Source organism: Anastrepha ludens, chromosome 6 (genome assembly GCF_028408465.1).
Source record: "Anastrepha ludens isolate Willacy chromosome 6, idAnaLude1.1, whole genome shotgun sequence".
Lineage (NCBI taxonomy): Eukaryota > Metazoa > Arthropoda > Insecta > Diptera > Tephritidae > Anastrepha > Anastrepha ludens.
The window spans coordinates 24,983,143-25,127,321 of record NC_071502.1 but is presented as its reverse complement, the minus strand read 5'-3'; the positions used below and the strand labels follow the sequence as shown (position 1 = coordinate 25,127,321).

The window sequence follows — 144,179 nt, the reverse complement described above, 5'->3', positions numbered from 1 at the left end:
TGGTCGCACAGGCTGCTGTGCAATGTTTGCACGTGTAGTTGCAGAATGGGCTGTCCAGCGGTCCCTCGCAGTCATCCGGGCACTGTCGCTTGTATTCTGGAATAGCTGTTGGTAATGGAGGTATTATTTTCTTTTTCAAATTTTTAATCTGGTGGTAGGTGATAGATGGATTTTTGTTTTTATTTATCAATTGCACTAGTTGTGCTTCGTGAAACGAGCGCTTTTCATGCATGGAAACAGAATCGTTCCATGCTGGCGGGTTGGCTTGATTGCTCAACTCTTTGCTGAGACGGTCAATTTCCGACCTCAGTTTTTGTTTTATTCCGCCGCGCTTTTTTTGTTTCTTATTCCTATCCATCTACACTCTACTCACTCAGATACTAATTTTGACATCCACAGCTATCCCTCCATCGCCGTCGTCTGTCGCTGACTGGCGTCCCCGTTTTTTTTTTTTTTGTGTGTTGTTGTTGTTGTAGCTGTTGTTGTCCACTTTGCTTCACACCTCCCACTACGACTTTGGGCACTTTAAGTATTTTGGCCAAATCATTTGGTTGAAATTTAATTTTGTTGTATGTTGGCGCGCGAACGTTTTAAACGAAAACTAAAAACTTGTCACGGTCGCCATGTAGGAAAAAAGGTGGTTCGTTATCTTCAAACACGTTTACTCTTTGTATTTTGATATGGAACTGAATCCAATCTTTTATTTCAAAAATTACTTAGGCTAAATACATGCTGCTTATACATAGAGTTCTGCCGCTGAGAGCAGCGACAGAACGGGAGAGCGTAGTATGCATGTATGTATGTATGTTATTGTATATACATGCAGAAGGCATATATATAATGCGCTGGGACGGAACGGTCGAAGCGTCAAAGTGCTTGCACTGCAGATCCCACGCTGCAGGCCAGTCCGCATAAGTGACGGATCATATTGCTGCACTTTAGAGCTGTTGAAACATCGATGTTTGACCACATCGATGTTTCGATGTTTTTCAGAAAAAAACATCGATGTATCGATACTACATCGAAGTAATATAGTACATTTTTTGATTCTCTATATAATATATATATCTTTATTAAGGATAACATCCTTTTTCCAAACTTAAAACTATAAAACAGAAGTTCAATCATTCAACTTAATACTATAAAACAGAAATTCAATCTTTTAAACTTAATACTATAAAACAGAAATTAAATCTTTCAAACTTAATACTATAAAGCATAATTCAATCTTTTTCAAACTTAAAACTATAAAACAATCATTGCTGTTCAGAGATCCACTTGTTCCGATTGATAAAAAGTAGCATGTCAACATGTTTAAACTGAAGCGAACTTCTTTTTTCGCTTACAACGATTCCAGCCTTACTGAACATACGTTCGCTTTCTGTCGAAGTTGCTGGAACGCAGAAATATTTTTTGCAGCAATGCTGAAATGATTTATCTGATGAGATCTGTAATAATAAAATTTAATTAATACACATATTTAAACGCTGGAATTGACAAGTAAAATACAACCTTCCAATAATCTAAAGGGTTGGAGTTTGATTCCAAATTGTCTAGATTAAAATATTGACGAATTGACAATATGGAATCCACTGTATTAGTTTTATGTTTCAAACTTTTGTTTTTTTCCAAAAATTGAAAAAGGGATGTCTGCGATGTGGAGGTTGATGTTGGCAGGCGTGGTTCGTCGCAAGGGCGAGACTTCTGTGCGTTGAAAAAAGAAAGCTCGTTTTCCAAGAGTTTTTGAGCCTCAGTGATGTTAAATGGTGAGTGAAACGCTTCTTTTTTAAACCGAGGATCTAGCAAAGTTGCCACTCGAGGAACATTGCGAATTTCATATTGCAGTAGTCTGGACGATATGCCCTCCAATAAGCAATTGCAGCTTTCGCGACCTTCAACTGTTTTTAGGTCATTTTTTAACAATTGCAAATTATGCAGAAGTCCGCAAGTTATAGGAATTATTAATGATACCGTGACCAACGTTCGCGAAGAAGTTTGCAATGTTGCACATTCAAAAGGTTGCAATAAAATTTTTATGTCTTTTAAAATTAAAATTTCGTCAGCCGAAAACGGGGCAAGTCCCTTTGGGGTTGAAAGAAGAACACTGCTTATAGCATCATTTGTTTTAAGAATTCTTTCAATCATATGAAATGCGCTATTCCATCTTGTAGGACATTCTTGCTTTAAACTGTATGGCTTCTCTGTATTTTGAGCTTCTTTAAACTTGGCGTAAGCTACTGTGCTTTTCTTAAAAAATCCCACAATACTTTTGCATTTCCCCATAATAACTTTTATTTTCTCTTGATTCAGGCATTGTTGAACTATTAAATTAATAACATGCGCAAAGCATGGCACATGTCTTTTTTGCAATATCTCACATGCTTTTATCATTGTTCTTGCGCTATCGGTAACAATGGCTGCAACTTTGTCCATAACTTCCCATTCAATTAGCACTGCACATAGAGAGTTCGCAATGTTTTCTGCAGAATGATTTTTCTCATTCTGTAGCTTACTAGTCGAAAGTACTGCTGTGCGAAGTTTAAATTCTGGATCTATAAAATGGCAAGTTACGGTCAAATAAGCCTCGTTGGCTCGAGATGTCCAACAGTCGGTTGTCACAGCGCAATATTCCACTTCTTGCAAAATGCTTTTCAGTTTCATTCTCATGTTCATGAATAAATTATTATAACATGTTGAAAGCAATGTTGATCGTGAAGGCAATTCGTATCGGGGATCCAAAGCATTTACAAATTGCTTAAATCCCTCGTTTTCTACAATGTAAAATGGACGTAAATCGGAGCAAATGAAATTTAACAATGCGCTGTCCAAATCTCTCTTCCGTTTCGATGAGGCTTCATATTTTTTATCCAAATAAGCCGCCATATGTCCTGAAGCCTTTGGCAACTCACTCACCGTTAACGTTGGGTGTACCCGCTTTAAATGTCCCGCCATGTTGGTGGTGTTTCCGCTGGTTTGATAAATTTTACCACATTTTAAACATTTGGCAGTCTTGCCATCCGAGGACTTATTAAAAAAATTCCACACATTGGACTGACCATATCGCGCCTTTTTGGCTTGCGGCTCTTCCTCTTGCTCTTTTTCTTCAATGGTTGCCGCACTACAACCTACATACAAATGAGACAAAACACAGAGGTTAACTTGTAAAGAAGGCATCAGTTAATATATATATGTACATACCTTGCCCATTTGAAGCTCTAAGATATTTATGCATTATAACCACTGCCTGCCAACACCAATAACTCCAAAAATAACGCTCTAGCTTTTACTGCGTTTTTTTCTCAGTGATGGAAAAACTGGCAAAAACATCGAACATCGGAGAAAAAACATCGATGTTTTTTACGAAAGGAGAAACATCGATGTATCGATACTACATCGATGTTTCGCACAGCTCTACTGCACTTATATATTTGATTGTATAAACATAGCAACAAAGTGTCGCTATGTTGTGAGTATGGCATATGACCACTTGATGTATTGTATACTCTACAATACTGTGGGCATATGCTTATTAGGCATACAACATACTACATTACATCCACAATGTAGCGTCACTCGAATAGCGGTAAACACTCGCGGATATAGCACAAAAGAGAAATCTCAAAAATTTATGCGCTTAGAACACGGCACGTCTGCACTGCTCAACAGTCACAATGAGAATGAGTAGATAGGGACAGTGGTGCGAATTACCTGACCTCAGCGTGAAATTTTCTGCAAGTGGTGTCCGTAAAGTCGACGGGGTTTCCGAAATAATGCTTTCATCTTCCACTTCGATACCCATTTGGATTACCTAAAAATTTACACACCAGTAAGTTACATTTTAAAATACACTTCATGCAATTTACCTCCTCTAGTGAAATATTTTCAGCTGTTGAATCGTGTCCATTCATATATTCTTCCCCTATAAGAGCAGACACCCGTCTCTCGAATTCCGTTAGGGGCTCCTCACTGTTAGGCCTGTTTCCGGTTAAAGCTTGTTGCCTTCGCCGATTTCGTGCTTTGAACTGGTGCGGCTTTTTAAGTCCCGCCATACCTTTTTAGGGAAATGATTAACATCTCTCTACTTTTAAGTAATAACACAATATTTTCTTACCGTTTGCCATTGATTGACTGTCTTCACTGCTCCACCCAGACTATTTAACTTTGTTGCTAGCTCGCTCCACTTTTTGTCGCATTCGAACTTACCATGGAGGCTGTGGAACCTAGATCCTGCTAGACCCGGGACTTCCATTAGGTAGTCAAGCATACGATTTAGCTGCTCGGGTGTGGCACGGAAGGTGGGATCGGTGGTCGGGAATTCACGTCGCCAAGACGCCACGATGTTAAAGGGCCGCGGTAGTAATATAAACCCAAAACGGAACCACAGGCTGGTACCGTGCGAAGAGCGAATAAAAAAACCGTTACCATCAAAGAGGAAGTAGTGCGTTGTTTGAACTCTTCGACAAGTACGGAGTCCTCCAGATCTTTCGACACCGTCGTGGGACCGCCGATTTTTAGGTGGAGACCACTAAAGATTTCATTTAAGTTAGTTTTCCGCATCTGTTCTTTGTTGAAGGTATTATAGTCAGAAATGGTAGATGGGCTGTTGTATTGCCTCATTGCGGTAGACATCAATTTCTCCAAAGCGTCAGCGCTCGAACCACGGGTACAATATATTAACGTTCGGCGGTGACGTGAGATTGCAGTGATAGCTTGATTCACGTTGTTATAGATCTCTATGTCGTTAGTTTGTTCTCTAATAACGACAGTGTGGTCAAATGTAAGTCCCTGAGCTTCGGTTACTGTCAAGAGTACAGCATCTTGAATGTTCGCAACCTGCTTTTGAAATTGTTGTTTTTCAGCGCGAGTAAATGTCATATAGAGTGCACCGGGGATCTTAGGTAAATCTGTATTACGTTGGATCGACATACTTTTATCAACATCGTTAAAGGTAAAGAGACCATCATAATAATTACCAATGGAATAAACGACATCGGTAGGACATCGGTAGGTCGCGCAAAGTTGTGGGAGTGGTGTCGCGATTCGCCACGGTTTGGTAATTTGAAGAATCCCAATATGCAGACGGTCATGGAAGGGGATTTGATTCTGGTCACCAACCATAATGACGTGAGTAGCATTAAGAAACATCAAAGTGGCGTAGACAATTTGTCCAGGGTGGACCATGGTTGCTTCATCAATAAAAACGCGTTTAACATCTTTGTCTGGTCGATCCTGTAACATAGCGCTCGCTATAGTACGTACGCGCGAAGAAATTTTCCGGATGAAGCGTTCCCGAGAAAATTTTTCGCGGAAGGACTTCTTCGTCAGCATCTGTGCGAGTTTCGATAAAATTTCTGTAGCTCCTGCTTTGGTAGCGCTTAAAATGGCGCAGTCTTTTATTGAGAAGTTATTTAAAAGAAAATGGGTTTTTCCGCAGCCGGGAGGTCCATTCAACCATAGATAATGAGGTTGATCTTCGGGCCGCAAGATTTTTCCTTTCGTTTTCATAAGTTCAGTATCTGCACAGATCAAGCCCAGAGTGTCTTTTGCGTCTGCAGGCACCATAAAAGATTCCGTTTCTTCGTTATACGGAATGAAGGTGCCGTCAAAAGCATAGGTAAGTTTTGAGAACTTCCGGCCCCACGAATCGGGGTACAAAGGTTTTCCGGTTTTTAAGTAGACTAAGTTATAACCGGCACCAGTGAGCTCAAGGACCCTCTCCCCTTTCAGAAGCTGTTCATAAACTGGGAGCAAGGTTAATTTCAAACTATCGCGTATACGGGACTGGTAACGGAAGAATTCTGTTGCTGCAGCAACAGCCATATCGCGTAAGTTCGTGATCCGATTCACATCGATGTCAAGGACGGGGGAAGTTGTGTCCATCAAGGTCTGATTCGGGAAGGTTGAACGGTAAAAATGTTCCGATTCATGTTCAACACCATCCGCACGGATCATTGCACATAGTTTCATTAAGGGAGAGCTGATGGCGTAACCATTCGTCATAAAAGTAAAACGTAAACAAGTCTGCCCCATCACGACGATTGTGAGGAGTTTATAGATCTCGTCACTACAGAGATCGAAAAGTACGTGTATGTGTCTTTTTGTGGAAAGGCAGTCGAGTTTAGAAAGAATGAGAGTGAGGCGTTGAACCCAATCGTTATAATCCCGGTTTATACAAATAAGAGGTATTTGATATTGGTCGTTCGAGAACGACCTCTAAAAAAATTCAATAAATCGTTGTCCTCGGGTTCACCACTTTCGTCATCTATTTCAGCACGCGCAGTTTCGGCCATTTCTTCGTATTCTTTCTCGTCTTGGGTAGGCGCTCGTTGCGTAATATTGTTAATCTTTTGGCGCCTATAGCCTGACGTGCGTTCTGAAGTGTTATGCCTTTTCCGAGCCCCGTCTTGTGTAGAATAGCCCTGTGGCTTTCCCCAATTGGTCTGTTGTCTTAACTTGGACATCGAAGGATCAACGTGCATGGGTTGAGCCTGATACTTTGATTGTGGCTCTTTGTCATTCGCTAGCGTTTTAGGGTCAGCTTGCTGTGCCCTGCTTTGGCCTTGATTTCCCACAAAATGTGGATTTCTTTCCTGGCCCCTGCCTTGTCTAGCTTGGTTACGATTGCCAAATCTAGTATTATCGCCGCTATGGTTTCTTTCTTCAATTACTTTAGCATAAGATGCAGCAAATGCGCTTCTTTCGATGCTATTTTCAGCCTCACGGGCCACTGCTAATGCAGATGGCAAATCCTTGGGCTTCGCTGGGATTACTAAAGATTTTAGGGGCCTCCTAAGTCCTGCCATGAAAGCGTGTAGTGCATCGCCTCTAATTTCTGCACAAAGAATGGACGCAGCTTGCTCGTCATGAGTCATTACTATTTTATTTGTGACCAGAGTGAGCTTCTTTTCTACCTCATCGTAATATTCCATTAAGTTTAGGTCACCCTGCCTAACCAGTTCTAGTTGCTGCCTAAGTACGCGCAAGGATGTTTTGTCTGCGTACGAGCAGTCGAGCCTAGCGATAATGGCGTCAAAATTAAGCACTGTATTGTGCGACGTAAGGATGGCACGAGCTGGACCAGTTACTTTGTTTTTTAAAATGGCCACAGCCTCGTAATGCGCCTCGCTGCCTACGTATCTTTTGAAAATCTCATATGCGTCTATAGCCGCCTGTCGCCACGACACGTATTCCTCATGATTTCCATTGAAGCTAGGCACTGATTTTACAATGTCTAACTTCACCTCACATCCCACACTAGGGTCAATTGTTACTCTCTGGTATGTTTCAACTTGTGGGGCCTCTATTCTTAACGCATTAACCTGACCTCTAACTGTTTCAAGTTCCGCTCGGAACTCGTCTTTTAGTATCCTCTCTTGTTCGAGGAGCGCACTGTTTACCGCACCTTCTACTAACGCTTTTAGTAATGCCGGCTCCATTCCTAATTGACCGTTTCTTCCTGGCCTAAATCCTATTTCTTGCTCTTCGTCACTGTCGTAGTCTATTTTTATATTTCTATAAGCCAAAGTCATGAGCAGCCAATGAAGCGAAAATATCAACTTGTTTCTCTTTTTTTTTAACAAAAAAACTGCACTTGCACGTCAATAATTTCGCGACTATACCGTAATGCTCACTTTCGCATTGCCAATTTATTCACAATTTTTTTTATTTAAAATAGTTTTTCATCAATACTTTTTCTAATTTTTACCGAACATTCACGTACATGTTCTTGTTTAGGGCCATGGTGTTCCTAACTTAATAGATATCGTAAGATTATCTAATTCCAGTTTTAACTCTGTTGGGCGCCAGTTATATGTGGTTCACTTTCCCTCTGGAGCAGTGATGATGCCTTGGTCCAGCGGCGGGTGTTGCTGACACGTCTCAGCTACTTCTTGATTCTAATTAGCTTTAGGATGTTTAGGTTGGGAGACTTGACTTCGTCCCCCTTGTTGGACTATTGGCCTTGTGGCTCAACAGTGTAAATCAATACATCAAATATTAACGGCGGCGTGCCGGAGTAAAGTCAATCGTTTTTTATTAAACAATTGTCTGGACAAAAAAACTGATTATAAGAATGGAATGAATAAAAGACTAAAGCTAAGTACATAAATGGAAATATGAATCTAAACCTAAATACATAATAAGTACATAAAGATCATGCCATGGGTTTGTGGTCTGTAAAACCGACTCAGCATATTTCCGATCAGAATTCCAACGCTTGCGACACAACAGAAACGGCTGGCCGTTGCTCCGACTCACATTATTTTGTTTATGTTGCATATGTGGTCGGGTTCAGCGACATTGTTTGCGCGCGGGTTGCTCGGTGAATTCATTGCGAGGGACGTTCGATGATTTGGCTGTTAACTTACAGCCACAATGTAGCGTCACTCGAATAGCGGTAAACACTCGCGGATATAGCACAAAAGAGAAATCTCAAAAATTTATGCGCTTAGAACACGGCACGTCTGCACTGCTCAACAGTCACAATGAGAATGAGTAGATAGGGTCAGTGGTGCGAATTACCTGACCTCAGCGTGAAATTTTCTGCAAGTGGTGTCCGTAAAGTCGACGGGGTTTCCGAAATAATGCTTTCATCTTCCACTTCGATACCCATTTGGATTACCTAAAAATTTACACACCAGTAAGTTACATTTTAAAATACACTTCATGCAATTTACCTCCTCTAGTGAAATATTTTCAGCTGTTGAATCGGTCCATTCATATATTCTTCCCCTATAAGAGCAGACACCCGTCTCTCGAATTCCGTTAGGGGCTCCTCACTGTTAGGCCTGTTTCCGGTTAAAGCTTGTTGCCTTCGCCGATTTCGTGCTTTGAACTGGTGCGGCTTTTTAAGTCCCGCCATACCTTTTTAGGGAAATGATTAACATCTCTCTACTTTTAAGTAATAACACAATATTTTCTTACCGTTTGCCATTGATTGACTGTCTTCACTGCTCCACCCAGACTATTTAACTTTGTTGCTAGCTCGCTCCACTTTTTGTCGCATTCGAACTTACCATGGAGGCTGTGGAACCTAGATCCTGCTAGACCCGGGACTTCCATTAGGTAGTCAAGCATACGATTTAGCTGCTCGGGTGTGGCACGGAAGGTGGGATCGGTGGTCGGGAATTCACGTCGCCAAGACGCCACGATGTTAAAGGGCCGCGGTAGTAATATAAACCCAAAACGGAACCACAGGCTGGTACCGTGCGAAGAGCGAATAAAAAAACCGGTACCATCAAAGAGGAAGTAGTGCGTTGTTTGAACTCTTCGACAAGTACGGAGTCCTCCAGATCTTTCGACACCGTCGTGGGACCGCCGATTTTTAGGTGGAGACCACTAAGGATTTCATTTAAGTTAGTTTTCCGCATCTGTTCTTTGTTGAAGGTATTATAGTCAGAAATGGTAGATGGGCTGTTGTATTGCCTCATTGCGGTAGACATCAATTTCTCCAAAGCGTCAGCGCTCGAACCACGGGTACAATATATTAACGTTCGGCGGTGACGTGAGATTGCAGTGATAGCTTGATTCACGTTGTTATAGATCTCTATGTCGTTAGTTTGTTCTCTAATAACGACAGTGTGGTCAAATGTAAGTCCCTGAGCTTCGGTTACTGTCAAGAGTACAGCATCTTGAATGTTCGCAACCTGCTTTTGAAATTGTTGTTTTTCAGCGCGAGTAAATGTCATATAGAGTGCACCGGGGATCTTAGGTAAATCTGTATTACGTTGGATCGACATACTTTTATCAACATCGTTAAAGGTAAAGAGACCATCATAATAATTACCAATGGAATAAACGACATCGGTAGGACATCGGTAGGTCGCGCAAAGTTGTGGGAGTGGTGTCGCGATTCGCCACGGTTTGGTAATTTGAAGAATCCCAATATGCAGACGGTCATGGAAGGGGATTTGATTCTGGTCACCAACCATAATGACGTGAGTAGCATTAAGAAACATCAAAGTGCTCATTTCCATCCCCCAAAAAAATAGTTTTCTCCACCATTTCAGGGATTTTCTCAGAAAACAATATGTTGCAGCATATTGGTCGGCCCGATCTACTCCACGCATATTTTTTGTGTAATCGATAACAATTTTAGGTTTTTGTATTCTGACCAATTCACCACCACGTACTCTTCTATCAACCGATGTCAAACCCGCTTCATTACGAGTACTTAACAAAGTGACAATCCTTTTGTCCTTCCATGCGAGAACTAGGGTTTTGCCTTTTCTGTAAGCCACTGTTTTCCTGTCTCTTACAAATTGCGGTTTTTTTATTGTCGTTGGTAAATATTTCCTATTTGTTTTGATTGTGCCGGTGAGGAAACAATTCATTTTTAGCAGTTCTTCAGCAAGGGATATGCTTGTATAATACCTGTCGGTATACATATGATAACCTTTAGCATTAGGAACATTGTCCAATAGTTTTCTGTACAGGTCTAAAGGAATTCTGGAACTGACAGGCAGATCAGGTCTTATGAGATTTTCAGAAGTAATACTGCCGTAATAAGGCAAAACCGAATAAACATAACCGGTAGTTGAGTCGGCCAGAACGTAAATTCTAATTCCCCATTTAGTGGGTTTAGCTGGATTATATGTCATAAAACATATTTTCCCCTTAAATTTTATAACGGATTCATCAACGCAAATCGACTGATACGGTATAAAATGTTCGGAAACTTTTGAGTTGATGTATTGTAAAAAGTTATTAGCTTTTTGAATGTGAGTCCTTAAGCACGTATTTCTGCCTACTGGTGCATTTTTGTGTAAATGAAGCATCCAAAATATTTGCTGGAATCTATCTCGGGTAAATACGTCTGAAAAGAATGGAATTTTACTGGTGAACTTGGTACACCAATATTCCTGGAGATTTGCAACCGGCATGGTTCCCATATTCAAGATCACTCCGATGAAGGCCAGAAATTCTTTCCGATTAACATCACTCCATGTATTCCATATTGATCTCCTTGACAATTGCCTTCCACGCAGTCTTGAATTTGCGTAATCATTTGTCTCTTTTATTATGGAATCAATCAATGTATCCGTAAAATATAATTGAAAAAAATCCACTTCCGAAACATCCATCCATTCGTCATTTCCAGTTGAATCTGTTGTGTCTTCTATATTTCCTTCTGTATCACTTTCAAATCCCTCAATATCACTTTCAATTCTCGGTATGTGTCGTCGTACTGCAGGAAATATATCACTATCATTAGAATCGGATTCATGGCTTAGTTCAATATTGTCTGCTTCATCACGGCCAAGAGCGTCTATGTTATTTCTGTAATGTTCACCATGAACTTCGAATTCTAATTCGTCGCTACTACTTTCAATATCACTATAATTTTCACAAATTTTTCTTTTATTTGCCATATCGGGGATATAAATATGAATTCAAAATATAAAAACAACAGATAAACTAGAATCTGATATACACTCTACTGCTGAATAACACGACTTAACTCACTTGCATCCAAGTGCGGAATGCGGAATGTCGCTCAAACCGCGATTGTGTGCTGTTATCGAGAGCATAACAATCTGCGAGCCGCGACCGTTATTTGTCACCAACAGCGAAATATCCTATAACTAATTTTTACGATTTGTTTTTGTTCTCATGTTAAAAACTGAAAATTATTTCCATTGTCTCCGTAGCGGAGCCCTCGACTTTGAAGACAAATTTTAAAGGGCTCCGCTTCGGAGCCCTCGAGTGCAAAGGGTTAAAAGTAATTTCACCTACTTACATATATGTCCCTATTCTTGGCACAATTCGGCGACGGTGTAGCTCGCGCTGACATTGTTGTTGTGGACTTTTCCGTTGGTATTGTTGGTTCAGGTTGCGCTTACGTTGTTGTTGTAGCATTCGCAGCTAAGCTTGGATTCATGAGGCGTGGAAATACGCTGACTCGAGCAGTTCAAGCGCTTACATTTTCGCAGAATTCCTAAGCTATCGTCTCCTCTGCAGCAAAGGGTTTCATGTGTCCCGGTGGTGAGGGTTTTCACGTGTTAACTAATACTGCTGCATTGAATCTGTTTACTGGCTTTGGATTATCACCTCTTCCCATATGGGTACGCCGCATTACCAAGGAAAGCGCCAATGAAGCATGGGCGTGGTTACAAGAAAATGAAATGGCTCGTGAGAAAAAGTAGTTTCTATACAAACATTTTCTTTGCTATATGATTTTTTTTCTATAATTTATATTTGCCTCATCGCAATAAAGCAGCCAATATGGCTCGGCCACTGCTACAAAAACTCATTTATGATTATGAGTTAGAAAATTCTACTAGCAAATTAAATATGTGCCTTTAATGTATTAATAAAAATATATTTTTTATTCGTATCAAAAGTGTACATTGAGTTATATTCTACACAGCGGTTGTATCCCGACTGTCGATTTCTTAAAGAATAGATCTATTTATAATGACTTCATAACAATGAATCTGACACGTTATCAAGGATTAACTTATCGCCTCATTGTTAGTTCTGTTTACTACTTCATTTCTATGGAATGTGATAAATTATCGTCCGAAAAATTGGACGATGGAATAAATTTTTATTGGTCGAAAGACCTTTTTTTCTATAAATTCCAACTTACAACTCAAAGCTTAATTACTAAATCTCTCCTTAATATAACTTATTTCTACTTGTGTCAGCATTTTTGACAACTGCTTTACATTGGCGCATGCCGGATGTTTATTGCTTAAACTAATTTTGCTGATCAAGGTGTCAGTATATTTGGCTATTGTAATATTTATTGCTAAAGCTAATTTTGCTGATCGAGGTGTCAGTATATTTGGCTGTTGGTTTAAATCGGTGCATGCCGGATGTTATTCCCAACATTATTGGGTTTGCTTATTCAGCGTCTGGGTCATGTCGCAATTGCATTACGGGTATTGCTATAACTTAATTGGTGCTAACTTATACTTTGATTCGCCGTCTGTATGTGCAATGTCTCTGAGGTACAACAACCAACTGTTTACTAAACTCGAATTTATGCACCAGTATACTATACGCATGTACCATTTATTTGAGCGGTGGTTGATTTTGTACAATTCAAGCAGCATGTCTGCAAGATCAACCCCTCCCATGTGTTTGTTGTAACATTCAACTATACCTGGACGAGGTATAGTTATAAATTTCTTCTCTTTGCGGCACCATCTGTTGCATTCAGTCATGGTATTCTTACCTACATAATTTGAAACCAGTTGTACGCTCTTATTATCATACCAACGGCAAGCAATCAAGTTGTGCGTTGCTTCATATCGGAAATCGCTTGATCCACGTCCTCGCTTTTGAAGGATTTTTTCACTGCTTAGATCAGAATTTTTCAATCGGTTGCTTCGACGTACCAACGGCCAGTATGCCTTTTTCTTTTAGAGCACACATCAAGCTTATTGAAGAAAACCAATTGTCAAAAAAAATTTTGAAATTTTGGTTTACTGGCATATTGGATGATAAAAAGAGCACAATATCTGATGATATTTCCAGGCCATAAGTCTTGCACGTTCCTTCTCCAATGTACAGACTAAAATCATAAACATTTTGAAACCTTTACTTTTCCGGGTGGTCTCACATAAACTCAGCACTACTCCACTTCAAATTATTGAAATCAATTTTTTCCATTACCTCCTGTGCAACAATTTCATTTTCATTCAAATCTTCAACATCTTTGCTTCCAATAATTTGGTCAATCAAACCAACTTCCACATTTTCAGCTCCGTTGTCTAAATTTTTCAATGTTTTCTCTATAATATCCTCCATATTTTGATCTTCTTCAATTTCATGGTCAGCCGAATCATCCCAATCAAAGTTGGCAAATCTTTCAATCTCAGCTTGAGTCAGACCTTTTGGGCGCATCTTAGAAAGTGTATACTGAAATAAATTATATTTTTCGAAAGTTACTACAATAGACTAATGGGTATATTCAGAAACGCATTATAAATGCGCAGTAATTGCAGCGCTGGCAACACTGCCAATGTGACAAGTGATGCAATTGATAGATTTGTTAACGATTTGCAAAAAGATTTGTTGCATTTATGAACGCGTTTTACACTAAAATGGAAGTATTATTGAGTTTAGTTGTTGACGATATATTTGAAGTAAAAAGTGATAGTTTTTTTGCTAAATTTAAGAAAAAAAAGACGTGTAAAGCTAAAAAGAAGATCACATATACAATAGTAAGATGTTCATTAAAACGAAAAATTCCCAAAACTAAATCTTTTTTTCCTAGTCGCTAATGCTTTTTAATTTATTGTGATTGTAATTCATTACTTTTCCAATTTTCAAAAAACAAAAACAAAAAAAATCTTTTTCTGAAACAATTAGAAAATTTTCGCTGCGCGATTTGCCCGTCTATTTTCAAATCTTTATTCACTTTTTTTATTTCTTCCGCCACCTTATTCCACAAAACACTCTTTTTCCTCCTCCCTGAAGCAAATTCACTTTCCATGCTCAGTCGGACTCTGAGAAGCAACTTTACTTCCGATGTACTTAGATAATCGCTAAAATCAAGAAAAATGTAATGAAATATTGTTTTAATAACGTCTATTTAATATATCTTTGCATTAAAAGCTAAAAAAATTAGTTTTATACTCACTTTTCATCAGACATCATATTAGCGTAATCAGCGGCAGTATTAAAATTTTTCCTGCAAATAATGCGTGACGTTTGATACAAAAATGGCGTTTTGGAACGCGATGCATTTGGAGTACTGCCATATTTGCATTTCTGAACGCATTGCCAACACTGCAAAAGAACGTTGCGCTTTATAATGCGTTTCTGAATATACCCAATGTTGCATATACGCAACACGAAAATAACAAAATTATTACAGACAAACTAAATAATATTTTGATGTACGGTTTTTTTTCTAAATATTCTCTTACCTTTCTATATTTATGTAGTAATGTTGGTTTCTGGATGAAATAATTATTTTAATAATTTGTTTCCACTTTTTTAAAACATCGTTTTTTCGCAAAATCAATTTTTCAACTTCTCGTTCACTAATATAGCTACGCACTGAAAGCGTGTGCAGCTGACTGCCAAACAACTTGCTGTTTGCTTTCTCAACACAGTAAGCTATAATTTAAAAGAAAATTCAAAACAATAACTAGAAAATAACGGGAGTTAGAGGCTCGGAAACACAATGTTGCGTATATGCAACATCGGGTATGAGAGGGTTAATATAAATTAAACTGTTTTAAAATAAAACATTTTTTTTACTTTTTTACAAGTTATTTATTCCTCCTAATACTTAGGAGTAGCCGGTTTAATGAACAGTTACAGTCGCGAGTCTGCCAAAGAATGAGCTACAATTTTAATTAAACAATTAGGATCAACCAAAACCATGAACAGTATTATTTACTGATCTCTATTCTACCCTGCTCTAACTTACTGCTACCCTATCTATCGTTTCTGTCGTTGCTGCGCTGCCGTCATCCGAGGTTGATGGGAGCTGATGGTGCTCGAAGGGTTTGACGTCGAACAGCGGCACACTTTTCACAGATAAATTGCTTACCCGTTTTAAGCAAAAATTCTAAGTCAACAGGTTGTAGGTTGACACAATTTAAATGAAAAAGATCATTGCACTTGTCGTACTGCACTTTCTCTTGTGTACGCTCAGCTTTGTGGGCACATAGACACGGCATTGTTATTTCGGTATAATATACAATAGCCAAAAAGAATACATGTAATAAACTAGAGTCACTGTCTCATAAAGAAAATTACGAACTTTCTAATTTTTGATGGTTTAGGTTCATATTGAAAACTTCGATAGCGGAGCAAAACACGACCGTTCACGTTTGCATGCACACATATTTATACATATTTACATATTTTTTGTTCTATGCACTAGGGTATATGTGTGCAAATGAATATGGGTAAACATTTTCGAATAATATTATTTATTTTGTCTAATTATCCGTTTCTGGCGTTTGAAGACTATTTATGTTATTGGGTTGATGTCGCTGCGACGCGTCCTTTCACTTGTAGTTAAAAATATAACTAAAGCGTAAAAGCGATGTTGGTGTCCTTCTTTCGCTTTTCAGAATATAAGAGTGCAATGCAGGGATGTGTTAGTTTAGAATAAACACATATCGTCAGCATTTCTTGTGGAAAAATAATGTGTGGGTTAAATTTTTCGGTCGCGATGTAAGTCTTCATTTGTTATATACCAGGGTGCACGATAGTCCTTAAGATTTTTGATTGAAGTCATCGAATTATTGAAGTGAAACTTCTTTAGGCGCGTCGGGGGCCCCAGGCAGATTGAAAATAGGCGAGTGAAACGGTAAGTTCGGAGCGTTACCGAAATCGGTCAAATGGGTGGGGCCAAGGAGCAGCTGCTCCTTCCCACTCTCGCCTATTCGCTCTCTCGCATCGCAAGCGCTGAACGATGTGAGGGAGCCACCGAGACACGAAATAATATGAACTGAAATGTAATATATATAGCACACAAGTAAGCATTGAAGTAGACTGGCGACGTGCAGGCAACCGACAATCGACAACCGACAACGGGTATTATAGATAGCCATAGCCCGTGTAAATGAGTGCTGTGTGTGAGTTACAGATAAAGCGCCGATTGAATGTGTGTAAGCGGGAAAGCAATAAGAAACTGCTGTGAAGTAAATAGATGGTAGGTATGGAGGAGACGAAGCGATACAATGAGTGCGTTTGCCAAACGAGTGACGAGTAGGCAAAAAATACCATTGGAAGTGCAAAGAAATGTCAGCGTCAAGTGCAACACTGCACCCAAGTGTCAAATTTGAAGCTAATAAGGACAAAAATAAATAATACAAATTTATGTGGAGTGATATAGAAAAAAAAAATATGAAAACCTGAATTTAACACGAGAGAGGGGGGAGAGATCTAAACCGGGGCTCCCATGCATGGAACAACCAACTTAGAAGTTTCACTTCTACCGTGCGTGAGTCTGACAGACCCTAGTTTTTTTGTATATGTCAAGGACCGCTCGTCTTCCATTTTTCAACTTTAACGCGCAGTGAGTTTTGGTGCGTAGGCTTTACGATCTCAAATTAGACTGACTTTCTTTTGTTTCTCTACCTCGCACCGAACCACACTCGACGACAGCGCTACCACGCTGTAGTCGCGCTATAACGGCTCCTCTTCAAGCGACAAAATGCAACTAACCAATCACAGCACAATTAGCGGCTGATGTAATATTACTAATGTAATGAAATTATGATTCTGGTGAAGTACCCAAAACAGAATACTCATACACTCACACATACACATACAGTACGCAGCAACATGCGCATACAGTGCGTGCATACAGTACGCTGCGACATATATTTGATTTGCATGTTGTCCCCCATAGTGCTATGCCGTATCTCCAGATGGATATTATCATGCTCTTATATGTATATTAGTATTATTATTATTATTATATATGAGAAAAGTAGAGGAGATCCACTACTTTACATTGAAATGGAGCACTAGTGTAAACACCTTCGGCTCGTATATATTAGTAGTTTGTTGTAAACTGACAGTTTTCTTGAGTCCTTGTTGAGTAGCCAATACAGTTGTCTGAATCTGTTTTTCACTTAGTTCCTTTTTTGGATTATATGGTCCTTCCAGGTCAGTTTTGCGTCAATGATCATGCCCAGGTATTTAGCTCTTGTGTTTTGAGTGATAACTGTGTTATTAATTGTTAGCGTACGATGGCCATGTTTGCGGTTGGTATATACATATTATTTGGGCCGTTTTGTCTGCGTTTACTTGGATTCCCCATTTTGCGAACCAAATCAACATTGTGTAAGATTTTGTAACTTTGATGAAGCGACATTTATATTCGTATCTGACGTAATTAATACTGTGTCGTGGGCGAAGGTAGCAATCAGGCTGTCGTCATTCGGATAGGGTATGTCATACGTGTAAATTAAATATAACAATGGTCCCAATACGCTGCCTTGTGGAACTCCGGCATAGATTTTTAATACCTCCGAGTATTCGTCCTGATGTTTAACATAGAAGTACCAGTCGCTTAGAAAACTTCGCAGTAATAGATAATGGTCAAGTGGGAATATTTGTTTTAACTTATATAGTAGTCCTGGGTGCCATACGATGTGAAAAGCCTTCGCTACGTCGAGATAAGTTGCGACACGCGGAGTGCAACGCAATGAGCGGTTGTGGGCTTTACGTTGCAACGACTGGAACCAGTAGTTAGCAACAGTCGAAACGGTAGCGCAGTTAACATTAGGTGGCTAGGGTGGTGCCGGCCCCCTTGCGATAAGCAATCATTGTGTTAGGACGGAGGTGTCAGCCAAGGCTCGGTATGTTGTGGTGAGACATCTGAGGCTGCTGGTGACGTCTGAAAAATGCTGTAAAGATAAATTTTATGTACATGGATACTTATTGCATACAAAAAGAGTAAAATTTGTTATATTAAAATTTATTGATTCATATACTATAAATAAGTATTTCAATATAAAATTGTTTAATTTAGTGGGCAGACCCCGGACAGTACCCAGCCAAATATCGAGCTCTGCGCCATTAGGGTGCTGAGAGAGCGGGGTAGGGTCTCCTGCATCATAATACTCGAGTATAGTTCCGCTCCTATTACTAGGCGGATAGGAGTGGATTCAAAAAATCTCGAATCCGCCAGTCGCATATGGACGTAGGGCGCCGCTATAGCCGGGTCGACGCTTCTGAAAGGGCTGACGCGCTGGAAGCCCGGTACCACCGCAGCAAGTGTGGCAACGCGCTTATTGCTGCCGTTTCGCCCACGAATGGTGATGACGCATCCACTTTGGCTTCCTACCTGGGCACTTAGTAACCCCAGTTGCCTTGCGAGGATGCTCGAAATGATCGTCACTGGTAGGCACGCGTGAATGAGAGCGCGTACCAGATGAAGGCGTCCCCCAGCCTCGATTTTTACGACGGCGGTCGGCATTATCGTTGCCACTGGGCGTAGCGCCTGTCCCGGGATTAGACAGCCTGCGCGGAATGCGGGTGGTAATGCTCGCTGGTGAGGCCTAGTCGCCAGTCTCGCATTGCGTCTTGGACGTTGGCGCACCAACGTCGTTCGCGTGCGTGGTTGAAAAGGCCTAGTTTCCGCTCTACGCTCGCGCCGAAGTACGTGCTGTAGCTGGGGTCGAAGAGGCCTAGTCTCCAATCCCCTGTCTACGCTGGTACGGAAAGGCCTAGTTTCCGCTGACCGTTGCAAATTTTGCGCCTTAGGCGCTTTGTAGGATTTAATTCCTTTTAAGCCTGACACGGTTTCAAGTGTCTGAAATCTGTTGGAAAGAAATTTGTCCATGTCAGTCCACTTTGAAATTTCAGATTTATTCTCTATCGTTTGTTCCCAAAGCGATAGAGTACTTTTTGGCAATTTCGTGGAGCATAAGTATGTTATAATTTCATCCCAGTTTGATATGTCGATCTGGTGATTCTGTCGGGATGAGATGCAAGTATTGATATCTCTCTGCAGTTTTTTCGAACTGCCGCATTCAGCTTCGATTACCTGCAGGTTAAAAAGGATTTTTAGCTGCGTATTCACCAGAATTCGTTTATTCTCGTACCTCTCGCAAAGATTTCTCCACGCCGTAGAAAACCCGTCATTAGTGAGCGGGCACTTCCTCACGATGTCTCTGGCTTCACCCTGCGTTTTCTGGTCGAGGTGGAACAGCTTTTCGACCGGGGTAAGGCGCTTATTCAAAATGTAAATGGCCGTGAACATATCGCGGAATGTTGGCCAAGATACGTAATCGCCTTTGAATACCTCTGTATCGCACGGTGGAAGGTGAATATTGTGTTCTCGCACTGTTAATTCTTCGCCTTCCCGATCTGCCTTTTCCAGCCTCGCAGAGAGGTCGGTCTACACTACTAAAAAATGAGTTTATGGTTATATCTCCTTGTCCTGTGAATGCTGGAAGGTGGTTGATGTTTTTCAATATTCTTTCTAGTCTATTTTGATCCTGTTGTTGTTTTTGTTGTAAATCTATGTAGGCCAATCTTAATTGCTCGAGTTGCTGCTCCCTTCTTGCAAGCTGCTCTACCAGATCTACAGGGGCCATTTCTTGCTGGGCCTGCTCCATTCTTCTCTTGTCAAATTCTCTCTGCCTCGCTTGCCGAATTTTAGTGTTTTTCTTGTGGCTGTTTACAAGAAATTATTCACTTTCCTTTGTGGCTTTCACTCAGATTTTCCTTTGAGTGTTTGCTGCACCTTTTCAATTGCTTATCGCTTAGTGGTTAGTACACGGATTTTCTTTTCCTGTGTATTCACTGCACTTTATCTTTTGTGGTGTTCAATTTTCTTTGTACTGAATAAATGTTCACTGCACTTTTCTGTTAAGTTATACGTTACGTATGTTAAGTTATACCCTGGAGGATCCGGTCAACTCTTGAGTTGGTTACGGATTCGCAGGATTAGTTTTGGGTGTTATAAAATTTGTAGTTTTTTTTTCACTGTCCGTATTTTCGTATCACTGGATCCTTTTATTTCTTAAAGGATCCTACCGACTGTGCCAATTTTATAATTTTCTCAAGCAGGAGAATTTAAAAAAAAAAGAATAACTTTTGCCTTGAAGGGTTTCTCAACAACTGATTTATTACTTGTTCAACCATTACATTCAGACTTAAACTAATGTACATATGTGATTGCTTATTTGGCATTTAATATTTATTTTAATTTTACAAAATTATTGTCAATATCTTATTCAGCATTTCCTTTCTTATATTTTGTTAAGTAAGTCAAATTGTTGCAAAACAGGAAATGCGTTTCAAATTACTTTTATTTATTGTTTATTATTTTAGTTACAAATTCATCAATTTCGTCTGTCTTAAAATATGAGCTTGGTTTTGGAATTGAATATGTAACTCGCGCACTTGTATTTTTTATTGTCTGTTTGCGGACAGACGGAGAACTCTCTTTATTTGTTTTTTTCTCCAAAAAAAAAAAGTTAAAAATGTGTGCAATAGATCCACGTACCTTTTTATGTAAGCTGGAACGAATCGTTTTTTTAGATGCGAGAGATTTTCGTTTAGTGCTTGGTGCTTGGTGCTGGTTATACTTGCTTTCCTTTGGAAAAATTGCTGCTCGAAGGACCATGTTATCATCGGAGTGCGACGCAATGAGCGGCCTCCGCGGTCGCTCCGATGATATATTTTAAAGGAAAAAAAGAAAAGTACTATTATTTCTTAATATATAAAATAAAATTCACTTCCCTTGGTTTTACAAAAGACTTTATTTAAGTTCAAAGCAATACTATGTATTTCGACTGAAGTGGCTAGCTTCTAACAAGTGGTCGTTGCAAAACTTGTGCAATGAATGCCCTAATTTTTGCGCAATCAGCAGAGCTTTGGTTTTTCCCTTCTCCATAGCTGTTTGCCCATCTTTTTTTATGCTGATCACTCCCGTTGCATTTTTGTGTGTAGCAACAATTCAGTTTCTCTCGATACTCGTTTTGTCGCTTTACATTGCAGTTAGGCTGTGCTTATTGATACCATTGTTTTTTCTAGCATAAGGTGACAATTCCTTTGGAGTAAACAATGCTTTTGCACACGGTGCCAATATCATTATCATAATTATATTCTTAACTGATGTAAATATGTATCTATGTGCATTTTATATCCCAGCATCAGGTTGGTTTACAATGCAACCCAGCAGTGGCGTAGATAGCTTTTTGTGGTGGGGGGGAGGATATAATTTGACAATATTTTTTTTTTACATTCAATATATTTTTATCGGTTTTCTTTTTCCATAATCATGGGAATCACTTACCATACTCTATATAAACAAACAACAAATTACGGATACATTTTTTCACTTGGATGCCCTCAATATGCAAAAAATTCTTGCATCAATTAAAGAAGAAAATCAAGTTTTCCGGATTTTTTCGATAACTCATCTATGACTTCATCAGCTGTGATTGGAATATCATGATGAATAGCTAGAGCGGTCAATCCGTTCAAGCGATCCTACAATAAAAAAAGAGACAAAAATAAATGTCTAATTTTGTAATAAAATTTTATAGATCTTAGAGAAAAGATTAAGATCTTAAAGAAACTTACTTCTTTTGTCGTGTTTCTCAAAATCGTTTTAATTCGTTTCAAACTAGAGAAAGTGCGTTCCGCAGTAGATGTTGATACTGGTAAAGTAGCTAATATCCTTAGCAACACATTGATATTCGGAAAATTTTCTTCTGGACAATGATCAAGTGCATCCAATGAGTTTCCAGGTTTGATATCGCCTTTACGAATTAAATATCTCTTCCACACTTTTAATTCGACAATAACAGCATGTGGCCCGGCAATGAGAAATTCCTGGTAAAACTCGATTGTTTTGATGAATTTATCAGCTACTTTGTCGATTTCGTTCAAATCATGCTTGAATAGGGCCGAAAATCCTTCTAATATATTTCCATGTTTGGTAAATCTTTCTCCAAGATCCATGATGTAAAAATCTAGAAAAGGATTGAACGCTGTCACACGAAAATAATCTTCCGTGCTGTGAACTTCAGGATTTGCTCGATTTTTTTTGTCTGCGCGCTATTCTTTTGTGTTTGATCTCAATGTCAAGATTTTCAGCAATTTTTTTCGAAGCATCGTAAATTGCAGAAAAAGCGTCTTCTATTGCGCGAATCTTTTTTACTTCCTCGCGCAAATCTTTGGCGAGATCCATGGCTTGGACCACGTCTAAAAAAACCTTTTGCAATTCCCGACTCAAAGGCAATGAAAGTTGAAAAATTACATTGATAATATGTAAACATATTAAAAATTCGAAATCCATGGCGTTTTTCAGATTTTTGGCGTCTTTTTCCGAGTTTCTCATTGCATCTAGAGTTTCGTAAACAAACGGGAATAACTCAAAAAAGTCGTTGACGGCCTCATATCGAAACCCATCGATTCAGATTCAATCTTTTCAAAGATTACGTTCGTGGAGTTTCATCAGATTCTTCAATCCTGTTTTTCAAAATGGCTTTTCTTTTAAAGGTATGCAAGAAATTGTAGACATTTTCGAGGGTACCGAGGCAATCTCTAATGGCTGGTACGTTGCTAGTGATGGATATAGCAAGATTCAAAGAATGTGCGGCACAATGAACGTATATAACATGAGGCGCATAATTATTACGTATAATTGCCTGAACACCTTTATATTGACTGGACATATTACTTGCCCCGTCAAATCCTTGGCCCATCAAGAAAGAAATATCCAATTCAAAATTTCGAAGATTTTCTACCACTAGCTCGGCAAGAGCAGCACCTGTAAATTTGAACATCATATAATTAATGACATAAATATATATATAAACCTCCCAAGTAGCATACACTTGGATCTGGCCAAAATCTCGATCAAAATCTAAGCATTTTATTGAAGATCTTGGCAAGATCTGGCCAAAATTACTACTAGAGCTCTTAATGCAGTTGCTTAGATGATTCAAAGAATCATTTCACTTTCACCTGTAGTGGTTTCTGTTGGGATAAACCTCAAAAAATCTTCACACACAATATGATGGCCTTCGTTTTTCTCGCTTACATATCGAATGCACAGTGTAACCTGCTCGATGGTAGTCACATCTTGTGTTTCATCCGTCAAAATTGAGTAAAATTTTGCAGCTTTGATTTTGGATATCGGCTTTTGGGTCAAAATTTCATAACAAGCGTTGATAATTTCATTCTGTATAGACGGACTCGTAAATTTATCCCGTTTTCCTGGACCCTCTAGGTGGCTACGAAGAATTGGATCTCCCTTAGCTCTATACTTCAATTCATAAGTGGCATATAGGTCTATATGATAATGGTTTAATTGCTTCTGTCTTTGGTTTCGGCAATGCTATTATTTCTGAAACTTTCCAATGGAAGGGGGAAATATTTTAGTCTAATGAATGAGTTAAAGATGTTTCTTAAGTATATTATTCCATCATCATGAAGCTCTTTTAATATTTGACCATTGATTTTGTCTTATCCAGGAGATTTTTTGTTGTTTATGGCCTTGATTTTGCGTCGATTTTCGTCCAGAGTTACTCTCTTGATTGGTTTGTTGGCTGTGTCAGATGTAGCAGGCTGGTTATAATTTTGAGTGTCCTTTTGATTTGTGAATGTCTTTTTGAAGTGTCTGACTAGCGCACTAGTCTTTTCTAGTGGAGTTTTGGTCCATGTGTTGTTTTCGTTTAAAATTGCATGTTGGTGAGGTGTTGTTTTCTTGATCTTCGATGCTGTCCGCCAGAGTGAGTAATTGCTCCCTTTTGTTGGATCTAGATTGGACAAAAAGTTCTGCATTTTTTTGTCTTCGAAGTCCTTAAGCACGTCAGCAATTTTAATATCGTCACTTTTCACCGATTGACCGCTAGCCACCGCCCAAAGTTCTGCATTGACGAGGAAGCTACACATATTAACACTTTGGTCTCCCGATTTTTTAAATAAAAATGTATATTTTATTTTTCACATGAAATGATTATTGTTGTAGTCCTGAGTAATTAATAAAACTTACGCCACCACCTTTTTGGTTTACAAATGTCATGTGCCCACGAGTACCTCAGTCACTATAGCCAACTTTTACCAATATAAACACGACTACACTTTTAATGCTATATATATCTCATTTATTTTGTTTTTGTATAACCAAGACCGTATTTCAATTATTTCAATATATTACCCAACTTCGGGTGTTGCCGGTAACGGGTACTACGCTCAACTGGACGGTCGTCCACAAGGATGTATTTTTTAAGCTTATGGCAGCGTTGCCACATCAGGTGACACAAAGTTCTTCTTGTTTTATTTAATAGCGTTACAAAGTTCTTCGGTAAAAAAAAAAAATGGCAAAGCTTTGAGTTTCTCTGTTCGCTTCAAGTGTAACTATATATATATAAAAACGCAAATCGTCGCAAGAGGCAGAGTTACCAGCGGAATTGAATTGCTTGAATCGACATCGACGCGCCATCTATGCGATTATCTCTGAATGAACTTGAATTCTAACAATATTGCAACTTATTACTTTAACAATTATCAGATTTAATTATTACTTACATATGTCAAGTATCGAGTTAAATAAGACACAGTATATTTTAGAGATATTGTATATAATTCACTAATCGGAAATACAATAAAAGAAAAGAATGCAAATGTTAATGGATACAAATGTGTCGTTTGGCCACTCTATACCAACTAACTCCCGTCGCTCATCGGTTGCACATTACGTAGGCTTGCCATCTATCGTTGACACATATGTAATTACGAAAACTGATTTAATAAATTTAGAGTTAAGATAAAGGCTTCTTATATGGAATTCCACAGTATCCCAACTGTCTAAGTAAGTGTAGGCAAAAAATGTATGATTTATTGCTTCAAATATCCTTAGATTATGATCCCTGTTCTGTTGTGCCCTGTCACTTTGTTCGGCCTTCCTTATAGGAATTATTCTTGCATAATTGGTCAGTGCGGTTGACCATACGAAACAAGTTGCGAAATATTTATTTGACAGGCCCCATGTTGGGCGCCACTTAATAACTTGATAAAAACTCGAGTTAAACTTTCGGTTTTCAATGAAGAAAAGGTTTTTTTACATCGTTTCTGCTTGATTCAGAAGTAAGAAGAAATACCGCTTCATGAATGGTATTTGTAAATTTATCAACTGCTAAGTCAATCTCATCGCTCGCTTTTAGTGGTATATTCAAACTTATTCGATTCTCAAGCCAGTTTTTAAATGCAACTAAAAAGTTCAGTCCCTTTAGGGTTAGTTATTCTAGATCCCCACCAAGGGTGTTTGGCGTTGTAGTCTCCACCGGCAATAAAGTGGTTACAAAGACTTTGGAAGAATGTTTTGTAATTATCAACTTTAAAGCCGTACTTTGGTGGAAGGTACACCGCTGCTATAGATACATCAGCTTTTAAACGCAATTTTCCAATCGATTTTTCATACAAATGTGGCACATAATTACGACGAAGTGTACTTTGATCTGGAACTGATTGTGAAGTGTATTTTTCTATGAATTGTACTACACTCGGATGATTCTCTTTATTTAATGGAATGTTGGCTACGATTAAAGTTTTACATAAATCCATATTGAATTCCGAAAGATTTGGCCCATGTTTCTGTTGATGATTTGATATTCACAATTGGCTCATTTCACGTTCAGAATTCTGTTTTTTTCTTTCTTGAGCATCCTTGTGTTTCACTGAATCAATGTGCTGCTTGACTTGAAATATTTTTTTCGCAGAAACCAAACAATTGCAATGTGAACACAATAAATTCACCCGGCGTTTCTTTTCTATCTTTTGGCATCTTAACCCAAATTTCAATCAACCGATTACTTCAAATATTTACTGTAACAGCCTACCTACCAGAAAAAAAAAAAAACATACTATCGTGCATACTTCCCGATCCAGACAAAATAAAACCATTCTGGATTTTAAGGCACCACAAACAAAAGAAGAAACCAGGAGTTTTCTGGGGTTAATTCCCTTGCACCGATTCTCACTTGATTTCCCGATCAAATTTTGTTCCCGATTAAGCTAACTGCGCCCTTGTTACCAATGGGACCAATGGATTGCACACTCGCTACTTATGGCACCAATTGAATGGATTCACACTTGCTACTTCTAGGACCAATTTAATGGACGCATTGAATTATAATTATCTACAACAAAATATAAAGTTTTAAAATAAGTATATTATTTCCAATTCAATGGAATGACATTTACCAATTGAATGGTCGATTTTCTAATTAGATTTCTTTGATTTCTTTCGCTTGCTTTACTTTTTGATTTTTTGCTCGGTGTACTGTTTTTTCCTCCTCAACTTTTCATTTCTATTGCGCCCCTCTCGTATATTTGTTTTTACTGCGCAATTGGTCGAACACTTGTGTTTGTTTTTACTCGCCCTCGTTGCTTTGCGTTTGCACTCCAAAAACAAAGTCAATTGGCTGATGCAATAGCATTCGCTTTATCGAAAAAAAAAAAAATTGCCGCGTGGATTCTTTTTGCTTTCTCGCCTCATTAACTACAGAAAAGAAAGAAGAGTTAGTGGTTTTAATGCTTTACATGTTTATTGTAGAAGATCCCATCCTCGTCGCCAATGTAACAGCCTACCTACCCAATAATTAATAAACATTAAGTAATTCTGGGTTTTGACTGATTGCCTTTATTGAAGTGTTCGCTGCGCAACTGTCTGACATCGACTACCCTCTCACTACACTCTGTAATCGACATTGACAGCTCTGCACATACAAGTGCAAGTTAAACTACCCGGTCGTGGTTGTTTATAAAAAAAATTTATTCCGGAGACCGGTCTTTATTGGTTGAATCTTATTTTACAACGGACTTAAAAGTATTTTAATTCTAATACTAAAGCTAAGCCCGTGTGCTTGCAACGTGACCAATTATTTGCTGAGTAGGCGTTTCCCACGGGAACGCCAATCGCTGCTCTGACATTTCCTCGAAAGCGTTGCGCGTGTGGAATGTGGGGTTACCATCATATTTTGGTTGAGGTGTGTGAAGTGTTGCCTTAGCTAAAACGTTGCGCGTGTGGGGTGTTGGGTTACCATCATATTTTGGTTGAGGAGTGTGAAGTATTGCGTTAGCTTGCATACATACAAAATGACAGATGTCTTATTTCTCATATAATGTTACGTTTATGCTAGGTAGTCTAAACGTCGTTTCCATTTACGGATCTCCACACTTACTATGCAATAACTGAGAAGAATATGATGTATCTTACTGCGTTTACTATGCATTTCATAGTAACACAAGTGACGCATAGCACTTGTCGTTGTGCTCTCTTCACAAATCATACTAACCAATAATTGCGCCAAACTCATTTCGTGAAAATTTTCGAGTCTCATTTTTATAAACAAATTTGTCGCCTCATTGGAGAAAGCAAATAAAAAAATGCTGAAACAGACGGGCGCATAAATGGTTATAGATCTGTTCTTTAAACGAAAGTTTAGCTGCGAATTGTTTTGATTTACATTTCTTAAAATTACTCAAAAAATATGCAAACATGCATTTTAAATCGAAATATGCTTTTATGGACGAAACATGCAAAATATGCATGCAACATGCATTTGCATGACTATCACAGCTCTAGCGATTATACTGCGCTGAATCAATCCCCTTCCCGCCGGAATATATTTATGTAAGTGACTACGCAATCGTGCTTCAGTTTATGGATTTATTAGTTGAAATAAAATCCACGGTTTACGTTATGGTGTAAAATATTTTAATATGATTCGGCTTTTGAATATACTGTTCTTACAATTGCGAATGATGTTGTCTCGTCGCCGGTTGAGAAGAGAAGAAGGTATTTAGAGAGTGAGTGCTAACGACTATTGTCAAATGACGAACTGTCATATATTAATTGAGCAGCGGTGTTGCCGCAACTTCTATTTTGGGGAAATTTTTTGTTTCCATTGCACAAGAAATTTACTCTTTTCGCGAATATTTGCTTCGCCCACTTAATAAAAAATGTTAACTACAAAAGCTATAACATATAGTACTAGCAATGCAAGTTTATATTAATTTGGTTTCGGTCTATGTTGAAATGAAAACGCAATTCATACTGACGCTACTTTTATGCTCTTCGAACCAAACAAAAAAAAATTGTTTGAATAATAATTTCTAATAATAATATTAATATAATTAGTAATCAGTACTGTCGCCGTTCTAGTGGCGCGAATTTAACAAGATCCTATATGTTGCGGAAATTGCAACTTTTGATAATAAAGTGGACTGTATAAAAAAAAACAGCCGGTTAGAATCTCTGCCAGACAATTTATTGAATATGCATATGTTCTGCGCACTTATGTCGTACAATTCCGATTGACTCCCGCTATCCTCAAAGCATACAAAGCATACGTCGTCGATAATGCGTTGAAAAATGGCCGGCGCGTTTTAAGGCCGAAAGGCAATCTCAAAAACTCATACTTTCCGTTTATCGTTGAGAAAGCAGTTTTGGGTACGTCGGATTCTTTCATAGGGATTTGGCGGAACCCAGAAGTCAAGTTAATGGTGGTGAAGTATCGAGAGTTACCAAGGCTACACAAGGTAGCGTTTATATCAGGAAGGTGTCGGGGATAGTTACGGCGTTAAGCCTTTTGTAATCTATCACCATACGGTACTGTTTCTGCCCATTTGGCTTAGGTTTTTTAGGTACCACCCAAATAGGAGAGTTATATGGGCTTCTGGATGGTCGAATAACTCCTTCTTCCAACAACTCTTTCACTTGTCGGTCGACCTCTTCTCTCATACAAGATGGATACGGGTAGCTTTTGCTACAAATAGGTTCATGAGTTGTTGTCTTGATTTCAGCGCGTACACAAGTGTCCACTAGTGCCTTTCCATTTAGGGGTAAGAAAAGATCGCTAAATCTTCCAATAAGGTTACCCACTTTTCCTTCTGCTTGAAGTGGGAGATCCTTAGAAAACGTATAATTCACCTGCGTGGACATTCGGGCTTTCAATGGAATTTTGTATTTGTTTACGGCTAGGATGTTCGATTTCCTATCAACTATAGCGCCTATATCCCTAAGTGTGTCGTCTCCTATGATTCCGTCAAATGACGTCAATCCTGGGAGTAGAAAGAAGGTTGTCTCGGAGTCATTACTTACGTCCTTAAATAGGTTTAAATTAATTTTCTCTTTTATGGAAATATTTCCGCCAGCTAATCTAACGGAAAAGGGATTGTCGACTGGATTACCTTGCCTTACGACCGTTCGGCTAATAAAATTTTTGTTGGCACCCGTGTCGATCAGAAAATCTAAGGTGCGGCCGTCGGGTAGTACGTACTCTATGTAAGGTATGCTAGATGCCCGTCGGATAAAAAATTCTCCTCCTGTGCATCTTGTGTATCCGCTAAATAGTTATTCACTTCGTCTTTGGTGTTTTCTGTTTCTATGTTGAACAGCTTTTGCTGTTTCCGCGGGAGGTTTTCTGACTTTGCACCCGCCTTAAAGAGATTTGGCCTATTCATGTAATTTACTCTACGTGACTGGAAAGATTGGAGGTTGTTGGAGGATCTCGTTTAGGTACAGTGTATCCACCTCGTTTTTCTAAGGGATATCGTCGCTCTTGGGGACGATAGGTTATCCTTGGTGGTAGCGGAGGTGCTTTATTGCCCTCTAGGCCATGCATGTGTTCTGGCATTGTATTCATAGGTGCGACGATGCGATTATTGATTCGCGGAGTATGCACAGTGTAATTTCTAAGGTTTGTATTTTGTACTTCGAGGCACCTTGAATATGCCTCGGGTAGAGTTTTTGGGCGCTGAACCAGGAGCATCTTCGAAAGATCCTCATTCAACCCGCGGATGAAAATATCTAATGCGCGGTTTCTGTACGTGTCTATAAGTACACGCACTGTTTCCTGAGAATAATTCTCAGTTTTAAGTTTGTTGATAATCAACGCAAATTGGTGAATCACGGCTCCGTAGAAATCATCAAGCCGTGAATTCTTTTGAGAGAGTTGGTGGAGTTGGTACTCCAAGGTGCAATGTCGCGTTTGTCTGCATAATGGAGCGATAGACACTCCTTCATTGCGGCCCAGTCAGTCTCAAAAATGCTATACGATATGAGGGCAGTATCGGCGGGCTCTCGAATGTGCTGTAAGATTGCATGATAGATTGGCTTACTCTTTACAGACTCGAAATCAGTAAGGATGCTTTCAACAGCGTGCACCCATGAAACAAACATTGTTGGGTTACCGTTGAAAATTTGTAACTCCTTTACGGAGTCAGGAAGCTTCGAGATATCTCTTAGTTCCTCCTCAGTTGTTGGAGCTCGGGGTTGAACGTGAGCTTCCACCGTACTTTGAGCAGGAGTAGCAGCTTCTATCGAAGCGACCCGGCTTTAGAGTGTGTCCAAGCACGATACACGCCTCTCTAAACCATTTAGTTGATCCATGAGTGCATTCACTGCACCCGTCAAATTCGTCACCGTAACTTGGAGTGAATCCATCCTGGAAAAGGAAGACAAGAAGAGGAAAAAATATACAGCGGTTACTTACAGAATCTCTGTTAGCATTAAAACTTCGATTTTCTAGCCCTTGGCTGTTTCACTTTTTTCCACTTTCAATTTTTGTAGCTCTTGGCTATTTAAAGGAGAATTTATTTTTATTTTCCCTTAGAACCTTTTCACTTTTACTTTTGTAGCCCTTGGCTGTTTAAAAATTGTATTATACTTTTTATTAAATTTTTCCTTCTCTATTTTAAGAACCTTTTCATTTAAATTTGTAGCTTTTTCTTTCTTCACTTTATTTTGTGGCTTCTTAGGTTTTTCACTTTTAATTTTTGTGACTCTTTTCACTATATTTTCTAGCTCTTAGCTAGTTCGAACTTATTTTTTCACTTCACTGCTGGTCCCTGCTCGGGCGCCAGAAACGGACTTTCGGTCCGTTACACTTAAAAAAATTAAAGGGCCAACTTGCCCTGCAAATCAAACACCGAAGGATTACAGTTACAATTAATTACACAGTTTATTAACTTCCTAAATACACAGATAATTAAAGGTTGTAGGTATGGTTTGTGTCCACTACGCAACTGCCCCTTGATGTGCGCAGCAGGCCTTTATAGGTTTTGATCGTTCTGCTGTTTTCAGGTGCGCCGCGTCTTGGTACGCTGGCTTAGCCCCTAGCTTCCCACGGTTGGCATGCACTGGTGGCCAGTGCAAGTATTTCACAATCGTGTGAAACATAATTTGCTGACGCTACTGTCTGGCTCTGTTCTTATTGTATCTGTAAGTATTAGTACGTGGTACTTGATATGCAATTGGTCTTGACTTAGGGTGTTGGGTTGTACTATGGAATAACTGCGATTACGCTGATGCAGCGGCACGTGTATCGGTAGGGTGTGGGAATGCAATATGTTGTGTGCCGCACAGTAGTCTCAAACGGGGTTGCGAGGGACATATCTAATTTCCGCCTCTTAGAGAAGAGCTACGGATATGTTTGATATATCATTTGAAAGGTAATCAAATGTACTTTTATGGAAAATTATAGAATTTTTTGTTTCTAATAAAGAAACAGTTAAAAAATTCTCCCAAAGTGGCGATTTATTAGCCCTTTTTTCTTTTTTTAAGAAAAGTATTAGTGAAATGGAAGTTCTGGAAAAAAATGATGACATTTTCTTAAAGTTCAGTTAAAAAGCTTTAATTTGATAGTTTTTTCATGTCTGTAGGTGCTACAGACCCAAAGTTATGATACTTTAAAGATGTCGATTTTTTCATTTTTAATTTGTTTTTCGTTATTATCCAAAACTGAACCACAACGCTTAATATGCGATCAAAATATCAACAAAATTCTTATAAATACTTCAAAATTTTTGTTATGACTAATCTTCTAAATGCCCTATATTGCTGGTACTACTGAAAAAAATATTAAAAATATACATAAAATTGAATTTTCTCTCAAAACTATCTTATATAATTCTTTAGAAGTTATAATCTTTGAAAAAATTACATTCTTAAACTTAGGTATGTTACCTTAAAATGTACTCCTCCAGATCATTAGGGATTTCCATTAACTTTTGAAATTTTAATCGATTATTGAGGAACGTTAGCGATATTTTTGGGTCAGAATAGTATATTGCGTAATTAAAGACATCGGTAATTCTGTTTACGCAGCTGCTTTGTCGAGCATGATCTCGCATGTTTCTACGGTTGTGTTTATGCCACGCCTCGCTTGAATCCTCCGAATAATATGAAATAGGAAGACTAAATTGACGGGCAATTTCACATCCATGCCTTAAAAGTTTATGTACTGTTGGACTTAGTCTGGCCCATGAATATATTGTGTAGTGGTCTTCATACGTTTTAAAACAAAGTTTTTCTAATTTATCCAAGTCAATTTTTTTTTTTTTTGGTTTTAAAGCACAGTAAAATACTTGTTAATTTTTTGACATATTCTCCACCGAGCTCCAAACATTTCCCAAATTTTTCGGGTTGTCTTAGACATTTTCGAGCAACATTTCCTGTATTGCTTGTACCGTGACCTTGCAGACACAGATCGACTTTTACTCCGAAATTATCGAAAAGAGTGCTTTGAATTTTTTGTTTTCTTAAATTAAATTCATCTATTAAAGTTAAAATGTAAATAAAATTATATTTCATATAATATTGTATAAGAAGTAAATATTTATACGCGTTTTATACCATTTATATATAGAATATTTATATCATAATCAATATCGAGTTTGTAATTCATTAGTTAATTCATTCACGAATAGTGTGAAAATTAATTTATCTTAGTATTAACAGCGTGTTAACTTGCTTATGTTCTGCGCACTTATGCGTACAATTTCGACTGACTCCCGCTACCCTCAAAGCATACATACATATAACCTTATATTCAAATAAAAGGTGGCGTGATGTTTGCAATGCACATAAGTACATATGTAGGTACACACAAATATATCAAGAGAAGAACCGTAGGCCTAAGTAGCTAGTGTGCTCTATTAGTTAGTGTTATATTTCATATTGCTCTAATAAATAATAATAATAATATCAAGAGAGAAGTAATGGTTGGGTCGCGTGTTTACTGTTCACTATCTATAGACTATACCGCTTGATACCGTTTATTTCTAAAATTTAAGTTAAAAAGTACATAAACATTATAAATAATTAATAAATACCCTCCGCGATGCGTTCTTCCACTTTCCTGGCTAACCGGCGACTGCTTAAAGTATGTTCTCGTCCTGTTTGTATATATATGTACAACTTTAGGTGAACGGTTTCATCAATTGCATTTACCGTACATTAATATAAGCAGCCAGAAAAGGGGAGAAACGCATCCCGATTTACAAAATGGTGGTTATATACATAACCAGGAGAAATAAGAAACAGCAAATTACATGATAAACGGCAAATTTACAAGAATAAAACCTAACGAGAAATAACTTAAATAAGTAAACAGCGTAATTAAATAAGCGGGACTCCGGAACAATTACATTTAACATATGTATGTATATCTACATATGTGTATGTATGTATGTAACCTAACCTAAGAATATATTGGTTATCGATCATTTTTACGAACTGTTTGAAAGTTACTAAGCCTAAGTACACTTTGTATGAGTTTTTAAATAAAATTTAATTTTTAATTAAAAAAATATATATATATGTATTTATAGGTATGTATATATCGATGACTTTCTAATGATATCATTTTTGAAATTTTTTCGCTGCTGCAAGTTGGACACCCCTAGAAAATTAACTACAATTTAGAAAAATTAAGTAAAAACCAGTATAAGAAAATGTATGCCATATTTTATTGTAAAAGAAATGTCTGGTGTATCAATTTATTTAAAAAGAAGCAAGCAAGTAGAAAATCGTAAACATTAATTAAGGGGGGGCAGCTCCTCCAGACAAAAAGTTTTTTAATCATTTTTCGCGAAAAATGAGAGTATTTATTATCATGAATATATTTTCATGCTTAAATGAATATACAAAAATTTTATTGAAATAAAAAAAAAATGACACCGTTGCAGCTGCTCAGACGTGGCTCCTTTAAGCCTCTTCTAATCAACTGAAATCAATCAGAAAAGAATGTTTCCTTAAAATAAGTTATTCCGCTGTATATCTATTTTTAACGAAAGAAAACATAAAGATTTGAAGTGAAAAAGAAAAAAATTACACTTTTTTTATAAACAAATTGATCAAAACAATATTTTTAGTGATAATTATTAGAAAATTTGAGATACAAGCAAAAGTCAATATGTTAAAGAATATCTTTATAAAATTTTAAGTTGATATCTTGATTACTTTTTGAGTTATATTCGAGAAAACGGCGATTAAAGTTTTCGTTCGACGCTCATCTTTCGTTCGATGGTTATCACTTCACTGACTTTATAGAGACTTTTTAGACTTTCTATTAAGCTTAAAACATTAAAAAGACATTCTTCAGATTGTAAATTAATTTTAAAGCACAAAAAAATCGAATTTGAAAGTGCTGCAAAGTATTGAAAAAATTCAAAATTTCTGAAAATTGTTGTATTTTAATTGAAATAATAATAAAATTGGAAAAACCAATTAGAACCATTTATAAAATGTAAATTAAATTGTAATAACAGTACAAAGAAATTCAGCTAGAATCGCCCATTCCATCACCAGAATCACATCCGTTACACAGGAAAATCTTGAAACGCCTATCACGGCAATTATTGTGAGCTCTGCCTACTTATATAATATATTTATTGTTGTATTGCATAATAATAATTGTATGCCAACTCGCTGTAAAAGAGAATGTCCAACTGGCAGTTTTAAAGATATTTTGTATGCGGCAAAAAAAAAGTTTGTTGTCATTAAATTCAACTATGGTAATTGTTTTTGCATGCGAAGTGCATGCGAATTGCTATAAAAGTACGTACATATATATAGATTTTATTATCAGTGAAGACCAGTTAGTTTACTAGGACTTTAAAAATGTAAATTTAATTTTTTAAGAAAAGTGTAAATTAAATGTTTATACGCATTTATATTATTGTTATAATAAAGATAAATATTTTTTCAAAATAAAATCTTTTTATTAATATAAAAGTTTAGCTGCGACAATTCTAAACGGTAAGTAACAATTAGTTTAGCTGACAGATGCTAGGAAGAAGCATTTAATAGTAACTGCGGCCGCCACGCCTTCGGAGATGCCGCAGCTGAATCATTTCACACGCGTTCTTACTCACTCGTACAATCAGTCGTTGTTCAGACGGCAACGAAGTAGAATGACCAATGGTTGAGTAGATTTTTTTTTTTACAGCACAACACAATCTCAGTTTTTTCATAGACAAACCGCTTTCATATCTTCGGTTACATCGGCAAATCAGCTGAATACTTCAAATCGCTGAAAGACGGTTAACGGTCTGATGGTCTAACGGTCACACCTTTTGAATTGTTTTCTCCATGATTTGCTGGATTTTGGCTCCCCTAACAACCGCTATTGCGACGATGTCATATCCATAAAATCATGCTTTGCCATCAATAAAGTCGATTCCGAAAACATTTTGGCGCAATAAAAGCATTTATTTGGTGACAACAAGGCAAATTCTATCAAGTTGGTGGTATTGGAGCAGCTGATTTCGCACCTAAGGTGATACGTAGGAACACGTATTAGTATCGTCCATAACGCTCCGAACGGACAATATTAGCTGTTCATCCATGACAAGCTATTAGTGCAATTATCTAAGCTTATTCGACAAACACAGAGGAGGAGAATGACGGCCACATCGAGGCTGTTCATGAAGCGCAGTCAGCCCCACTTCAGCGATTATGTATGCAATATACATAAAGAGCGATGGTCGGTCCGGTCTAGAACGCTGCAGAACTGCAAAGTGTTTTGTGACAAGTCCGAACAGAAAACTGTCAAACTTTCTACTAAAACTTGGAAGGAAATACGTTCGGTTGTTGGTCGGTTTCATTAGAGGACACAACCTATGGGGTCAGCATATGACCACCATTGGAATCATTGAGGACCCAATGTGCCTGTCGTGCTTGGAGGAGGCGGATAGCACTGAGCGCTTTCTCTGTGAGTGTCCTGCCTTTGCTAGAGTACGGCTACGAGTTTTGGGTACCGATGTCGTGAGAATGAGTAATATTCGTTTAAAAAAAAACTGGAAGGTATCTCTATCTCTGTCTCTATTTTTTTCTATTTCCTTCTCTGATACTTTTCTCCTTCCCTTCTTGACTATCTACCTTCTTTCCAGAGCTCTTCCACCCTCTTTCCAGAACTCTTCCACCAAATCTCTTGGTGCTCCTTGGCTCGACCTTTTCAAATTTCAATTTCAAGCCCCACTTACCACAGTAAACCTTTTGTACCACTTGTATGTTTATGTCGCACCATTCACATTTCAGCGGTTGCAATCATGTAAATTTCAAAAAATGACTTTTGCAAAGTTGTTGCACCCACACTATCTGACAGCTTGTGCTCAAAAGCCGCATATATACAGCTGATAGATGTACCACCAACATAGAAAAAAAGTGATTTTAACAATAGGTCTGTTCGTGAAGCAAATAATTTGTAGCAACTGCTTGCTTGTTACAAATTATCAGGTTCTGGTGTTCATGTATTAAAAAAATTTGCGAAGTAGGGGAAGTGAGAGAGCTAAATAACATTTCATGTTGAGGGAAAGTTGCAAGTTTTTACTGGATAAATGTTTACTTGTAGGAATTTGCAAGTGAGAAAGACAGCTGATCGTAAAGTAAAAAGAAACACGAATGCAAATTTGGGAATGGAATCAAAATTTTAAGTTTAAATAAAAATTTTGTATAAAATGGAGAATATAAGTAAATATATTTTAGATAAAGTTTATTTGAAGTTATGCCCTATGATCAGAAAGTACCGGGAATGTTTAATTTAAACGAACCGAAGGCGTAGTGCACCTGAGTACCTTCCATCGGGCCAGACAGTCAATAAAGAATATTATTTATCCGTTTTGAAGCATTAGAAAGATGCTGTACGTCGCAAACGGCCGAAAATGTGGGCTAACAATTCTTGGATTTTGCATGATGATAACGCGCCATCGCACCGAGACCAAATTGTGCTGGATTATTTGACGAAACACCAAGTAAATACCATCGTGCAAGCACCGTATTCACCTGATATGAAGTTGAAGTTACCACTTCGTGAAAGGAGATTTCAGTCGACAGAGGAGATCAAAGAGAATGCGACGAAGGAGCTGAAGGCCATCCCTTCGTTGGTCTACCAGGGCTGCATGGAGGACTGGGTTAAACGTTGGCATATGTGTGTTGTTTGGCCGAGCTCCTCCTCCTATTTATGAGTGTCTTGCGTCTTGAATCTGTTCCACAAGTGGAGGAACCTACAGTTTTAAGCCGACTACGAACGGCAGATATTTTTTATGACGAGCTTTTTTATAGCAGAAATACACTCGGAGGTTTGCCTTCACCTGCCGAGGGACGACCGCTATTAGAAAAACCTTTTTCTGTAATTGACTGTTTCATGCACAGAGATTCGAACTTACGCCAACGAGCCTATGGAACAAATTATTGTGGGCAAAATAAAATGCTCATTATTTTGCATTTTATTATTTATTTAGAGATGGCCTTCACCCCAAGAAGATTGTCCTGTCTATTTGGTGGGATATGGCCGGTATTGTTTATTATGAACTTCTGGAACCAAACCAGACGATAACTGCTGATTATTATTCCCACCGGCTATCACACCTGAATGAGGCACTTAAAAAAAATCGACCGTCTTTAGTGAATAGACGCAAAGTTTTGTTTCACCACGACAACGCAAGACCTCATACCGCAAGGCAAACATTAGGCAAACTGAACGAGCTCGGATGGGAGCTAATGCCGCATCCACCATCACCTTTTCCGTGAGCTTCAATCCCATATGAGTAACAAGAACTACTCCTCAAAAGAAGCTATAAAAAGGGATATCGAAGCGTATTTTGACTCCAAGGACAAAAAATTGCTTGAGCAGGTAATTAAAAATTTGCCTAAACGTTGGGAAGACATTGCAAATAATGAAGGAAAATATGTTATTGATTAATAAATACTTTAAACATCTTTTTTATTAATTTTAAAATCACCTTTAAAAAACTCACGAACTTATGGACTGGCCTGATATATTTTTGAAAGTATAAACTATCATAACATGAAAAAAATCGATTTTTTCGAAATTCTATACCAGAAAGGTGCCTTAAATGAGAAATTCTAGGAACTTTTGGGCTGAAATTAAATTCGCCCATAACAAATAAAACAATGGGCTTTAATCCAAAAAACGGGTTGTGATCCTTGATCGGGTCATATAAGTAAGTAAATAAAACAATCGTTTTTAATGAGTAATATTCTTTTAATTGCCGCGCTCTAAATATTCAAAACACATACAGACCTATATGTATGTACATATGTATGTATGTTATTTAAACTTTAAATCTCTAGTGTCATTGATATTATTAAGCTGTGACAGAGCGGACAAGTATGGTGTCGTGTGATCTCAACTGGCGCAGCGCAATGGTGACAGATACCACAAATCCAAATATTGCTGGTTGGTTGTGTGATGGGCTTTCCTGATGAAACACAAGCTGGAAAACGGGCACCGCAAATTGTGCACGCTGGTAAACTGCAAAACATTGATTGATACAAATAAAGATTGAAACTGTGTTAATAACCAATAAACGCCAATGTCCCACCTATCAGGCACAGGAGCATTACAAGCATAACATTTGACCATCTCTACTTTGGCATCCTCAGAGCCATACTTTGAGAAAATGCTTGTGGCAAGCTCTTTGTACTCATGAGTTCTACGCTCCGGTATACTTTCCAACGATTCGAGCTTTGTGAAGGCCTTGGCAGCAGTACCTAATAAAAGTTATGCGATTGTACAAATTAAATACATAAGTAAGTATATATGTACGTAATTTATTGCTTTTGCCTACCAAACGACCTGTCTGCACAACTGGCCAACGCTAAAATATTATAGACGTCTTCTACAGGCAGGATGTCGTCATAATCACGCAAGCGAAGTGCCGTAACAACAGCGTTGTGCACTATTCCAAAACGCAGTTGACGTTGTGCCAACATCCTAAAGAAAATGAAATAATTGTGAAAAAAGTGCAATAGTGCCAACTTCCAATGCAGCGCGAGACGCGTGTCGCCTGTCGATACATACATGAAGTGATAGGCTTCGGCCGCATGCCACATATGTTCAACGACGTGGGCATCTTCTGGACTCATGGTGTCCAATAATGAATTGCGATCCACTTTGTAACTCAGCTCGGCTGTACTCAACGTCTTCAAATGCTCCTCGGCGAGTAAAGCAGCCAATATATACAGTTTTTTCACTCGCAGCATGCTGGAGTCCTTATCCGCTTCACGTTGCGCCAATTTGCCAAGTAAACGCGCTGCTTCTAAAAAGCGGCCGGCTTTCTTTTGTAGTTCTATTGCCTCAGGCAGGCGATCCTCTTTGATGAGTTGTGCTGCATGCTTGCCCAACAAATTGCCAATCTGTGGCATGTCGAATTTGCGAGCGAGTTGCAACGCCTCACCCCATTGGCGCAAATTGACGCAAGCATTTACCGCAGATTTGGGGTCGCCCATTTTTAAATAGGCCTTCACTGCTTCGGAACACATGCCTACAGGAAATTAAAAAAAAAAAATGAAGATTTATATATATTTTGTTTATGTGTTTATTAGGGCGGGTCGATTTAAAAATCGCTTATTGCTCTGTGAAAATCGTATTCTAGGGATCAAAATAAGAAACTTTGCCGAAGGAACCATACCTCTAAAACGAATTCTGATGTCCCCCAATTTGGGTCGAACGAAAAATCCCACTTTGAGCACTCTAGCTCCAATCGAGTCTAAATGTATGACCGACCCCCACTAACTTTGGACGGCCGATCCACCCATGCCAGTGGCACACCCCCTGGAACTCCCCTGGGGGGTTCCCCATACAATCATTTCAAAATATCACCAAAAAGTTCGACCCTAATTGGGGGACATCAGAATTCATTTTAGAGGTATGGTTCCTTCGGCAAAGTTTCTTATTTTGATCCCTGGAATATGAATTTCGCAGAGCAATGGGCGATTTTTTTTGCCTCTCCACAAATCGACCCGGCCTAGTGTTTATTGTACGTGTAAATAAATAATTGACGCGCACACTTCTATTAGGTGTTTGGCCGAGCTCCTCGTGCATTTCTTTTTTGCGCGTGTCTTGATGTTGTTCCACAAATGGAGGGAGCTACAGTCTTACACCGACTCCGAACGGCAAATTGGTTTTTTTGAGAAGCTTTTTATGGCAGAAATACACTCGGAGATTTGCTATTGTCTACCGAGCTGCGACCGCTATTAAAGGGTTATATACAGTTGAAGGTCGAAAAAAGCGAATTTTCCAGAATTTTTTCTGAGAAAACACATATTATGTTATATTTTAACTGTATTTTAAGGGGGAATGCCACTGTGAAAATGAAATAATATCCATTTTTTTTGCATAAATTGTTAGTATAAGTATTCAAGAAAATGTGGTAACAATTTTAAAGCGAAATTCGCTTTATTCCCGATTCTATGTGCACTTAAGTGAGCGCCCGTCGGTTCGGCCCCGTAGCGCTTACGATTCGATGCTTTATTTCAAACGCGTTTTTCTCGAAACGACTTTTTTTGATACGGTGACAACGATTTCTCGAGGACTAATTAACCGATTTTCATTTTCTTTTTTTTCAAAATTTTTGTTATCGCATTGGCTATCGTTTTACGTAGTCGATGTTCAAAATTTTGAAAATAACTATTTTTTTAGGCCTGTTGAAAATCAAAAAAATGGTGAAAAACACACATCGAAATTCAAATCACCACCATTTTGTCAAAAAAAAAAAACAAAAAAAAAACGGCTACGTACAACGATAGCCACTATTGTGTATATTAATAAAATGTTTGGTTTTTTGATTTCAGATGATTATTCATTGCTGTATCGCTGCCACCAGATGACGTCATTTTTTTTAACTCGTTACGTTTATTTACATACATTTTTCAATTTTCAATATTTTTTAATAAAAATTTACATCAACATAGTTTAATACATAGATATATACAATAATAAATTGCCTTTTGTCCGATCCTCGAATAATCATTCCTACTTACAAAAAAAAAATTCCCAAAAATCGACTATTTTTTTACCCCGCGCAGTGGCATTCCCGCTTACGACTTAGTATTAGTAAAAATATTATTTGGAAAGGAGCTACAGCTAATTTCCGGGAGCTCCTCTCAAAAAAGACGTTTTGCGGCGACCACTATATCTCTGAACTGGATCCTCTGAAATTCAAAAACCGAACAGATTTCGGTAAAGTAATGTTAAAGAAAAACGTAAGGATCTAGCTCCATCTGGTAACACTAAGGATCAATAGGTCTATGTGATGGCTTTCAGCCAGCCAGGTCAACCTAACCTAACCGAATGTTAAATCTAGTAATTAATCGAAGGAATAAGTAAAATAAATTTTTTTTTGACAAAATGGCGGTTTTTCAAAAAAAAAAATATCGCCCATAAATTAAAAAAAAAAATAAAAATATTTATCTGTTAGAAAAAATCTTCGACTAATTACTAAAAAATATCTTTAAGAAGCTCGTGTTAAAATTTGAGACGAATCGGATTAGCCGTTTTCGAGTAATGTTGGTCAACGTTTTTGAAAACACCATTTTGAGAAAAACGCGCTGCCGCTTCAATACTTGTACTTTCAAGCACTCTGCAACGCCTTTTCAAATTTGCGTGTAACTTCGAAAATATTCACCGGTTAGATATTAAATTTTCGATGTATTCTTAAATATACGAGGTATGTTCAAAAAGTATTGCGAATTTTGTGTTTTTTTCAAAAATTATTTATTTATTCATTAATATCTATTTTGTCCCCTTCAAAGAGGTCCCCATGAGATATTATGCACTTGTGCCAACGTTTTCTCCAATCTTCGAAGCACTTCAAAAAATCATGTTTTCTTATCTTGTTCAGCTCCTCCTTCGTAGCGTAGCGTCGTCCTTTCACGGGCCTCTTCCGTTTCAGGAACAAGAAAAAGTCGCAGGGGGCCAGATCTGTGGAATACGGTGGCTGTGGCATCATTAGTGTGTTATTTTTGGTCAAAAAGTCGCACACAAGCAACGATGTGTGAGCAGGGGCGTTAACGCGATGCATGAGCCAACTTTGGTTCTTCCACAAATCCGGGCGTTTCTGGCGGATTGCTTCGCGCAAATTGTGCATAACTTGCAGGTAATACTCCTTATTGACCCTTTTACCCTGTGGCACGAACTCATGATGCACAACGCCCCTGCAATCGAAGAAAACGGTAATCAAAACTTTTATATTCGATCGAAATTGGGGCGCTTTTTTCGGTCTTGGTTCATGCCCGCACCTTCCATTGAGTTGATTGAGCTTTGGTTTCCACATCATAACAATAAACCCACGATTCGTCATATGTTATGACCCTCTGGAGCAAATTTGGGTGATCGCGTACAGAGTCCAACATCTCATTAGCAATGTTCATGCGATGCTGCTTTTGGTCGAAATTGAGCAGTTTTGGTACAAATTTTGCGGCGACCCGTCTCATGCCCAAATCATTGAAAAAAATGGCACGAGCCAATCGATATGTCTAGGTCCTCAGCAACTTCTCTAACGGTGATTCGACGATTGGCCAATATCATTTTCTTCACTCATCCATTTTTTCGTCTGTTGTTGAAGTGCTCGGACATCCGGCACGCTTTTCGTCGTTCACATTTTCACGGCCTTCTGAGAACATTTTGTACCACCGACACAGATGACACAGTTAACATTCGGAATGAATCCGCGCACTTAATTTCGTCTTTCACACAAAATTTGATACAGGTTCTTTGTTCCATCCTTTTGAATAGGTAAAAATCGAAGACGAGCCGAAACACATGCAAGCAAAGCAGCTTTCAACAATTAACTGAACATTCAAAATGGCCGAACTCGTCGGCATGAGTGAGAGACATGAGTACCAACATATCGCCACAAAAAAAATCGAAATTCGAATATACGTAACCTGCGAAAATTCAAAATTCGCAATACTTTTTGAACACACCTCGTATGTACATTAAGAAAAAAAAATATTTGAAAAAAATGCACCTACTCATTCCCGAATGGTAGTCAAGCACCAACCCATTCGGCTACGGCGGACGTGTAAATACTGACACAAAATTTTACTTACCAACAGAGGCCAACATTTCGGCAATTTTAGCAAGCAATGGACTTTTTTCGGGTAATTTATCAATACACTGTTCCAGCTCATCAAATCTCTCCAGGTGGTAAAGCGCATCCATTAGACCTTCAATATGGTGCGATTTTTCATAGTATTCTTTTGCGCTTTCCCTGTAAATAGCCAACATTAAAGTTATGATTGCATTGGAGTTTACTTAAGAGGTTAGGGTTAGTCAGAATTTAAAACTAATTGGATTTTTTTAAATTGCATTTTGCAAAGTATAATACCTTAAAAATATTGTGTGAAAATTTCAAGTGAATCCGACAAATACTTTTCGAATTATTCAACAATTAACAAAGGCGCTCGGGTGCTCTGAAGCGGTCGAGAACGAGTAACTAGCAGCAGCTACAAGTAACCGACTACTCGGGTTTTATTGTTATGAATGTCGATGTTAAGAAAAGAACTATTATATGGCCCAGGAATAGATGGCACAGTGTAAGTAATTAAATAATTCGTATAACTCTACATAAATCGATACCAAAACTTTAAATGCGTTTTTCTCAAGATTTCAATAAAATGTATACTGCTTTTGAAAAACATAAAAAACTCGATCAGGCGAAGGATTTTTTGTTTTAAAAAATTTCGATTTTTCTTAACAATTAATTGTTGGTTTTTTTCTCGAAAATCGGAAAAATATTTCCTAAGGCCGCCATATTGTTAATTTTGAAAAAAAAGCTCGATCAGGCACAAGATTATCTATTAATAAAACTAATTTCTCTTATCCGATTGATTTTAGATGAATATCCAAGGACTTCTGATGATCACGGCAAGGGAGTTCTCAAGAAATGGGTTCCACACAAACCGCGATAACTTTTACAATTATTAATTTTTTTTTTTTTTTTTTTTTTTTTTTGAAATTTTGCAAAAGACAAGTCAAAACATGATGTATTAATGCTATGTTTTTATTTTTGTAAAATAAAGCAATTGACTAGCAAAAAAAATAATGGAAAATCATAATTTTTTCGGGCCACTGACTACCCCTAACCCCTTAATATTATAACTTTGTTTACTTACCATGAACGCAGACTAGCAAAATGATTGCCGATTTCACGCCAAGCGGTTTCCATTTGCTGATCCGAAACGCCGGAGCCCATGCGGTACAGCTGCACGGCACGAAACCAATCGCAAAGTGTAATACGCAAATTGATTGCCAAATCTCTGTGTTTACAAATTTAATATAAGAAATATTCAAATATTTAATATTTAAATTTAATATAAGAAATATTCAATTTTTATAAAGCACTTTTATGGTTCCTAAAGAAACATTACGTTTTGCGGTTTACTTTAAACTTAATTAAAAACTTAAAAAAAAATTAAAATTACATAAATCGTGAATTTTTACACTTTGCAGTCCTCTACCTTCTATCTGCATCCATGTACAACTTTTCAGCCTCTTCAAATTCGCCATAGAAGGCTGACACCTCGGCCTTTTGCAACATTGGCGACGGTATATTGCGGAGGCGCTTTATCAATTGTATTCCCGGGTAATTTGCACAACGCACAAACGCATTCTCCGCCATGCCCAATTCCAGTTTCTTTAAAGCTGCCTCAGCTAACAAACGCCATAAGCGCGGATGTGGATTATCTTCGATGAATTGCTTGGCATCTTCTAGGCCCACGTGCTGCAGCAGATCATCGGTGTCACGCAATGACTTAACTCGCAACTGTATTATATGGCTAATGGCATTCTGCGTTTCGTCGCCGCTGATTATATCGTCGAGTAGCACACTTGTGATTTCCAAATCTTCAAAAACGCAAATATAACCGGAACAAGAAATAGGCTCCTCAGGATCATTGCCACGAAACACGTACATGCGCGTCTTCTCCATTAATGCCAATAACAAGGGGTTGTCCTTGGCCCAACAAATGGCCCAAACATCCTTGCGTTCAACACGATTGAAGTTCAATTGCGATTCACGATCATCGTCCAAGTCAAGCAAAGTCATAACGCCCGCATCATCGATGACAGCTGCACGGCTATAAAATCATTTAAAAGTAGGAAAAATTTGTCTGAAAATTTGTACGCAAGACAACTACTAAATTACCTGGAGTTGCAATTAATGGCCATTTTATAGGGCCTTGCATTGATCTTGTGACGATTTCGTAGCGCCACATTCGGCACGCTGTACTCGTTTATGACACCCGAATCGCGTGCCACCAACAAAATCTTCTCGGACATAGCCAGCGCGCAAATGGGATCTATATTTACGTGCTGCTTGTAGCCCTTGTTGTCTGCACTGCTGCCACCGGTGGCAATAACTAAGTCTTTGGCCATTTCGACGCCGGTCGGTGTATCATCGATATGAAATCGATGCTCTTTGCGCGTCTTCGCACCATGTAAATTAGTGGCGCTCTGAAGGGGCAAATATAAGAAATGTTTTTTTTTGTTTTGTTATAGAACTACACAATTTTTATGCACCTTGGGCGTACTGTAATGCCAGATAAGTACTTCGTCAAAGGAGGCTATTGTTACGTGCCCGGAATTGATGCCGATGAAATTTGGTTTCATGTCGGTATATTTGGCTGAAATAGGCGCACAATATGAAGGAAAAAAAAAACTTTACAAAATGAAAAAAAAAAAAAATAATATTTTGTTGTTGTAGCAGCAACCTAAAACTATCAGCCCATTAAAACAAAAGAGAAAAGTGAAAAAAAATTGGCAGACCACAAGATTTCCAGATTATAAAAAACAAATTAACTAAAGGAATTAAAGAACTATTAAAACATGAAAAAGACAAAAAACTAAAAAATTATTATAAACATATTGACGCAACAAAATCTACAAACAATTCATTGTGGAAGGCGACAAAAAAGATGGTCGGAGCTACAAAATCCTCAAATCGCTTGCCGGCAGCACTTGGGGCAAAGACAAAGAATTGTTGCTATCGACATTTAAGGCAATTGGCCGGCTGGTTCTAAACTATGCTGCGCCTGTCTGGTCGCCTGGAACCAGTGACACGCAGTGGATAAAGCTTCAGACACTCCAAAACACTGCCATTCGGATAGCGACGACGGGTTGCCTCCTGATGTCCCCAACACAGCATCTTCATGACGAGGCCCATATGCTACCTGTGAAGGAGCATAACAAACTGCTCAGCAAGCAGTTCCTGTTAGGGTGCTACCGCAGGTTTCACCTTTGTAGACACTTGCTTGAGCCAGAGCCGCCTCCCAGGCACGTCAGGAGACATCTACTAAACTACGCCGACAAGATCCAAATCATCAAAAAAACCTCACTAACAGAGATAAAGCAATTAATTTCGAATTTAACAACTTAAAGGCGGGAGTCGTCGTACTTCGATTTACCTCGACTGCGACTTAAAGGCGGGAGTCACATTAGTACAGTTTGCAACCACGTTGCACAATCCATGCGCCACTTTATAAAGGGTTTTCCAATAACAAGTGTTATCTATCGCTATCGAGAGATGAATAACGATTTTTTATGGCCAGAATTGAATGGTATTGATCTGGACAGCGTTTATTTTCAACAAGACGGCGCCACGTGCCACGCAAGCAACGAAACCATTGATCTTTTACGATAAAAGTTTCCGGACCGTGTTTTCTCTCGAAGAGGTGATCACAATTGGCCACCGAGACCTTGTGATTTAACACCTTGTGACTCTTTTCTTTGGGGCCACTTGAAAGAGAAGGTCTAGGCCAACAGCCCGGGGTCGATTCAAGACCTCAAAGATGGAATTCGTGAGGCTGTCGAGGGCATAGGGCAGCTACTTTGCAATTCGGTTATGGAAAATTTCATGAAAAGGATCTTGTCCTGTAAGCGTGTTAGTGATGGTCATTTGCCTGATGTTATTTTCCCCTAATAACGTCCTCTTTATAATGAAATAAACATTTGATCATTTATGTTAAAAGATAGCATTTTTCTTTGAATATCCAAATAACACCTCTGTTCGGAAAACCCGTACATCAGAGTGGAGCTGCGTTTATGTTTGCTGACACAATAGGTAGCTGCGTCCAGGTTCCTCTCCTGTGGATGTATGGAGATTCTACGCTTTCTTCGATAATATACATTTTTCCTCAGTGTTTTTGGAGTAAATGGTACATCGGAAATTTTGCTATAGTTTGAAATTTGGAAGCTATCTGATACTGTAGGTGAGTGCTTATCTAAGGCGCCTGCTTGGTTGTTTGTTTGCCTATAAAACAGTTCGTCTCCGGTGGTATGCTGCCGTGGAGCTTTTCTTTACCAATCAATTTGTTGCAGTTTCGTCATGATTGAGAACGCAAACACTCTTACTGCGTCCCATTTGACGCTGGCTGAACTAAAATGTCCTGCACAAGTACAATATCTTTCGACTGGTGTTCTAAAACCCTCTCGAGCAAAACCAGATCTCTGCTAAAGCGAATGCACTGGAAAGCCACATACTCTACGCTTTCTATTGAATTGGGGCAGCCGGCGCTGTAGGGGCTATGTGTAAGCTAGAAGCGACCAAGAGTTGTTTTAGCGAACCATTCGGCTACGGGGGCGGCCGAACTCTGTCGGCCGTCGGTTAACTTGGTGTTATATTAATGAACTTTGTTCTTTGTTTTCAAAGGTTTTATGCTGTTACAACAACAACTATGTATGTATGTTAACTTTCCACCCACATTGTCTCACTCTCAGAGTTACTGTAAACCAATTTCAACTTACAATCCACTGTAGTCCCGATAGAGTTGCACAACAATAGTTGATAGCATTTATCATCGCTTGGGGCTCGGTCCTTATTACCGCTTACAGTATTGTCTTTCATATTACTGTTTAAGCATTCCACAGCAATAACGCAATGTTCATTGCAAGCGGCCATCCCTAAAGCTGGCTCAACTTCTTTTAAAAAACTCTGAAAATATTTATACACATACACATATAGGTACATATATACTCATCATCAAATGGCCATTTATAAACAAGGCATACCTGATTCGAAATGGTACTCCAGAAAGTGATTACATTAGTTGTGGCATTGCGCGTATAACTGCTACTGTTCCTATTTAGAAATACGACTGTTTTCTCAAAGTAACACCACATATAATCCGGACGTATATTGGCGAAATATATGAATGAATCGACAGCCATTGCAATACGCAGAGACTTCCCCTCCCATGAGAGGGAGGAAACTTCATTGCCTGGAACCTTTAAAGTCCGCAGTAGATGTCCGAATGGTGAATAAAAACTAACTTGATTCAATTCTTTTGAAGTAGAGTAGTCAATAAGAGTGCCACAAATAGCCAGAACGGAGCCATCATGATTCCACTCGGCGTCTATGTTACGCATGCCAGTATCGAGGATTATGGGCGCTAAATAAATTCACACAAGATTGCAAAATAGTTAAGCAAGTTTCCTTTAGCATACATTTAGGCTGGATGACGCACCGTCGTCACTTTCGTTGCGCATAATTTGCAACTTGCATGTCTCAAAGCAAATGGCCAACACGGGTCTGTTAGAAGATGTGCGTCCGCTAAACCAGCATAGAGCCGAGATTCTAAAGTTTCGATTCGGACTCAACGAAACACATTGTATGTTCAGCTTCATCTGTTTTAAAAGCAAAAATACATATATATATCTGGAGAGGAATATTCAGGATATTACCGACCGCGAAATTTCCTTGATTGTCATACAAATGGCATTCGCCAGTTGCCAAGCCAAATAATATCAAGCGATTATCGGGACTCCATTGCACACTTGTTAAGTGTGCATTTTTTAATTCTTTGCCCCAGATGCGGTTTCCATCAACAGAGCCTTGAGATATGCAACAAATTTGTACTCGATAAAATTATTGTATGTGGAAGCGATGGCGAAAAAACTTTGTATCATGCGTACAACATACATAAATACATACGTATGTACACATACACATACATACAATTACTTCCTATTACATACCCACAATAATAGCACCATCTTCGTAAACTATACATATCTTAGCACCATCCGATGTCCAACTCATGCTGTTCACGGTGGATTTTTTCCGATCGTTGGTCATTTCCTCATACCAGGAACCTTTATAGAGCATCCAAACCATGATGACACCATCCACATCAGAGGAAGTCAACTTCTGTTGCGACTCATTCCATGTAACAACTTTTACGGCTTCCTTATGTCCGTCTAATGTTTGATTCATTGACAAATTGGACACAGCCGCCAGATTGCCTTTGTTCTGACCATTGGACGCTAAAATGGTACCACCAGTAACAGGATAATTTTTAGTACAAGAAAAAATACACCATATTCTGCCTACCTTGTTCTAATTTGAGCACTTTTAATAGGCCCTCCGATCCAGCTACTGCTATATAGCCCTGGTCTTTACTCCACGCAATGCAATTCAGCTTCACATTGTTGGGTATTGCAATCTACATGTTATTATTAAAATTAATATTAAAATATTTATACAAAAGTATTAAAAAAAAAGAATACGCACCTTTTTGCTTAAATAGACAAACATTTTGTAGGAAATCAGTTTTCTCCTATTTTATACCACCACCATTATCGGAAATTTCGTTTACTGTCCAAACGCATAACAAAAGTTTTGCTGCAAAACTCGTTCCCATGGCGGCACCGCTTGTGTTTACCATACAACCACCTACATATAGATATACATATGTTGCCTGTTGCTACTACAGTGTCGCAGATTACCGTAGCAATTGGGGATTGTGCAAAAGCTCTCGAACTGTAGTGAACAGTTTGGAAATCACTGAAGGAGTGGTAGTGCTGAGAAATACAACAATATTAAGGTGATACTGTTATATCGTAACGCAGTGTTTTTACATTTTTTTGTGGGAGCCCTACTTAATCCTACCCAGTTAGGAGTTAAAATTACGATCTTCTTCTTCTTAATTGGCGCGATAACCGCTTACGCGATTTTGGCCGAGTTTAACAAAGCGCGCCAGTCGTTTCTTTCTCGTGCTAACCGGCGCCAATTGGACACACCAAGTGAAGCCAAGTCCTTCTCCACCTGATCTTTCCAACGCAGAGGAGGCCTTCCTCTTCCTCTACTACCACCAGCTGGTACCGCATCGAATACTTTGAAAGCCGGAGCGTTTGTATCCATTCGGACGATCACATATACATTAATTACCAATAACCCTCAAAATTAATCTACGCGTTCACATATGGCAGATTGCTTGCAAAATTGACAATCAGCTGTCAATACTGTTGTGAAAGGTTTTTCTTCATAGAAATTATTTTGGTGAAATATTTCGGTGTTTTTAGTTTGTTTAATTATTATTAACAATAGCTAATTTAGAAGGAGAAGGATTAGCTAATTTAAATGTGCGCATTTGGCTGCTAATAATAAATATCAGTTGGAGAAAATCCGGAAATGACGTTTACTGACTTTTTAATTCCGGGTGTGGAGTTAAGCACGAAAAAGTAGATCATATACTTATATGTAAACGTATTATTAGCTCTATGTATATTTGTGTGATTTATAATTTTTTGACGTTAATGTACGTCTACTTGCAAAAATTAGAAATAAATATTATACAATTTTTGTGTTATAGAACACAACTATTTTTACTACCAAAACAGAAATTTTATATCAAAGTTGCCAATGCGCATAAAAATGATCCGGATCGTTACCGGGGGGATTGATCGGGATACTAAGCTGGATAACTCAAGAAAACACGCTAATTGTCTAAAGTTAGAAGCACAGATAAAATCATAAGTTTCTAAAAAAGTGATAAATAATTGTTTAGTTGGAGCAAAGCAAATCTATTAAAGGTAGGGTTGGTAAATCAGCTGATTTGTTTTTTTTTCTCTTTCGCTGTGTCCATTTGGCTGTCAGCTCAGAATGAACAATGCGAATTGATTAATTGTTTTCTAGTTTCCCAATACTTTGACAATCAAACGTACAGAACATTGTTGTTGGTCTAGTGCTACCACCTTTAATGAATGCGCCTTGACTTGGAGACTCCATACTTACACAAACGTTCACTTGCATTCTACTGTATTTTCATATGAAAACATTTTATATTTGCCAATTAAACATAAAAAGCACACTCTGTATACAGCATAAATATATATATATGTCTAAGTATATGGCACATCTCGAACAGCTGATAGACAACAATTCACTTAAAATTGCATTTTGTAGATTTGCTCTAATTTACAGCTCTCTAATTATTGTTGAAAGATGACGGAAAAAGCAGCAAATCCATATGATATGGATAGTTCCACATTCGACGCCGAAAAGTATTTGGAGAAGTTACTCAAGGTAATTAAGTAGTTGCTGCTTGTAGATTCAATTCCAATTCTAGTTTACTTTCTCACACAAATTCTTATTTTCTTGTTTATTGGTACGCAGGATTGCACTTTAAAGCAGATCATGGACACTGAAACGGCAGTAATCAAAGACACTCAAACACTACATTCGGACATGCAGACATTGGTCTATGAAAATTACAATAAATTTATCTCGGCGACAGACACTATACGCAAAATGAAAAATGACTTCAAGCAAATGGAGTCGGATATGAACTTACTACGCACAAAAATGAATACAATCACATCATTTAGTGAGCAGATTACTGACACGTTGCAAGGCACTCGATCGCAACTATGCCGTCTATCCGAAAAGCACTCTCTACTTAAAAGATTGCAGTTTTTATCTTCGTTACCAGCAAAATTAAAGAGTCTTATTGAGGAGCAAAATTATGCACAAGCAGTTCAAGACTATTTACATGCACAAAAAGTTTTCGCACAATATGGCCAACAACCTTCGTTTGATGGTATTCAGCGGGACTGTGACGCTATTTTGCTTGACTTGAAGGAGCGTTTGCGGACGGACTTTCAAATGGCTAGCAATACAGCGCAATCATTAAGTGAAATTGGTGAGCTGTTATTGCAGTTGGAGGAAAAGCCATCTGATTTAGCTAATGAGATGTTGACATGTGCGTCAAAGCGTTTGCACGAACAAATTGTGCTGCTGCAAGTATAAAATGCAATAATGTACAATGAAACAAAAAACCTATTTTAATTTTTTTTTTATAAGGATCAAACTGAACGCGATATGATTGAATTTGTGGATATGGGCATAGAAGGATTCCTTAATGACTTGACTTTAGTAGTTACTTCGTTCTTTGACATGTTTGTTGCAAAGAGCCATGACAAGGAAAGGTAAGCCTACTATAAATATCTATACAATTTGTTTAGAAAATTTGTCATTCCAGCGATGATTTCCAATTGCATGCTTTGAGCCAATTAAATATATTTCTAAATCAAAATGTCGACAAATACTTGACGCTCGTGCAAGATCGTGTTGAATCGGACATAGGCTTTGGTGATACGCAAATAATGTTGCGCGCACTGGATCGCCTCCACCGACGTCTGCTGGCCATGCGCAATATTTGTCGCGGGTTGGATATACAACGCAACACAATAGACATCATAATCGCAGCAGCACATCAACTTTGCGAGGTCCACACCAAAACTTTGAAAGACCACTTCTCCGATAGTCTCAGCTCAGTGCGATTGGCATTGGTATCCGCTAAAAGTGACAGTAATAGCTCTAACTTAAATGAATTAATCACCAATTTGTACATCTCTATGGTGGAGAAGGTGAAAGGAGTACTACAAGATTTATTGGTATTTCTGCAGACCGACTGGTCTTTCAATATTAAGGCAGAATACAAAAGAGATCTATGCGTGGAAGGCATACGGGAAAACTTGTTAATTGGTTAGTATGGCAATTATGTAATTACATTTGAAATCTTATAATATAAAATGTGTGTTTTCAGGCTTTATGCGCCACATTTCGAGCGTTATGTGTTCTTTCGCCGACGCTTCAAGTTCAAGCCCCCCTAATCTTCTGTTAGTTTTGTCAAAAACTTGTCTCGAAATGGAACAAAATGGTGTACACACACTGGTAATTATGCAATGACGTTTTCCAATAAGTGACTCCTTTACGTGCTATAAAATTTAGATTACTTTGGTTGACGACTTATATGAAATCGATTCGGAGAATAGTGCAATATTAACACATGAAACTGAAATGTGCGCAGAAATGCGCGAGACTGCTCAAACACTACTTGATGCGTATGTGCGTTTGCAGGGTACAAATATTTCACAGGTATATCAATACTTATGCATAAATTGTTCACTTGTACCGCCGGTAAACCATCTGCAAATTTCAGATGCTTCGTAAAAGTGTTGAAACACGCGATTGGCTAAATTGTCTCGAGCCGCGTTCAGTGCGAGCTGTAATGAAACGCGTTGTGGAGGAACTCGGCTCTATTGAGTCTGTTGTTGCCAGTCTTTATGAGGCGGGTGTGCGCACGACAGCCAGCAGCGATTCAAGCCGCAAGACCCACTTCAGCACTTTAACCACATCTAAACAGCAGTATCGCTCCAATTGGTCTAATTATACACCATCACAATTGGAGTCTAGTTATGTCTCGAATATTCATCGTTTATTTTCGGAGCGTGTTGACATTTTTACCAACGTGGATTTTTCGAAAGTTTCGATTGTGACTGGAATTATAAAAATTGGCTTAAAGGTAAATGAGTTTTAATTTCGCTTGAAAATTATTTTAATGGAGTTACTCGCAATGCCTATGCAGACGCTTTTGGAATGTGTGCGTTTACGCACATTTAGTAAATTTGGTCTACAACAAGTACAAGTGGATACCCATTATTTGCAAATGAACCTTTGGCGTTTCGTAACAGACGAGAAGTTAGTATAAAAAAGCAACATCATGGAAAGTCGATAGCTTTTTAAATTCATTTTTACAATTTTTATTTTTTCAGTCTTGTAAATTTTTTGCTGGATGAGATACTCGGCTCGGCAGTACATCGCTGCTTGGAATCTATACTGATGGAGCCGAATGCCGTTGAAATTATATGCGAGCGTGGTTAGTATAATTTGATATCTGGTATAGAAATGTGATTATGAATTAGTATATTATGCATAAGATGTTATACATTCAACATTTTGACTTTTTATAAACGCTAGAAATTCACTTAGTTTTCAACTATCTATTCCATGCCTATGCTAGCGTAATTATGGACAAAAACGAACACATGATTTTAAAGGATATTCTATAAATGTATTTAAAATGAATATGCAAATAAAAAGGAAATAAAATTACAAACGCTAATAATATATTTTAATTAATGGTAAAAACTATACTGTTTTCATTAGTATTCCCATCCTCGTCGTTGTCACTGAAACCCTCCTCAGTTGTCACCAATATATTGTGTGTTTCGCGTCCATCGTCTGATTTAATAAGAATCACTTGCGGCAAGGAATCATCACTGCTGTTATCTAAATTTGATTTGTATTGCTTTTCTTCCGTTTTAGAGTCTGTTGCATCCTCTTTCCCATCAGCAGGAATAACAGGTTTGGCGGCGTTTTCGCGTCGCTGTTTGCGCGTCTCTTCAAACTCTTTTGGGTGCATTTTTTTGCGATGCGAATGCATATTCGCATTGGAATTAAAAGTTTTTGGGCAGTGCGGACAACTGTACAAAACCTCGCCAGTGTGCATGGTCATATGTTCCTGTAGAGAATTTATAAATTTACAAATAGATATTATAACAACTCGTTGTGAGGATGCTTCAGTTGTACCTTCAAAGTGATGGCTTTCTTAAAAGCCTTCTTGCAAACACTGCACTCGAATGCGCGCGCAGATTTATGTACATACCGCTGATGGCTGAGGAGAGCACTACGATTTGGTGCCACCTTACCACAAATACTACAAACGTGCACTGTTCCGTCATCGTTATGACGTCGTTTATGTTTTTGCAAACTGTACTTATCTTTATGCCAGGACCCGCATTTATCGCATTGGACCTTTGGCAATACAATGCCGGAGTGTTCTAATTGGTGGCGCGCAAAGGCTGTGCGGCCTCGTATAACCTTCGCACAAACATCACACATAGTGGCCCCATAGCCCGAGTGCATTGTCTTCATATGTGTGCCGAGCCAGTTGTATGAGGCAAACCTTTAAAATATGCAAAGAATTCGACTTAAAAAATAATAATTAGATTTTAAATTTACTATATACCCCCTATTGCAGACTTCACAGATGTGTTTACGTTCTTCATGAATAAGGCGGTGTTGTTCGAGGATATAGGGGCGCGCAAATCGCTTGGGGCAATGCTCACATTGGTATTGCTTTTCTTCTTCAGGCTGGTGTTTGATCAAGAAATGATTCCGCATGCATTGTTTGTCCGCAAATGTTTTGTCACACGACTCACATCTACAGAGAATTAGAACATAGAATATTTGAACTTTAAAATTCCAAATGCCGCAAATACGTGTACCTGTAACAATCCGGATTTATATGTTTTTCAATATGCCCCACCAGCAGTGCGCGTTTGTTGAACTTTTTATTGCAACAAGTTGCATATCCTTTACACTGGTGCATTTTTTCCATATGCTTGCGCAATTGGGAAAAGGTCGGCTGCTCGGATGCACAGATGTCACAAATTAAGCGAATGCATTGCGCAATTTTTTCATCGATTTGTCGCATTCGTTCCTCGTAACTTTCTTGTTGGGAATCATCTCCTTCGTTTGAATTCTTCTTTGATTTTGACTTTTCTTTTTTCGGCGACTCATCGTCAGTGGTTTCAGATCTAAGTTTCGGTGGCCGTCCGCGTCGTTTCTTATTTCCTATAGAATTTTCAGTTTCTGCTTTTTTCTCCTCATCGGGATTTATTGGTGCATCAATATTTGAACTGCTTTTGTTGTGCTCCGAGTTCTTTTTTGTATTCGAGCGAGTGACCCGCAGCTTTTTTTCAGGTGGCAAAGCAAGTGCATCTGCAATTAATCATAGAATATCTGTCAGGTAAAAAAGCACTATGTGAAAATAAACTAAAGTACCTTCGCTTTCTTCAACAAGACCCATCACATCTTCTATAAAAGATTCACTGTAAATAGAGCGTTCATCATCGTTCCATAACAGTTCGTTCTTAAGCAACTTCGGTTCCTCGTGGTTTTCCTCATCGGTAGTCGACTTATTTTGGTTAGGGGTTTCGAATGAATCGTCTACTATTTTCTCTTTTTCTCCACCACTCTCAGTTTTGGATAGTGTGGTTGATAAGCTTGTTTGTAACCATTCATCGACTACCTTCTCGTCACTAACCGAATAACTATGTTGCTTACGGCCCCTTGGTGCAACATCACTCTTCAATAAAAATCGTTCGGTTAGTAGACGATGAGCCTCTTCCACACCTAAGTAAAACTCATTGAAGTTGGATACGCTAATCCAACAGGAATTGCATATTGCTGTTGATATGGGGTCGTCGCTTCTTGGCTTGGTGGTAGAACCAAAGTAAAAGGCATTACAATTCAAGCTTCATGATCCTGTCATTTTATGAACTTACCTCGAACCAAAAGTGTTTAGCCAGCACAGCGGCCACATTTAATTCAGTGCCTATTTCGTCGAAAATGTTTATTACCTCGGTAATATCTTTTAGACACAATCGACAAATCATTATTTTTTTGTATGAATATATTCACAACGCATTGAAAAATAAAACATTGGCAACTAATAAATAAACAAGTGGAAGTTTCACAGCAGTAGTAAACAAAAAATCACAAAATACTATATAAATGCATTGCTACGTGATATGAGTGCTTAAGCTTAATAACACCTTGACTATACTTTCAATTAACTTCGAAATTCGATGAAATACGATAATAAATCGATATTTATATTTTTCCATTCCGATATTTTTTCCTCGATTTTTTTTCATGGACTTTTTTAATGTATTTGATCCTGAGTTTTGGATCGAATTTTCTAAGAAATAATAACAAATTTGTGATATATGCATATAGCAGAAAATCATCTAATCAATGGTATTTTCCAAGGCGCATTCAATAAAGGGGGCGGCACTAGACCAACAACAATGTTTTGTGCGTTTGATTGGCAAAGCAAAGTAATGGCGAAGTAGAAAACAAAAAAATGAATTCGCCTTGTTTCATTCTAGGCTGACAGCGACATGGACACGGCAAAAGAAAAAAAAAATTCAGCTGATTTACCGATACCACCTTTAAAGATTTACCTTGGTATTTTCTTTTCTCGCAAAATGTCGCATTGATATCGCCCTGCGCCAGAGCTGCAAAGTTTTGATTTCTTTTCTCAAACTGTTACAAGTTGAGTAGGCGAATGTGTGGCATTTTCTATCCTCTACAAAAAGTGAGAGTTTGTAGCTGGTTTTTATTTATTGTGTGCAAAAGTTCTTTGAAATAGTTTCACGAAAACCTTGATTGTTACGAAAGAGCGGAAATATATCGTTCGATTTTATAATATTTGATTTATATATCTTCTGTATATTAAATATGTAATTTGTGGAAGTGTTGAACTTTTGTTGGTCTATTCTCATATGAAATACGAAATATTTTCACAAGGGATGTGCCAATATCTTACTTACCATACAATAGGGAGGGAAACTTATAATAAACATATATCACAATCCTCAAATTTTTGCTACAGCGGCAATATTTTCAATTAAATGGTCCAGACGAATGTGCAATCGTAAGTAGAGTTGCTGATATTTAATTTCATTTCTTTATTATTAAGTCTACAGTTTGTCAATAATATCTTTGATCGAGAATTCCAACAACAAATAAAAAAGCAAATAAAAAATGTGTACACACATTTACTAAATAAACACACACATTACAAAAGCAACAACAAAAATAGATGTTTACTCTATTTAAAAAGTGTCAAAAAAATCTTTACATAACTGATCTACCTCGTTGACCTCTGGACTGGAGGATTATCTTCTCAAAAAGACCTAAGTGGCTTAAGCAACTTAGATAGAGGAACGAAATCAAATGCAGATATCACAATGGACCTTAGGGCCGCCGAGTGTCTTGCCGTAGACAAGCAACCTGGCTAACCTAACCTAACTTAGGTCAATGATTATAAAATCTTACAGGCTACAAGTACGGAAAAATTGTATTGCTCATGTACTTTTTAAACTCTACTTTTTCACAACTTTAAAATTTTTTTTTATATGAGAACATGCTTGTAAATAGTTTTTTTTTCTTATTGGCAATATCTGGAAATAAAAATTTATCCGGTAAAAACTTGCACTTCAATTCAATATTAAATGTGACGTTGCCCCTTAATTATTCTTTCTTGTTGGTTTTTTTTTGTATAAAACTTCTAAACAGAGCTTTTGCCGGTGGCAGCAATCTTTTCTTGCTGTGGACTTCTGCTAGAGTGAGAGTTCTTCGCTAGATATATTCGTGTTGTTCCGATAGCGCATGCATGATTGCCGGCGCAAAGATGTCGATATATTGATACAAAAACTCGCACATATGCTTCTATTATTGCGAATGGCATATTCAATTAAAAGCAGAACGTTTTTCATAGTGCAAATGCAGAAATTTCCTTGAATTTATGAATTGAATAGTTTTGTTTGCTAAAATGAAGGTAATATATAAGTTTTTTTTAAGTTTTACGTGAATATTAAAATAAATTCATTCTTTAGCGTATCAGCGAAAAGAAACTGGAGGCGTTTGCCGTTGGGAACATGGGCAAACGCACTTTGTCCAAAAAAGAATTAGAAGAACAGAAGAAAAAAGAGGATGAGGCAGCGGCGGCCCATGTAAGGCTTTTATATGAAAAAATGTAATGAAAAGATATATATGAAATACTGTGTTTTGACAGGTGTTTAAAGAGTTCGTTGAAACTTTCCAAGAATCCCCCAGTGCCTCGTCTAAAGTTTGGGTGAAGGCAGGTACATACGATGCCGGCTCGCGACGTAAGTATGCAGATGTGTACGCAAGTTTATTTAATGCCCTTAACTCACTTTCTAAGGCGAGGATAATCGAGAGAAGGGCAAGTTATACAAGCCCGGATCAAAGCTGGACGAAAAAAGTGCTGCAGAAAAAGCTCAAGAATATGCCAAAATGCTAGCTTCCGATCTCAAAAAGGATTCAGTTCCACTTAAAAAGAAGAGCCAGGAAAAGAAAAAGAGCAATTTGGAATTATTTAAAGAAGAATTGAGACAGTAAGTTTGAAAACAAAAAAATGTAATAAATTAAAAAAATGTATGGTAATTAACAGAATACAAGAGGAACGTGAAGAGCGTCATAAATATAAACATTTAGCTGGCCAGGCGGTAGTACAACAAGTCGTTGAAACTGCACCAGAAGCACGGGAAACCGGATCTTTTGATACTGGGGACCCTAATACAACTAATCTATATTTGGGAAACCTCAGTCCTAAGGTATTTATGTAGTATATTCAAATATAATTTTTTATAACTATATATGCATTTGTTTTTTTTTATTTATAAAGATCTCGGAACAACAACTTATGGAGATTTTCGGTCGATATGGCCCCCTTGCTAGTATAAAAATCATGTGGCCCCGCTCTGAGGAGGAAAAACAACGTGGCCGTAATTGTGGCTTTGTAGCTTATATGAGTCGCAAAGATGCCGAAAGAGCACTGAAAACACTAAATGGTCGATACATTATGGGCTATGAAATGCGTTTAGGTTGGGGCAAATCCGTACCTATTATGAATCAACCTATTTTTATACCACCCACGCTTTTGGAGCTAACATTGCCACCACCACCATCCGGTCTACCGTTTAACGCACAACCTCCACCTGCAGATGCGCAAACTTTGCCAAGAATCAACTATAAAGAATATACCACAGATGAAGAGAAAGAGAATATGGAGAAAGTATAGTCTAACCTGTACCATAAGTTAATACTTTATATTAAACTTTTTCTTCCATTTTCAGATTCTTTATAAATCTATCGTGAAAGTATTCATTCCAACCGAAAAGTAAGTTTTAGTAATCACTATAATGGGGTTTGATTAATGTACTCCTATTGAATTTTAGAGCTGTGCTCAATATTATTCACCGCATGATCGAATTTGTCATACGTGAAGGCCCCATGTTTGAGGCATTGATCATGAGTCGAGAAATAGAAAATCCATTATTTTCATTTCTATTCGACAATGAAAGCCCCGCACATATTTATTATCGTTGGAAGCTATTCTCTCTACTGCAAGGCGACACACCCGCAGAATGGAATGAGAAGGAGTTTCGAATGTTCAAAAGCGGTCCGATTTGGAAGCCGCCTATAGCGAACTTTTATACCATGGGCATGCCTGATGAACTGGTCGTTGATCCCGATGCAACTGTTGTACACAAGGGTGCACTTTCAAATGCGTATGTTGCTAAAATACAGATGTCTTAAAAAGTTCAGAAAGTGCCTTCCTAAACACCCTTTAATTTTGTTTTTATTTTAGCCAACGTGATCGGCTAGAAGACCTCTTGCGTCATATTACACCAGAACGCTCGCGTGTAGGTGATGCAATGATATTTTGTATTGAACATGCCGATGCTGCAGATGAAATTTGTGAATGTATCGCCGAATCATTGTCTAACCCAGACACATTGGCATCGAAGAAAATCGCACGTCTCTACCTGATCTCAGATCTTCTGCATAACTGCACTGTAAAAGTCTCAAATGCTTCGTTCTTCAGAAAAGCGTATGTGTTTCTTATTTATAGATATCTTAATCTAAAAAAAAAAAACAAAAACAAAAATATTTTCCCCCAGTATTGAAAAACATTTGGTAGAAGTCTTCGAAAATATGCACAATTTTTTCACATTAATGGAGAGTCGTCTAAAGGCAGAGGGCTTAAAATCACGTGTTATCAAAGTGATACGCGCTTGGGAGGAATGGACAATATATCCTAAAGAATTTTTGGCTAAATTGAAGGGTGTGTTCTTGGGCAAGCAGGTACACAATTAATACACAAATATATGAAGATTACATTTTCTTAAACATCAAATATGTTTAAATACGAAGATTGTGCCATCACCACCACCAGTCGAAGACGTCGTTGAAGAAACGCCCGAAGATATTGATGGTGCTCCAATGTCCGGCGATGAAAAGGATGATGAAGATTTAGATGGCGTGCCATTGGATGGGGCAGCTTTACTGAAGAGCGCGCTGATGCGCGGCCTGCCGGAAGCAATGTCGATCCAGAAAAGCACACCAACGCAGCGAGGCCTAGGCATCGATGAGGAAGATGATGATATCGACGGTGTACCATGTAAATTGCAAAATCGTATGATATCTTTTGAAACATTAAAAGTTGGCATTTTTTTTTTAATTTCCAGTGGACGAAGATATCGATGGCATACCTTTGGAGAAACTGCCACCTGAGCTTAGTGACTCTCAGTTGAAAGCTAATGCAAAAGGCGGCGCATTTATACCATCAAAGTGGGAAACAGTTGATCCCGAACAAGTTGAAGCACAGGCAATTACCACTAGCAAATGGGATACACTGGATCCGCCGCAAGCACCAAAGTTCTATGACTCTAGCGACGACGAGCAGAATAATAGCAATATTGCACAGAATTACGATGATGATAAACGCACAAAGTTGCGTGAAATTGAAGTGAAAACGATGCAATATCAAGACGAGTTGGAAGCGGGCATGCGACAACTAAAATCTGGCTGGACCATAAGTGAGCAAGTGGAGCATTTTAGGCGAAAGCTGCTGAAAAAGGTGGACCATGCAAATATATTTTCTTTTTTTAGCATTTTATATAATTGCTTTTTTCTGTTTTTTGCTTTGTAGGATAACGATGCGACGGATTCTCCGCTCACTTTTGTGAATACAAAAGACAATCGGCGTGGCAGTGAATCTCCGGATAGTACAAGTAAGCGTGCGCGACGCCTTAAACGGTCACCATCGCCGGTACAATATCAAAGCAGCAGCTCGCGTTCTTCACCAGCACGATCCAGCTGCAAGCGCTCACGTTCGCCATACACCACACGGCGCGAGATTTCACCTGCTTCTAGCAGCACGCGGAGCGCTAAAACCTCAAGACGCAATCGATCACGATCGCCTTCAGACTCGCCAAAACGGTACGCTGAACGTACATCGTACCTATCAAAGTCAACTCGCTACGAAAATTCACCACGTCCGCGTAGATCACCTTCGCCCGGGTACAGTTCATCGCGTTCGTTGAAACGTGATGACCGAGAGCGCGAACATCGCAGCGAGAAACATAAAAGCAGGCATAAGCATTAGATTCAGCATTAGTCTAGTAGAAATCATTTTATAATTACGCTAGGGTTATATTGCATGTCTCCTTAACAAATAAAAATATTAATAATGATATTAAATACATATGTATGTATGTAAATAAGGTTTTATTAAATCAAAATTATACGTAATTAACTTCATTTACAGCGTAGTATGGGTTGTATGCAGGTATGCTTTCAATTTTAATGGAATTCAGGTTCAGTGGAGATAAACTAAGATAAGAAGAAGAAACACACCAAAGCCAATTCTATAGCTTGAAGAATTTCCCTATCACAAATTCGAATATACTTGTATGTACGTATCTACGTTTGCTGGAGCTGATTGTTGTCCATCAATCATTTTAAACACTGTTGATTTCACTTTCTTGCTTGTAAGTTTCTATTATGTCCTCAATAATCTCCCAATGTTTTTCCTTTGTCAAATCGGTAACAAACGGCTGAAAGTGTGGTTTTCTGACTTAATTCTTACATTCTTAATAAAAAGTTATATGACAAAACTTACAGCATACCACATAGAAGCATCGTCAGATTCATCGGCCAGAGGGACTTGCACGCCATATGTCTGCAGGGCTAGTGAAAGGCAGCATATGGCCACGTGTGATGGCTTATGAGATAAAATTTTTGGGCTATGATGAAAATCTTGCAGAAAAGATGCAGCAGCCTTTGCAATTGGCACTGAAGACCAGACAGTGGGGCCTAGCCAAGATTGCAGTGACTTCATGTAATAGAGTAAATACTAGTGGAATTAAGGTAAAAGCAAAAGTGTTAGTTTTATGTGGTAATTTTCGTACGCTACATTAGTACCTTATGTGGATGTTCAATATTCAAATCAAACTTCAAGACGCGCGCAATTAGTAACTCCGCTTGTACTATAGCATCACGTATCGACCAGTATTCATCTCCCAATTCTAGCGGTTGAGAGCCACGATTCAGTGTACTATGAGCGACATTGATAACATCACGAATCTTTACAGGATCATCTTTAATTTTGCCGGCCAAGTACAATGCAGAAGCGGCAATAAGCTGTAGAAAACGTTGACCAGCATAAAGTGTAAATTTGAAAATAGTTAAAAGATAAATTCAAAAATATTTGTATAAAAAATATATTTAGTTTAAAGTGAGCACTTTGAAGTATGCTCTTACATATGTCCAAGTACATAACTACATTGGACTTACTTGTATTTTTCTAACTTACATATTCATCATAATCAGTGCTGGAAACCTCATTAAAGAAGCGGTGATAAATTATTGCAGCACTTGCTGAGGTCAACGGCTTGATTTGCAATTTGATGGCGCACTCAAACAGGAAACGTGGCACAATACCGTTTTTTTCAATTTTTCTGTTGAATTATTTGAAAAATATAACACAATATGCATATTTATAAATATATACAATTTGTACCTATAATCTGTAGGTTTTTGTTTCTTTATTTTAATCTCATCAATGCGTTTTTGCACCGACATCACATCCAAGACGTTCTTCATTTTAATTGTAACTAATTTGCAATCTGTGTCTTATATTACCAAAACAGCAGTCGGGTTTAGTAGTAAAGTAGAGCAGATATTGTCTTCTTGTTGGAAAATGTGCCTAAAATTTAAAAGAAATATTACTACGTTCCTATTGTATATCAAATGCGTGCAGAAAGTGGAAAACTAATGCGAGGGATTTGAGCATCTTTGAAATTTGACTAGCAACCAAACCGGTTAGGTGACATCAATGAAAGTAACCAATCACTAATATATTTATTTTTTGAGGTCGGCGTCTACACACACGCACGTTTGTAAAGTCTTTAATAAATAAAATAAAAAAAATGTTTGTAATAGAAGAACTGGTGGAAAAGAAAGGAGTGTGGTGGGAGGACCATCTGTAATGCATTTGGTTTTAAAAATTAGAAGATCTGTATCAAGCAATATTGTGCATTAAAAAAGAAATTCTATTTCCATTTCACTTCATACATCGATGATTTCAAATCAGTTTCACCCTTTTTCATATCCACATAAATAAAAACTGACAATATCTTTAGTCAAATAGTAGATATTAGCATTACACATGGTACGTGTATACACGTTTACAACCCCCCTTTCCACCCACGTCATATAAATGAGAAACTTTTGAGCATTCAGTCTACAGAAGTATTTACATACACTTTTAATTCAATGCAAATATCCTCTATTGATCACTTCTGCAAAGATAGTATTTCTTCTTAAACTTACTAGCAATATAAGTTGAAAGTTAGATGCACACATAAAGTGAATTACTGAATATCGTTAACTACAGGCCGGGACTCCAAAAAATTATCGTATGCCGTAAGGCGAATTCATAGAAGGTGACTTCGGTAGAGCAACAATAACATAGGGATACCAGAATGATAGACGAATGCGCCTTTCGTATTCGCCGTGTCGTAAGAGCCCATGAATAAACCAGCAAAAGGAAGGGGAATTATGCTGAAAACAGTGAACACCGCACGCAGTCCCTTACTGCAATCCCTTACCGTGCACAAAAACTCACCTCTGAGTTCTTTTAATTACATATTTACACAATTGTGTGTGTATGTGTTTGGTTGTATCGACACAATGTTGCCATTGATATTTTTGCTTACACACTTTTTCACACATCCGCGTTATCAATTAAAATTTTTCATTGTTTAATAAACCAAAGCCAAAAACCAACAAATGCAAATAGTTCATTTATCTTTAATTAACATTATTCAACAGTATTTTTAAGCTATTTCAACAAAAATTATCATTTTTCTAAGTTCATTTTGTAAATGGTTTCGAAATGTACTGCTTGGCAACACTGTGTGGTGAGAGAGCAATCAGCTGAGTCAGTATTACGGGATTTTTTTAAAAATCGTGAAATAAAATCTACGGTACTACGATACGGAAGGAAGGAACTTTTCATTTACATGGGGTTCTCATTAGTTTGATCGGAACAGCTGAGTCGGGATTGCGTTTACGGTGCTCACTGTTTTCAGCATTACTTGTTTGTGAAGAAGAAACGTAGGCGAAAGCAATGAAAATTATATACACACACACATACTTTGTTGCCACGGCGTCTTCCGCATAAAAACGCAAACAAACTGAATTTAAAGGTTTTATATTAATTTGTGCTTTCACAATTTAACGCACGGCACTTCGTTTTCATTAGTTTGATTAGTTTAAATCTTTAAATTTAAACTTAACCTTTTAATACTACTTTAAATCATAATATTGCCAAGCCATTCACTGAATTTGCACAAACATATAATTTCTCCTACTTTCGTTTGCTTTGTATTGCGAAGTGACCTGACGTCAGACTTGTCGAAATCGCGAAAAATGAAGTAACTGTTTTTTAATGGCGCCACCTTAGATACTCAATTCGACTTGATATCGATATACAGAATGCAAATCGTTAATCGGCTCTCAGCGAACTCAAAGGAATCAGTTGATTCCGCGAAAATTAAAGTGTATTGTTAGAAATATTTTGATTTCGTGATTTAGTTGTTTGATTGTAAAAATTTGTAGATAAAAAACTTGGCAACAAGAAAGAAGTAGAGAGGGACTTTTGATTTTCAAACCAACAAATCGCAAGAAAACACAAATCGTTTGCTATACCGAAATCACCTTTTGTGGATTCGCCTTGATATGCATTCTTGTATTTGTTTTTTATTAGACTTCACATGCATTCGATAGTTTTTACACTATATTGTGTATCGATGACTTCCGATAATTTGTTGCCAAGCTTGTGAACGTTTGTTCACTCGGAGATTCATGTTGAGTTTGGACAAATTTGGAACCAAAAATAACAGTTTTTCCGAATTTACAAATTGAAAATACTATAAAGTTATTAGATGAGAAATATTTGTTTCGTTGTCGATAAGAGTTATTTCCCACGTTTATTTTTTCTGCTGCTTGGTAACTGTTATATAGGGACATAATTTTTTCGTTGTTAATAAAAATTAACACTGAGATATAACTCTTATTGGCGGACTAAAAAAATATACCTATTATATTGTGATAAAACAAAAAACTGTTATTCCCCTGGGATAAATAATATATATACATATATATGTATAAATAATATATAAAGACAAACTGATATGTACAAAATAACATCTCTGCCCAATTAAATATCAAAGTGAGCCAATAACGCAAAGAAGTATGACAAAAAGACCTTTCTAGCCGAGCTGTTAAATTAAATTTAGAGTGTTATTCAATTACAATAACACAAAGTAAGCATAATAAAATAACTGTTTCTTTGAAATTAATATTTTCTTCATATGTTTTGTGCATACATACATATATAACGACAATGTGTGATGACGAGATGTCTGCACTTACTAAAGTTTTTGTTGAAATCCACAATTTTGAAAACCCTCACAGGTGCTTACCACTGAAGACACGCGCGTATGTTGCTATAACTAACCGAAACCCGATTTCTTCTTTTTGCTCTTTTTAATGAAAGACACGGAGTACTACAACTTAACTCAAGAAATGAATAGACATGCAATTATCGTCGTTATATGTGCCAATCACACCTACTTAGAATTCCTTAATTTTCTTAAGTGCGCCCATTCATGCGATCATTAGGTTCGCCGTGAATTGCAAGCATTAGGCGGCGATACAGAATCGGTTGCAAATGCAAAACACTAACGAGGAAATTTTCACTCAACCATTTGGAGTGACTTCAGCTGCATATATCGAGGTTCTAGAGACCGTAGTTCATCCCTGGATTGGTAGTGTACGTGGTGACATTTTCCAGTAGTACTCTAGTAGTAGTAGAGGAACGAAAAAATGATGATTTTCAATAATTTTTTTTGCCAGTCAATTGCTTTATTTTACAAAAATGAAAAAATTGTATTAATACATCATGTTTCGACTTGACTTTAGCAAAATTAAAAAAAAAAAATTAATAATTGTAAAAGTAATCGGTGTTTGTGTGGAGTCCATTTCTCCAGAAGTCACTTGCGGAAATCATCACAAGTCCTTGGAGATTTATCTAAAATCTATCGGAGAAATTAGCTTTATTAATAGATAATCTTGTGCCTTTTAAAATTAGCAATAAGGCGGCCTCAGGAAATATATTTCAGATTTTCGAGAAAAAAACCGACAATTAATTGTTAAAAAAAAATCAAAATTTTTGAAAAAAATCGTGTTTTTCAAAAGCAGTTTAAGCGGTTTTTAAGTTACAGTGATCACCAGTTCAAAAACATAGCTTTGAGAAAAACACATTTAAAGTTTTGCTATCTATTTATGTAGAGTTATTCGAATTATTTAATTACTTGCACTGTGCCATCTATTTCTAGGCCATATAATCATTCTTCAGCCGTCATAGCAGCTTCCAAAATTTCGATTTACTGTTGCCTACCTAGCATTCATTCAAAATTGTTCGATTTCGATACAATCTTTAGCTTAGGAGTCCGTCTTGTCTTGTCTTAATAACTTGAATAAAAATGCAAAATTTTTCTCTGACCAAAATCTGCTAACGTTATGTAGATATTTTTTCTTTTCTTTTCCATTGTTAAGGATATGATTTGGCAACCACGTTTACTTCATGCATGAATGTAGTTGTGTATGTGGAGCCAGCAGTAAAATCATTATTGATTTTTACATATATACATACCTCGTAGAAGTGTTAACGGCAATTTTGGGCGTTGAAAAAGATTTGTCTGAGAGACAGAACTCTAATAATAATATTAATATTAACAAGTGCAACAAATATATTAAAGTAAGCACCTGCTTATTGCTAAATCGTTTAGAGCTAAAAAGTGTACTGCTTTTAATCCTAGTTAAAGTGCTCGCGTAAGCAAAAATTTAGTTCCGGTTCATTCACGAAATACATAAGTTCATAAAAGAAAACAAAAACAGGCATCTTCTTAAAATATTTCTAAACGTTTCTGAAATGTCTTTACAAATGCTGACCTTTAAAAACGTCCATGAACTGGTGTAAGAAAAATGTTGAAGAAAAGTCATCACTCATCGATAGGATTTGTGAAAATTTGTGAGAGATTATAGCATCTTAAATTGTACAAATTTAAGGCAAAGATACATTCGTACATATGTATGTGTGTATGTATAAATATTTAGATGTACGAAATGTGTTCCCTGCTTGATATAATCTTGAAATAAATATATATAAAGAAATTATGTTTACATTTCATGAACATGATTTAGTAGCAAGCAAAATAAACGTAATGGTCAGGGAAAACGAATAAATATCGAAAATGTAAATAAAAACTGCCGCAATAAAATGTACGCAGAGGTATTTCAACAGCAAAAAAGCAACAATACGAAATTTAAGACAATACATTAAAAATTCGCAAATTTCCCCTTCCGATCGCCGCATGAACGTGGAAAACCCATAGGCTCCAATATTACCCTCAAATTTTTGTTGTCAGTCAACTTTCTCTACAAAAGTTCCATACGTACACATAACAGTATGCATATATGTATGTGAGTGCGTATTTCAGCGTTTTCCAAGTTTTCCATTTGCCGACAAAACACCTGCTGACGAGAAGTAAACAAAGAGAGCGCAACAACGACATCAAAGCAAAGCTATGCCCAATACTCTCATGCTCAGTCAAAGATATGTATTTATGTGTGTTAGTAGACAGTGATTTCTCAGTTATGAAAATACCCAACATTTTTACATGTTCTAAATTTAATGTTATAATCTATTAATTCCAAGGGGAGACACATGAATTCTGCAGAAGCTGTCAAGAGGAAGAAACGGTTTTGTACCTTCTGTGACACTGTCCTGCTCTATCACGACGAAAATTCGCCGTTCTAGGTAGACAGTTCTTCAACGAGTTCACATTGGCTTTTGGAGAGATCGGAGTAAGTTATCTATGCGATATCACAATGAACCATGAGACTTACTGTGTTTTTCATAGAAGAAAACCGCTACAACTTATCCTAACTTAACTAATAGTTAAAGTTAAAGTTAGAGAATATTGTGAAAATCCTGTATCAATAAAAGCGCAAATATGAAGAATATAAGGTTTTTGGGGGCTGAATTCTAGATTGTTAAGCTTCGACTATGCAAGTTATGGAGGACAAACATTTACGAAAAATATGCTCAATCATTTCAATCTCTTCGAAGAAATATTAGTGTTTTGTTGTGGTTATCAGTCCTATTCTGTACGTGTGCGAACGTAGTCAATTGTGACTGGTTGTGAGTATCTAAAAAGCATTTTCATGTGAACTTCAAAAAAACCGTTTAATGTTTCCTCTATTCTAAAATTCGCCTGTTCGTGCATCTTTGCGGAAAGCCAGTCCTCGATTTAAAGCAACTCGTGCGTCAAGTTCGCAAAATCTAGTCCTGTTTGTCGACGAGCTACGCAGAGAAGCTGTTTCAAAGCATGAAGAAGATGCCAGGGTATACTCGACAACGATGGAGACTACACATCTTATTGAGTAATTGCGTCTCGTAGTTTTGTACATACTTTTATGTAAAAAAAATTTTAAATATACTATATCTTTTATACTTCATGAATAATCGCGGTTCCTTTTTTCTGACACAGACTGTATAAGAAAATTATTTCTTATTTTTGTAAAAAAATGAGGTAGAAGAATTAAATTAAAGCTTGTGTCGACAAACGTTTTTTTTTTTTTTTAATTTTTTCAATTCCTAACCACTGTGCTATTGATGGTAAAAAAAAAACACTTCCCACCCACAGATGTCTCTCATTGATGCCCATCATTGATGTTCATCACAACCTTTGTTGTTTAATCTCGTGAAAAATCATCTGAAAACATCTTGGAAAGTAGCAATGAGCAATGGAAGAAAGTTTTTTTCGGTTGCAAATTATTCGTACATTGAAAATGAAAATCAGTGATAGGTGAATGTCAGCGGGGAAGAGGTAGGGGAATGAGTAGACGGGCAAACTGGTATGTTGTGTTTATGATGAATCGAATAGCGCGGCAGTTGCAACAACAATGCACAATGTACGAAAACTTAGCAGCAAACAGCCAGAAGGCACGACAATTTTCTTAAAAACGTCGTACCGAAGCGAGAAAGAAATGGACTGAGGACAACAACGGCTAAGAAAACGATGGATTGCGGCTGGTGGAAATGATGGCTGAGGTATAAGCAGTATACTCGCACAGGGGCGATGAGTGCGATTTGATGGCGGTGTGGTGCTAGTGGCAATGTTTTCTTTTCGAAAAATTTCACTGGCCCAATATTGCCAACTAGTCTCCGAGTTCAACTTGACCAGATCGAACGTAACCATCGATTTTTGCGTAAGGTCCCTCATTACGAGTACACACACACACACACATAAAATATCGCATAGAGCAATTGCAATGCTGGCATAAAATTGAATTAGATTTTAAAAAAATTATAACATCTACTGAAAGCTGACATGCAAATCGTTTAGCATTTGCTAAATTTACAATTTTGCTTATTTCGCAAGTTTTCATTTGGAAGGAAATTGTGTTATCTTGTTTTCGTTTTTTTTTTGTGTCTCGTTGCCGTTGTCGTGGAGCAAATAGCGAAAATTTTGAATTTCTGAAATGCTGAAGATGTGAGCGCTAAAAATAAATAATTACGGGCAAGATGTGTATTTAGCCACAAAACGCAGTGCGGATCGCAAAAATTTATGTAATGACAAATAAAAACGTATAAAAAAATATATGGAATATATTTAATATAAATTACATTTCAAAACAGTGGCGCTTTTTAAGCAATAAAAAGGAAATAGTAATATGCATAAAAGAAAATTGTGTTTAAAAAATAAAAAAAAAAAAATTCATAAGTAATATATATATATTTTTATGGAAAAAAGTGAACGAAATGATGTGAAATTTTTGCAAATGTAAAATAAATACTAAAATAATGTATTGAACAGGCTTATAAAAAAAATACATGTGTGTACAAAATAATAGGAGCGGTGCGAATTACTAAATTTTAACTTAAAAAAATCCATTTGTAATATATTATATTATATACAATGTTGGGTCAAGCTTTTAGTGTCTTTTGTGGGGAGGCAAAAAAATGGCCCATTGCTCTGTGAAAATCATATTCTAGGGATCAAAATAAGAAACTTTGCCGAAGGAATCGTACCTCTAAAACGAATTCTGATGTCCCCCAATTTGGGTCGAACTTTTTAGTTTCACCAAAAATGGTGATATTTTGAAATGATTGTATGGGGAACCCCCCCAGGGGAGTTCCAGGGGGTGTGCCACTGGCATGGGTGGATCGGCCGTCCAAAGTTAGTGGGGGTCGGTCATACATTTGGACTCGATTGGAGCACTCTAAATGGGTCAAAGTGGGATTTTTCGTTCGACCCAAATTGGGGGACATCAGAATTCGTTTTAGAGGTATGGTTCCTTCGGCAAAGTTTCTTATTTTGATCCCTAGAATACGATTTTCACAGAGCAATGAACGATTTTTAAATCGACCCGACATACATATATCTTTATGGAAAAAAGTGAACGAAATTATATGAACATTTTTGCAAATAGCTCATAAAATCGCTTATAAAATAATTACACATGTGTACAAAATAATAGGAGCGGTGCGAATTACCACATTTTAACCATTTTTCGGTGTTAATTTTTTTATGTTTTTATAGAAGTATAGTGCATTCTACCACAAAAAACATATACAAAACTTAACAAATTTAAAAAAATTTTCATAAAATTTTTTAACTTTTACTCAGAGTTCTTAGAAAAATTATGGATATGAAGTATTCTAGCAAAGTGCTCGTTTCAAGTGACTCAAAATTCTTGTAGATTTTTAAGAACGTTTTTTTCGCTGAGGTGCATTTTCTTTCATGTCAAAGAATTCTAAATTTTCTCAAAAAAAAAAAAAAACAAAATGTCAAAAATCAAAACGATTTTTGAGTGTCTTCAAAACTTATATTGTATTACACTAAAGTGAATGGGCTATTAAATGGCCTACCGTGAAGTTATCTAAAGATTTTGATTAAAAATTTGAAAATTTGTGTGGTATATTTTTTTCTGATTTGTTAAATTTTTGTGAATTTTGTACGGAGTTTGGTGTGTTCAATTATATGATTTTTGTTGTATAATGCACTAAGCTTAAAAACAAAAAAAAAAACAAACATAAAAAAATGAAGCACAAAACAAATAGTTAAAAACTGTTAAGGCGTTAGGGGTAGTCAGAGACACGAAAAAATGATCATTTTCAATAATTTTTGCTCGCTAGTCAATTGTTTTATTTTACAAAAATAAAAACATAGCATTAATACATCATGTTTCGACTTGACTTAGCACAATTTCAAAAAAAATTAATAATTGTAAAAGTTATCGCTGTTTGTGTGGAGCCCGTTTCTCCAGAAGTCCCTTGCAGTGTTCATCACAAGTCCTTGGAAATTCATCTAAAGTCAATCGAACAAGAGAAATTAGTTTATTAATAGAAAATCTTGTGCCTAATTAATTGTTAATAAAAAATTGAAATTTTTGAAAAAGTTTATGTTTTTATGGAAATCTACCAAGCGGTTTTTAAGTTACAGTGATCACCAGTTCAAAAAACATAGTTTTGAGAAACAATTTTTTTTTTTAATTTTGCTATCGATTTATGTAGAGTTATACGAATTATTGAATTATTTACACTGTGTTATCTATTCCTGGGCCATATAATAGTTGTTCAGCCGTCATAGCAGCTTCCAAGATATCGATTTTCATAACATCGACATTCATAACAATAAAACCCGAGAAGTCGGTTGCTTGCAGCTGCCGGAGCGCCCGACCGCCCGAGCGCTCTTTGTTAATTGTTGAATAACTCGAAAAGTATAATATTTGTCGGAATTTCACACAATATATTTATTATTATTATTATATATTATACTTTAAGAAAATGCCAAAAAAAATGAAATTTTTTGAAAATTCTGACTACCCCAAGCCCCTTAAATCGGCGCGCTCCTATTATTTTGCACACAGGTGCATGTGACCGTGCTAAGAAAAACTGCGAATTCTCTAGTTTTTCATAATCTCTGCCCCATTTATGATAAAAACAAAAATTCAGAGAAGAAGAAGCGCCAAGCTAATAGTGAACTTTCTTCCTAAATATCCTATCCTATCCTATCTATATACATATAAATAGTTGTCATTCCTTTATCGAGTGATCAGCATTGGAGTAGTACAATTCGTATCTAATATACAAATAATGCATGAGCAAATGTGAGAATTCTATATGAAAATATTTAAATTTAAATACTATTATGTATATATGTACACATATACATACATATAAGCAAAAAGTATGTGCATACTCATATCTATACATGAATGTATGCAAAAATGCGGACAAAAGTTGTTATACACGCATAGTAGCGCCTGTCCTAAAATTGTGCCAAATATTATTTTTTGTGTTGGATCTTTTCCCTCTGTTGGGCTCTCAGAATATTAGTGGGTATGAAAATAGGAAGTGAAAATTGTTAATGTGTGTTCCCAGTTTCGATTTGTTTCTTGTATGGATTATGTGTAACTGTAAATTTAAAGAATCCATTTAAAACTCAACACAAAAAGCGGATAAATGCTCTATCTGTGATAAACAATAAAGTTTGACTCAATGAATGTTAATATCAAGTGAAAAAAATGTTGGTGAAATGTGTTTGATCCTTTTCAAGGGCATTTTTCGAAAGGGAATACTATTGGAAATAAATAATCCGTGGAAGTAGAGTGCCCACAATGTGCAAAATAACCAGAATACTTCAGATATAAAATATAGTAAAATTTTAAGATAATAATCTAATTTCTTATAGTCTAGACAGACGGAGGTATTACTGGCGCAGTTAGTTCTGACTAAAATTGTAGTGTGACAGACGGTTGTTACGCGGTTTAGTGGACAGCTGATTTATTTTTTGGATAGTTTTGTCAGTAAAAGATGGAACGTAGGCGACAAATAGGGGCATTAACTGCCTTGATACTAAAAAATAATTATTTAAAAAAATCATAAATAGTTATTTCCCAAACTAAATATCTAGGAATTATCTTGAATAAAAAAAAAACTCCCTTGGGACGCCCCCCTCAACTCAGTAATAAAAAAGGCAACGAAAAATCTTTGGACAACAAAACAACTTTGGGTAAAACCTGGGGTCTGAACCCTAAAATGACCTTCTGGTTCTACACCCAATTGATAAGACCTAATCAACAATAACAAATCAAACTACTGCTATATCAAAACTGCGTAAACTACAAAGGCTAGCGTGCCTAAGCATAACAGGGGCCATGGGAACTACCCCAGGCGAATGACCACATGGAACTCGTACTCAAGAGATACAAGGTTTTCTTCCCGTCTAGGAAAGAGTGGAATACTAACCCAACATGGCTAAATGATGGCTTACAAAAATGGTACACAGATGGGTCCAAAACACTCCAAGGAGTAGGACCAGGAATAGTGGGGCCTAGAGCACATAAATCCCAAACACTAAGCACAGATACCACGATGAGCGATACCATACAGAGCTCTTCGCCATAATGGAAACAGTGGAAATCATAGGTTCGAGAAAGTTAAAACTAAAATACTTTCGGATAGCCGATCGGTTCTCAAAGCTTTGAATAGCTTCACATTCAAGTCAAAAGTCCTAATAGAGTGTAACAATGCATTCAACAAACTGGGCACTCATAATCAGGTCTCACTGATTTGGGTACCAGGACTTGAGGGAGGGTTACTTATATATATATAATTAGCGCGTACACCCTTTTTGGGTGTTTGGCCGAGCTCCTCCTCCTCTTTGTGGTGTGCGTCTTGATGTTGTTCCACAAATGGAGGGACCTACAGTCTTAAGCCGACTCCGAACGGCAGATATTTTTATGAGGAGCTTTTTCATGGCAGAAATACATTCGGAGGTTTGCCATTGCCTGCCGAGAGTCGACCGCTATTAGAAAAATGTTTTTCTTAATTTCGGTCTTTCACCGAGATTCGAACCTACGTTCTCTCTGAATTACGAATGGTAGACATGCAGCAACCTATTAGGCTAGCGCGGGGAAAAAGAAATCCATTATTTTTGCGTAAAATTCTTGCGCAAATGGCTTAAAAGTGTTTTATGGTGGATCCTTAGCTCCGCGACTACTAACACGCTGGTCAACCTCGATTATTTCTGTGATTTTATTGACATCAAGAGCATATTGAGAATCCATGAATTAAATTTCGAATTGTTGGAGCATCCACCAGATTTGTCGACTTCCGTCTGTTTACAGATCTAAAAAAATGCATGCATGGAAAGCGTTTTTCATCAAATAATGAGTGTTAAAACAAAAAATGTTTGCAAACCGTAATAAATTTATTTATTAAATTTATCTTTGTGCAAAAGACTCTGCTCTCACTCTGCCCTCTTTTCACGTTAGGCCCTTTTGCGCACACAGCTCCCGCTTTTCTAAACTTCTCCCGTTTATCCTAGCTTTTTTATCGACCAATCAGCGATCGTCTCGTATTGCAGGATTGCAATTGAGCAATAGTGGGATTTACTCTGACTGTGAAGTTTATTGATGTTCAGGGAGGCCATACTGAATACTAAAGTGTATTTCAAACCATAAAATTTCTAACTGAACCGCAAAGCTTATTGACCGACCTAATAGCTATACGTAAACTTTTTTTGATACATCGAGTTTTTCTTTTTTTTTTTAAAGTACAAAGAGTTAAGAAAATTAGCTAAACATTTGTTACAAAAATGACTACGAAATATATCAAAAAATCCATGCAGAATGTAATTGCAAATTTAAAATCAATCAGTTAAGTGGAAACATGCATCAGACTGATGGAAATATTTAAACATTTTTCAATATGGTGTTCAGCAAGGAGGACCAGTTTTGGCTTAATGACTATGTCAATAAGCAAAATTTCCGTATTTGGGCTGAAGTGCAATCCGAAGCCATTCAAGAACAGCCATTACATCCATCAAAAATAAACGTTAATTGCGGCCTATGAGATGAATCATCGATCCATATTTCTACAAAAGCGAGGCTGGCGCCAATGTAATAGTGAATGGCGAACGCTATCGCGCCATGATAATCGACTTTTTGATGCCCCAACAAGTTGGTTCCAACGAGATGGCGGACGGCACTACTTGCCATACAGCCCGTGAAACAATGGATTTACTGCGTCAGTGATACGATGAACAATAGATCTCACGTCTCAGAACAGTGGATTGCACCAATATCGTGTGATATCACACCCTTGGACTTTTATTTATGCGGGTATGTAAAGTCTAAATGCTTTGGGGATAAACCAGCTTCGATTAAAGCATTGGAAGCCAACATTACTAAAGTTATTCACGAGATACCGACTGAAGGTCGAATGCTGCGCGACCTCTCATGGACGGTTCAAAAACAAAAGCACAGAACCGTGTACGATGGAAGAGTCTTGTCAAGGCCCTATGCTCCCGAGAGGAGAGAACAAGGAAAAAAATCTAAAAAAAAAAAGAATAAAGAATACCCAATCGAATTCTCGTTGTTTTATTTCAATTTAAAATCTGATACCTCTAAATTGATCACCCGTTATAAGGACATTTTTTAAGCAAAACGGAGCGTTTGGAATTTCTATAGCGGCCCAACGTGCTAAATTAGAAAATATGAATACAAGGTGGCGCAAAATTAATCATCAAATTTTGTTTTGAATAATTTTTTTACTAAATAAGAAAAAAAAAATGATTTTGAGTGTAAAACTTTATCTTGAGTTTTATGGATGTACTCTGATCAAATACTCACGGACGTACTTGTCATACGTCACTCACATTTAACACTTATGGGCTAAATAGCTGCAGTATACAAACAGACAAACAATGGAGCGGATAAGGTCAAATACTAATTTTTTCTAGATATTTTTTAGGATTGGTTTTTTAGAAAATAAAATGCGATCGTTTTTTCTTAAGGGGACAGATACCTGTAAACGGCCATATTTTGCCTGATTTTCATTAAAATTATTTAAAATGAAGCAGACAATATATTTTTTTTCAAAATTGGCATACAGTTTACTTATACATTAGAATAATATACATTTTTTTTCTTTTATTTCAATTATTTAAAATGGCGGATGTACACTCAATTCTTCCACGAAGGTCGCAGCGGGGCTTCTAAATCGGCGGGCATTGTAGCATCGGCGTCAGTGACCTGAATACAAAAAAACAAAAAATTTTTGGTTTATTAATATCATAATTTCTATTTGAATTAAGCAAAAATGAAAAAAAATCGGGGCATAAACTGCTTCAAAAAAAAAAAAAAAAATGATTTTGGGTCGAATTAGTAAATGGGTCGAACTTGTAAATTCACATAAAAAGTGATATCATTAAAAAAATTTGTGCAAAATTTCAGGGAGATCGGTCAACAACTTTTCGAGTTATCGTGTACGCCAATTCGAAAAATATAGTTTTTGAGAAAAACGCGTCTAAAGTCGGCAACGTAACTATACCTCTCCCAGCGCTCGAACGCAAAGAATAGAGTCGTAACGGTTGACCATCTATAATATAAGAAATACTTAAATTTACGTTCTAAAATTTTTTTGATTATATTAACATTTTATGAAAAAAAATTTTTTTTTTCCAAATTTTACAGGTATCTGTCCCCTTAAAAAAAATTCCTAATAAATATCTAGAAAAAATTAGTATTTGGCCAGACCACGTCCTTATCCGCTCCATTGTTTGTCTGTTTGTATACTGCAGCTGTCTAATTCATAAGTGTCATATGTCATTGATATATTTCCTGATAGAGTGATTAATTTAGCGCCACCTTTTATGAAAACATGAATCTTTGCAAAGCGATTTTCCATAATAGTACCACTATTATATGAGGAAGTTTTTTTTAATATTTTCCAATTTTCCATTTTTTGCAGATTGCAATGCCCAACTAAAATTCCACTAACAGCCCAGCGCGATAGCATTTTCTGCTGTCAAACAGACTCAAACAAACAATAATACTCATGCGTAAATATAATATTATGTGAAATTATTGAGTATTAAATGTAATTATATATTAATAAAAAATTAAATATCACATAAAAAGAATACTAAAAGTTTAACATTAAGACGTTTATATTTGTATTTAAAAAGAGACACGAACATTTTTTAAAATAACCAAGCATCAACTCAACGAATCTTAACATTACATACGAGTATTTGTAGTAATCGAAAATCCGCAGGAATACTTACATATGTATTTACATACATACATATGTACATATATTCAAATATTAAGAGTACTCACTTAGTAACTAAATCAAAACTCAAAACGATCTGGAATTCGTCGCAAATACAATAAAAAATAAAAACAAAAAATACAAGCATGCAACAAACGCGTTCACAGCAGCGGGCATCTAGTCATCCCCTCTACTTGCAGGATGGGCTTAGTCCTAAAAAAACGGCTGTCATCATTGTGACCGTAGTGGGTTGCATTGCAATACTTTGGCCGAAAGTATTCTATCCGATGATGTTCGGCGGAATTGCGCCGACGAAAAGCGGCAATCTGAAGGATCAACGCGGTCCGGGAGGTGAGTAAATGCGACTATTCAAAATATTACATACATTTGTATGCATTTATTTTAAAATACATATTTTTAATATTTCTTTTAATATTTATGTATATTTTTTTAATATTATTTTTTCTTCTGTTACAAAAAATCGTAAATCTGTTGTCAAATCGTTGTCAATTTTGTGCGCCATTGTTCATATGATTTGTGCCGATAATCAGGTTGTTGTGATGTAGTTGTTGACAGGGAGAAATTTTTGAATGAAACTACTACCGAAATTGGCCCACAATTGTACCGCAAACAACTGAACTTATACACCGGAGAGATGAGTACGTTTATGGGCATGACTGGGAGCCATTTTCAAATTGTTATTGAATACTTGCATACTTAACATACTTACATAATATTGCTTTACGAATGAGACATGGTTTTGGTTTTGTTATTGGGTAATATGTACTTGCACAGACACTTATAGTCAAAAGTATTTACACAAAAGTATGCACAATGTTTACTAAAAGGCCTTTGTTTGTATTACATTGAAAATTTTTGTTGGTGTTAAAATATTTAGAGTATGCAAAGATAGCTAGTGCAGATTCAACGACAAAAACGGTATGCAAGGTGAAGTCCAAAATAAACAAGACTGGCGTCATAAAAATGTTTTTGATGGCGCCATCTTTTTAGTGCGTTGGAAGTTACATCCCTAACTGACTTCCAGTGAAAGCCTGGTGACATTCGGTTCAGTGGAAGTGAAGTTATTGCGTCTAAAGTGTCAGTTTGTTTGTGTCATCGGTGCGAAAATGAGTTTCGAACAAAGAGCTGATATCAGATTTTGTTTTAAAATTGGTAAAACATTTGAATTGATGAAAAAAGTGGATTGTCTATCTCGTGCCAGAGTGGTTTACACGCTTGAGAGATTGTTGTGAGGACATAAATGACAAGGAACGGCGGCCCGTATGGCCAAAATCAGTAATCACCGAAAACTCCATCGAAAATGTTTGTAAAATTATCAAAAATTAACCGAAATCATCGTTGAAATTCATGGAATCGTAGTTGAATATTTCCAAAACATCGATTTATCGCATTTTAACTGATCATTTGTGTCTGTTTTATTCCGACCAAAATTTGCTCAGGATAAAAAATTGCTCAAAATACAACATTCGAAAGACCTCAAGAAAAGGTGATAACTTCTTTTACAACATTGCAACTGGTGATGAAACGTAGCGTTTCCAACATGCACCTGAAACTAAGCGTCAAAGTGCCGAATGGAAGGCACTAGAGGAGCTACCACCCAAAAAATCGCGTTTAGAGAAGTCAAAACTCAAGTTGATGCTAATTTTTTTTACGATCCCAAGGGAATTGTTCACAAGGAGTTCTTGCCAACGGGCCAAATCGTCAGTGCAATTTTCTATCTTGGTGATTTGAAACGTTTGTTGCATTGCATACGTCGAACTCCCTTTGAATACCGTGAAAGAGGAAGCTGGCGCTTTTTGCATGATAATCCACCATCTCATCGATCAACTCTTTGGACTGATTTTTTGACTAGAAATCGCATCTTACCCAACAATCACTCACAGTATTCGCCTGATATGGCTAACTGTGACTTCTACCTATTCAGAAAATGGCATTTGGCCATGAAAGGGAAACGTTTTGCGTCCGCAGACGTCATCCAAAAGGTTTGTACCTACATACTGAAGGACATTCCGGTCAATCAGCTGAAACACTCTTTCGACAAGCTTTTAGATCGCACAAAACAGTGTATCGAGGCCGGAGCGGACTATTTTGAATAAATAAGCTCGAAGTTATCAGAACAAAGCTGCTGTAGTTTCTATTTTAGATCAGTCTAATTTATTTTGGACTTCTCCTTGTATTTCACATTAAAGCAAGCGATTATGCGAAATTTCGGCTTTGTGTAGATAAATACTTTTGGCTATGGCTGTACATATGTACACATGCACTTACAGTGGGCTGCTGCAGGTTTACAAGTTATTACAAAAGCTAAGAAAAAGGCTTAAAAAGTCAAATGCAACTAACACGAATGGAAGCTTTACTAAAGTTAGTTATGCACTTTTTATTTGGACATTTGCATATTTATTGGAAATCTAACCTAACGGTATTTTATTGTATTTAAGTTTAAACCAATCATCTTCTATTAGCAGTCATTCATATTCGGTAGGCTTTGTGTTGTATTTTGTTAATGTATTTACTATTCACACAAAAACAAAATGGGCGTCTAACGTTGCTGGTTGACGAATTATGGCAATAACAAATTTGGTGAGAAGATCGATGCCAATTTTTTTGTTGGAACTACCCCTGCAGGGGAATATATTGGTATCTAGCAAGGCGGATTTATTACAGGTGATGGCAGATGATTTTTGCGCCATAGATATGAATAACGTCAAAATTATTCGTTTTGTTTACATCTGTGTGTTTACTTTGTGGGGGAATAAAACCACCACATGTACTTTTTATTTATATTAATATTCTTTACTTGCGATGTTTAATTCACGACAGCTAAGATAAAACTCTAATTTTATATGTCTTGTCGTTTGCAAGAACGCTTCTAGAATCATCTCTTTCTTAGCATGAATAACGGCGTTAAATTAAATTGAATAATGAATAAAAAAGAAAAATGAATTCAGTGTGGCCAAAAGGATAGGTATAGGTGTGTTCCCGTACGATACTTTCAGCTGTGTTCCCACAACTTTGCTATTTGTGTATAAGTACATTGGACCTTTTGGCCTTCGTTTCCACGACAGTCGGTTACGTTACCAAAACGACCCGGATTTATATCCGGCCAAGGACTGTCACTCCAGCAGCATTCCCCGTATGTAAGTATGGGGAATGTTTATGCTGCAACAACAACAACAACTCTTTTGGTGTTCCTGGAGGAGAAGCGAATCGGCAAGTGTGGAGGAGAGCATGCTGATTTTGACGTGATGGAATTCAAAAAGCAAAAACAAAATACATGTACCTGTAATAAATGAGCCTTGGTATGAATTTAGAACCTAGTCGCGTTTCTTCCATTTCTATAAGTAATTGGTGCATTTTGCATGGCTATGAAGTTGAGGTAGTCACGTGACTGCTGGCATGAGCCGAAAGCATAGAACATCTCTCCATTCCGGTACGAACTAGCAACTTACTTTATCAGAGCTTAAAATCAAACCACGAGAACGTGGGACTTTTTACATATATTTTTCAGAATTGGCATTGCCACATTTGTAAGCGGTTATGGCTAAACAAATAAATAGTACTCTGGGATTTTTTCTATGAGGGTCAATGAATTAAAGCAAAATTCTGAAAAATACCCTTATTTTACATGTTACAAATGTCACTTACTTTGTTTTTAAGTAATTTAAAGTAAAATGGTAGCTGCAGAGCTTTTTCTAACGGAGTCATTTTTGAAGAACCCAAATTTGCACTTGCAAAAAGTAATTTGCGTTGAACAAATTCGTTAAGGTTACTAAAAAAGTTACTGAACAAGATTTTTTTAGGTTAATTTGTCCGTAGCTTGTGTAAATCTATAGAAAAATAAACTCTTCCATCTGCAAGTATCCTTTCCAAAGATTTAAGGGGTTCCGGGGGTCTAGAGCTTGAAAATTTTCGGGTGTTTTCAGTAATTTTTTTTTTACAATAAAAAAAAATGAAAAACGATATTTAAACTTTTTAGGCGTTTTATTTAACTTCTTTTACATACAAAAATGAAAAAAAATTTTTTTTTTTTAATTTAAAAATTAAAAAAATGGCGCTGAAGTTGACCCTCTCGAAAAATTGGAACTGGACGGTGTTGTCCATTTTGGCTCTTTTATTTATCTGAAACACAAAAACCAAAAAAAATTTCATCAGAATAACTGTAGCTACGTCCCATACTAGAAAAAAGTTGACAAAATGGCGCGGTTTTGAATTTGAAACTCTAAAAATCGTTTTTTTTTTCAGTTCAATCAAAAATATTCAAAAAATAAACTTAATGTAGCGCTATTTGTGGTGTGCGTATTGATATCATTACACAAATGGAGACGGCTACAGTTTCCAGCCGTCTCTGAATTGCAGATGGTTTTTTATGAGGAGCTTTTCATGGCAGAAATACACTCGGAGGTTTGCGACCGCTTTTAGAAAAAAATGATAGTCACGCACCAACCAATTCCGCTACGGTGACTGCCATTCGGCTACTCAGATACTTCAGCAGGATACCTCAGATACATATTTCATTCATTCACTTATTTCAAAAGGACTGGAGTTTGAACCAAATCAAGTGGGAGCAAAGTTGACCTAAGGCCATTTAATTTTGATCAAATTCCTAATACCAGGATCCATTCTGAGAGAGTTGGGATCGTAGCTGCAATGAGATAACACCTTACATAAAATATATTAAATTACTATCCGTTGAGCAACGAAACCTAAATTACTTAAAGTATATTCTGTATATATTGTTTAATCATCAAAATTTATTTTGTCGCCTTCAAAATAGGTTCAATTTGAAGCAATACACATATGCCAACGAATAGTTCAGTCATCGAAACACCTTTTAAACGGGTTTGAAGAGATCTTCTTCGAATTCTCCTTAATGGCCTCTATCGACTCAAAGCGGCGTCCGCGGAGTGGCAATTTAAGCTTTGGGAAAAGCAAAAAAAAGTCACATGGGGCTAAATCCGGAGAATACAGTAGCTGTTCGATGATATTTGTCGAGTTTTTGGTCAAAAAAGTGTTCACAATATGAGCCTTGTTGCACGGTGCGTTATCAAGGTGCAATAACCATGAGTTTACTTTCCATAAATTGGGCCGTTTCCTACGCACATTCTTTCTCAAACGTCGCATAATTTCCAAATATTTTGTTTTATTTATCGTAGAACCCTTTGGAATGAATTCCGAGTCCACAACACCGTGATATCCAAAAAAAACGAGTAGCCTGACTTTCACTTTTGACCGACTTTGACGTGGTTTTTTGGGTTTCGGTTCATGGAGATAGCGCCATTCGGTCGCCTATTGACTGGTTTGCATGTCAAACTCATACACCCACGTCTCATCCCCTGTTATGATGCGCTGGATAAACGTTGGGTCTGAATTCACTTGCTCAAGCATGCCTTCAGCCATCTTCTTGCGATGAATTTTTTTAATGAAATTCAACTCTCTTGAAACGAGTCGAGCTAGGCGTCTCATGCCTAATTGATGGTGTAAAATCTTGCGAATTGATTCGTGGGACACGCGAAGGTCATGAGCGGGACGTAGCTAAAACTTAAATTATGGTTTTCCAGCACCATTTTCGGCATATGCGTCACGCGCGCTTTTTAAATGAACAATTCCCGATATTTTTTTGACAGATTGTACTTAGAAATGATTTAATTTTTCAAGTGTACAGTCCAGAAAGGTTTTACTACCCGTAATAAAACTAAATAATATTTTCTATGTGCATTTTAAAAAATTGTTGTTTTGCATTGCTGTGAAATTAATATCTAATACTTAACTAAAATTTTCTTAAATAATTTGGTGCATACATTTTTTGATAGTTCTATGGTAACTCTAAGGTGTTTGCGGAAATTATTGGGTAACTCTTTGCTTGTATTAACTATTTGCTATGTAATTAAAATTGATTATTTTTATTCTTAGATTTTCAACTTAAAAATTATTGTTCCATTATTTTGTTGATTTTTACATTGATTACACTAACACTAACACGGCCTTTGAAAATGTATTTTGGCGGTCCTTATCCAATAACAGATTTCCATTCAGGTTTACGGCAGGAGCGTCCGGCACATTTACATCCCGAATCCATCTATCAAGCGATGCGTGAAAGAGGGCGCGCGATACCTGCAACTACGCCCACAGTGCCAATTTTGGAACGCAAGGGATCGCCGAGTAATCCACCGCCGCGCATCATTGATGGCCGTGTAAGTACCTAGAAATATTTCAAATTTATAAATTATTAGTTAGGCATTAGAGACCTCTTATATTGTACACATGTTTAACAAGTGAAATAGCAAGGCGGGGTGTAAGTGCGGTGAATATTACTCATTCATGGGCAGTAAATACATACGGGGTCCGACACTCGAAGTGTAACCAACTTAAGACTGCTCGCGCAGGACATCAGCTGTCTATTAGTTGGCTAAAGGACGGCCCAGAGTATTTTTTACAAGCGCGCGGAAACATTTTGCCGAGAGTAGACGCGAAAAAAGAAAATCAGTAATTGATTTCAAACCTACTAGTGAGATTGCATTAGATTTGGCTGGAAAATCACAACCAGCGATTGTTCGTGAGCTCGAGCACCTTAAAGTAACCATTACTCATTACAATGATACTGGTAGCATCGCGAAACGTCATGGGGGTGGTCATTAAAAGACTGCAACGTCACGAGAAATGGTTCTAAAAGTGAAGAAGCGACTTGTGCGAAATCCCCGACGAAGTTCCAATCAAATGGCGAATGAACTGAAAATATCTGACCATAGCACCCGCCGCATACTGAAAAATGATTTGAAAGTCAAGCCTTACAAGATCCAAAATGGCGCATGATCTCACACCAAAGCAGCAACAAGTTAGACTTGAGAGAGCGAAGGAGTTGCTTCGCGTGGCCAAAAGCGGTAAATTTCCGAACAGTGTGTTTTCTGACGAGAAATTGGGCAATTCGTAAACTCCCAAAGCAATAGGGTTTATTTGACTGACCGTTCATACGAGATTTTGAGTCATCGATTGGCCACCAGGAGGCGACACCCGTCATAGGTAATGGTTTGGGCCGGTGCAACCGTGGATGAGCGCTCTCCAATCGTCTTCATCGAGCCTAGCGTCAAGGTAAATGAGAAATATTATCGGTAAAGTATTCTGGAGGTTGCTTTGAAGCCGTGGGTAGACAAACATATCGGTGGCATACCATGGACGTTTCAACAGGACTCGGCACCGTCTCACAAAGCTCGAGTGAATCAAGAATGGCTAAAAAACAGCGTTCCGAACTTTATAACGTCCACACAATGGCTCTCAAATTCACTAGACGCGAATCCGATGGATTATTCTCTTTGAGACATTTTGGAGAGCACAGTCCGAACTAAGAGATTTACCAGGCTAGAGGCTCTGAAAAAAGCCATTGTCCACGAGTAGGCCAAAATACCTGCAGGTCACATTCGGGCAGCTTGCGATTCTGAACCGATTTCTGGACCGTATCAAGGCCATAGTCAAGGCGAAAGGTGGTCATATCGTGCAAAAGTAAATTCTTAATTTTGTATTATTGTCACATATTTTTCTAATTAAATGTATGGCCTTTTTAATTGGTTACATTTCGAGTGATGGACCTGTATTTCAGTGAAGGGGAAAAATAGGCAGAAGATTTTGTTTAATTAGCAGTAATATCTGAGATTTGCTAAGGTTTAACTTGTAAGAGTAGTCGTAGGTTGCAGCGAAAAATTTCATATTGTTTGGAAATATTTCCAAATCCTTTCCAGTTAAGATTTCTATTTGATGGCTACCCAAAACTACCGTTATTTAGAAAATACTTATTAATTACCCTGCCGAAGCGAGATTCTCGTCTAGGCGTTTCAGATTGAAAATACTGAAAAGGTTAAGGAAAACAACTTATAAAGAATAACCTTAAATAATATTCGATAGATTTTAAATCGTAGCTTTCTGTAAACTCTACAATTTTTTACTGCTTAAAAAAAAATCCTTTTTGTCGCTTAGGTAACAACTTAAAAAATATGCGATCTGCTTAAAACTTGGTTGAGAGAAGACACAAGTGATTAAAAATTGGAAGCTTTTTTTAAATATGAACTTGTTTGTGTGTGCATTAATAGCCGTGAAAGGGATGATTTTTTTAGTCATAAAGAGATTTTTTCTACGAACAAAAATAGGAGTGATCAAGGGTTAGTTATAAGCAAGTCTGTCTTCAATTGCTATTTCAATAAATCTTTGTGAGTGAATAATTCGAGTTCTTCGCGGGAAATTCTAATAAGGCCGGCGAAGTAAAAGTTTAAATGTTGAAATAATTTATGTAGATGGTGGCTGATATTCTTGGAATGAGTAAATTTCCTACGAAGGTTTTATACTGACCCAAGAATGATAGAATACAAGCTTGTGCCAATCAGAGAGGAATAATTTTTGTATGCCGTCACACTGTTGCGGAAATGTGAAAACACGAAAAAGAATGTTAGAAGAAGAAGAAATTACACAAATACACGATTACATAATAACAGAATAAATTGTTACGTGTGAGTTTGACAGAATTGCTGTATGTGGGACAATCACACTGGTACAATTGGTGAGAGCGGAATAGCGGTATAAGATGGGCGCCACCTTTGCACTCTATGCATTGTGATACTGACCCAAGGATGATAGATTACTAGGCTTGGCCAATAACTATGGTGAAAAACAAAATTGTGAGAGGAACATCGGCTGCAACTTCACGGCAGTGATTCGCCAGCCGAAGTAGTATACACGATCATTTCACATGTATTCAAACACGCGTCCAATCAGTCGATGTTCAGATGGCAACGAAGTGACATTGTGTTAATTTTTTTCGTATATCACTAACACATTCTTAGTTTGTTCGTAAACAAACCGATTCACAACTCTTGCTACGTCACCCCAACCGCTGACTCTGTCAAATTCGTTGAGAGTCGGCTAACGGTCCACTGTGCGGCCGATTCCCGAAAAGCTGGCCAAAACTCAAAAAATTAAGTAATTGATTCAAAATTTCTTACTCGGGGGTTGTCGGGGTCGCTGATTACGAATTTGATCTTAAAATTTTGAAAATCCACCCCCTTCCACCCCTATTGGCCACCCCCTCACGTGAAATAGCGTATATTCATTCTCTCTTCGTATTTATTTCTTGTGCACAAAAAATAGCATAAAAGCCAAGGTAGCAAGTGGTAGCAGCTGAATCTTGTTTTATTCAGTAACCATTACTTTTTTGAGTAACCTTTAATAGGTTTCAAAGCAGCATATGACGGCGTTGTATTACTATACAGTTTGAAAACTCAAATTTTATAAAAAAAATTGCAAAAAATGTATCTACATACGTATTGCTGCAGCTAAAAATTTTGTGTCGAGGTATTGATATGTACTAAAGATTTCTCGTATTTTACTAACCTTCCGAAGATGATTCCATTTGGTTTTGTTCAATTTACTCCATTACAAAATCTTTCAAATGTGTACAACTTTCACTATTCATCGACAGTAATACGATGCTCAAACGAAGGCGACTGAAAATACAGAGGATACTTAGGGTACAGGACGTTGCTATGAACGGTTTTCACTACTCAAGGCATTACTGTAGCCAACCCAAAGACAAAAAAACTCTATCTAGAAACTTTTTTTTTCGACTTTTGGCCAGCTTTTTGGGAATCGGCCGCACTGTGCGGTCTGATATTGGCCCCACCATTCAATCTTTTCACAATGATACTGACCGACAGTCGAAATTTCGCCCATGCAGGAGCTGTCAGTGGCAAAACAACATTTAGTTCAATAAAAAAAAAACTGATGATCATCATGCATTTGACTCACCCTGTGTTAAGTTTGAAATGAATAATTTGTTTTTAATTAGCTAACACAAGTTGACAACAAATAATTTAAAGTACAATCCTCCATTTGTCTGAACAAAACTAACACGAAGGCAAAATCGCCGTTCCCAATGTTAGATTTACATATACATGTACATATGTGTGTATGTGTTTACAATGTACCTATCTTTGTATGAGCATTCGAGTGTTATTAGAGAAATAAACAAATTTTCATAGTCTTGTGAACTTTTCTATTCGCCACACCAGGATTACTCAATACCGGCCATAAATTTAATCACCTACAATGGGTTTTATTTATTTTTAATATTTTCTGAAAAAATTTATGTACATACATATACACTTGCCACCCACTCTTACGCATGGTCACGTATTTCATGATTGTGTAGTTGTGATGTGTGTTTTAATAACACAAAGATGAGTTGGCGTGCATGTGTGAACTCTCCAACATAGATATGCACGTGTATATGTATGTTCACATCGTCGAGGCCGATATTGCATTTTGAGTGCAAATTCACGGCCAGAAACTCTCGCATTTCTGTTTCCAAATCACTGAACATCTGCAAAATTTTATGTTTCTCCACACATGCTCACATGTATGTTTATACTCGTATGTGTATATGTACAAGTGTGCAATTGTGTTATGATACTGTTTCTTCTCTAACTTTCAGCTTTCTCTTTCAAGATCATTTCATTTTTCGTTATACTAATTTACGTTGCAATCACGCAGACAGCTCGTAATTAATTTCGCCTACATACACAGCCAGTTGATGTATTAATTTATGTTTACAAATACATGCGGATGCATCTAAGGATTTCTGTACATTTTTTTTTTGGTTTTGCCAAAAGTTATAAATAATAGATTTATTTATTTTAAAAGCCTAATTGCGTTTGGAATAGGTGTTCATAAGCATTGTGTTAATAAATATACTTATATGTATGTATGTATTTACAGTGGCTCCAAGTCAATGTTCGCGGCGTAGAAAAAATATTTTTTGCCAAATATATTTAACCTTCGGTAGACACACTGGGATGTGAGTCATATCACAAAATGTTTGATGGGTTGTAGTTTGTTTATTTTGACAATCTGGAAATATACCGTTAGCTGTATTTTAGTAAGGCCGATTTTACTCTTCGAATTCATACAGTAAGTCCTCAGTAGTTGGGGCGCACCGAATTTATGCAGAACTAAAAAAGTGGTTGAAATTTACCTCAGTGTATAGTTCACGTTTTTTGCATATACAGTCAACGTCAAAAGAAAGTGTACACCATATATTGAAAAATCTATGACACCATGATCGTCAGCAAAATCATCACCCAAATCAAATAAAAAAATTCCCCCTCATAAATACTCACATAAAATTTCAAAAATGCGATTGGTGGGTAAAATTCTCGACAGAAATCATTCTACTGTCCATATATATGTTATAGAGAGCTTTAGCAAGCCGCATGATGAACGGGTTGTTTTTGTTTTTGCGCTTTTTTGCATTTTGTCCCAGGAAGTTAAGATTTTTTAAGCGTCGATCGAATTGTGAGAATCATTTATTGTGAGAGTATAACCAAGGCGTATCTATACAAGGTGGTTTGATTAGAGTAGTTGATTTCTTCTTCTTCAATTCGGCTTTAATTTAGAAATGTTCTTGCTATTGTTGTGAATGCGCGACAAACAAATTTTATCTATTTTATTTGTCATTCATTCCATTCTTCTATTATCTTTCCTTTGAGATAGCTAAGCTAAAAAATGTAGTTGTTGCTCGAATACTACCACCTTGTATAGATACGCCTTGAGTACATGATTCAATAATAAAAGGTTTGCTCAGTAAGCAGCTTTCTCATTCCCTCTTGACAAATCGGCTCCCTTAGCAATACACTGGGTTGTTAACTCTAGAAATTTTTAGGAAAAGTGGAAGAAATGTAAAATTTGTAGGAAAAACATTTCGTTTTCAAAAGCGTGTATAAGCACTTGCTCGATATGTGAATAACCAAGACGATGTGAAAAACATACTGACATACAGCTTAAATCAGGATATCACAAAGCATCTTTTTGGGGCAATGAACGTGAAAGATGGACGTTTTGACAATTTGAGTCCAATGCCTTTCAAATACAGGTGGGAGAAGTACTTACTACGTTACTTTAAAGATACATAAGTTACCAACAAGAGCTCATTTAGCAATATGTAACTAATCATAGCCTCCTGATGGCAGATGGCTTTTTATGAGGAGTTTTTTCATGGCAGAAATACCCTCGGAGGTGTGCCATTGCCTGTCGAGGAGCCTCTGCTATTACAAACAACATTTTCTATCATTTCGTGTTTCATGCCCCTGGTAGTTTGTCAAGTAGTTAGGAATGAATAATCGCGACTTGGGGGTCAAAACTCCAAATTTACGTGGGCATAGCATAGTAAAGCAAGGCGCAAGGAATTCATTAGGGCCATACTGCTTAGGTAATATAATAGCTGCATATTGGTAAACTTCCCAACTTCGTGCTCAGTTTTCAATTTAAAAATTAATTCACTAAATATCAATCTGGGTTTAACTTAATAACATTTTTTTAATATCATTCGTGGCAATTTCTGTTTGTACCAGTTATTTACTTTATTTATTTTTACCAAGAAGGTATTTAATTTTTCCACTTTCTACGCCCTTCTTAAATGCGACCTTTTGTAAGGGAGTGTCAAAATTCTAATGTCTCAAGTGAGCAAACCTTTAATAATTGAATCAAGCCTTGAGTAAAGTATTGTTCTCCTAACTGTAAACAACTAATACCAAAAAATGCATATATGTGACATGGTCTACGGAAAGGTATCTTACGTGCCAAAACAAGTTTTCGAGAAAACAGCAGTTAAAGTTTAAACTTCTAAAAAGTCACAAGGACTTTTTTAAATATTAATATTTTTCAATCCGGTTTCGCTTATTTTCTTCAGCATAGATCACAGTATCAATAAAATCACAGAAGCAGTGAAAAACATTTTTTATATACATATAAATAAATAAGAAAAAGTTAATGCAAATCGCAGAAATCGTTTTAAAAAATAAGTTAGCTTTTGTACCGGCATCCATGCCAAGAAAAACTTTTAAGACCCGGTGACAAAAATTTTTCGAAGTACTGAATACGATTCTGGTGTCAAATTTGAAAAATTTTAAATGGCATATCTAAGATGGCGCTCCAAACATAGAAAAAATAATTTAAGTTTTCCAAAAAGCAACAATAACTATAAATAAGTGACACATGTTTGTAAAGGTTTTTAAAGCCACTGACTACGAATATGATGTCAAATTGACAATTTTACAGTTAACAGCTGCGTTACGTCTCCTTATTCTACTTCGTGGCTTTTCTGTTACTACGTTTATGTAATCATTTCTGTTAGTCTTTTGTTCACAAAATAGTGAAAAATGAGTGTTGACGAGGAGTTTAGTGCCGTTTACAGTAAATATTTTCCTAAAAACGATGAAGACGATGATGTTAGTTCGATGTGATGAATTTTGAAAAAATGTGTCCGGCATATTGGATCCGCCCTATTGAATTTCTGAAATCTGATATCGGATTCGTAATCAGCAACGCCAAAAACCCCCGTGTGTTGAATCTTAAGAGGATCCGTTAAATTTTAAAAAACATGTCCGACATATTGGATCCGCCATTTTGATTTTAAATAATCTCACTTCATATTCATATTCAGCGACCTCGCAAACCCCCGAAGAACAGTTTTTAAATATTTTAATTAACTTTTGATGTTGAAACAATGCCACAATTCGTGACAAAAATTTTGACAAATCCTTAAAAACCACCATTTATAAAGTTATGAATACATTTTTTGTAACAAATTTTTTGAAAACAGACTTCAGTATCGTATTCATTACACCTCAGACTGTCCAGGAATGGTTCAGTTTTTAATTTGCACAAATTATTGTCTTCGTTATTCTAATTTATATCATGACAAAAAAATCAGTCTTTTTCGTATTTGTACTTTTCTTTTTTTTTTTACTTTTAACAAACTTTTAAACAAATTATGACTTTCTGGTTTTCACCATTTTAAAGAGCCTTTCACACACTATTCGAATCAACAAAAAAGTGAAAAATGATTTTTTGACACGTAAGGTACCTTTTCATAGACCAGGTCACATATATCTAAAGTGTTGGAATGAGAGTTAAAATCTTCGATCGATGTGGCTCATAAAGGTGGTAATTTATCCTACATTCAAGAGTGAAAGTTATTGATAATTTCTGTCAGATGAAATGAGTTGGAAATTTACCGTGAGCAGTTTAACTATAAATATTTTTTGCAACAACAACCATAGGTGAACAACAAATCTATAACTACCACAACAAGATTTTTATTGAATCGCATAAGCGAAGTTTCGTGCGTAAAATTGAAACTGATTAATTTCTTATTGCACCGAAGTTATGGCTGAAATGGCTGAAAATGAAGTGGGGGAAAGAAATTTAGTGTTCAACCATAAAAATGTGCCTCTTTTAGCAAAATCTAAATGGTGGGAAAACTCAAAGAAATAGTTTTTCTTTACAAACGAAAGTAAAATTAAGGTCTTTGGGTGCGAGGGAAAACCTTTATATCAGGAGAAAATTGAATGAGGTAACTGTAACGCGCATTGTAATCAGTTAATGCACCAGAATATTTTTATTAAGGGGCTATAGAGGTTATAATAGGTAAGAATTTTCAAAAAATCGATTTTTTTATTTATTTTTTCTTAAATTGAGGCTGTAATAGATCATAAGCTTATTATGACATTTTAAAAGAAAATTTCCCAAGTAGTATTGATTAACTAAATCTGGGGGAGTATTGACATTTCTATGAAGATAAGGATTTGAGGCACAAACTCATAAGAGTCAACCTTGGCTACTCTATAACCACCCCAAAATTCGAAGAACAATTTCGTAAAAAAATTGTGAAACCACTTTTACACTTTCCCACTCATTAAAAAAAAAAAATTGATTGAAAACCAATTGAGGATGGGAATGGAAAAATTATTTAACATAGTTAATGTGAAAAATTGCTAAAATCAATGAATGAAGATGTTTTTTAAATTGGAAGTATTATTTTTAGATTTTTTTTATTATTTTCAAAAAGTCAAGTTCACTGTTCGTGCCTTGTTTGCGCAACAATTTTCATATAAATTTGTGTTTCACCTGAAAATTTTATTGCACTAAATTAATTTATATGTTTTGCTTTCTTATTTTGCGAGTGTAATAATTAAGTTGTTGAAAAACTGGTGCATGGTGTATTTCAAATATTTCTAGTGCTGACAAATATTGGCTCTGATGTCTTACTTTGGCTAGGAGTTTGTATATTTAATATACTATTTCTACTTTTTGCCTGTTTATTTTCTTGAAAAAAAAAAAATACATCGGCTTCTTATAAAGCAAAATTAAGATCTGCGAGAATAATAAAAAAAAAATGCTGCAATAATAAAAAATTTTTTTATGTTGAGCTAGTTTGTTTCGAAAAATAGCAAGTAATTATATCAAGACCGCAAAAATTCTCAACACTCATTCTCAGCTTTGGTGAGATTGATGTATCATACTTTTGTTGCTAATGTAAATGAGTTTATTTAAACGGAGTAGAATTAGTAGAAATTAGCAATGTTGGGTTTTGTAATACGACTAAAATTGTATATGTATGTGTGCTCGTATATGTATGTGTGTATTAACTTAGACTGTTTAAAAATGTTTTTTACACAAATGACCAAAAAAACAGAGAAGTAACATTTTAAGACAAGGGAATAGGAGGCGGCGTTATTAGATGAAGATACGCGCAAAACTTAAAAATCAATTAAATATGAACTGCAAAAAAGATGTAGCGAAAGCCGTCTTGTTATGCCTGAAATGTCACTTAAACCACACTTACACCTTCTACAGCCCACGTTTTAACTTTCGCCATTTTCGTGTCTTAACAGCTTTCCTTTTTTTCATGTTGGTACGGGCGCAATGAATTTTCAAAATGGCGCTTAGCAAATCAGTACGTTGAGCTTATATTTGTCATGATTATTCATTCATTCGTCAAACCGCGAAATGGTAGCTCATCGTAAAACTGCTATGTTAAAATTTAAGATTTTCGGTAAAAAGAGGTGACTCTCTTACACTTTTAAGTTTTTTAACCTAATGGAAAATGTACTAAATGTGGGGTTAAACGGTATAAAGGAAAGTTTTCTTCACATTATTGTTTTTAATGATAAAATATTTGTATGTTGTGACAAATGCGAGTTTTGTACTACATATGTATATGTACATATGCGCCCATTTATTTATTTCGTTCATTTGAGTAACATAATACGTATAAAATACATATGTATGCATGTTTATGTAACAAAAACTGCATAAGAGCTACCTGTAAAATGGCGTGCCAATTATTTTGACACTGGTGCTCCACTAGTCTAACATTAGTGTTTTCCAATAACAAGTAAGCAACTAACAAACAAACATACATATGTAAAAACGTCCTGTAAAGTGGCGTGCGCACAGTGTCCCACTACTCCAGCAACAAACATATGTTCATACATATATATACACCAGAGTCCTGTAAGGTGGCGTGAGCATAATTACCAACTAGTCCAGCAACAAACATATGTTTGTAAAAGCGTCCCATAGAGTATCGTGAGCATAGTGGCTCACTAGACCAGTAACAAATATACATATTAGGTTCTAGTAGCAGTAGTATTATATGAAATAAATTATTAAACGGCGAGAGAAGAATCTACCGAGTCTCAGAGACTTTTCTTGAGACTAATTTAAACGCTTCGTTCATATGTCGACAAATCTCACTCTATTTTCTTAATGAAATTCAAGAAAATCCTTAAAAATATTGAAAATAAAATAATATTGAAAATCGTGTTAAAGAATTTTTTTCTTTTTAATTCATGTTAAATCAAATTCGTGTAAAAAAAATGAGAATTACATAGGTGTACACCAAACGTTAACCGTAATGAATTCAGTTTTATTTAGCATTAAGTATAAATAGAAGACTTAATTGTAACATGACATGAGAAGAATATGTGACTTAAAGTAATAAAGGTTAAACTTTCATAACTTTCAGTTTCGCACAGAAATATTTATGTGTGCACATATATGTACATGTATGTATGTATGCATCTGCCTCTGTTAATCTTGTTAAGATATGTACATATGTTATCATTTACAGAACACAAACAAGTATACATACATACATATACATACATACATAGATGGTTTGAAGGTAATACTGTGTCTAATAATATGGAGTGATGTACACTGAGAAGTTTATCGCATTTTACGAACTCCTAAAAGCATACGGGAAGATATATGCAAATAATGAGTTAGAAACAGTTTTTTGGCACGAAACCCTAGCGATGCCTAATGCATGCTCTTCAATATGTCAGTTTTTGACGATAAGCATTCACACAAAATGCGATGTTGGTATTTTAACATGACTTCAAATCGGAATGCCGCGGATGTTTTCACAACAACTACATTCTGTGTTGTATCACTTGATATTCTAATAGTCACAATTTCTTAAAAACAAAAATTAAAACTTACTTGCACCTAATATACTTTATATACATATCTATATGTATAGACTACATGTCTAACTACATAAATATATATATTATATTATACATATATACACGCATTTCAATATATTACACATTTTTTCTCTTCCAGCCTGGTCCAATACCCGGTATGCGTCCACCGATGGGCGCTGGCTCCATGCATCAACCGCAAGGCCGTGGTGGTAACAGCATGGGCTTCATAATGCCACTTTACACCATTGGCATCATAGTCTTCTTCGGTTACACTATTATGAAGGTAAGGCGCGCTCTCTCTCTTCCAGATTCATAGCAACAAATTTATGCGCTAAGACTCTGTACACTACTTTCGGAGAGTACCGTTTTTAAAGAGAAACAATTCTGCCAAAATAAGTTTTGCACATAAATTTTGCATGGCTGTACTACAGGGTGGTCCATGTAGCGCTTGGAATTTAATTTAATTTTGTTTGTAAAAAAAAATATTGTAGATATTATTGTAAATATGAAAACTAAGCTAGCCATTAAACATGGAGCAAAATTTCATTAAAAATACTTCCCCGACTGGATTTCTTGTAGCTCATTATATTATATTAACTACAATAAATTTTTCAATATGATATTTTCGTTAGTTTCGGTAATTATCTCACTATGATATGAATTCAACTCTTGAATTATCTCTATCCTTAACGGCTTCCCACAAATAATAGTTTAATGGAGTAAAATCGTAGCACAGTTCGGCTGACTATTCGATTTTCGAATGTTTCAATGTTTTTCAAATTTGTTTGCACAAAAAGTGACCATTTTGTAAAATGACTGCTTCACCATAAACAAAATTTCTGGCACAGAACGGATTTTATTTTAGTATTTAAGTTAAAAAAAAAATAGAGGTCGAACTCCTAACGCTAGATGGAGCGCCTTGTGATAGCTTTAACCCTCAACTACAAACGCCCGGTTATAGCAACGTTGTAATAGACCCCCGATGCTTTATATAATATAATAACTGGAAAATAAATATTTTTGTCATCCTCAGAAGATCCCTCGAATGCCTCCGATCCACTCTTGGCCAAAAGGATTTTGCGTCCTTACAAGTTTGTGTACGTGACCAGCGCTCATTGTTCCAGGAGTAGAGCGCATGTTCTCAAGGGGATCCCAATACTCTCCTTTCGCGGGGAAACTGTCTCACAGGTCTCTTACCTGCCAGTTCATCCGCTTCGCGCAACGTCGCTATGACCAAGTACCCAGATGAGCTTTATGTCTAAGAATTCGGATGCGATCGAAAGTGAAACCAAGCATTCCCTGACCAATCTTGAATGCACCGTCATTGAGTGCAGTACTCTAATTGCCGCTTGGCTATCGGAGTAAAAATTTACTTTCTTGACAGTTATTACGCAAGTATGTAGCCAATCAGCTACTTCTTTGATTTCAGCTATACACTGCTTGGGACACTTTACAGTGACCTGGTATCATGAATTTGAGTCTGATAAGGAGCTCTTCGGAGAATACTCCTCCGCCAACCCCCCCAGCCCAACTTCGGGTCATCCTTGAACGGGTTCACCACGTTCTGTCTCCAAGTGTTGTACCTAGTCTACTCCTCTCTTGATGGAATGTGGGTGGAGAATGTTCCGCTTGGACCAAGCGTGGGTATACACTGATCCGTTTTCAGGAGGATGAACCCAAAGTTTCGCAATCTTGCTGTCTATCACTCTGGGCCACCTTCAGCATTCTTTCCACCGCGTATGATTGAAAGAGCCTAAGAATACGGGTGAAATGAGTGGGCACAGCAGAGCTGTCAACTCCTCTATGACGTTGCAACCCAAGTTACTCTCACAATTTTGCTTTATATGGCCAAATTCTGTACTCCATCATACTTGTGTGCGAGAGTAACGAGGATTCTCAATAATGATTCGTATATTCTTCCAGTTTTTACAATAAAATAAATTCAAGTAAAGGAAATTTTAAAATTGATTTTATTGCTTTACAGATAGTGTTCAAGAGGCCTATTTCGAATACGCCTTATGGACCTACTGCAAGTGACCCTAATTTTAGGAAGGAAGTATTTGGTCAAGAAAATGGCAGACATGTTGAGGAACTCAATGGCTCTAAGATAGGTAAGTCAAATATTCTAGTGTTTTCATATATGTATAAATAATAATCAGTATAAATAATTAGAAATGAAATTACTACCTTTAGGAGAAAAAACATACTTCCATCGTAGCGATAATAATAGTGAACAGATCAATTGATAGTTCTGGGATTCATAAGTTTCGCTCGATTACATTTGAACGTTTATATTTTTTAATAAAATTTTTTTTTGTCAATTATTTTTTGTTGTAAACATTAATTGAGTAAATGCACATAAGAAGTAAATACATATCAACTGACTTTATAATTTTGTTATAACCAGGTATATGATTTTTGTGCTTAAAACACACAAGGAAAATGCCACAATTCTTAGGAAAGACACTCGGCTTTCTAGAAGGGAAAACCACTTTGATAGCAATTTCAATAATAATTGTGTCACGTCATATGTGCTATGCACTTTCATGTGTTCTGCTTGCACCCAGAACAGGGCCGACGAGTAAACTCCAGGTTGTTTAATAAGTTTTGCGGTTCGATGAAGAAGGCTACTAGCTTAAATTTGTTTTTGTTATGTTGGTAGACTCTCCATATGAACTCAGGAGGAGTTTCATTTCAATCTGTCTCGACGTGTCCCAATATTTTCTACAATGGAAAAAATCAAGTTTCGTGCAATTATTTTTGAAAGGTTTAGAAGCAATGGAAATTTATGAACGGGTGGTGAAAATGTATAAGGACTTTTGGGCATCAATTAGTACAGTAGAAGGATGGTTCGCTGAGGTTAAACGTGGTCGTACAAGCCTTGAAGACGATTCACGTCAAGTACGTCCAAAAACAGCAACAATACGACAAATCATAGAAAAAATACAGGAAATCGTATTGGAAAATCGTCAAGTGACTGAAAGAGATTTAGTAGAAGCCCTAGGCATCTCATTGGGCAGTGTAAGCAATATTTAGACTGAAGTATTGGGTTTCAGAAAGCTGTGTGCACAATGGGTGCACCGCATTCGCTAAGAATAGAACAAAAACACATTCGAATGCGACTTTCTCAGCAACATTTAAAGATAGAATAAAATAGATGTTGTGCCTCGATTTGTCACTATAGATGAGACTTGAGTCTATCAGAATGATCCTAAATCAAAACAAGAAGCTAAAGAGTGGCCTGGTTCCTCGACTCCGAACCGAGTGCGTGTCCAGAAATTGGCCGAGAAGGTGTTAGCATCAGCTTTTTTTGTGATGCGAAAGGAATTTTGTTTGTGGCTTACTTGCAAACTAGTAAAACAATAAATTCTGAATTTTATTGTAACCTAACCGACACCAGCTGAAGAAAATAATTCGTGGAAAAGCGTTTTTCATCAAATGATGAGTGTTAAAACAAAAAATCCGTAATAAATTTATTTACTAAATTTAACTTTCGTTTATCGCTCTGCCCTCTTTTCGCGTTATGCCTTTTTGCGCACACAGCTCCCGCTTTGCTAAAGTTCTCCTGTTTTTCTTGGCTTTTTTATCGACCAATCCGCGATCGTCTCGTATTGCAGGATTGCAATTGAGCAATAGTGAGATTTACTCTGAGTGTGCTGCCAGACTGTTCGTAACAATGAGGTCATAACTTCTGTGGAGCGTATTTTGCAACCTTTCCAGATCCTCAGGCATGGAATTCATAAATTGGAATCTCGATGGAAGAAGTTTATTGATGCTCAGGAAGAGTATACTAAATACTAAAGTGTATTTCAAACTATAAAATTGTGTTGTCCTTATCGAATCGCAAAACCTATTGCACAACCTAGTAGCTGCAGTTTTAAAAAGGGTTGAAGGGTTAAAGTAGTGGCTAATACTTGAGTATAGTAAACTTTTGAACTCTGTACCTATGTACGTATATATGTACGCACATATTTACATGTTAAGGGATGTTAAGTTATTATGAAATATGATTTTTAAATAAAAAAAACCAAACACTTTCATAAACACTAAAGTTGAGAATTTTTTTTTTATTTTTATGATGTTAATACATTTGTAATCGTCCAATACATTGTACTTGTTCCCCTCATTTAATAGATTTTTTGACATACACATACATATGTACATATATACATTTTGTGCTCGTATTTTCTTTGATCTTTTCTCATGCACGCTGATAAATCAGGGTGGCGAGAACATCAAGCAAGTAAGAAGTTAAAAAAACAAACAAATCACAAGCGTGATATATACATACATATACATAAGCATCATAAAATCTGTCAGTGAATACATAGAAACAATTAGTTATTAATTTTAACTATTAATTTTTTTACAATATTTTTAGTTGGAATCATTTTAAAATATGTCCTACTTTTTTGACTGCATAAAAGTTTATTTTTCCCCCATTACTATATAAAACTGAAGAACGGTTAGCCAGTTTTCTATAATCAGAAATATTCTATAGCGTCTTAATTGACCGTTAGAATGTTGTATGCATTTTTTCGATACATATTTATTTATACTATACAACTGCATTTAAACCTACTCTAAACAGTAATTTTTGTTGTTGTGAAATAATATGTTGTTGTACTCGTAATAAAATCTAATATTTTTGCACACAAATACAATTTTTACTCGTACAAGCCAAAATACAGTTATTACAAATATAAACCAGTTATTGAAGTAAAATTCCTCCCCTCTACATACATATACACAAACATATGCTCACCTTAATCAAATCCATTCACCCCTACATACATTTTATGTTACTCTTTAACATTTATACGTATATGGTACACTCGTGTATTATGTTATCATATGTTTTGTTTTTGTATGCTTACATGTATGTACATATATGTTTTTGTGCATTTCTCGCATCGCATACTTTATTTTACAATGTAACAACAAATCATGACAATAATAAAAAAAAAATGAGATCATTAAAATGTAGAGAGTTGTTTTATCGTGTTGTTGTGTAATATCCCACTGAAACCAAATACCGAAACCAATAACATTCTAGGGCCGAGATTGTACGAACACATCAGCAGTGGTGGCGGTGGTGGGGCTGGTACTGGTGCTGGTGTTGGAGGTGGCAGCGATCTTTATAATGCTAGTTTGGCAACTGCCAGCGCAGCTTCCAATCTTTCAACGCAACTCAAGCAACACAGTCATGGTATTCCTGCCTCATTTGGTGGTATTGGTGGCGATGGTGGCATTCTGGCAGCCGGATTCAACAAGGAAACCGAACAATTAATGGAAATTGAGAAATTGCGCAAAAAGCTTGAGGATACCGAAAAGGCGATGGCAAAACTAATCGCTGAAATGAACTCAGACCAATACGAAGCTAAGGTTAGATAGATGCACCCAAACATGATTAAAAAAAACCAAAAAAAAAAAACAAAAAAACAAATTAAGTTTCATAATTTAAAAGTTCTCCACAATGTTTAGAGTATCTACAATACATAAATAAAATTGTTGGACATTATTTATCCTTGTGTTGGGTTTAACGTACAACAAAAGTACGATAATTGCTGAAGTTAGTTTTGCCGAAGAACTTTTACTGTTAATTCATATTCATATTGCAAAGTTTTAAATTATTCGTTAAAAAGTTTTAAATAATATGAAACCAAAAAAAAAAGTTTAAAATCGCTTACTTAACAACAATAGCTGAAAAGAACTGTTCTTCTCACGGTGTACTCGTATTCTATCATTCTTGTGCTCTTCTCAGCAATGATAGAACACAAAATTGCGCAGAGAGAGACTCCGCTGTGACTTAATTTTAAAACAGAGACAGAGAGACTGAGAGAACCTTTGGAAACTAAAACGAAAAGTTAGATTAGGTTAATATAAATATGAAAGGTTATAGAAAAGAAAATGGAAATATTAAGATTTTTTCGTGAAAGTTTTTGTATTTTGTAAAATTCCTGTAAAAATAACAACAGCGCAACAACTGTAAACTGTTTTTTCGAACTATTATTTAAATGGCGGCATTAAAATCCTCAAAATGTCAGGGTATTTCACTTTTTTATTTTTATTTTGTATGCCAAATTCTGTAAAATTGAAGGTTAGGTTAATATAAGCATGCAAGAGAATAGAAAAAATGGAAAGAGAAAGATTCTTAGGTTAGGTTAGGTAGTGCTGGCTGATATGTAAAAAATCTCACATAGCCCTCTAAGAGCCATTTTGTTACCAGTGCTATGTATAAGGAGTTGAAGATATTATTTTATGTAATTTTTAATGCACCTGTTCGCGAGTTTTAACACGCCGTTCAGCCTTTTGTCAGCAATATCCTTCAATGATGAAAATTATGTGGATTTTAGACTCATTTGACGAGTGCTACAAAAAGCAGGGCAGTGGCAAAGTAGGTGTTCCAAAGTACCTCTATCATTCGCTTCGTTGCTTGTGTTACACGCATCGCTCTGGACTAATCCCATTTTGACCGCGTGATGTGGGGTGAGACAGTGTCCCGTCAGTACTCCAACCAATATTTTGCAGTCTTTTCTAGATAGTGATAAAATAAAAAGAGAAAAAAAATTTAAAAAAAAAAAAAATCCTAAGCCACATCCGCTCAACAACTATCAAACTCTCTCAAATTATTCGAACAAATTATTTACTCTCCACATGGCCAAACGGTTAAGCGATTACGCCGTGTCGCAAATTGATTCTCAAGAATACTGAATCCGACGATGTCAACGACTTTTTTATTTAGATTCCCAAGGCCTATCTATTAAAGGTGGTCGCGGTAAATCAGCTGATTTATTTTTTTTCTTTCGCCGTGTCCATGTGGCTGTCAGCCTTGAATTAAACAAGGCGAATCCATTCTTTGTTTTCAACTTTGCCAATACTTTTCTTTGACAATCAAACGTACAAAACATTTTTGTTGGTCTAGTGCCACCACCTTTGGTGAATGTGCCTTGAATTCCTCAAATCCGTTAATCTTTTTTTATAGATTTTCATATTTTAGAAACCCAAAGCAAAAACAAAATACATTGCCTGTAGCTGTTTTTGCTCTACTGCTAGCACCTGTTCAATGTGACTTAATTCGATCTATACATCAAATATGCGCAAATTTATCAAAATGAATGCTTGTCTGTTTGTTTGCCTTTTATGGGTCCAAAAAAAAAATTATTTGTAAAAACTTAAAAATATTCCAAAGCGAGCGATTTAGTTTAAAAATTGGCAAATATATATTAACAAAAAATCTCTTTTGCTTAACTTCTTCAAAAAGTGAAATGTAACGAGTAAAGCAACGAGAGCCAAGACTGAATTTTTAACAGCAACAATTTCATTGATACTAAAACCTTTCAGGCCATAGATTAATTTTCCAGTACTTGTGCTAAATCACATGGTGTTAATAATTATCAAATTTGCCAAAAAGATTTTAAAATTTTTACAAAAAAAAAGAAAAATGTCTAAGCAAAACAAATATCCAACTTTAAAAAGGGAGACCAATCGATTTCCATCAATCTTCTCCATTACTTCAACAGTTCTGGCTGGCAGTAGATATCTGCCCGTTGGAGGTCTCATAATGATATCGAAACGGCACTTTGTGCTACTTGGGGAGGGCCAGAGTGGTGCATTAACCATTTCCCCTACCTACCTATAAATTTTGTGCAACTAAGTTTTTATGAATGAAAAATTGAGATTAAAGAAATTTAAAAAAATAGTCAAAACTTACCACCTGATGACCTTATAATTTCGCAACGGGTTAATAATTAAAACTGAAGCTCAGAGGTGCTTGGTTCTTTGCTTGAATTGCTTAAAACGTTCTTAGATGTTAGGCAGTTTCAATAATTTTGAAAAAAATCGGATTGTTTTGTGAGTGGTGTGTGAGGTAGGGCTCAAAAAGCCTTCGGACTTACAGCGAAACATAGTTGAATTTACTGTATTAAGGGGTTATATATAGTTTAGTTAGAAGGGCGAAAAAAGCGAATTTTCCAGAATTTTTTTCTGAGAAAACTTTTAAATTTATTTATCTAAAAATGTGTACACTTATTTGGTTACTTTTTAACTGTCTTAGTATTCGTAGTTTTTTTCCTTGTTCTCTGCACTCGGGACCATAGGGCCTCGACAAGACTCAGCCTTGCGTTGGTTACGTTAATCTATTTCATTTCTGACAGGGTAGGTGATTAGCCTGCCGCTAAGTATTAGTATTAGTATTAGTAAAAAATATTTATTTGTAAAGGAGCTACAGCTACTCTCCGGGAGCTCCTCTCAAAAAAGGCGTTTTGCGGTGACCACTTTGTCTCTGAACTGGATCCTCTGAAATTAAAAAAACTGAACAGATTTCGTTAAAGTAATGTTAAATCTAGTAATTAATCAAAGGAATAAGCAAAATAAATGTTTTTGACAAAATGGCGGTTAAAAAAAAAAACATTAAAAAAACGATTTTTGACCAACATTTCGGCCTTAAATTGTTTATAAAAAAACAAAAAGTGCGTGTAGCGTAGTACACATAACAGAAGTGAAACTTTCAAGGCAGACAAATAAAGAGAGAAAGACCCGAGAGAGAACGAGAGAAAGAGAGAGAGAAAGAATATATATCTAAATAAATTCACAAGAGAATACAAATAGACAAAATTTACAAAAAAAGGAGAAGGGTTGTCCGGTGTAGGTAAACGCCGGACAACAAGCCGTGGCAACAACGCGCACTACTCCGAGCGCTTGTCACCCGCCCAAACGCAGCGATTCCAGGACCGCAGCAACGGCACAAATTACCGCAACGCAATACCAATGAATCCGACGCCGGAATGGATAGCACTTTAGAAACGGAAATAAGCGCCAAAAAGTAGGCACCAAAAAAAAGAACGCCAAAAAATTGGGACCAAAAAACGCCCCAAACAGTAGGCACCAAGAAATATAACGTCAAAAAGTAGGCACCAAAAATATATATTTCCTACAAATTTGCACCAACAAACAAGCCTCAAAAAGTAGGCAGTGTTATTTCTCACTAGAAATTAGGAACCACAAGAAAAAACTCAAGAAAAATAGCCTAAAGCGTATCTAAGATATATATAAGGTATAGCTCTCTCTCTCTCTCTCTCCTTTTCCTCTACGTTATATCTTTTTTCTCTTTCGCGGAACGAAAATGCCGAAAACGTTGCATGGCCTTGAAATTTGACTCCCCATTCTAGCTCGTCCATCGACGCCTCAGAAGTTTCACTACAAAAATATTTGCCGGTGAGAAAAAATCCTCGATTAAATACTAAAAAATATGTGTGTGTACGTGTTAAAATTTGAGACGAATCGGTTCAGCTGTTTTCGAGGAACCACTATTCCTCCACCACTTTCAAAACACCATTTTGAGAAAAACGCGTTTAATGTTTGAAAAACATTTTACATAGGATGAATTTTTTTTTTCAAATTTGCGTGTAACTTCGAAAATATTCACTGGAGCGATATTAAATTTTCTGTATTCTTAAATATATGTATGTATGTACATTGAGTTTCCTTAATGAGCAAAAAAATCGATTTTTTGAAAATTCTTAATAAACAAACTTTTTTTTAATTCTTAAAAAAAAATAGATTTTTTGATAATTCTAACTGTATACCCAACCCCTTAAACAACCAAATAAAATCGTGTTTGCAAAACTTGAAGTATTTCATGGTTAATAATAATCGTCTGGACGTAGCAAATTATTATATTTGCAATATTTTGACAATTTCATATACAATTTCTTCACGCCGCCAATTTCAGCAATTATCTCGCTTTCAATTTGTAAAATGTACATATAATTTCTGCACAAATCAATATGAAACAAGTTTCAAAAACCTGCATACTAAAATTACAAAAAAAAAAAACGAAAAAAAATTACACTACAATTATTCCTGTACATATCGAAATTATTTTATAATTGGAACGATAATTTTTAGCTACATAGTTGCGTTCATAATATTCATGTGAGATAATTTTCAACTTATTTTACCAATTACTTTTTCCATTTTGCATATTTAATTTAAAATATTGTTTTTATTTTTATTATTACCGTTATTGTTGGTGTTTACGTTCGTTACAAGATGATCGCCATACAATTTATAAAGCGTAAAGTACATTAGACTGTTCACAACAAATCAAGTCTCAAAAAAATCAATCGTCTAATATAAAATCAAGTCAAGCGCAAGTCACTTCACCCAAACTAAGTACATATAGATATATTTATAAAATAATTATTACGCATAACTCCTTCCGAAAATATGTACATATAGTACGCCATATGCTCCCGAAGGTCCCATACCTATCTACTACATATGTATGTATGTATGTGTGCAGTCACGCTACAACGCAAACAGTCAACGATTCATTACTCACCCGAAATGGCATGAATTAAATATTGACAACTGATTTTAGTGCATTTTTGCCTTACACACACACATATGTATGTATGTATGTTATGTGAATATACTATATAGTTCACAGTTAGCCGTTCACAGTTCGCAGTTCGATTTCTTGTCACCTTGCAACCCCCTCGTTAGGTCTGCCACCGTCTTGTCCCGAATTTCTACCTAACACGAAGGCATGCACCACACAAATAATTTCCGCAAATGCATGTTTCAAACAGATTTACTAACTCGTAATAATTTAACAAAACATACTCTATATTCTTACATATTTATAAAATAACAAACATTGAAGTATACAGTAAATAGAAAAATTTGGTAGTTTGTTGCAGTTAAAAAAAAACCAAAAAAAAAAAAAATCAAGAAGAGGACATATTTTAAATGATTTCTAATGTTGAGTCTGATTTGATTTCGGAATTTTCTTCCTAATCAATTTACTATGTAACCCATTTCTATCTCTACTTTAGTGCTTACTATGTTAGCGCATTTGCGACAAATATCACCGCTTCCCACCATAAATCATTTAATTATTGCAATTTTTATTCATAAATATTACAATTAGTATGCAATAGATAAGTACAGTTATATGTTCTCTTCCGTAAGCAAAAACAAAAAAAAAAAAAACAAAACGAACAAAATTAAATACAAATTTTCTTCTCCTCTCATTATTTATTCTATATTTGTGTGCGTGTACGAACCCTGTTGAAATTACAAACAAAAACCCGAAAAATTAAAAATTCACTCAATTGCAAAAAAAAACAAAAAAATCAAACGATACGAATAGTTGTGACAGCAATTCAAGGTCTAATTGATGCTGCTGATGAGCAACTAAAATTACGAGAGAACAATGCGACTTCAGATATACCTAAGGTTAGCACCACCCACATATGTACATACATTTATTTCACTGTCGTTTTTCGCTCAATTCGTACTCAAATCTTACGATCGTAAACGTACAAGTGCCTACGCAACTGTTACTTACTCACTCTCTTTATTTGTTGATCTAACTAAAAAAGCTTTATTAAATGCGAAATTTGACTTATTCAATTTTAATCATTTTCTACTTAAACTTACTAACTAAACTATTTGTGTGTGTGAGTGTTTTGTCAATTTTTATTTACATTTTTTACTTAATAAATAAAAATTAAAACTTTCATTTGAAACCGCATGTTATTTAAACCCACTAAACTTTTTCTCACTAACACTAAGATTTCTCACTAAAATACCCGCAGCAGCATGCGCGCACAGAACTTAGCCTGTTTATTCCGTTAAAAATGTATAACAAAGATGATTAATGCAAACCGCATCACATAAATTATATTGCATTTTGGTTTATATTCTAAATTTATTTTTTAGCAGAAATCAAGCGAAAATTCAACATCAAACTTTGGAGACATTTCCAATGGGCATACAAAATCTGAGCCCGAGCATGCGCACGATCACAGCGAAAACACGAACAAAGCCAAAACCGAAGAAAATGCATTAGATAGTGAAACCCAATCCAGTGCTGCTAGAGAAGAGCAACAGGAAGCGCGAAGTGCAACGAGTAAGCCAGTAGATGGTGTAGAATCAAAGAATAGCACACAACAGAAGAAACGGGATGGCAGTGTCGATAGATCAGTGGCGGTAAGAATGAACGTTTTTCTTTTTTTTTGTTAAATGCTTACATAACTACAATTTTTCAAAATTTAATCACGTAGTAAATCATTTTAGTCAATTTGCACAATACTTCCTGCTATACTTTTCTTATGGGGCTTGAGTCGCTAAATTCTAAAATCGCTTTTATTATTTTAGCAGAGGACACGGCACAAACATTTTGTGGCGGCTGCCGTAGTCGAATGGGTTGGTGTGTGACTACCATTCGGAGTTCAGAGAGAACGTAGGCTCGAAAGACCAAAAAAAAAAGGTTTTTTCTAATAGCGGTCGCTCCTCGGCAGGCAATGGCAAACCTCCAAGTGTATTTCTGCCATGAAAAAGCTCCTCATAAAAAATATCTGCCGTTCGGAGTCGGCTTGAAACTCGCTCCATTTGTGGAAAAACATCAAGACGCAGACCACAAATAGGAGGAGGAGCTTGGTCAAACGCCCAAAAAGGGGGGTACGAGCCAACTATATGTATAGAGGACATGGCAAACGTTGTCTTTGCTTAATACACACATTTCCTTTTTTGCTCAAAAAAAACAAAACACTCTCTCACTCCCCAAATAGCACTAAAGCGTCGTTTTGATAATATTATGATCAATATTCCACACCTCTAATCGTCTAGCTGTCTTACCCGGACATTTACAGAGAAAGTGCTCAACAGCCTCCTTCCCCTTAAGGTCCTCACAGCTTCTGCTCTTGGGGGCTAAATGGTATACCTGGCTTTTCCGCGTGAATGCCGATTGTCCAATGACCTTTAAATACAGCGACGAGTTTGGAAATTGAATCAACTTTCTGAGTCCTCTTCTGCGCTTTGCTGAGAAATAAGTTGTGCAATTCTCCTTTAACAACAGTCAAGTAGATGTCGAGGGGCGAGCAGGAGATCTCTGAGACGAATTCAGTCCTCTTCCTCGCAAGCTCATCGGCAATTTCATTTCTCTCTATGTTCCTATGCCCTGGAGCCCATATCAGAGAAATGTTACCTGCGCACGCAAGAGATTTGAACTCCTTCTTACAGGAGTTGACTAGTTTGAAACTGCACCATGGCGTCGTCCCTCACTCCCATTATCTTCCTAAGCATTAAACATGACTTCAGGATCGCAAAGACTTCTGTCGGAAAATCACCAGCAGTATTCGGCAATTTTAAGGGAATAAATAAATTGGCTTATTTAAGGCAAACCCCTGTACCGACTCCCGATTCCATCTTGGAACCATCAGTGAAGATAGAGGTATCAGCTTCGATGCAGATTTTCCCTCGTACCAGTCCTGCGCATTTGGAAAAATTGCTCTTGCACGACCCTCAAATTCCAGTTTGTGGATAGAGAGATCTGCCTGAGATCTGTCCATGTTCAGAGAAATACGGTGATAACTGCCTAAAAATACTGCCATGTCGCTTGAGAAATTTTCTCCGGACGCCAACCTCCTTTAACCTGATTGCCCTTTGCGCGACAATGGAAATAAAGTAAAAGTCGATAGGACTTAGGCCGATAGGATGGCAAAACAACATTCAGGGCAGCACTGGGGCAAGTCCTACATGCTCCGGTGATGCCAATACGTGAAGTCCTTTGCACTCTCCCCTGTTTAGTGATATAATAGCCCTTCCGAAGAGCTTCCCACCAAATCAAGCGTCAAAATTGTCAGAACCACTAAGTTGCACATCCAAAGAACGACCTGTGGCTTGAGTTTCCATTTTTTTGCCGAACATAAAGCGCCTTCCAATAAGAGGTGTTATTCCCGTAAAATATCAATGGTTTCGTTACTTGTGTGGCACGTAGCACCGTCTTGTTGAAAATAAACGTTGCCCATATCAATACCATCCAATTCCGGCCATAAAAAATCGTTAATCCTCTCTCGATAGCGCAATCCATTCAGCTTCATTTTCGAAAAAGTAAGGTCCAATGACTCCGCCGGATCACAAACCGCACCAAACAGTCACACGTTGAGGATAGGATAGGCTTTGCAACAATAACTCTTGCATTTTCTGAGCTCCAGATCCGACAATTTTGCTTTTTGCCGAAGCCATCTAGGTGGGAATGGGTCTCATCACTCAAGATGATTTTTCGATGGAATTCCGGATCATTTTCATGCATTTCAACGCCCAAATCAGCAATGACACGACGTTGTTGATGAACGGCCGGCCTGAGTTCTTGTGTTAACTGCACTTTATAAGCCTTAAGACCCAAATCTTTATGCAAAATACGGTGTAACGACGCTTGTGGAATGCCTAATTCCAAAGAACAACGAGGAATGGACAAATCTGGGTTTTCTTCAACACTTTCGGCTACAAAAGCAAAATTTTCGGCTGTTCTTGAGCGACGTGCACGGGTTTTATTTTTCACATCACTAACTTGTCCCAACAGCTCGAATTTTTTCAACAATTTCTGTATTGTGGTCCGACAAGGTGCTTCATGATGACCCAAAAATGTTCGAGTTTTACGAAGCGTCACTGCCAAATTTTACCATTTTTGTAGTGAATTTTAATAATTTCAATGCGTTGTTTAAGCGTGTATCGCTCCATTTTTATTAATGGCGTAGTTTCTACTTGTCAAATATCAAAAAATGACAGCTTCAAAAGTGACATCTAGCGAAATAGCGGGCTATTCAAAATAACACCTGTTATTGGGAAACCCTATAGATGATAAACTGCTTTCTTTATTATATATATATGGATTACGCCACGCCCCTTAAAAATTCTTAGAAAAAGCTTTATGTATTTGTTGACTGCGGTTCATCTGTTACTGACGGAACTATCCAAAAAGCAAATCAGCTGTTCACCAAACCGCGCAACATCCTTCTGTTACACTACAATTTTAAACAGAATTAACTGCGCCGGTAATACCGATTAAGTTATCTATGTATGCCGATTAATGCCGCCGTTTGTCTAGGCTTTAAGCGCATTTCTGCAGAATAATTTTTCAGTCCATAAGAAAAGTGTAGTTTGAAGAATTGTCCGTATGTATGTACAAGCACATTTTCTCGGTGAACATTTAAACAACATTTGCCGTAATATAAGCTAATTTTTATTTTAAAGCGACTAATTTTTTCTCGGTTATTTTGAATTTTGGCGTATTAGATATTTTGCAAAATAAAAACCCACTCCTTTTCATTTTTTCATACAAATCCTTTTTCATTTTACCAAAACCAATTTCTGGTTTACCATTCCACTTTTGTTACTTTTTCCAAATTTTTTCATATTCATGGATTTTAATGCTCATTTTAATATCAGTTTGTATGTGAGTAGCAATACATGTTTTTATTTTGAAACTATTTTGAATATAATTTAGGTTCTTGGAATGGAGGTAACAGCAAGTTGTGAGGGTGGCAAAAAATGGACCGGCCGCCCTCCAACGCCTGTTTTCTTTTCACACCCTGAACATGTAAGTGTGCCAGGCTGACGTGCATACATACATATGTACATATACATATATGTATGTATAAATGTATACACACTTATATGAAAATACATATGAGAAAATTAGCTTTGATAAGCGTCAAATACTAACCTACATCCCTAAGTATTAGTCCCGAAATTTGCCTAACATTCTTTTGAAAACCCGAAAATTCTGAGCACATCTAATTTAATATTTCAATTTTTCACTTACTTACCAGTGTTACTAATTTTCATAGAATTTAAATTCGCTAAAAACTATCTTTTCTGCATATTTCCCTTCCCCGCTACTCAGTCCAAAGACGACGACGAAGACCAAATGCCTGAGCCGCAGTCCATCTACTTGGAAGGCGCCTTGGCACACGAGTCACAAATATTGGTCGCCGATTCGGAAACAAAAACGGAGGAGGTCTATGATACAGAGCTTAACGGCTCGCTGGAGGAGCCAGCGGTAAGTATTTATCTATACATAAAGGGTGGTCTAAATACAAGTTTCCTTTCAAGTGATACCTTAATTCACTGTGGTGAACCAAATATTGGAAATTAAAGATCATCCGAACCCATATTTTCAAAATGTCTGTAATCATGGCTCACTTATGGTTGAGTTGTTGAGATCCATTGTGAATATAGAATACATTGCTTCCGTACAACAACAAGAGAAACAACTGTATATATCAAAATAAGGCAAGAGAGATTAAATGAGCTTGCGCAAATTAGTGTAGAAATAAGAGCGTAATTTAGACGTGCCGTTTCTTCTAGATGAGAGTAGTAAGGTGTGTTTCATAATCATAAGACACCTTTGGTATACAATTTTTGAACTACCATAAGCTTGCTTTTACTTTCCGGAGTAGCTTTTATTTGGCGTCATTTTAACAGACTTAAGACTTCCATCAATTGTTTCTGGTGCGAAAGCTCAATCTATTTTGTAGAACCGCACTGCACTTTTGCTAGTCTTTTCGGCGTTTCATAATGACAAGACACTAGTCCAAAATAAGCTTCTGAAGAGATAGAAGGTGCTGATTGTTGTTTTGGATGACTTAAATTATAGTTTTATTCAATCTAACCTAAAATTACGAGGTGTTCAATATTATCACAAGAGGAGCATGGAAACATTTTGGCCAACAAGGATTCAAGCTTGTCAATCAAATTAATTGCAAAAAAAAAACAGGCAGAAATCGTTGTGTTATCTGGAATTTTTTACAGAGTCCTGAAAATTGCAACATTTTGAAGCCTGTTTGAAGAAAATTATCACTATCAAGTCGAGAACAGCGAGCAATCATAAGAAAAACTTCTAACTCGACTAAGTTTTGCGCCAACTTGGCCGCTGTTGTTCAAAATAAGGTTTTAAAAACAACAGTTTGGCGAACATTACAGAGGGGCAATCATTTAAAATTATCACAAATAAGAAAAGGACCCCATCTTTTGCCGTGGCACAACCTGACGCGACTTCAGTTTGCAGAAAAACGCCTAGACACCAACTGAGACACAATAAGGTATTTGGAATATTTTTAATGCTGCCCATTTTTAAAAAGGTTATATTTTCCGATGAAAAAAATGGAACCTTTGATGAACCCGATGGTTTTTTAAATTATTTGGGAGATTTGCGCAAGAGTCCCCTCTTATTTTCCAAGCGTACCTTCGGTGGAGGTTCTGTTATGGTTTGGGGTGCATTTATGTACATCGAAAGCAACTCTTGATATGAAGTTTAAATCATCACGAATGAATAGTGGCGACTACAAAAACCTTTTGCAAAATAGTCTCCTTCCTTTTATTCAGGACAATCGGGAAGTGCCCTTCGTTTTTCAGCAAGACAACGTCCGAATCCACGGAAACAAGAAAACAAGGCAGTATTTGACCGATAGTTCCATAGAAACTATGGACTGCCCTGCGTGTTCTCCGGATCTAAACCCAATAGAAAACATTTGGGCCATATTAGTCAGAAGAGTTTACGCCAACAATCGCCAATTTGACAACACCAAAGAGCTTAAAGCGGCAATTAAGGCTTCTCTAGATGTAAATTTACTTAAAAAGTTAGCAGAATCGATGGAAAAAAGGTTATTTTGTGTCGCTAAAGCAAATGGTGCTTCCATTATTATTGTTATTATTCCATACTCCCTTAGGAGCTTAAGGATTCAACAAAAGTATTCCAAACATTTCTATTTCTAGACATAAATCTCAGTTCATTAAACGAGTTTCCAGTTTCATTGCGGATAGTCCTTTGCCAAGTCATCACTGGTCTGCCTCTTCTTCTCATTCCTTGCGGGTTCCAAGTCGAAGCGGCATGCGGTATTTCCTCATAAGGCTTTCGCAGAGTATGCCCTATCCATCCATATTTTCTTTTCTTTATTTCACTGTTGATGCTATTTTGGTGCGTACTTCTCCAGAGCTCCTCGTTTGTTATAACTCTTGGCCACCATATCTTAAGTATATTACGCAGACACCTGTTTATAAACGCTTTCAGCTTTGCGTTCGTTGCCGATGTCACAAGCCAAGTTTCCGATCCGTACAACAGCACAGACTTAACGCACGCGTTTAACCTTTGTGCAAGTTTTGATGTTGTTGATGCTTCCACAGAATACTAAAATATTCTAGACGACAGAAAAAAAATTCGAAAAAAGTATACTTTTGTTAAACGATCTCTTTAATGAAACAGTGTCTTATCATTTTGAAACGCCGGGAAATACGTTTTTGCTAAAAATTTTCTTTATGTATTAAAAAAAGTTCTAAATTCTATAATGAAACATATAACTTTGGTTACTTTAATCGATGTGTAAAATTTTTATTTTCCTCTCAAATCTATAAATTAAAATACTTTGAAAAATTAGGGGTGTCTAATGATTATGAAACGCACTTTAGTAGTAAGGGAACTAAAACAAGCATATCAAGGAAGATAATAGAAATGAGAATTGAAAGAAAAATAAAACATAAAAAGAGAATTTAGAATTTTTTGGATAACAGTGAAAACAATAGAATATAGAAAGAAAAAAATACAGGTAATGTGTTTGATTTGGAAAATTTACAATAACCAATATTTGCTATACATTTCTTAGCTATAATAATGCTTTTTTATTGAGAAACATCTAAATTTGTACGACATTTTTTAGACTTTTTGATACAATTTTCTATGAAATTTAATAATAGTTTATGCAACCATTTTGCATGAAACAGCGTTTTGTAATCAGCTGATCTCGGTTGTGGACATTTTTTGGCAACCAGCTGAGAGTGATTTTACTTATGGCTCTGTACAATGAGTAGTAGTACCGCGATTTGCGCAATCTTCAATAACTCCCTAAACCTTGAAAATAGTTTATAATTAAACAATAGACCAAATATTAATACATGCCAACAAATACTTAACTCTGCTTGTTTTTCTACAATTCCTTTCAGGTGGTGCTTAGCAGTAAAATGACATTGTCGCTAATCAATTTGGATATAAATCACGAAAGTAGCGATGATCAAAAGAAACCGGAAGTCGAGAGTCCATTGGCGGACGATATCGAGATAATTGGCGATGATGAAAAATAAGAATAAAAATAGAAATCGAAATAAATATCAACAAGAAAAAGCAATGAATTCGAAAAAAATTTGAAAATTGCATAAATTCATTCGTAAATCGATTGCGATTGCATGAAATGCACGAAAATAAATCTGTGTCTGAATTGAGTAGAATTCAAAAAAGAATAAAAGAAGTCATATTGCATATATTTCTAAAAATTATTGCTAACGCGTATAATATTTTGTGTAAGATCGTATCGATTTCAGTTGATTTTAAGATTTTAAGTAAAAATGTGGAGAAACTAAATTGAAGACCCTACAATTTTTAATGTGACTGAATTATGTAGTTTTTGTTTTTGGTTTTCAATGTTTGTCGTAAGCAAAATAACATAAAATCAACCAACATCTGACAAGGAAAGCAATTAAAATTTGGATACGCTTAAGAGTTAAGAAAATGAAAGTTAAGAACTTGTACTTCCGTTGTATGGAAAAACTGTTGTCAATAATCCTAACATCCTAACATCACTCTCTGTTGTTTTAAATATATAATGTAGGTGCATTTTTCTTTTTGGAACTTTGTTTTGTGATTCGTTGGAGTCATTTTGTTCTTTTGTTATTTATAAACTTTATGAATTTGCTCGGGTGTATGCTCAAAATAATTTGTATGCCAAATACTATCACTAAATAAGATCCCACTTCCAAATTCATACCATTAACCAAAAAAAAATTTAAACATCAAACAAATACTCTATAAATTTGATGTAGACATAGTGTAATACTTTAAGATAAAATATCTGTTTTTTCTTTGCAAAAATAAGTTCCAATCCTATGGAATATCCAATGGAAAACTAATAAATCTAGTCTTCATCACAAAATAAAAATTATTTGTCGCAATCATAGTTTCTAACATTTGCCAACAATTTTATATAAAGTAGTAGTATTTATCTCGAAATATAATTTTTTTTGCAAACCATTTAATATAAATATGTATGTATTAACTACGAGTAAATTGTCGTGTTTTCAATATGTTTATAAAATACCCAAACTGTGTGAGATTTGGAAAGGTTGGGGTTCAAAAGCCAAATAAAATAGAATCAATAAGCTCAAAGTTATTAAAGCATTTTATATTTATTTAATGGTATACCAATTGTCTTTAAATTAGTGTTGCTCAGTAGCCGAACTGCCTTGAGTGTTCCAAGGCGCACACATTAGAGGTGATTTTGCACCATATAGTAACCATTGCTACTACGTGTGTGGTGATTCCACTAAAAATATCCCTCCTCTTCTCTTGGATTTTTCCCTCCACACTGGGATTGCTTCCACATCGCTTCGAGGTAGAGGGTTAAGACGGCGTCCCTGCGTCCAGGGTAAGTTTTCAGCATAAGTTTCCATTTCACGCTTATTTTGTTCGGATAATATCCTTCACGAAATTTGTGACGGCATTCCATTTTTCTTCGTCTATCATCATATTTAAAGAAGTTGTGCACCCCATCATCATACTCAGTATCTCCATATATGCAGTTTGGTAGCCTCACTTTTCTCATTCGCCACAAATACTTGCGAAAGGACCCATGTCCGGACAAAAACTGTGCAAGGTAATAGTTAACCTCACTGTGCTTTCTTTCTACCCACTTTTTTTAGATCAGGTATTAGTCTCGCTGTCCATCTACCGTATCGTTCAGAGTTCCATCTTGCCTGCCAAAGTGTGAGCATTTGAATTCTAATATCGGAGAAGCGTGGTACTGAGATTCCTGTGATTTTTGCCTCCCATCTCCGTTTTCGCTCTTATGCTAGAATATCTATAGGGATGGTTACGCTGATAGCTAAAACCGCTGCTTCAGACACTGTTCTGTATGAAGAAGTCACTTTGACAGCGCAGGTGCGTTGCACAGATTGCAGAGCTTTCTGCTGGCATTGCACTCTGAGCGAATCTGTCCATATTTCGCATCCGTATATGAGAATGGAGTTCGTCGTGCCCATTAAAAGTTTTCGCTTGTTCTGCGTTGGACCTCCAAGGTTTCCCATGAGCTTACTTAACATGCCGCTTATTTTGGCTGCTCTTGTGTCAGCATGATTTACATATGTGCGCCCGGTAAGTTAGCCTTGTGTCTAATTGCACTCCTAGGTATTTGACCACTCTTTTTGTCGATAAAGTGGCATCGAGTACTTGTATATCTACTTCTAATGGGATACGTCTGTTGGTTAGAAGGATTAGCTCTGTTTTCTCTGTGACCAGCTTTAATCCATGGTCTTCTAGTCATGTCTGAACTCGACCTTAACATCGTTCATAAATCAGTTTTAAACTAAAGGGTTTTTCAATTGGCGCGGGTCGATTTTGGGGCCCTGTGGCAGCCATTTTGTTTTGGTGACATCTGTCAAATCTTTTGTTTATTATTCAGTTGTTTATGCCAAATCATCATGGCAAGTTACACGATTGAACAGCACGTTCAAATGATAAAACTTTATTATCAAAATGAGTGTTCATTAACGCAAACTTTGCGCGCATTGCGTCCATTTTTCGGTAGACGTGGTGGCCCTTCCAATTTCTTATGGCCCATATTGAACCATATGGACCTAGACGACATATGGTCCCAGCAGGACGGCACACAGCAAACGCCATTTTATTCCATTTCAACATCTACCCGCCCTTATTGAAAAACCCTTTATTTGCACACAAATTTTACGCAAAAAAAATTGATTTGGTTTTCGAAATATGTTGCGATGTTAACTAATACCACCCTGTCACAATTAACTAAATCTCTCCACAAGTTGGAAAAATCTCGTTTGTGTGGCCACACTACTCTCCAAACTGAATCAGCTGGAAGGCTGTCAAATTTGACTTTTCTTTAGACTCGGACTGTTTTGGTGAGTGAAATTACGTAAAAATGTAAGTAAATCGGTTTTTTGTTTTAAACCATTTATATTAACAAGTTAAAAGCTTCAAATAGTGAGAGGGTTTCAAATTAAAGTCGCTCAAAGTAACAGTGAACGAAAACAGTCATTATTTATTTGCCTAAGCAGAAATGAAAAAAAAAATCACACCGCACTATTGGGTAGTCGATTAAGACGAGAAGACATTTGTTTTTATATAAATATTTTGTGTTTTATTTAAGCGTTCACAATGTCATTCCTGAAATCACAATACTACGATTATCCTGAGGGACAGGATGCATTTGGTAAAATCGTTGCCACCAACAAATATGCTGCTTCAGTCGGTCTCGCTTGGTCAACGTGCGATGTGCTGATGTTGTCGAAACCACAAGGCTATCTGCCGACCTTAGGGCGTTTCGCCTACAACACAGGTCCAATGATGGGTATGGCTACCGCGTTCACATTGGCCACTTTGGTGTCGACGAACGTGCGTGGAAAGGATGATAAGTAAAGAACATGAGTCAAATATAAATAATAAAGAAATAGTTTAAAATATACTTCTTTTTTAATTTTAGATTAAACTATTTTATTGGAGGTGTTGCCGCGGGTGCAGTGTATGGTGCTTGGAAACGAAATCATGTTGCCGGTCTTGTTGCTGGCTTTTTCTTCGGTATATCTTATGAAATTTTAATTGCCATTCGGGAAGCTAACAATTACAACTTTTCTCCCTGTTAAAAAGGTATCGCTGGCGCAGTGAAAAAACTATCGAAACAGGAGGGTTGGGAATTCTTTCCACCCATTAAACACCAATCAAGCTCATTAACCATCCATGACTTTACAATTATGAAAGATCCTGCCCATCGTTCTGGAAAATGAAAGAAAATAAAAATGTACTATTAGGAACACATTTAATATGAAATGTTAGAAAACGCCTAAGCTGGTGCTAGTAAGTGAATAAATCACGAAAGTAATTTAAAGTTTTGATGGAATTGTTGTGTATTTTATAGATTTTATAGACAGTATTTCTGTAAAATCTTAAAAATATTGACAACGCAGAGCTCAATTTTTAGTTTTATTTTAACTTGTAACGAAACTGTTTGATAATCTAGAAACGGTGGTGGTACATGATCGCGAATTTTACAACATGAAACGAACTTAAAAAATGTTGTTTAACTGCAACTTCATAAGCACTTAGGAGTGGCAGCCAATTTTATTTTGATTTTGAGGATTGAAAGTGCTTCTAAAAAAATATATAACATCCTTTGATGCAAAAGCTTTATAGGTATACTCATTAAAATGGACTCATGTAACAGTCAACAAAATTATTTGGTAGAAAGCAAACAAATTTAGGTATTTAATTGAATAATTAAAAAATTGGAAAAAACTTGAAGTTGTATTTTTATACTACACGACAACCCCTGATCTTATATAACTTCATGCTTTTGAATAATTTCAATTATTGCTTTTATAGCAAACAAATGCGTTACTTTAAGGAGTCCCGGTGGTCTAGAGCTCGAAAATTTAGGGTATTTGCAGACATTTTTTTTTTGCTATAAAAAAATGAAAAACGATATTTAAATTTTTTAGGCTTTTTATTTAACTTTTTTTACATACCATGATGAATTTTTTTTTTAATTTTAGTAATTTGAAAAATGGCGCTGAAGTTGACCCTCCCGAAAAATTTGACCTGGACGGTGTGGTCCATTTGGGCTCTTCTATTTATCTGAAACACAAAAATCAAAAAAAATTATTAATCAGTATGACTGTAGCTATGTACCGTACTAGAATAAAAAAAAAATTGAGAAAATGGCGCGGTTTTGAATTTGACACTCTAAAAATCGTTTTTTTTTCAGTTTTTTAATCAATCGGTTGAATCGTTTATTGTTTTTTCACAGCACCAGGCCAAAAAAAAGTAGTTTTGAGATAATTGAGTTTCAAGTTTTGAGAGTGGCCGTGTGACGTATCTGACTCTACCTGCTAAAACTACTATAGAATCGAAAATACTGGGAATATCCTTCCAAAAATTTTACAGTATATTCTTAAGAGCCTATACTTTCGAAATATCAAAAACAAAAAATCGATTTTTTGAAAATTCTAGACCACCGGTACACCTTAAGGGGACAGATACCTGTAAACGGCCATATTTTCCCTGATTGTCATTAAAATTATTTAAAATGAAGAAGTCAATATATTGTTTTCAAAATTGGCATACAGTTTATTGATACATTAAAATAATATAAGAATTTTTTTTTTATTTATTTTAATCAATTAAAACGGCGGATGTACACTCAATTCTTCCAGGAAGGTCGCAGTGAGGCTTCTCAATCGGCGGGCATTGGAGCATCGGCGTCAGTGGCCTGAATACAAAAAACCAATTTTTTTTGTTTATTACCGTCATAATTTCTATATGAATTAAAAAACAAAGAAAAAAAAAATCGCGGAATAAAATGCTTAAAAAAATGAATTTTGGGGCGAATTTTCCTACTATTTTTGCTTCGAAAACATTATTTTTTCGAAAATTTTTCGAATTGTAAATTCATATAGAAAGTATGTGTGCAAAATTTCAGGGAGATCGGTCAATCTCTTTTCGAGTTATCGTATACGCCAATTCGAAAAATATAGTTTTGAGAAAAACGCGTCCAAAGTCGGCAACGTAACTATACCTCTCTCAGCGCTCGAACGCAAAGAATAGAGTCGTCACGGTTGACGATCTATAATATAAGAAATACTTAAATTTACGTTCTAAATATTTTTTGATATATTCTTAAAGGATTATATATATTAACATTTTATGAAAAAAAATTTTTTTTTTCGAAATTGTATGGGTATCTGTCCCCTTAATAACCAATAAGTACAAGCATAAAACACAAAAGGTACCTTCTATGCTTTCGATTTGTATTTCGGAAACTGCAGCAACGGTGACTAGAGGCTGTGTTTCATAAGTACAAGCATTGGCCGATTCCTATTTAAAATATATGACTTCAAATAAACTTTATAAATTTTATCTAAAATACATAGATTTATTTAAATTCTCCATTTTTAACACCATTTTTATTTAAATTATGAACTTTAACTAAATTCGCTCATTTTAATTGGTGCTAATTTCTACTTTGCGATCAGCTGTTTTTCTCCCTTGCAATTTCTTCCAAATAAAAGTTTATCTCGTAAAAACTTGCAACTTCCCCTCAAAATGAAACGTTATTTTGCTCTCTCACCTTCCCCTACTTTGCAAATTTTTTGAATACATGAACACCAGAACTTGATAATTTGTAACTACCAAGCAATTGCTACAAATTCTTTGTTTCATCAACAGACCAAAGTCAAAAGCTGCAAATCGACCTCAGTGGAATTTATTTGTATCCAGCCGGTGTGATAGCAAATAATTATAATAATAATGTGAGTTGGTTTAGGTATAGTTTCTCCTTCAAAATGTGTCTTAATTGCTAGCAAACAAATTATTTTGGTAACGAATACAGTTCAACTAAACGTTAGAAAATTTGAAAAATTATCTCCATATGCACTTAAAAATTAATAATTACGGCTTAGAAATTTCAAGCACGCAGGGAAAATGTTGAATTACTATCCAATGGCGGTGCCTTTTATAGATCGCCGAAAATGATGGGCAAATGCCGAACGGGAGTTGCTATTAAAGTAAAAGGAAACAACAAATATATGTATGTACACATATACAAATGGGCATATATATAAATACAAATGTATGTCTATGCACATTCATATGTGTATATGTATGTAAATCCCTAAGTACGAGTATGTTGTGGGTTGAAAGAGGCAAACAAATGAATGCGCATATGTTCGCAAAATAAGTAACTATATGAGTATGCAAATGTGTGTGCATATGTATGTATGTATGTATGAATGTATGAACATACATAAATAAAGCAATGAAAGCTAAAAAGTTGTGAGGTTTCGCCGCACAAGCAATGGAGCCAACGCAACCACAGGCACAGTCACAACCACAACAACTGCGGCTGAGGTGAGTAAATTGGATATACGAAATGCGAAAAAGGAAGGTGCGTACATGCACTCGTACATACACACACACATTTATAACTGATCTTGGTTGGCACAGCTGCGATTTGGTATGTGAGTGTCGAAGTTCAGTGGTATTTCCTGCATATTTGCGTGCGGTTGCAAAAAAAGGGTTTACGATGCTGCTGATGATGATAATTTAGCTGAATGCCATTCTGATAATGGAGCTCTTCTGCGCAAAATCAAGAGTGAAGAAAATATTGTGAAGCACAAAAAGGTAAAAAACAGCTAAAAAGATGCCAAAGAGAATAAGGAGTCATCTTTAAGTGACTATTCGTCGGAAATGCCAAATTCTACTGTTTGGAAGCATTCAATTATGCAAATATGGCGGTCGCCGAAGTCGAATGCGTTGGTGCGTGACTACCATTCGGAAGTGCACAGGTTTGATTCACCGGCCACAAAACATCAAATGATAGAAAGAGGTTTTTCTAAAAGGTTTTTGCGTATATTTCTGCCACGAAAAGGCTTCACATACAAAATCACCTGCCGTTCGGAGGCAGCGTAAAATTGTAGGTCCCCCCCATTTGAGGAAAAACATCAAGACGAACACCAAAAATTGGAGGAGGAGCTGGGCCGAACACCAAATAAAGGCTGTAAGCGTCAATTATTTGTATATATATATAAAGGGTGATCAATTTAGAGGTATCGAATTTTAAATTGAAATAAAACAACGAAAATTGAAATTGATTGGGCAATCTTTATTATTTTCCTGAAGAACCATTCATGATACCTTCTGCTTGAGACGCATTCTACGTATCTGGTGGCCAGACAACTGGATATCTAACAACGAATTGCATCAACGATGCCATCAAAAACCAATCGCAACTGAAATAAGAGAACGTAAATGGAGATGGCTTGGCCATACCCTACGGAAAGGTGGGACTGAAATCAGCAGACAAGCCCTGGACTGGGACCCCCAAGGACAGCGCAGAAGAGCAGACCTAGGGGCTCTTGGCGACGCGTCATCGAAGAGGAATACAGAGTCGTGGACAAAACAATGGCCTGGCAGCAAGTGAAAAATATATCCGGGAATAGCACAAAATGGAAAAAATTTACTTTGGCCCTATGCTCCGCAACGGAGACGAAGGCATGATGATGATGATGAGGATTCATGATACTCGTATTGCCCGCAATTTCGCCGTAATTCGGCCAATTTTGAATGACTCGCTGGAGGACTTCGGCCGGTATCTCGGGAATAACTTTAGTAATGTTGGCTTCCGATGCCTAAATGAGCTGGTTTATTCATAAAGCATTTAGACTTTACATAAACCCACAAATGTAAGTCCAAAGTGTGATACCACCCGATATTGGTGGCCAATCCACTAGCCCGGAGAGATAAATTGCTCACCGAAACCTTGACGCAGTAAATCCATTGTTGCACGGGCTGTATGGCAAGTAGCGCCGTCTGCCGTTTTGTTGTAACCAAATGTTGTGGAGATCAAGGGCTTCAATTTCTGGCATCAAAAAGTTGTTTATCATGGTGCGATGGTGTTCGCCATCCACTGTTATATTGGCACTAGACTCGTCTTTGAATAAATATAGACCGGTGATTCCTCCAGCCTATAGGACGCACCAAACGGTTGCTTTCAATGGCTGTTCTTGAATGGCTTCTCTTCAGCCCAAATACGGCAATTTTGCTTATTGACGTAGCCACTAGGCCAAAAATGGGCCTCGTCGTTGAACAGCATAAGTTGGCCTGAGCGTGCGATGAACACTTTTCACAGATCGTCGAGTTTTGTAATACAAGTCTTTCCATGGAGATCAAACGGAGAATAACTCTTGGCAACAGGTGTTACATTGGGCTCAGTAGGCAACTGAGAAGTAGTCTCTCTCTCTCGAGGGACTAAACTGGCACTCTACAAAACGCTCATCTTTCCCGTCCTAATGTATGGCGCAGAAGCATGGACGATGTCAACAGCGGATGAAAAAGTTTCGGGAGCCTTCGAAAAAAAAATTCGACGTAAGATCTTTGGCCCCCTCCGCGTTAGTGAGGAGTACCGCGTACGGTAGAACAGCGAGTTGTATGAGCTATATAGGGACATAGACATAGTTAAGCGTGTAACAATACAGCGGCTACGCTGATTTGGTCTTATCACCGGTATGAAAGAAGACGCTCCAGCAAGGCGAATTTACGACACAGTATTCCAAAAAGGTAGGCGTGGAAGAGGAAGACCACATCTCCGTTGGAAAGTCTACATGTTGCAGGACCAGTCTTCACTCGAGATTTCCAACTAGCACCAACGAGAGCAGGACAGAAACAGCTGGCGCGCCATTTTAAGTTCGGCCAAAACCGACACACGGTTGTAGCGCCACATAAATAAATAAGTCTTTCCACGATGCAATGCCAATGAATACTGGAAAAAATTATGTGTTTAGTTTGACAGTAGTCACGCGTGATCTGTCAAAAAAAAAACCTTATTGGAAAAAGTACCTCCAATCTGATCACCCTTTGGTACTGCTTAAAAAAGAAGTACCAATTCCAAATTAAATCTACTCTTTTTCGTATTTCCAAAAAAGTAAAAGAGTGCTCCAAATTTATGTCCCTCCTCTAATCTTTCTGGTATTCTCACCCCATACAGTAAGAAAAGTATTTTCCAAAAAAACTCCAAAATGTCATGTCAGGCTTCTTTCTTTTTTGTTATTTTCATAAAAGAAAACTATTCAGTTTTGTTCAAGCAAGGACAGAAAAAAACAAAAAACACATCAGTTGTTCAAATTCGTCATAGATAAACCTCGATGCTCACATACGGACCAAAATAATTGACTGAGTATCAATTCGAAGAAATTAAATTGTAAGACCATCGACCGCCACGAGGTAGTCGCCGATTCCATCTGATACCATTGACACAATGCATTTTCGATAGGCGGCAATAAATTTGTTATTTTCTTTCAATTTTTTCTTTTTCGAACATATTTTGTAAGCGTCTGACGCACACGCCTGATGGCGCGACTTTTGTTGGCATTCATTACTTCATCAAGACATTGGCTGCTTTAGCGCAGGCGTGCATGTATTTTTCCATTGCTGTTGCTGTTTCTGCTGCTGTCGCTGAGATGTCCATCAAAGTGCCACTGACAACGGGCCATGCAATACGACTCACACATTCCTCATTGCAGTGACATTAACAAAAGAAGAAAAATGCAATGCAGTAAAATCGAAAAGAAAAAACGACAATCAATCATGACTTTGTGGCGAAGTACAGTTGAGCCATGCGGAGTGCGGGCAGAGAGGAGTGAAAGTAGTGTGCAGTGGAGCAGTGACTGGATTTTCCTACCTACTTGGAAGAGATTCGTGCGACAGATATGAGTGCATGACAAATGTGGCTGTTATAACAAAGACAAAAACAACAAACAGATCAACTGAAATGCAACTGCGAATAAACAACAACAATATGCACCATTTCAACATCAACGAAGTGCTTACATTGTTGGCAAACAACATTCGCAATAGCAAAAGCAACAGTAAACATTTAAAAGCTAGCAGCAATGACAACAGCAACTCTACTTTCTAAAGGGTGTTTTTTTTAGAGGTTAGGTTTTTAAGTTGGCACTACTTTTTTCGTAGATGATCTTTTTGACAGCTGTCACTTGATTTATGCTCAGTTTGGTTTGCCATTTCATAATGAATAGACTTACACCTGAACAACGTTTGCAAATCGTGCAAATTTATTACGAAAATAATGGTTCGGTTCGCGCGACGCATCGAAGAAAATTTTGTTCAGCGATGAAGCTCACTTTTGGTTGAATGGGTATGTCAATAAGCAAAATTGTCGCATTTGGAGTGAACATAATCCACAAGCCATTGCTGAGACGCCATTACATCCTCAAAAAGTCACTGTTTGGTGTGCTCTATGGGCAGAGGGAATCATTGGTCCATATTTCTTTAAAAATGAAGCCGGCCATAATGTTACAGTCAATGAAGAGCGCTATAGAGCCATGATTAATGACTTTTTCGTGCCTGAATTGGACGATGTTGATGTGGACGACCTTTGGTTCCAACAAGACGGCGCTACATGCCATACAGCCAACGCAACAATCGATTTATTGAAGGAAACTTTTGGTGAGCGCATTATCTCGCGCCGTGGACCTGTGGCGTGGCCTCCAAGCCGCGGCGGCCACTTGCCCGAAATCATTTTTAAAACATAATGGCAAACCCTTATATTTATAATAAAGCTAAATTCTTGGCCATAACATTAAATTATATACGTTTTATTTCATCTTGAAAACCTAACCTCTAAAAAAAACAGCAAGCAAAGAAGTGTCTAAAATCGGGCGGAACTGAACTTTTCATACCTGGCGCGCTTTCTTAGTGAAATGTCGTAGTCATAGGCAGATGGGGTGAAATAAAACTTTAGAGAAACAAGATTAAGATTTCCTCCAAATTTCTTAAAAGTAGTATTTCTTTAATTATACTCGTACTCTCGGTTAAGCCGTAAAGTTCCTATAAGGGGTTAGGGTTAGTCAGAATTATCAAAAAATTTAGTCTTTTTATTGCATTTTCTTAAAGTATAATATCTTAAAGATATTGTGTGCAAATTTGAAGTGCATTCGACAAATACTTTTCGAGTTATTCAACAATTAACAAAGGACGCTCCGGAGCAGATAGCAAAACTTTAAATGCGCTTTTCTCAAAACTATGTATTTTGAACTGGTGATCGCTGTAACTTATAAACCGTTTGGTAAATTTCAATAAAATTGATACTGCTTTTGAAAAACATAAAAAATCGTGCCTGATAGAAGGATTTGACTTTTTTCAAAAATGTCGATTTTTTGTAAACAATTAACTGTCGGTTTTTTTCTCGAAAATCTAAAAATATTTCCTGAGGTCGCCATATTGTAAATTTTGAAAAAAAAAAACTTCGATCAGGCACAAAATTATCTATTAATAAAACTAATTTCTCTTGTCCGATTGAGTTTTAATGAATCTCCAAGGACTTGTGATGATCACCGCAAGGGACTTCTCGAGAAATGGGCTCCACACAAACAGCGATAACTTTTCCAATTATTAATATTTTTTTTGAAATTTTGCTAAACTCAAGTCGAAACATGATGTTTTTTTTGTAAAATAAAACAATTGGCTAACAAAAAAAAAAATATTGAAAATCATCATTTTTTCGGGCCTCTGACTACCTCTAATCCCATAAACATATTTCTATCTCTTAGCAAACCCAGGCCGTGGTTTATTAATTAGTATTAATTAGTGTTCCGAGTTTCGTTAAGGTGGCCAAGAATTTTTTTATTTATTGATATGGCAGGTATTTTAAGTTCTTCAGCGCTTTTAGCAAGTAGCAATCGCTCCCGTTTGTCACGCCTTTTCTTCCATACAAAGTGAATGCTCGAATTACTTTCCATATAGAAGAAGGAGTCTGGAGAGGCTCTTAATACATTGACACACGTTTTTCCGATAGATCTGCATATCAAAAAGATGTCCACGATGAGTGCATTTAGGTTAAATGAAGCGGGTCGCTGGAAAGAAAAATCTGATGGTCATGTCAGTCTACTATTGTGACAAACGCAGTTCACCTTAGAGGGGACTGATTAAATCATCCCAATGGTGACATTCAATAGGAATTTTACCACTCTCTTTCCAACCCAGGAGGAATCGAGTAAGGGATTTTCACTAAACAACTATACAGATGGCTCTAAAATGGATTATGGTGTGCGAGCTGGTACATACATATTCTCATAGACTTAAAATGGAAAAATCTGTGCGTCTCCCATATACCAGCAGTGTCTTCTAGGCGGAAATTACTGGAAATTGGTGAAGCTTGTAGGCTACTAATCGCAGATTTCTGGGCAATTTATTCTTTCGGATAGCCAAGCTGCAATCCAGACACTGCATTCGGCTACAACAACCTCTAAAGTGGTGGAACAAAGTAGGAAAAGCCTTACCACCTTGAGTGAAAACCATAAAGTTACCTTAATCTGGGTCTCGGGACATCGGAACATTCAAGGTAGGTAACGCAAAAGCAGAATGAAGCGGTATTCACACCATTAGGTGTAATCAAGAATACGATTTCCTCAAAATACCCCCGAATCGCGGTTCGTAGATGGAGAGACCAGAGGACATGCAAAATTAATAGAACGATATGGCGCACCTACAACCACAAACGGAAAGCTAGGAGACTTGCGGCTGTTTTTCTTTTTTTTCTTGTTTTCCTTGTTCACTCCTCTCGGGAGAATAGAGCCTCGACAAGACTCTTCCATCGAACACAGTTTTGTGCTCTTGTTTTTGCACCGTCCCATGAGATGGCGCCATCTGCTAGTTCGCGCAGTATCGACCTTCTCCAAGCGTTTTTTGGTCCACCGCGACCTTTCCCCTTGCGGGTTCCAGTTCAGTGCCATTCGCGTGATGCTATCTGATGGTGTTCTCAATGTGTGACCTATCCGTCGCCACTTTCTGCGTTTGATTTGCCTAAGGATGGGTTCCTCGTTCGTTAATCTCCACAGTGCGTCGTTACTGATGGTGTTTGGCCAGAATATTCTGCAGATGATGCGGAGGCATTTGTTGATGAAGGATTGTAGTCTCTGTTTAATGGTTTTAGAGACTAGCCATGTTTCACTACCGTACAACAATACGAACTTCACGCATGAGCCGAATATTCGTAGTTTAGTGCGCCTGCCAATATCTGCCTTGCGTTATTGTGATTAACTCTTATAGCCTTGGTCTTGGCGATGTTGACCTCCAGCCCGACAGTGCGTGCCAGGACGACTAGTTTGTCCGCCTTCGCTTGCATGTCGGAGAGTTTGTGAGAGAGGAGGCAGATGTCATCGGCGAAGTCCAGGTCCTCAAGATGTCTGGTGAAACTCTATACAATGCCTTTTTTGTGCAGGGTCAGTTGGCTCATGACGTCATCAAGGACGCTGGCGAAGAGAAGGGGCGACAGAGGACAACCTCTCGTTTGATAGTGTCGAACGCCTTCGTAAAGTCTACAGTTGCAAACAACCAGAGAAAAAGGAAACGATTTTCCACATCCTCTGTGAATGCCCTGCCTTATGGAAGGAGAAAATGTCAACCCTGGGCAAACCACTGTTCGAGAGTCTCGAACAACTGTCTGGCTTAGATGTCAACAGCCTAATAAAGTTCTTAAACCGCACAGATTGGATATAGTCTTGTTGTAAATAACCATTAAACAAATTGGTAACGGGGATCTGGCAATAAAAGGCTGCTGAAGCGCTAGTTGGATTCTGGATGAATTAGCCAACCAACCAACCATTATTTAAATGGCAGCATGAAAATCCACTCCAATGCCAGGGCATTCCACTTTTTTGTTTTCAGAAAACGGTATTCGTCTATTTCGTCATTACCACAGCTTCTTTTTATTCTTATTATATCTAAAAGTCCCTTCTTAAAGATCTTAAAAAGCGTCGATTTTTCAGCGAAGCCAATATGACGTTCCAGCGGCTGTTCAGAATTTCGACTCTTGTTCCTCACAAAAACTGAAGCTTAGAAGTGCCGAATGGGCTCTATTTCTACCTTATTTTTTCAGCTCGTGCAGGAATCGTATGTGGGGCTTTGAGTGTGACGACCAAACAAAACAACCCCGTTTATGGTGGTGTCCAGATTAGTCCATCTACTGTTAGTAGCTGCTCCAGCTTTCTTCTCAATTTACAAGTACAAGATTCCCAGAGGGCCTAGTTATTTTTGGATTTCGTCCATTTTTAATAGCAACTTACCTTAAGCCAAGAGATATTACGATTTTTAATCGGCTATCATATGTACGATTCCATTACAAACTACCGTTAAGTGAACAAACTACTAGTGCTTTAGTGCGCACGGGTTTAAAAACTTTGGCAGGCCTACTTTCTTCTTATAAGTACATATGAAAGAGAGTCTCCATTGATATTGGAATTGTGCAAACAGCACCGGAGAATTGAAGGTGGAAGAAGTTTTATGAAGAAGTAAAATAATATTACCAAAAACAAGAATTTCTTGAATTATCACCAGCCGCACGCCAAGCTTTCAAGCTTTGTCCCTTCAACTTACTTCTAACTGACACTTCCACCGGTAGTTCGTTGTATGCTGCTCTTGGTCTTGGTGCTGATGGCGAATATGAAAGAAATGAGGGTCAACCACTGCAAGGCTACTTAGCGGCGATGTTTGCGATGCCGACGGACACATGGTGCCACTTTTGACCATACACATATCAGTGTGTCCGTAATATATGCATTGACATAAATAAGTGGAGAATGCGCCTATATTGTGCCATTAAGGTGCCCCCATAAGTAGATGCGATAACAACAGTATGAGTAATAAACAAGTTCAAAATGCGGGTAGGCATACATGAGAGAGTACCACAGAGTGCCACAGAGTGAAGCAATCACAGCCGAAAACGAAGCTGATGTAGATGAAGACAAAAACGAAGAAGCAACAGACGAGGGACAAGTGTTCATTTTTTACTATTATCAGAGTTATTTTCTGTCTCTTCTTTTCCGCTTCCTCAATTGTAGTTTCATCGATTTATGGTTTTGTTTAAAATTTTTTTTCTTCTTTGCTGCGTGTTTTTATGCTTAATTTTCTCTCTTTCAGCGGAAACATCAACAGCTGGGTGCTTGCGTTTCCAAAACCTTTGTCTTCAATTTTATTCAATTTAACCATGGCATTTATACCTTTTAGGTGACTCAGTGGTCATGGCATGCGTCAACAGCGTAATTGGGGGAAAAAATTTCGTGATTACGTTGAGTGCAAATGCAATGTGTAAATGCATCTTTTCGATCGATTGAGCATTTAATTTACTATAAGTATATTTGTATCTGTAACTGCAGCAGCCGCAATTGACCAAATTATTTATATTGAGTTTATATTGGACAATCCACGCAAAGTACTCATAAAAGGTGCATTTCTTATAAAAAGGGTTAATATGGAGAGTGTGATCAAAGGGTGGTTAAGTTTCAAGGGCCGGTGTTGATTTTGAATAAAATACAATTTTTTAAGGAAGTTATTGTCATTTCTCTTTATTATGATAATATTGGTATGGCTCAATTACGTATGGAACAAAATATCGGCCAAATGGCCGCCGCGCCCTCCATCCGATGGTCCAAATTTTCGACGACGCTGAGGCATGATTGAGGTTCTATGCCGTTAATGTGCCGAATTATCTCATTTTTTAGCTCTTGAATTGTTGCTGGCAATTCTGCTTATTGACGAATCCACTGAGGTGAAAATGTGCCTCATCACTGAAGATGATTTTCTTCGAAAATTGGTCAATCACTGTTGTCATTTCCTACCACCATTCTGACCATTGACGAGACTTGAAATGGGCCCCTATTATGAGTTGTATTCGATCTTCGATATTCGCTGGTTGTCGAAGATCGAAAATCGAATGTCAATTTGGTATTATGAGCGGTGCAACCCTATCGAAATTTTCGTTGTTTACCGAATTTAGAGTCGAATGCAATTTTGCTTTCGATCGTGTAGCGTATAGTGGGAAAACTTGTTAAAGTGTAAGTTGTTTGCGATTATTTATGGTTTTATAGTAACCAAATAATAAATATATACTAATTTTGTTAATATTATGCAGGGCGAAAGTCGTGAGTACCAAACAACAATTAGAAAGGCGAATCCACAATTCGCAAAAGGGATTTGCACCAAACTTCAAGCAGCAAAAAAATGGGAGGAATTTACAACGGAGCTGAATTGCTTGGGACCACCAGTGAGAACGGCAGCAAAATGGATTAAGCTTAATAATGGTTTTTTTTGTGATGTTTATAGAAATACATTTTCATATTTTTTTCGAATGACGAATAATTGAATAAAGAAAATTTATAACAAAAATAAAACAGAAAGTGTGGTGTAAAGGTTTCTATTTAATACTTTTTAGATTTTTCTATAATATTCTCAAAATTTCATTTCTTATGTTTTCTAATTCTCCGTTATTTGACTCCACTTCAATATCTTCAGCATCATCGTACACATTGGGTTGAGCAAGTCCTAGCATACCTTCATTACCAATACTCAATTGGTACGATCCCTGAGCACAAACTCGCAGAACTGTGGCTAGCTTTAAAATATTTGGAATCAATTTGGCTCGGGTGCACTGCTGCAACTGGTTTTCTGTACTGGACAGTAGGTTCACAAACGGCTCTTTAGATAATCTAAAGTTCTTTAAAAATCTGTAAGGAAATTTCTGTAATATTAAGTACGTCAACACATTTTGAAAGCTCTAAATTTACTCAGTGGAAGCCATTTCTAGGTGGTTGGATGCGTCCCTCAATTGTTTCCTACTTCTAGCTAGTTCCACTAATCTTTCATCGTCCGATGAATCGTCGAACCACAACTCCGTTGTACTCATTTTCACAAAAAATACTTTTTTTACCTTTTAAAAATAATGTTAGCAAAGAATTTCAACACAATCGGTTTTTCTTTTATTTTGATTGCTGTATCAGCTGAGAAAAAATTATCTATTGTAAATGCGTCGAGCGATCGAAATTCACAATAGTCATATACTTCAACGAATGAGCACCATAATACCAAATGAAAATTCGTTCGATCAGCACTTTCGACTACAGTCGAAGATCGAATGTTGCTCATAATAGGGGCCATGGTCAAGAGGCGAAAAATTATGAATCACGCGCTATATGCATTTTGATTTGAACGCCCGTTTTCATAATAAGCCTGAATAACTTTAACGCGTTGCTCGATTATGTATTTTTCTATGATTCAAATTGAGTTAGTCTGATATAAAAAAATGTCAAATGAAATGCCGAAAAAAACTTGACGTTTAGCCCTTGAAATTTAACCACCCTTTATAAGTGTATTTGCTTTCATTGGTCTAAACCCCAAAAAACTATATAGGTGTGACATTCAGCATAGGAAATACCAGCATTTTCATCGTAGACATGCTCATGCACAGGTAAACATACATACATACAAACAAACAAAAATTACAGGTTTAAAACTACTATAATCATTTTTGATTTATTGTGGTTTCCATTACACCGATTTTCTAGCTCCAATTCCGTTTTCTTTGTCTTTTTTATGAGTTTGATTGATTGTCTGTGACATTGTTTCAAATTAGTATTGCACGGATGATCTCATAAAAACTAGCAGTTATATTTATTGATACATTAAACTACATTTTCAAAGCATTGGTCATGGTTTTCTTTGAATTTGTTGAACATGTAAATTTGTATGTTATTACATACATACGTGCTTACGTACACACATGCATACATTGTAATGAACCAGACTTATTTCACGATATATGAATCTAAAACATACATGAATATGTATGTATTATATATTATATATATGTGTGTCGATGTATTTATACGCGCACCTTTTTATACGTACATGCATACATATGCATTTCACCTTCCAAGCTGGAGCGTTTGCGGTACATGGAACGGCCTCTCCAACGCCTTTGTTCATATCTATACGAGTTTATCTGCGAAAGGTTCATAGGTCGTGTGCAAAGCCTTTCTCTCGAATACTCCAGAGTAGCTCTCTATATCGTTGTTATTGGGAGCACTGAAAAATTGTAATGTTATTGGTGTTATAAGTATTTATGTCAATACACAATTTACGGTATACCTTAAGGTGTTGTAGTTGTAGCAAGATGAGCCTTCACAACTGTTCGAGTTTAGTTTAGTGTTTGCGAATTTGCGATAGATTTTGATGTCTAAAGACAACAACAAAATATCGTACCATTGTCTAATATATTGATTTATATAACAATTCAATTATGAAAACGGGGCGAACATTTAAAAATATGCTATTTTTTTTTGTTAGTAATTAGGGGAACAAATCAAACGTTTACTTTCAAAAAAAGTTATTTATACTGGAAATAGCGGGTTTGTTTAGTTAAATTACTACCGTAAAGGGAATGAAGGACAATTGAGTATAAACAGAAAAAATTCAAGAGATGGAAAAATAATTCTAAGAATAAGCGGAAAGCAAACGTTGCTTGCTGAGGAGAAAAATCGACTGGCGTCTGGTTATCAAATCTGATAGTACCTCCATTTTAATTAAAATGAACGAGCCAAAACTGCTAAGTGTAGCCGCTTGCCGAGTCTCTCTTGCCAAACTCTATACAACCAACAACAAATTATAACAGTTAACTGGAATGCAGTTTTATAGTCGGTGTTGCGCTTTTTCTCCATATAATAAATGAGCGAAATTTTTTTTATATGTAGAAAATGGGCAAAACGTCAAGGGAAAAATTGTAAAATAATCAGCAAAACTTTTTAGCGACTTAAAACTTGCACTTTAGGTTAGGTTGAAGCGGTTGTCCTGTGGGACACACTCAGGCTCATAGCCCATTGAGATGCCATATTGGGAGCTTTCCCTGTTTCTACTAAAACCAGTGTGTGCTTTTCAAAAATTTTAGATTATCTCCTACTTCTGCAGAACCGAGGTCTACTGAATACTAAAGTGTATTTCAAACCGCAAAACTTATTGAGCAACCTAGTATATTAGGAATCATTTTATTTTTCATTAAAAGTTATTAAAAAACATCGACCTGTATGTGTGGAACTTTGATTCTTGTAAGTATAAAAGTGAAAAGAATCCATTACTACTAAAAAGATTTCGTTTCTACTTACATATATAAGTAGCATAAAAGCCGCCACTTCAGCTGCCACTCACCACTGAGTCATCGTCAATCGCTTGTGAGTCTTATCCCTAAACGGCTTGACCGACCGCTGTCTGTTTCTCTACCCTCCACTTGGCTGTTTGATTGATAGCCAAAATTTGACTTATGTCGTTTGCGCAGCTTTTCCTTTTGAGGTCTCTTGAGCGCAATTAGCATGCAAGCGTAAATGTCAAGTACCTATTACATTCTCATGTACATACATACACACAGACAGACATACAATTAGAGTGCCCACTTACGTAGTAAAAAACTTCAACCCTTGCCTTTTGTAGACAATGGCACGATTGCATGTCCAAAATGTTCTCTATGGGTTTTATGCAAATGCCAAAACGGATTATAAATTCTGGAATATTGGGCAAGCAATACCCAAACTGCTTATACAGCTTAAAATACTCATGCAATAGAATGATATAAATACCAATTCTTTTCTATATTTTGTATTTACTGAACGTTTGATGCATGTTGCGTGCAACTTGCCTCACCCTCCCAAGAGATTTCCATGCACATACATATGTATGTATGTATGTGTATGTATGCATGCCCTGGTGCACTTGTATGCGTTTCTATGAATAAGACATTCACTTAAATACCCTTGAAGTTGTGCATAACAGAGTTCAAGTGCTATTTTTTCCTTTTTTCGGTTAGTAAAGCATATTTGGTGTGCTTTTAAGCTAATTAAGCGATTGAAGTGCTGCCACAAATGGCAAAGGAAAGAGAAGAACACTTGAAAGACATTTCTTCCGCGGCGATTTACGAGCATTTCAGTGGCATGTCAAAACAATGCAAGCGAAAGCCAAAACAAATTAGTCAGCATAAAGAAGTAATTAAAAAAATTTAATGCAATTCATTTACTTAAGTCTGTTACCAGTCTTGTTAACAGAACTTGCAGATTAGAGGTAGATTAGATTAGATTTGACAAGTCCAAGCACTCAGTCAGGAAACCATTGTACTACACTCGGATAGATTTCAGTACAAAGAATGGAGATGGGAAAGATAAAAAGTGGGTGGTAAGATGGATAAATTAGTTTGAGGTCACTCTTCCACAAATCTATTGGATTCATTGATGAATCTTAAGAGATCCGGAAGAGGAAGAGTATGAACCTTATCCATACTCAGTATATCGCAGCCCAATATCCTAAGTCTGATTCTGGAAAACGCCGCACAGCTACAGAGAAAATGCTCTGAGGTGTCGTTATCCTCAGGACAGGATAGACATATCCGGCTGTCTAGACCAGACCAACGCCCTGAATGGGTAGAGCTCACGAAGTCGTCAATCCATAGTTGAATCGGCGCGGAGTCGACACCCAAAAAGGGTTCAGGGCCTAATGGCATACTTGCAGAGCCTTCATTAGCCAGTTTATCAGCTAACTCGTTCCCTGTAATACCACAATGTCCAGACACCCAAATAAGACTAACTTTGTTGTGTTTGGCAACACTGTTCAGTTTTGTCTTACATTCACCGACCAACTTCGATGAGCAGCGTGGGTAAACCGATAGAGGTACAAGCATTGTATTGAAGAAAACTCTTACCGACTAAAAATCTGAAAAGCAAATTATCCTCCTATTTGTGGTGTGCGTCTTGAAGTTGTTCCACAAATGGAATATGCAGTTTTAAGCCGACTCCTTTTTTCATGACAGAAAACCACTTTGAGGTTTGCCATTACCTGTCGAGCGGTGACCGATTTTAGAAAATTTTTTTCTGTTATTTGATGATCATGCACGGAGAATGGAAATGTACTTGCGAATGGTAGTCACGCAAAGTTTAAGCTCCGAACATCAGGAATCAATTTAAGAAAAAAATGTTAATCTGGGATGGGTAAAATGGAAATCGATGTTTCTACATATTAGATTAGTAAATTAACAATAAAAGCATAGTAAAGGCGGAAGGATCTGTGAGGAATAGAAAAAGCTTACCTTCGCAAGCAAAGAGGGAAACTGCTGGTCTGATGAGCTGGCTAGACCGGGAACTTTGGAGTTGGTTTCGTCGCGAAATGAGAGGATTGGGGCTCCCTTAATAACCTGTGGTCTACTCCTGGAAAGGTGGGCCTCGAGTCAACTCAGCGAGCGCTGGGCTAGAGCGCAAACGTGCAAGGTCGCGAGATCCTTCTGGCCAAGGATAGACCGGGGACGGTCGAGGGAACTCCTAAGGCTAATAAAGCCACAGCTCTCGAATTTGGTGGGTATCCTTACCGGACATTGTCCGTTAGGTGTTCATGTGGTGAGACTTGGGATTGCCTCAAGTCCGTTCTCCAGAAGCTGTTTTGAGGACGAGGTGGAATCATCTGAACTCCTTCTTCTCAGCTGCCCTGCTCCCGTCTGGCAAAGATTTCGACATCTGGGCTCTCATTTTTTCGCTACTCCTTCGGATATAGCGGGTCTAAATATCACAAATCTGGTGAATTTTTGAATATTTGTCCAAGTGTGCCCTAGGCTAGGGCTGCCATTTAACCTTGTCCTAGTCCTACCTTCGCAAGGGGTTAGTACCAAAATGTTTACTTTTTTCTTCAGAATTTTTTCATGCTAAATTTTTTTTTAATTATTCAAGCTTTTCTCACATGATCTTTAGTCACGATGGAGAGAAGTAGATCCAATATATTTGCTTAGCCTCAAAAGGACCAGAAAAAGAGATTTGCACTTTCAAAACATCAAATTTGATAAGAATAAACACATTTTCAAAAGCACTAAAATCTTCTTAGAGTGGCCTTTTTTAGCCTTTTTTTAATAATACAATTTTGCTTTACTTACAATTTTGGCGGCTTCAAATTTAAAAAAGAAGCAAACATCAAACTCAAAAATTATCGCATTTTAGGTGCCTATAAAAAACCACTAAATTTATTGCGAAGAGCAAAGGGTTGGCAACACTGCACAACTAGACTATTGTGACGTCACTCACTCTCAGATGAGCGAAATTTTGATTCCATCATTCTTGGTCATAAGTAAAGAGTAGACTTGTCGATTTGGTATGAACTTCATTGGTTGAAATTCGAAAAAAAACTCAAAAATAAAAAAATGGTTTAATCCTAAATTAAAAAAAAAAGATTTGGATCCCACAGGACTGCTACGAACTTGCAAGACGAAAGCAACCTACTTTATTTTATCAATTCCAAGGAAGGAATGCAAAATATTAGTTTGAGTATCGCCGGGACATTGTCTCACTCCAGATCACGCAGCTAAAATGGGATTGGTCCAGAACAACGCGTGCAGCTCATGCGAAGAAGGATAAACTGCAACACTTCCTTTTATTTAAGCTCATATTTAGAGTTAACCTTTCTTAGGTAACTATTTGCAGTAGTAAATCTTTTAAGAAATTCAGAATTCGTGCCATTGTCTTTTTTTTTTTTGCTTGGTTAGCGCATGTGTGTATTCGGTATCGAAACAAATGAAAGTTTTGATTTTAGGCCTACCCACATACTCTTTAAATCGGCCAGCACTAATACCAAGGTGCCCTGGCTAAATGCTTTCAGTCGCAGTTCTATAACTCTTTCGGCTTTCCTCTGATTTGAAATTTTTACACGGAAGCTTTAGTCCTTTTAAATATGTGAAAAACACAAAAATCGGTTGAAAAATAAATCGGTCAAATGAGCGTAAGTCCTCACTAATACATAGAGCTTTGTAGACTGATCTATTCTTCTTCGGCATCCTTGTTATGGGGGGAAAAAAACAAAAATGGTTAAAAATTAACGCTGTTTTTAACCTCTTGAAATTTGTACTTTAGGCTAGGTTAGGTTAGGTTATCATAAGTATGCAAGATCATAGAAAGAATGGAAAGAGAAAGGTTCTTCGTTACGAAAAAAAAACACGTCACCTCCACAACTGTCAAACTGTGCCAATTTGAAAACTCGATCAGGCTAATGTAAGCATGGAAGATAATAGCAAAAATGAAAAGAGAAAGACGACTTAGGTTAGGTTGAGTAGTGCTAGCTGGTCTGTAAAAAGATCTCACAGAGACCTCTAGGACCCATTGAGTTACTAGTGCTATGTATTTGGAGTTGTAAATATTATTTTATGTAGTTCTTAATGCACGTCTTCGCGAGCTCTAATGAACCGTTCAGCCTTCAAGGATTAAAAATAGGCTGATCCTAAGAACATTTGTCGAGTCCAACAAAGAGCAGGGCAGTGGCAAAGTAGGTGCTCCAAAGTACCCCTAGCATTCGCTTCATTGAATGTTTTGCACCCATCGCTCTGGATTAATCCCATTTTGGCTGCGTGATGTGGGGGGAGACAGTGTCCCGTCAGTACTCCAACCAATACAGCCTTTCTTGAGAGTGATAAAATAAAATTTGTAGATTTCGTATTCCTTAGCATAATTTTGACAGTTTTGCACGAAGTTGAGTGTTCCCATTTCGACTGCGTTTCCAAAGCTAGTTCCTTATTTTGTTCCATTTTCAGAAAAGAGAGTGATGGGTATGTTTCTGACGTGCGCAATCTCGGCAAGCAAATACCTGCCTTAGCGAGCTCATTGGCTCTCTTTATTCTTATGTGTCTCTCCTCTATTCCTTTGTGTCCTGCTATCTAATAAATACTAACCTGCCCATTTCCGCAGAGTTCATCCATTGTGGATCTGCATTGATGAACTCATTTCTAGTAAGTCCAAGGAGGCATACTTGCTTTAATAGCCGCTTGGCTATCAATGCAAATGTTTGTCCGAGTATTTAGAGGCGTTAATTCCAGAGCCAATTCGGCTTCTTTTGTTGCGGCAAACAACCTTAACTAAGCCTCCTATCGCCTTGTTCCTTGCATTCCCGCCCCCTATTCCAATAATAAATTCCGAAAATTTGATTATTAGAACTGAGTCGTGGGTGGGAAGAGCAAAAATGTCAATACCCATTGCCTATACGGTCAGAGGATTTTCGCCATCCAAAATTGCACTTTATTGTACCAAAATTTAATGGTAGGACTACTAAATTTTAATGAGAGAAAAAGAAATTGCCAGAACTTGTAAATAAGTCGCTCTGCTATAGTTTTTTAACGCAGTGTATGTAGATTTTTCCATTTATTTTACTTTATCCCATTTTTGTATGTGATATGTTTATGTATATGTGTATATCTACATATATAGCTGCCTCCTCCGACACGCGCTTCATTTCCAAGTGCATACGCAATTAATCTCGATACATTCAACTTAGCCGCACGACGCAAATAATCTACTGCAGGCTGCGCTAGGCCACATTTGCCTATGCAATGAAAATTGTGCACGATAATGCAGCAAACGCGGCATCATTGTCAATTAATCACACTGACATTGCACATCTGCAACACTCAGCCGGCAACTGCAACAGCCTCCACAGCAACAAGTTGCCAACAAATTTTGCGCAGCTGCTCATTACCGCACACAGAAGTGAGCAGTGAAGTTAATGTGAGGCAGAACTGGAGACTCGCAGAAGAATGTTACGAATTGAAGCTAAAATGGTATACGTCTTTTTGTAAGAACGGAGGTATGTATATAATTCTTAAAAATTGTTTTTCATATCGCATCCAGCTTTTTGCATCACCGCTCGAAATGCGCGATGATCTAAAAATATTTTGACATGACAAGACTTTTACTGTTTGTTCTGATGAAAAAGAATGTTACAGAATTACCAAAATTATTTATTTTCCTCAAACTTTAACAAAAAAAAAATTAGTGCGTTCATGGTGATAAAAAAGAGTTTTTGTTCGCGGATTATTTCGTCAAATGATGCAGAAAGATGATATGAGTTCTTCCATGACGTGTGTGCAGGTTTGTCATATGTTTTCCAATCTACTATATTCAGTAATATTCACAATTCAACAAGATTTACAAACCATTAAATTTTATAATCAAAATAATCTTCCGCGAGTTGTAGCTTTTCCCACTCTTTTGTCAGTTGGTCGTCGCAACAATCGGCTACCCCTGCGCGCTATACCAAAATGAAGAATGAAGCTGGTCCCACCGTCTCTGTAAATGGAGTGCGATGATAATCAACTTTTTATAGCCGAAATTGGAAGAAGTTGATCTTGACAACATCTGGGCCTTATAAGATGGGACCACGCGCCATACAGCGCGTGAAAAAATCAGTTCTTGCAGGAAAAGTTTCGTGATTTGCTTGAAATTGTAACATTGAATGGCCTCCAAGAAGTTGTGATTTAACACCTTTGGAATGGAATTTGATGTCAAATTTCCCTTGCGTGAGCAATAGAGTAATCCAGAGTGCATTCAAAGAGGTTTGACAGATATTTTCTTTACAGAAGGGTCTAAGAATGAAATAGGTTCTGGAGCCGGATGGTACTTCAACGATAGTAATAAGTATCACTTTGCTTTGGGGGAAATGGCAACTGTTTTCCAAACCGAAATTTTTGGCATTCTAAAAGTAGCAGACTGGATAATTGAGACGAGATGAAGCGGGAAACAGATTGGAGTCTTTTTCATGACAGTCAGGCTGAACCAAAGGCTCTGGAGAACGCAATGCAAACCTCAAAGATTGTTCAAGAATGTAAGAAGAAGCTTAATTCTGTTGCAATACTGGCGGTAAAACTGTGCATCTTTTGAGGCTATCCACGGATCCAGCCATTTTTGGATGTCTTCATATGAATGGAACTGCTGGTCAGCTAGACCATGTGCCATCGATCGGAACAGGTGATAATCAGACGGCGCAATAGCTGGAGAATATGGCGGGTGGGAGAATATGGGGATTTCCCTTTTCAGTGTTTCCAGGTAGGTTTTAACAGGTCTGGCAACGTGAGGCCGAGCGTTGTCATGCTGTAGAATCACTTTTTCACGCCTCTCTGCGTATTACGGCCGCTTTTCGCGTAGCTCAATCCCATCAATTGAAGTCGAAACCGATCCCCAGTGATGTTTTCGCATAACAAATAACACCAACTTGGTCCCACCAAATACATAGCATAACCTTCGCAGCGTGAATATTCGGTCGAGGCGGCGACGTAGAAGCATGACCGAGCAGTCTCCATGACGTTTTTTTCTTTGGATTGCTGTAATGAATCCATTATTCATCATCCGCCACGATACGATGAAGAAAACCCTTTCTTTTTTGCCGCTGGAGCAGTTGTTCACAGGCGACTCAGCGAAAAAACGACGTTCAACATCCCCTGTTTCTGAATCATTCCCAAAGCATGCAATCGCTTGGAAATCGATTGGCGGGTAACTCCTAATACTGAAGCAAGCTCTTCTTGCGTTTGAGCCGGATCCTCATTGAGCAATGCCTCCAATGCAGAATCTTCGAAGGTTTTTTGCCTTCCTTCACGCGGACGGTCGTCAACATTAAAATCACCGTCTTTGAAGCGACGGAACCAATCTCTGCACGTTGTTTCACTTAAAGCTGCATCTCCATAAATTTTTGTAGCTCTTGATGCGCTTCAGCCGCCGTTTTTTTCGAATGAAAGAGGAAAATCAACACTTCCCGCAAATGGCGATTATTCGGCACAAAATCAGACATTTTCACAAAACCAAAAGTATATGATACCAGAACAAAATCACTAATGTGTCGAAGCAGTATGTTTATCATATGTCTATGCTTGGTTTATGACGTTTGGGTTATGTTAGAATCGACTAGTGCACACTGCTGGCGGCATCTATTGACAAACAGCGGAAACTTAGTTGCACACCTAATACTACGGCTAGGGCCTTCGTTGTTTGGCATTATTCGCGCCAGTCAAGACTGTATATCCGACGCCTTCTTCGTCGCGTATTCTGGGTGCGTTTTAAAGTTTAAAATACTATCAATCTAATCCCTAAATATTTAATAGCGGGTTTTGAATTGATAGTTACAGTTCCAACATTTGCATTCATAATTTTCACTGACTTCCTGCTACTTATTAGAACTATATCAGTTTTGTGCTCTGCTAATTCCAGGTTCATGGACGTCACTCAAGCCTTGATTCTACCTACTGATTCGCTCTCAACATCTTGGATGTGTTTTGCCCCTATAACCACCGTGATATCATCCGCGAGTCCAATGACTTTGGTTCTAGGAGGCATATCCAGTCTAAGAACGCCGTCGTCGTTCATAAGGTTCCATAGTAGTGGGCGTAAAACGGAATCTTGGGGAACCCTTGCTGTTACATTGTACTCTTCAATGCCTTTGTCAGTTCTAAACCTTAGTTACAGTCCGAAAAGTACTTCCCTATTATGTTGATGATAATAATAAAATAAAGTCTGGGTTGTTGATTTTGTTAAGTGAGTTCTTGCGAATAAATTGGATATTTACTGAAATTTTTTGGGTGGATATACATATATCAGAAGAGAAATGTACATAAACCTTCCAAACTTAAACTTTAGCGTAGACCTGGATACACTGTGCTCGTGAATGCACGTTTCCCCCATAATGCTTAAGAATTTTAAGTTGCAGTTGAGATGCGGCGACGGCTGTTGGTGCCTTTCGCGAACAATAAATTCAATTGAGTGCGTTACTTTTTCAGTAATGCCCATACATATGTACGACATTCAAGTATGTGTGTGTGGGTGCAGTTGGGATGATCACGATCAGCAGACTGAAATTGCATCAACAATGTAAGCAGTCAACGAAGACAGCCTATTGCTGTTTCGGATGTTGCTGATGCTGCTGCTGATGATGATGAACTTCGGCTACTTGAATTACAGCGGCATTTATCACCCGCCAGACTGTCATTAAGTCACACCAACGTACATACATGTAAAGGCATTTATACGTATTTACATACCCTGCGGTGTATCGAAATATATCCACGCTAGAGACTGATCCATTGTGGGTCAGTACTAGTACTTTGTAAATGCTGTGACGATTCGGGTGATCTTGGAAAATTCAAAGTTATTGACTAAAGGTCAGCTAATTTAAAATATCAGAAATTTAAGTTAATGCCTTTTACGCTTCTTTTTGAACTGCTTAAACTAACGTCTTCAAAGTGTTGAACAAGGCCGGTATTGATTTTGAATAAAATACAATTTTTTTAGGAAATTATTACCATTTCTCTTTATTATGATAATATTGGTGTGGTTCAATTGCGTATGAAACAAAATATTGGCCAAGTGGCCTCGGCGGCACACCTCCATCCGATGGACCAAATTTTCGATGACGCTGAGGCATAATTGAGGTTCTGTGCCGTTAATGTGCCGAATTATCTCATTCTTTAGCTCTTGAATTGTTGCTGGCCTATCGACGTACACCTTTTCTTTCAAATAACCCCCAAGAAAGAAGTCCAACGGTGTCGTTGAGGTTTAGGTAAGGTTCACATTCAATATCGGCCCTTGAAATTTAACCACCCTTTATATGACCTCTTCATACCGACTCCGAACGGAAGAGCTCTTTCATGAGAGAAATACAATTGGAGGTTTGCTATTGCCTGCCGACGAGGGGCGACAACTATTAGAAATAACTTTTTTTATAAATTTGGTTTTCCGTGCTCGCAGAGGAATTCGAACCTGGGCACAACAGTGTCACGCATAAACCATTTGGTTACGGCGACCTCAACTGGAGACATGCACAGTCCAATATCCCAACCTGGCGGAAAATCCTTGTCTTTATATAAAAATGTAGTAATGGAACTTGCCAACAAGTGCTAATTTGGACTAAGTAGCCAAATGAGTGGTAAAGTCCTCTCTCGAAAAGCAAAACTAACACTCTTCGAGGGTCTCATCATGCTTTCCATCTTCTTTGCCACTCAGTTATAGATTGTGCTGTTTCCGTAGTTTTTTTAGGTCCGGCCCATATTGGCACTGAATACAGATTATTGAGTCAGCTTCTGTTGACA

At 37.0% G+C, this 144,179-nt stretch overlaps 9 protein-coding genes across 22 annotated transcripts; 4 read left to right on the top strand and 5 right to left on the bottom strand.

Moving 5' to 3' along the window:
* Window positions 1-1,256: 1,256 nt before the first annotated feature.
* Window positions 1,257-3,374, bottom strand: LOC128865914 (E3 SUMO-protein ligase ZBED1-like). Its single transcript, XM_054106322.1, has 3 exons — window positions 3,199-3,374; window positions 1,513-3,125; window positions 1,257-1,448 (listed from the first exon to the last, which is right to left on the bottom strand). Exons 1-3 carry the CDS (start codon window positions 3,230-3,232, stop codon window positions 1,257-1,259), a joined length of 1,839 nt encoding a protein of 612 aa, XP_053962297.1. The 5' UTR covers window positions 3,233-3,374.
* A 35,359-nt stretch (window positions 3,375-38,733) lies between these two features.
* On the bottom strand, window positions 38,734-50,160 carry LOC128868013 (WD repeat-containing protein 35). The gene is made up of 16 exons (XM_054109711.1): window positions 50,047-50,160; window positions 49,867-49,978; window positions 49,512-49,799; window positions 49,222-49,367; window positions 49,001-49,160; window positions 48,546-48,925; window positions 48,282-48,468; window positions 46,059-46,162; window positions 45,685-45,992; window positions 44,999-45,616; window positions 44,654-44,797; window positions 43,589-43,749; window positions 39,558-40,020; window positions 39,325-39,470; window positions 39,079-39,247; window positions 38,734-39,008 (listed from the first exon to the last, which is right to left on the bottom strand). The coding sequence occupies exons 1-16, from the start codon at window positions 50,068-50,070 to the stop codon at window positions 38,816-38,818; spliced, it is 3,603 nt and encodes a 1,200-aa protein (XP_053965686.1). The 5' UTR covers window positions 50,071-50,160; the 3' UTR covers window positions 38,734-38,815.
* A 1,504-nt stretch (window positions 50,161-51,664) lies between these two features.
* On the top strand, window positions 51,665-54,488 carry LOC128866412 (vacuolar protein sorting-associated protein 51 homolog). The gene is made up of 9 exons (XM_054107120.1): window positions 51,665-51,840; window positions 51,931-52,557; window positions 52,618-52,742; window positions 52,796-53,301; window positions 53,363-53,490; window positions 53,548-53,694; window positions 53,759-54,121; window positions 54,185-54,297; window positions 54,372-54,488. Exons 1-9 carry the CDS (start codon window positions 51,760-51,762, stop codon window positions 54,478-54,480), a joined length of 2,199 nt encoding a protein of 732 aa, XP_053963095.1. The 5' UTR covers window positions 51,665-51,759; the 3' UTR covers window positions 54,481-54,488.
* A 226-nt stretch (window positions 54,489-54,714) lies between these two features.
* On the bottom strand, window positions 54,715-57,212 carry LOC128866413 (transcription factor grauzone). Its single transcript, XM_054107121.1, has 6 exons — window positions 56,949-57,212; window positions 56,446-56,878; window positions 55,887-56,382; window positions 55,628-55,822; window positions 55,189-55,564; window positions 54,715-55,120 (listed from the first exon to the last, which is right to left on the bottom strand). The coding sequence occupies exons 1-6, from the start codon at window positions 57,057-57,059 to the stop codon at window positions 54,731-54,733; spliced, it is 2,001 nt and encodes a 666-aa protein (XP_053963096.1). The 5' UTR covers window positions 57,060-57,212; the 3' UTR covers window positions 54,715-54,730.
* Window positions 57,213-58,897: 1,685 nt separating this feature from the next.
* On the top strand, window positions 58,898-62,735 carry LOC128866551 (U2 snRNP-associated SURP motif-containing protein). Its single transcript, XM_054107374.1, has 13 exons — window positions 58,898-59,008; window positions 59,067-59,183; window positions 59,246-59,339; window positions 59,396-59,588; window positions 59,645-59,807; window positions 59,879-60,268; window positions 60,330-60,373; window positions 60,432-60,764; window positions 60,845-61,087; window positions 61,158-61,341; window positions 61,411-61,657; window positions 61,725-62,116; window positions 62,189-62,735. Exons 1-13 carry the CDS (start codon window positions 59,003-59,005, stop codon window positions 62,642-62,644), a joined length of 2,862 nt encoding a protein of 953 aa, XP_053963349.1. The 5' UTR covers window positions 58,898-59,002; the 3' UTR covers window positions 62,645-62,735.
* Window positions 62,736-62,747: 12 nt separating this feature from the next.
* Window positions 62,748-64,987, bottom strand: LOC128866552 (cyclin-Q). Of its 2 annotated transcripts, none has more exons than XM_054107377.1 (6): window positions 64,804-64,987; window positions 64,061-64,246; window positions 63,854-63,998; window positions 63,463-63,681; window positions 63,161-63,394; window positions 62,748-63,095 (listed from the first exon to the last, which is right to left on the bottom strand). In XM_054107377.1, the coding sequence occupies exons 2-6, from the start codon at window positions 64,141-64,143 to the stop codon at window positions 63,000-63,002; spliced, it is 777 nt and encodes a 258-aa protein (XP_053963352.1). In that variant the 5' UTR covers window positions 64,144-64,246; window positions 64,804-64,987; the 3' UTR covers window positions 62,748-62,999. The 2 variants fall into 2 exon arrangements, with proteins under 2 accessions (XP_053963352.1, XP_053963351.1); XM_054107376.1 differs by having other exon boundaries at window positions 64,873-64,987.
* A 3,279-nt stretch (window positions 64,988-68,266) lies between these two features.
* LOC128868744 (uncharacterized) lies at window positions 68,267-116,074 on the top strand. 13 transcript variants are annotated; one of them, XM_054111193.1, is made up of 12 exons: window positions 70,570-70,881; window positions 78,434-78,524; window positions 78,651-79,087; window positions 79,288-79,395; window positions 84,791-84,948; window positions 96,209-96,352; window positions 98,054-98,180; window positions 101,126-101,454; window positions 107,800-108,069; window positions 111,368-111,460; window positions 111,767-111,922; window positions 114,859-116,074. In XM_054111193.1, the coding sequence occupies exons 3-12, from the start codon at window positions 78,883-78,885 to the stop codon at window positions 114,994-114,996; spliced, it is 1,728 nt and encodes a 575-aa protein (XP_053967168.1). In that variant the 5' UTR covers window positions 70,570-70,881; window positions 78,434-78,524; window positions 78,651-78,882; the 3' UTR covers window positions 114,997-116,074. The 13 variants fall into 13 exon arrangements, with proteins under 13 accessions (XP_053967163.1, XP_053967166.1, XP_053967164.1 ...); XM_054111188.1 differs by lacking the exon at window positions 70,570-70,881 and adding an exon at window positions 68,267-68,365 and having other exon boundaries at window positions 78,434-79,087; XM_054111191.1 differs by lacking the exon at window positions 70,570-70,881 and adding an exon at window positions 68,377-68,439 and having other exon boundaries at window positions 78,434-79,087.
* Window positions 116,075-117,770: 1,696 nt separating this feature from the next.
* On the top strand, window positions 117,771-118,814 carry LOC128866195 (NADH dehydrogenase [ubiquinone] 1 alpha subcomplex subunit 11). The gene is made up of 4 exons (XM_054106730.1): window positions 117,771-117,853; window positions 118,080-118,344; window positions 118,413-118,507; window positions 118,577-118,814. The coding sequence occupies exons 2-4, from the start codon at window positions 118,088-118,090 to the stop codon at window positions 118,711-118,713; spliced, it is 489 nt and encodes a 162-aa protein (XP_053962705.1). The 5' UTR covers window positions 117,771-117,853; window positions 118,080-118,087; the 3' UTR covers window positions 118,714-118,814.
* Window positions 118,815-131,671: 12,857 nt separating this feature from the next.
* Window positions 131,672-132,176, bottom strand: LOC128867454 (uncharacterized). The gene is made up of 2 exons (XM_054108655.1): window positions 132,058-132,176; window positions 131,672-131,997 (listed from the first exon to the last, which is right to left on the bottom strand). The coding sequence occupies exons 1-2, from the start codon at window positions 132,174-132,176 to the stop codon at window positions 131,712-131,714; spliced, it is 405 nt and encodes a 134-aa protein (XP_053964630.1). The 3' UTR covers window positions 131,672-131,711.
* Between the last annotated feature and the right edge of the window lie 12,003 nt (window positions 132,177-144,179).

Excerpts from the sequence above, each read along its gene's own strand:
- LOC128867454 (XM_054108655.1), bottom strand. The coding sequence starts at position 132,176 with ATGAGTACAACGGAGTTGTGGTTCGACGATTCATCGGACGATGAAAGA. Across the intron at positions 131,998-132,057 it reads CTAGAAATGGCTTCCACTGA|ATTTTTAAAGAACTTTAGAT; the intron begins GTAAATTTAGAG and ends ATTTCCTTACAG.
- LOC128866413 (XM_054107121.1), bottom strand. The coding sequence starts at position 57,059 with ATGATTTGTCGATTGTGTCTAAAAGATATTACCGAGGTAATAAACATT. Across the intron at positions 56,879-56,948 it reads CTAAACACTTTTGGTTCGAG|CCAAGAAGCGACGACCCCAT; the intron begins GTAAGTTCATAA and ends TCTACCACCAAG. Across the intron at positions 55,823-55,886 it reads ATAAATCCGGATTGTTACAG|ATGTGAGTCGTGTGACAAAA; the intron begins GTACACGTATTT and ends AATTCTCTGTAG.
- LOC128868744 (XM_054111188.1), top strand. The coding sequence starts at position 78,883 with ATGCAACAAACGCGTTCACAGCAGCGGGCATCTAGTCATCCCCTCTAC. Across the intron at positions 96,353-98,053 it reads TCGGTTACACTATTATGAAG|ATAGTGTTCAAGAGGCCTAT; the intron begins GTAAGGCGCGCT and ends ATTGCTTTACAG. Across the intron at positions 111,923-114,858 it reads GCTCGCTGGAGGAGCCAGCG|GTGGTGCTTAGCAGTAAAAT; the intron begins GTAAGTATTTAT and ends AATTCCTTTCAG.
- LOC128866552 (XM_054107377.1), bottom strand. The coding sequence starts at position 64,143 with ATGAAGAACGTCTTGGATGTGATGTCGGTGCAAAAACGCATTGATGAG. Across the intron at positions 63,682-63,853 it reads GCACTGATTATGATGAATAT|CTTATTGCCGCTTCTGCATT; the intron begins GTAAGTTAGAAA and ends CGTTTTCTACAG. Across the intron at positions 63,096-63,160 it reads ATGCTTCTATGTGGTATGCT|CCGTTTGTTACCGATTTGAC; the intron begins GTAAGTTTTGTC and ends CCACACTTTCAG.
- LOC128865914 (XM_054106322.1), bottom strand. The coding sequence starts at position 3,232 with ATGCATAAATATCTTAGAGCTTCAAATGGGCAAG. Across the intron at positions 3,126-3,198 it reads TAGAGCTTCAAATGGGCAAG|GTTGTAGTGCGGCAACCATT; the intron begins GTATGTACATAT and ends ATTTGTATGTAG. Across the intron at positions 1,449-1,512 it reads ACCCTTTAGATTATTGGAAG|ATCTCATCAGATAAATCATT; the intron begins GTTGTATTTTAC and ends TTATTATTACAG.
- LOC128866195 (XM_054106730.1), top strand. The coding sequence starts at position 118,088 with ATGTCATTCCTGAAATCACAATACTACGATTATCCTGAGGGACAGGAT. Across the intron at positions 118,345-118,412 it reads GTGCGTGGAAAGGATGATAA|ATTAAACTATTTTATTGGAG; the intron begins GTAAAGAACATG and ends TTTTAATTTTAG. Across the intron at positions 118,508-118,576 it reads TGTTGCTGGCTTTTTCTTCG|GTATCGCTGGCGCAGTGAAA; the intron begins GTATATCTTATG and ends CCTGTTAAAAAG.
- LOC128866412 (XM_054107120.1), top strand. The coding sequence starts at position 51,760 with ATGACGGAAAAAGCAGCAAATCCATATGATATGGATAGTTCCACATTC. Across the intron at positions 53,302-53,362 it reads ACGGGAAAACTTGTTAATTG|GCTTTATGCGCCACATTTCG; the intron begins GTTAGTATGGCA and ends GTGTGTTTTCAG. Across the intron at positions 54,122-54,184 it reads TTATAAAAATTGGCTTAAAG|ACGCTTTTGGAATGTGTGCG; the intron begins GTAAATGAGTTT and ends ATGCCTATGCAG.
- LOC128868013 (XM_054109711.1), bottom strand. The coding sequence starts at position 50,070 with ATGTTTGTCTATTTAAGCAAAAAG. Across the intron at positions 45,617-45,684 it reads GCCATTAATTGCAACTCCAG|CCGTGCAGCTGTCATCGATG; the intron begins GTAATTTAGTAG and ends ATGATTTTATAG. Across the intron at positions 40,021-43,588 it reads CGAAATGTTGGCCTCTGTTG|GCATGTGTTCCGAAGCAGTG; the intron begins GTAAGTAAAATT and ends AATTTCCTGTAG.
- LOC128866551 (XM_054107374.1), top strand. Across the intron at positions 60,374-60,431 it reads GTATTCATTCCAACCGAAAA|AGCTGTGCTCAATATTATTC; the intron begins GTAAGTTTTAGT and ends ATTGAATTTTAG. Across the intron at positions 61,342-61,410 it reads GTGTGTTCTTGGGCAAGCAG|ATTGTGCCATCACCACCACC; the intron begins GTACACAATTAA and ends TTAAATACGAAG.